Source organism: Pinus tabuliformis, chromosome 5_2, assembly GCF_031772625.1.
Source record: "Pinus tabuliformis cultivar Carrire ecotype Pingquan chromosome 5_2, CPIR1, whole genome shotgun sequence".
NCBI classification, from domain to species: domain Eukaryota; kingdom Viridiplantae; phylum Streptophyta; class Pinopsida; order Pinales; family Pinaceae; genus Pinus; species Pinus tabuliformis.
In genome coordinates, this window is record NC_142306.1 from 976,275,897 (window position 1) to 976,420,075 (window position 144,179).

Sequence of the window (144,179 nt, forward strand, 5' to 3'; positions counted from 1 at the left end):
CCAAAGGATAGTAGAACTGATCCTAGTGTGAAGGTAAACACTTGTGTTACTGATCCAGCTCCATCTACAGTTGATTCGGAAGGTGTTATTCCCCAAACATCTGTCGCTGCAGATTCTATACCTTCTTCGGCACCAGAAATATTTTACGGACCTGATGGTCTACCTCTTCCACCTGGTCTGATTGCTATAGAAGAGATTGTGGAGGATCCTCCATCTAGTACTCCATCGCGATTTGGAGTTGGGATCACTATATACCCTTCTTTGTCAGAAATTATTCTACCGCCATCGGAAGCTCCTGTAGAATCGCTAGGCAATCTTTTGGATAGACTAGAAATGTTTGAACAACCGTCGACATCTAGGACAATGTCATCCGACACAGCGATGGCAGAACTCCCTGTTGTCACTCCAACAATGTTCGATGGCATGCCATCTGTCCCAACTAGCTCTCAATCGCTAGACGGGGCCCACTCAGGGGCTATTTCAACAGTATGGTCCGTTCCTGTTTGTTCATCCGGAATAGTATCCAGGAACTCTTATGTTGAGTCTCAGCAAATTGATCCTTCAGGGTGTCAATTTGGGCAGTCCGGTCCTCAAGGGCAAACAATTCCTTTAAGTATCGGATTACCGCCGTATGGGGGGCAGTATACCCTTTCATTGTCTCCTCCGGGAGGACAACCATACGGGAGTTCACAACAAAATTCAGGTTATGCTAGAATTACATCTAGCGGTTGGGTGCCGATACTGCCTCAACAACCAAGAGTTGTATATTCGATGCAACAATGCTTACCTATGTCAAATATACCAACTACGCTGGCTATTGTGACGGTGTCACAAGTACAAGCGCTGCCTGTTGTATGCCAACCTCAGGTTTCTCAGGTTGTAATGCAACAGCCTCTTGTCCCTGCGACTCAACCACAATCACCAACTAGTGGAATGACACAGGCCCAAACGGGTACAATTACCCCTCATCTTGGTCAAACGGTCAGTATTGGACAACATCACATGGCTTCACAACCATGGCTGGTGCAATACCAACAACCGCAATTCCAACAAGTATACCAAGGATCTGAGAAACAAATATTTGCAAATAGTGGGCAGCCGTATATTCAAAACGGTCAAAATCAACCATTCTACAATGGTTATGCCCATCAACCTTACCAAAGTTACCAGCATCAAATGCATTATGCTAGTATGCAGAGACCAACTGCTCAGGCAATCCCATATTATCCTGGGTATGCTTCGCCAAACCTGAATCAGCAGTTACCCTTCGTGGCAACTTTGGAGTTACCGGATCTAAATAGGTTAACAAATGATCCAATTGCTTATGCCCCTTGGTGGCCAGCGATTCCGCATAAACTTCTGTCAAATATTCCTAAATTTAATGGAAATCTAGGTGAAGACCCATCAAATCATGTGATGACTTTTCATCTGTGGTGTTCATCAAACACCTTAAACGATGATTCAATTAGGCTTCGCCTTTTCCAGAGGACGTTAACTGGTCCGGCAGCAAAATGGTATGTCGAGTTACCCAGAGCTTCGTTTGACAACTTCAGTACCCTAGCCACAACCTTTTTAACCCATTTTTAGTTATCGATAAGGTACGAAACGGGAACAGAACTTCTTACCAATTTCAAGCAAAAACTGGCCACTCACATATCCGATCATATTTAGGAGTGGCGACGTCGTCGTAGAATGGTAAAAACGTATGTTCCTGATCAGCTTTTAGCTGAATGGTTTATTAAGTCATTATTACCTTCCATTACAGAAGATGTGGCAAAAGGAGGGGTCGTCACTGAAGAGCAAGTTATTGCTCGTGCGCAATATTTAGACTTGATTTATACTCAATCTGGCACGCTCTACGATAAAATCCCTAACGCTCCCAGACCGGAATTTTCCGTCCCTCCTCCTCCTAAATTGAACAATGACACTCATGCCGGCGATGGCGTGATTGGTACGACAAACACGAGATCGACAAAGGCTACATCTAAAAAGGTCCGTAAGATTTCCAGTCAAAATGCAAAAGAAGAAATTCTCGCCTCGGAAGTAAATGACGTCTCGACTGATAAAGGCAAAGAAACCAAGAAACCAAGAGGCAAGAAGAAAAACAAAGGGAATAAGAAGAAACAGGAAGAATCATCACCTAAAAATTCTTCTGCAAACCCTCCTGAAGATAGGAAACCGAGTCATCCATGCTTTATATGTGATGAGGATCATTGGACGAGCGATTGTCCACATAGAGCCGAGCTTAAGAAATTCTTCAAGAATTCAAAAACCTCGGTGGTATTGACTAATCCATTTCCAAATCTAGGAACAAATCTGGTTGCTAGTGAAAATGCTTCCCCGTCCCAAGTACTGACGTTGTCGGTTTCGAAACAGCAAAATGATGCTTTGACAAGGAATAAAGATTACAGGAATCCACAGTTGTCGAATAACGAGGCTAATGAACAACCTAGTAGTTCGACAACAACTTTGACCAAAGTTGTGCCACCCATCATTCATGAGCCAATGATAAAGCCGCCAAAGGGAGTAGTACACAAATCGACATCTAATCCTCATTCCAAAGTAGCACAGAATTATAATATAGTAGAGGACCTGGCCCAATCGCCGTCCGCTATGTCGACACTTGAGGTACCACAAAATTGCCCCTCCCAAAAGCAGGATCTATTATCAATAATAGGTGGGATTGACCCAACAGATTCCAATCTTGTATCCTTTAATCACAAAGGATATGACCCTCAGTTACCAGCTCAACTAGCTTTCCTTATTCAAGTGAAAGCCCTCAACAAAACTGTTCATCGAGCAATTATTGATGAGGGGGCATCTACATGTATTATGTCGATGAGTTGCTGGAAAAATTTAGGCTCACCACCCTTGTCACGATCATCAACGATGTTAAAAGCATTTGATGGACGATCATACACTCCATACGGGATTTTAAGTAACTTGCAAGTTGAACTGGGGGGCAAAATAGTAGAAATTGATGTTGAAGTAATCAATGGAAACCTCGATTACAACATCCTACTGGGAAGGCCCTGGATATATGCCATGGCTGCAATTGTGTCGACCTACTTTAGGAAGATTGCATTTCCCTTCCAAGGAGGAATTACAATCGTCGACCAACAAACATTTCTCCCCAATAGTTCACAAGTTACGGGAAGCATTCCAATGATCCATGGAAGCAATCATTCGCTTCAAAATATCGGAATAGGCCTCCTAAAAGACCCTGCCTTAATGGGTACTGTTGCCCTACCGCCTCCGAGTAATCTGGTGGAAGTAGCCACATTGGAAACTTGCAATATGAAATCTTCTATATCTAATGTATTCGGAAGATTCCTGAACATTTTGACAGCATGGATCATCGCCATTTTAGAAATATTGTAGCAATCAATTTTCCTGGCCTGGGGGGCAGACCCAAATCAACGCTCATCGAGTGTTTGGATAGATAGGTCTAAGTAATATGGTACCTCTTCATATCCTTGGTCGCATGTACGTTCTACAGACAAAGGAATCATTCAGTCAATGATAGTAGGAGAGGCACCATGGGAAAATCACCACCATCGTTCCCGTCTTCCGGATTACCACGAAGATTATTCTAGCAACCTTAATCATCCTTCACTTTTTGATTTTATATCAAATACTGTAAATACGGTGGATACTGAGGACAGTTCTTATCTCATGTCAACCTCGTTAAAAAATGAAACAAGGAGTCATGAGGATAGTTATTTTACCGTGCCAACCTCATTAAAAAATGAAACGAATACCTTTCCAAATCTCAATGGTAAACCTTCATTCTAACCACCGAGTTGAATGCAATGAAGCTTGGGGGGCATGCACCTCGATTTGCGTTATTATGCTGGGGGCATGCAAACTTATCATGAGCAGTGTTACCGCAGGGTTCAAGCTCGTTAAAAAATAAACCCGCATCGAGCAGTTTTAATGCGAAATTCAAGCTCGTAAAAAAATAAACATAAGCAATGAGAAAATGTTCCCCCAGCGTTTAAGCTCATTTAAAATGAACCATTTTCCGGTAAATAACCATCGTGAATGTATTATCATCAGCCTTTGAAGCCTTGGTCGTGTTCTCATCATCACCTCCACTTTGTATTGGTCGATCATTCACCTCCACTTGATTGTTTACCCTTTTTGAGGAACAGCTGTGAAGAGTGATCTTGTTAGCCATCCTTGTGACACTGCCATGATTGGAAAATTCCAAACCTTACCTGGAATCAGCTGCTACTCGAATCTATCACTCGTTCCTCAAAAAACGAGTCTCCTTTAAGCTCTTTTCAACTGACTCGTAAAATATGAAAAGATTGTCGAGCCATTGGCCTCTCCAGCTCGTTAAAGTGACCGGAAGTGCTATCCCTCCTTTAGATTTTAATCTTTTTGGACCTGAGGGATTATTACACAAAAATATCGAGCGCTTGTCTTGTTCGGCTCGTTAAAATTACCGAAAATTCATCCCTTTTGTATTATTTTATACTTTTTCGGACTTAAGGGATTCAATGACGAAAAAGGATTTTTGGAGTTTCCTTTACGTCCCTTTTCAGACTCTCTAAAATTGAAAAGGACCGAGTTATCTTTGTCGTTAAACTCGTTAAAACTGAATAGCGAAAAACTTGTCTGTAACAGACAAGAACGAGTTTCACTATCGCTAGGCTTGTTAAAACATAGCGATCGGTTTTCCTGAAGAGAAAATTATAGAACAAGCATATGTTATCCTCCTCAAGCTTGACAAAAATAAAGAGGTACTAGTCAACAATGACTGGGGAAAAATTGGGAAGAAAACTTGAAGAAGCTTTGTTGGTAGCATGTCGCTCTTGAACGTGACACTTTCACTCCGCATCCGAGTCGGGGTGGGTTGTTCCATTCACTGGTCACATCACCATGGTTCTGGCACACCATCCACATTTGGGGTTAATGCCACCAATCCATCATTTTAGTGTCGCCGATATGTTCAAGAGAAGTCACTCAGAGAATTCACCTGTGTCTCACCCACTGCAATACATTTACGCTCCATTCTTTCATGACCGCCACCCTGAACCTTATATCACCAAATCATTTTCACCTCCATTAAAATCATTTGCTCTGTTCTGTGTCATTGATGTGGGATTCACTAAGGCCCTCCTATGATGGATCGCTTCTTGTCTACATCAGCTCATTATCCAAGAAGTCGATCTAGGAACAACCCTTTCAGTACTTTGAAGCTTTCATGCCTCAATGGCAAGTTTCTCACTTCCGGCGACAGGTTTACATCAATGGCCTTTGTGTTGAGATTGCAACAAGATGATGGAGCTTAGTGAAAAGAGTCGCCTTCACTAAGTGGGCCCGCAGGCTATTTTTGGCGCAAGTCTATTTTTAGACTATGTCTATTTTTAGACATATGGATCATGTCTATGGATTGCAGGTTGTTGTTTATGGATGATTGGTCAAGTTGGGAAAAATAGATGGACTTCTATTTTTTATCAAAGTGTGAGTGATCACAGTGTGAGTAATCAAAGTCTATTTTTAGACTGGCTGTCAAAAATAGAAAAGTCAAATATTATTGTCTCATAATAATATTTGGACTATAAACTTGATCTTATTCTCTTGGAGCACTTCAGTTTGAGCTACAGAGGTGGAACATGTAGCTATCAGAAGGAAGTATGCTTTTCTTATGAGTCAGTTGAGTTGTCTCATGCATGACTTCAGTTAGAACTCAATTAGTTGAGTTTGGTGGAGTTGATTGTGGAGTTGATGGAGTTGTGTTCAGTTTGACTTAGTTAAACTAGTTGTAATTAGTCTAACTGCAAATAGACTAATGATGAGTTGTTAAACTAATTATTAAATCATGATGCAACTAATGAATACATCAGTTAACTCAGTTGCATGTCAGTGCATGTTCAGTTCAACAGGGACAGGTGGTAGAGAATCAGATTGCTATCAGTTGTGACTATAGTTGTGCACCAGATCTTGCACAATCAAGGGATTGAGTATGCCAATGAGTTTGCTCATGTATTTTCCCAGTATTGTAGCCTTTGCTCACGTCCAAAAAAGTGTGAGTGATTATTTTGAGGTGAAATACGAGTTTGGTAAGCCATTCTCATTAGTTCTTGAGCAGGTATTGAGCAGTGGAGGCAGACAAGCAGTGGAATAGATTTGGAGATCAGATCTGAGCTGTATTGTGTGTAACAGGTGGAGATGGTACTGGATTGCTTGTGATAAGCATTGTACTTTGTAATGTTACATGGTCTCAATCATTAATATACAGATAGTTGGGGTTTCTAGCGAGATGCTTTCCCCGGGTTACATACTGTGTTAATGTGTGAATGCTCTTGATGTTTTATTGTTATTGATGCTGCTATATTGATGATCAACGTAGAGGAGCTTATGTATTGTGTATGTATTCCAAAATAGTGCATGATCAGGATAATCTCTGTTGAATATGTGTTAAATTATTCAAAATTTCTACATGGTATCAGAGTTGTTGATCATCAGATCTACTATTCAGGAAGTGTTTACATTCTATTTCTTCAGGCAGAGTTTGTAATCGGGCCAGGTAGCCTCTGGATTCATCCTTCCTTTGGAAGGTGAGATATCCGGTGAATGCCCATACAGTCAATCTCTGTACGAGAAATATTGTGTTCTCACGAATCTTAGATCTGAGGCGGTTGAGTTGGTTGCTGGTGGAATTCGAATTTGCAGCAGTATTTTCTTGGTGACAACGCAGCAATGTCTTTCAACGGATTGCGATTGGAGTATGCTCTTGAGGGAAGCTCAAACTATATTGCATGGAAGGACAGGATGGAGGCAGTATTGGATGATAATGGGCTGAAGGAGTTCATAGATACGGATATCCCAAAGCCCACTGATGCTACTCAAGCTGATGCTTGGCAAAAGAAGATCGCAAAATGTCGAAGGATTCTGTTGGAGGGCGTGAAGGATCACATTGTGTCCAACCTCCATGGAAAGGCTACTCCATATTTGATGTGGAAATCATTAACAGAATTATTCCAAAGCAAGAGCGATCAGAGGAAGCTGGCGCTCAAAGATAAACTCAGAAACATCAAATGCGAGAAGGGTGACAGTATTCCCAAGTATCTCACGAAGTTCACTCAGTGTCGAGATGAGCTGGGAAGTGTGGGGGTTACTGTCGATGATGAGGACTTGGTGAGCTTGGCTCTCCTTGGTCTTCCGAAGAGTTGGCATTCCTATCAGGACTCTGTCAATGGTCGGGAGAAATTGCCAGGATGGGAAAGACTATGGTCAGATCTTGTGCAGGAGGAGATCAGGCGAAGTACCAGGGACGGATCTTCGTCAAAGGGAGCTGATGAAGAGAATTGTGCTTTGGCTACCAAAGCAAAGAAAGGGAAGAGCAAGAAAGCTTCTCAGTCTGGTGCGAAAGGCAAGAAGCAGGATATGTCCAAGGTGAAGTGTTTTCACTGTCACCAGCATGGACCCTATGCCACAAATTGTCCGCAGAAGAAGAAGAACAAGCAAGCTGCTGGATCTGCAGGGGGAGAGGCCTTAGCTTCTTAGTTTGAGCTTGATTTTTCATTGTTCGCATGCTTGGTTTCAAGTGTGATGGGATCCGTGTGGTTCTTGGACAGTGGTGCGTCTTTTCACATGACGGGAGATAAAGATTTGTTCTCTGATCTGGAGGACAAAGATCTTGGAGTGCACATCGAGATGGGCGATGATGGTAGATACAGTGTGACCGGTATCGGTACCATTTCCTTTGAGAGGGAGTCTGGTAAACCCTTCGTATTGAAGGAATTCATGCATGTTCCAGGATTGAAGAAGAATCTTATCTCAGTGGCGATGTTAGAAGACAAGGGGTATGATGTTGTTTTCAGCGAGGGAAAGGCTTTCCTGCGCAGCAAGACAACTGGTGAGACCCGGAAGATAGGGATTCGAGTGAGGAACCTTTATCAGTTGCATGTAGATGGATGCGAAACAATGGCAAGCAAGGCAGAAGGATTGGTGACCCGGGATGATGGCGAGTTGTGGCACAGGAGATTGGGTCACCTTCACCATGGAGCCTTGAAGATACTGCAGCAGATCACTACAGGGCTTCCTAAAGGCACACTTGCGCAGTCAGATCAGTGCAAGGGGTGTACTTTGGGGAAGTTTGTGAAAGCCACCTTTCACGAGAAGGATAGTCGCGCCATGACGATCCTTGAGAGAATTCAGACAGACGTGTGTGGACCTTTCTCAGTTGCTTCGACAGCAAAACACAGGTATTATGTGATTTTTGTTGATGATTTCTCTCGTAAGTGTTGGATCTTCTTCATGCAGAAGAAGAGCGAGACATATTCAAAGTTCTGTGAATTCAAAGCACTGGTCGAGAAGGAGTCGGGGAAGAAGGTGAAGGCTCTTAGGAGCGATAATGGTGGTGAATACATCTCGGACGAGTTCAAGGATTTCTGCAAGGCAGAAGGGATTCGTAGAGAGCTCATAGCTCCCCATAACCCACAGCAGAACGGGGTAGTTGAGCAGAAGAACAGAACGATCGTGGGTGCTGCACGGGCAATGTTGCATGATCAGGGCCTACCCCTTCACTTGTGGGTGGAAGCATGCAATACAGTAGTTTATGTGCAGAACCATTGTCCTCATAGGATACTTGGCATGAGTACACCTGAGGAGACTTATTCTGGTAAGAAGCCTGATCTTTCTCATTTGAGGGTTTTTGGTGCTAACGTTTACATGCATGTGACGAAGGATGCCAGGAAGAAGTTGGAGCCGACCGCAGAGGTTGGGATATTTGGGGTACACTGATACGCCCCACAACTATCATGTGTATTTTCCAAACAGTGGTAAAACTGTTGTGCGACGGGATATAAAATTTCAGGAGGAGAAAGCCATGAAGTGTTCGCTTGAGAGGGAGCTACACTTGCATGCAGATGAGGAGCTATTAGTTCCTAAGGATGAGCTTCAGGACGTGGATCAACCACAGGACGAGGTTCATGGAGTGGAAGAGACCACTCATGCAGCGCCAACCATCAGAGGGCGAAAGCGCTTGACAGAAGCTGAGCGAGTGGCTCAAGATGTAGAGAAAGTTGTAGGACCACCTACAGCCCAACGCAGGCAGAGACAGTCACCTGATCGGTACACTGGATACATGGCTCTGATGAGCAAGTGTGTTGTGACCGAGCCATCCTCTTTCGAGGAAGCTGTGGAGGATCCCGCATGGGTAGACGCCATGGTGGAAGAGTATGATTCTATTGTTAGAAACAGTGCATGGGATATTTTTCCTAGACCGGAAGGGAAATCAGTGGTGGGTTCGAGATGGATCTACAAGGTCAAGTAGGCAGTTGATGGGAGTGTGGAGAAGTACAAGGCAATATTTGTTGCCCGAGGCTTTTCACAGATAGAGGGGATCGATTATGAGGAGACCTTTGCACCTGTCGCAAGGTATTCTTCCATACGGACGATTCTTGCTCTCTCAGCGCAAATGGGATGGCACATTCATCAGATGGATGTGAAGACTGCATTCCTCAATGGAGTCATTGAGGAGGAGGTGTACATTGAGCAACCCGAAGGCTTTGAGGTCTTCAGCAGCGAGTTGCATGTGTGCAGGCTCAAGAGAGTGTTGTATGGGTTGAAGCAAGCACCACGTGCTTGGTACACACGGATAGACAGCTATTTCACAGGACTTGGATTCTCCAAGAGCGAGGCGGATCCTAACCTATACCAGATTGTGGTGGAGGGTAAGTTGCTTATCATTGTACTGTATGTTGATGATTTGATTCTAATGGGTGATGAGCTGTTGGTACTGTCATTCAAGAAGGATCTTGCTACAGAGTTTGAGATGAAGGACTTGGGCCTCCTTCACTATTTCCTAGGATTGGAAATATGGCAGCGTAGTGGTGGATTGTTTGTTTCTCAGGGCAAGTATGCTCGGGAGATACTGGAGAAGTTCAACATGCATGGCTGCAAGCCTGTTGATACTCCTCTTCCTGGAGGTTGGAGGAAGAAGGATGCCACTTCGGGAGAAGAAGTGGATGCCACTGTTTATCGACAGTTGGTGGGGTCGCTGATGTATTTGGTCAATACACGACCCGATATATGCTATGCAGTTAACCAGCTTTCACAAGCTATGGTTAAGCCTACCAAGCTCTTCTGGAAGGCGGGCAAGCATGTATTGCGCTACTTGAGAGGCACATCGGGATATGGTTTGTGGTACAGACAGGAGGATGAGGTGAAGCTATGTGGTTTCACGGATGCAGATTGGGCAGGGAGCTCAACGGACAGAAAGAGCACATCAGGAGGGGTCTTCAGTATTGGATCGACAGCAGTTTCTTGGTATAGCAGGAAGCAGAGATCCGTGGCACTCAGTTCAGCGGAGGCCGAGTATATGGCAGCAAGTTTGGCTGCATGTGAGGCTATATGGATGAGGAAGATCTTGGTTGGTTTTTTCGGTTCTCATTTGGATCCTACTGTGATTTACTGTGATAACCAGAGTTGCATTAAACTCTCGGCTAATCCTGTATTTCATGATAGATCTAAACATATTGACATCAGGTACCATCATATCAGAGATTGTGTGCAGCGGAGGATCATGTTACTTTCTTACATTCCAACGGAGGATCAGGATGTTGATATTCTGACAAAGGCTCTCACCAGGATCAAATTCGAGTACCACCGAGGCAGGATAGGGGTTGCTGATAATCCATATCTTGTCGAGAGGGAGTGTTGAGATTGCAACAAGATGATGGAGCTTAGTGAAAAGAGTCGCCTTGACTAAGTGGGCCCGCAAGCTATTTTTGGCGCAAGTCTATTTTTAGACATATGGATCATGTCTATGGATTGCAGGTTGTTGTTTATGGATGATTGGTCAAGTTGGGAAAAATAGATGGACTTCTATTTTTTATCAAAGCGTGAGTGATCACAGTGTGAGTAATCAAAGTCTATTTTTAGACTGGCTGTCAAAAATAGAAAAGTCAAATATTATTGTCTCATAATAATATTTGGACTATAAACTTGATCTTATTCTCTTGGAGCACTTCAGTTTGAGCTACAGAGGTGGCACATGTAGCTGTCAGAAGGAAGTACGCTTTTCTTATGAGTCAGTTGAGTTGTTGCATGCATGACTTCAGTTAGAACTCAATCAGTTGAGTTTGGTGGAGTTGATGGAGTTGTGTTCAGTTTGACTTAGTTAAACTAGTTGTAATTAGTCTAACTGCAAATAGACTAATGATGAGTTGTTAAACTAATTATTAACTCATGATGAAACTAATGAATACATCAGTTAACTCAGTTGCATGTCAGTGCATGTTCAGTTCAACAGGGACAGGTGGTAGAGAATCAGATTGCTATCAGTTGTGACTATATTTGTGCACCAGATCTTGCACAATCAAGGGATTGAGTATGCCAATGAGTTTGCTCACATATTTTCCCAGTATTGTAGCCTTTTCTCACGTCCAACAAAGTGTGAGTGATTATTTTGAGGTGAAATACGAGTTTGGTAAGCCATTCTCATTAGTTCTTGAGCAGGTATTGAGCAGTGGAGGCAGGCAAGCAGTGGAATAGATTTGGAGATCAGATCTGAGCTGTATTGTGTGTAACAGGTGGAGCTGGTACTGGATCGCTTTTGATAAGCATTGTACTTTGTAATGTTACATGGTCTCAATCATTAATATACAGATAGTTGGGGTTTTTAGCGAGATGCTTTCCCCGGGTTACGTACTATGTTAATGTGTGAATGCTCTTGATGTTTTATTGTTATTGATGTTGCTATATTGATGATCAATGTAGAGGAGCTTATGTATTGTGTATGTATTCCGCAATAGTGCATGATCAGGATAATCTTTGTTGAATATGTGTTAAATTATTCAAAATTTCTACACTTCGACTGAAAGGTTTTGTGTGGTGTTCGACGGCAAGTCCCTTATTCACACCACGTGAATTGTACTGTAGTACCTTGAGGGTCGTCATCATTATCGGTGATTCCTCTCATGCCTGTTAACAACTTACATCACTGGCTGGTAATCAGGCGATGTCTTTCCATGTTCGACTCCAAAACATCTCTCACATGGATCGACTTGTACTTTGAGTGAAGATCGAATGAGATTGAAGACCCCGGATCTAGTTTCATCCATTCGGGCTGCGATATATATTCAGGAAAATAAAAACATCAAATGTACATCACTGCTGCAAAGATAATCGTCCAATCTAAGGGATGATGGCTCTACCAGAATCATCAGTCTACTCTCAGACGATTGTCTGTCTCATGTACATGAAAATGAATTTATAAAGCTGAGCATGGGAATGCCCGCCTCAGCTAGATCATGAAAATATTATGAAGATAATGTATTGTATTGTATCTTATTACAGGTCGCCTTCCAGCTTGAAAAAACTTTGGATCCTCATGATAAAGCATTTCACCTGACATCAAAAAGATTTACGACCTCATGCTTTAGGGGGCAACTGTTATAGACATTTTTGGGCACTGCAACCCCAATCATAAATGTCCATAAACCAAGGGCTCTTAAGTCCCTAAAAGTGTTGTTCCAACCCCTAAAAGAACAAGGTCAACTGATTACATCATCTCCCAGAAGTTCTCCATGAAAAACTACTCAGAATTGGTCAAAACTGGACCATCTCACCTCCTCCATGGTCAAAGTGCGATGCATACCACCTAATGCACACGGAAAGTGCGGTGCATGTTGAAAAGCCCTTCTATATGGTGCGATGGACGAGAAAATACAAGTGGCGGAGACAGTTTGCAAGGTGGATGATCATGGAATCTTCCAGAAACTTCTCCTATGACACTTGCCTCTCAGAATCGCCCAAGGATGAGTAAGAGATTAATGAGATCTCCAAGTGGAAACAAGAACTATCAACACTAATCAAAAACCCAGAGCTAACTCACACCTCTGCAAATATCTATATATAGATCTCTCATCCCAGAGATCAGAAGGTTAGAGGCTGGAATTTTGTATCTTGTAAGGAAGTGCTGCTGGTTTCTGGGTGCAATATCATAGTGTTGGGTGATCTAAGCTTTTCATGAGGTGAAGAAGGGCTTTCTTGCTGAGAGGATGATGCTGGGTCAAAACAATTGGTTTTAATCCTCTTTGCTCTTTCTTGATTATCAATAAAGCTATTCAATTTTTCCTCCACATTCTTGTATGTTTGATGATTTATGCATTTGTGTGGTCAATATGCATCTAGTCCTATATTGTTTATGATAATAGATCTATGTTCTTGGATAGTGTTATGCTGCTTTGATTCTACAGGTACTCTTTGAAGCTGGGTAGACAAGGAAGCGAGTGGCAAAGACCTATCAGAAGAGAGAGGAATCGAGCAAGGAACCAAGCGCAAGACAGAGGTTGGTCTCCTTATTCTTCTCTTATCTATTTCTCATAAAGGAAAATGAAAGTAGTTTTTAGTTTGTTTGTTTCTAAGGTAGCTACCAGCCTTAGTGGGACTAGCAGCTCTGCATAGACACTAGTTTTCCCGATAACATCTGTGTCCTTTTATTTACTTCTACAAAGTTTATGTATCTTCGCTCTGTAATCTGTTTAATATGAATTAATGCTTATTTACTACGTAGAACTAGTAGATCTGTCATATTTATGCATGATAAGTATAACTAAGTACCTTCGTGGAAATCTGGTAGTTGTTTAGATATATTTGTAGTATTTATCTGTTGAAACGATTAGATCTGCACGAAGGTAGATCTAAGCTGCAAGGGTATCAGGAAACCATCACATAGGCCTCTGGATGCAGAAACTTGGTTCTAGCATCCCCCAATACTACTTCGACTGAGACTGCAGCCTGCACTATGTAGGTTTTTGCCGAAAGGTCCAAATGTTAGGTTTTTGTTGGTTGGTGCAATTAAAGCTGAACCTGGGTCAGGCCCCATCAAGCCAACATGAAGCCATTAGAATGTTTCTTGCATTTTCAAGTTTTCATAACTTTAAAGTATATCAAATGGATGTTAAACATGCATTCTTAAATGGGGATCTAGAAGAAGAGTTCTATATAGAACAACCTAAAGGGTTCATTCTTGGCAATGATAAAAATATTATGTGAAAACTTAAGAAGGAATTGTATGGATTAAAACAAGATCCCCGTGCATGGGATTATCGTTTTGACAGGTACCTTCAGCAAAAATGGTTCAAAAAGGGGTCTGCAGATAGCAACCTATATATCAAAATTGATAAACATAAACTCTTGATAGTTGTTGTTTATGTAGATGACATCATATTTGGAAGCAATGTAGAGTCTATGAGTCGAGAATTTTCTTCAGTTATGCAACAAAAATTTGAAATGTCTCTACTTGGTGAACTAACATACTTTCTTGGTATTCAAGTTCAAAAAATTGAGAATGGTATCTTTCTTTCTCAAACCAAGTACCTCAAACAAATTTTGAAAAAATATGGGATGGAGGAATGCAATTAGGTATGCACAGTAATGGTAACAGGATGAAATCTTAGTCAAAATGATGATTCTCCTTCATTCAATCAACCAGAATATAGATCTATGATTGGTAGCTTTCTTTACCTTATAGGTACAAGACCAAACATTATGCATACAGTTGGAATTGTTGGACGATTTCAAGCAAATCCTACGGAAACTCATCTCCAAGTTGTTAAGAGAATATTTAAGTATCTATAAGGAACTCAAGATTTTGGTCTATGGTAGCCAAAAAACACAAATTTTACACTTAATGCTTACACGGATTCAGATTGGGCAATTAATATTGATGACCGCAAAAGTACTAGTGGAGGAACATTTTATTTGGGACCCCACTTGATTTCATGGTTTAGAAAGAAACAAAGCTCCATCGCTTTATCTACTGCTAAGGCAGAATATCTTGTTGTTGCATCTTGTTGTACTCAACTTCTATGGATGATCTAAACATTACAAGACATTCGAGTCACTTGTCCTCAACAAGTACCTATTCTATGTGACAATACTAGTGTCATAAGTATCTCTAAGAATCCTGTCATGCACTCAAAAACCAAGCACATCCAAATCAAATATCATTTTCTGAGAGAACAAGTGCTTGAACAAAAGGTCAAACTGGAGTATGTTCCTTCAAAGGAACAAGTTACAAATATATTTACAAAACCACTTCCACATGATTCCTTTGAACATCTCAAACAAAAATTAGGAATGATTCATGCTTCATCACTCTGCTAACTATTTTGATAGGTATGTCATTTTCAAGGGGAGTTGAAACTGTAAATTACTACATTTTACTTTCTGTATGCAGATGATGTGAAGGATAGTCATGTATGTATGCAGTTTCTGAGTTAGACAGACATGTATACATCTCAGTGATTGATAAAAATGGTTCAGATTCAGGGGGAGCCTCCTATATTCATTCACCATTTCATTTTTGGTCTTATGTTTCTACCATTGGTTTGTTGTAGTCTGTTGGTTCAGGGGAGAAACTATTATAACCCTAAAGCCCCTTGTTGGCATTATGGTTTCATAAGCATGTCTTGTTGCATAAATTTCCTCATGTCTGGATATTTCTACTATTACTGCTAGAAATTTATATGTTGTTGATTTGTCACTAGTTATCAATGATGCATGGATTTGAAATGATAAAGTTTATCTATTAACATTCTTAATGAGGAGAATGTATTGAGGATTATTTTTTGAAGTTACTTGGTAATGCTTGAAAGCATTGCATCCTTTGTACCCTGTTGTTGAAGAGTTTGATGCTTCATTTCCCTATCTTACTTCTTGATGAGGAGGATGTTCATGTTGCTTCTATGATTCTACTATCAAATATTCATGTTGCAGGTTCCTATGTGGTGTCAGACCAGGAGGTAAATCCTCAAATGTGATTGTATTATTCATTCAGGTTGTTCATCATTATATACAAGAGGGAGTGACTGTTCAGTTCATCTCCCAATGACTCTTCATTTCCTCTATTATTTATTTACACTAATTATAGTTGTTCACCCAATCCCTATGATTAGGTGTCAACATTCCCCCCCTTAATCTAAAGGGATGTTGGTGAGTCCAAGCATCGTTCTGAATCTTTCAAGCTTTTCTCTTCCAAGCACTTTGGTGAAGATGTCTGCAATCTGTTCATTAGTGAAACAATGGCGGAGATGGATTGTTTTGGCCTCAACATGATGTCGAATCAGATGATATTTTGTAATGATGTGCTTTGTTCGATCATGGAACTTTGGGTTCTTGGCCAACTTTATTGCTGAGGTATTGTCAATCATGAGTGGAGTCGATTGTACTTATTTTACCTGTAAATATTCAAGAATTTTCCTGAGCCACACAATTTCTTTTGTTGCCTCAACTGCTGCCACATATTCTGCCTCTATTGTGGAATCTACTGGAACTGATTGTTTGCGTGATCTCCAGGAGACAGCTCTTGATCCAAGACTCATAGCATAACCTAAAGTAGATACCCCAGTTTCTTTGTCTCCATCGAAGTCTGAATCAGAGTATCCAATCAAGCTGAAGTCGCCCACCTGTGTATACTTGATTCCAAAGTCTTGAGTTCCCTTCAAGTACTTTAGAACTCTTTTTGCAACAGACCAATGTCCCTCACAAGGCTTTTGCATAAACCTAGAGAGGATTCCAACAGCAAACGAAATGTCTGGTCTGGTAGTAGTTAGGTAGTTGAGACTTCCTACAAGCTGTCTATACTTTGTTGCATCCTCAAATTCTTTTCCTTCAATGGATGTGAGCTTTAAGTTTTGTTCCATTGGAGTAGTCAGAGGATTGCATTCAGTCATGCCAAACCTATTCAACAGATCTCTAATGTACTTCTTTTGAGAAAGGAATATGGACTTCGAATGTTAAGTTACTTCAATACCAAGATAGTGATGAACATAGCCCAAATCAGTCATTTCAAAACCTTTCTTTAATTCCTTCTTTATGGATGCAATGTAGCTCTCATTGTTCCCTATCATCAAAATATCATCTATATATACCACAAGATATACAACTATTTTGCCAACCTTCTTGACAAACAAAGTTGCATCATCAAGATCATAATGTTTGAAATTGAGTTTCAGAAGATGCTCAGTTAGTTTTTCATACCAAGCTCGCGGTGCTTATTTGAGGCCATACAAGGATTTCACAAGTTTGCATACTTTATGTTCATGTCCTTTTAAAGCAAGATGGGACATAAAAACATTCTCTTCTAGATCTCCATTCAAGAAAGCAGTTTTTACATCCATTTGATGGACTTTCCAATCGTTCTGAGCTGCTAGGGCAAAGAGTGTCCGGATGGTAGTCTATTTTGTTGTAGGGGCAAAAGTCTCCTCATAATCAACCCATTCCTTCTGTGCAAACCTTTTGCCACAAGCCTGGCTTTGTGCTTGTCAAGTGAGCCATCAGCTTTATACTTGTTCTTGTAGACCCACTTACAGCCAATTGGTTTGGTTCCTAATGGAAGATCAACCAGCTTTCAAGTGCCATTCTTTATTAAGGCATCATACTCCTTTTCTATTGCTTCTTTCCATTCATCATGAGAAGCATATTCTTTGAAGAAATTTGGTTCAAAATCAGTAGACAAATTCAATTCACAATCATAAGAAACATCCATATAAATAGGTGAATCAGAGTCATCTACATCACCTCCATTTTGTTGGTTTGAATTTCTAGTTCCTGTCTTTCCAACCTCATCAAGATGAACACTTTCAAGTGTCTCTGTCAACCACATTGGGGGACCTTTCTCAGATGGTCCAGGCTGCTTCGTTGACTGAGTTGGGACTGAATCAAGATTGAGTCTCCCAATTATGTCAATCACATCACTAACATTATCATCCGTTGTTGGAGTTTCATGCAGGGGAGAGAGTGCTTCAGAAGAAGATTCCATAGGTTGATCTAGTATAGGAATCCCCCCTTCAAGATGTGGAATCTGATTATCAAATTCTTGAAATGATTTTTCATTTTCGAATCTATCCAAGCAATCAAGTTGCCGCTCAACAACATTGTCAGTTTGGATGATTCAAGAAAGATTACATCTCTAGATACAACAAACTTTTTATTGACTTCATCATAGAGATGGTATGCTTTGGAGGTGTTTGAATACCCCAGGAAGATACACTTATGACTTCTTGCACCAAGTTTGTTTCTATGTACCTTTGGTATCAAGGCATAACATGTGGAACCAAAGACCCTAAGATGCTTTACCGAAGGAATGTGCCCATACCACATTTCATAAGGAGTCTTGTTTCTAATAGCATTAGATGGACATCTATTCTTTACATATACAGCACATAGAACTGCATCAGCCCAAAACATCAATTTTAAATTTTTGAAAAACATCATGGAGCACACCATATTTAAGATTGTCCTATTCATTATTTTAGCTACTCCGTTCTGTTGGGGATTATAAGGCACAGTTGTTTGATGTTTGATCCCATGTTGGCGAATATATTTTTCAAATTCATTTGAAGTGTATTATTTTCCATTATCAATGCGAATAGAGCCAATATGAGATTGTGCATCATTTTCAATCCATGTAAGAAAGTTCTTGAATGTTTGAAAAGCATCAGATTTGTTCTTCAATAAATAAACCCAACACATTCTGGTGTAGTCATCTATAAATGTCATCATATATTTGTTTCCATTTGCAGAAGGAATAGGCATTGGACCACATAATTCTGAATGAATGATTTCAAGTTTTCTATGTGCTCTGGAATGTGAATCATGAAAATATTTCTTGCTATGCTTTCCTAGAATGCAAGCATTGCATTGCTTAAGTTTCCTAGGAATTGTAGGCAAACCAATAACAACCATTTTCTTCAACAAGCAGAGGCTGTCATAGTTCAAGAGTCCAAATCTAGCATGCCATAATAAACTTGATGGAAATGTACCTTCTTCATAATGAGAATTGTATGAGAAATTTTGTGCACGAGGAGAGGTACCCTGCAGGTTGAGAAGCCTTTCTTCTTCTATCCCCGTCATGACAAGTGAGTGGTCTGATGCTTTTCTTACCTCAAGCTTGCCATCAAACATATGAATGGAGTGTCCTTGCTGGAAGATGTGGACCAAGGACAGCAAGTTTCTCCTCAGTTGTGGGAGATATAGAACATGATGCAGAAGAAAGTCTGGAAGACCAGGCAATTTAATCCTGATTGTGCCAAGCCCTGATGGCTTGAGTTTTGATTTGTCAACAAACTTTACTGCTCCATCAACATTGTCAGTAAATTCTTCAAAAAATTCTCTTCTAAAATTCATGTGGCATGTTGCTCCTAAATCAAGCAACCAATCATTTTTCCAAGAAGCAAGTGAAGCATTATATAAGTCTTCATTTACTCCAATATTACAGTGTGCCACAACATACTGAGCTGATTGAGGTGCTTTACCTTTCTCTTTGTCATTAGTTTTACCTTTGGGTTGGTTTCTTTCCTGCTCAATTCTGTCCCAAGGCAACTTGCATGTGGATGCATCATGTGATCCATCTCTTTTGCAGCGTATGCAGTGCAAATTTGACTTTTCTCCTTGAGAGTGTCTTCCCCCCCTAGCTCTGAAATTTCTTCCTCTTCCTCTTCGACCACCTCTTCCTCTGGAAGAATCTTGAGCAAGATTCTTTTCTCTATGAGCAACACACATAACCTCTTCAGAAAACTGAGTTGTCTTCCTCCCAAAAGCTTTCTCTCTTTCAGCAAATTTTTTCACAAGGGAGTCAAAGGTAATATGTTTGAGGTTTCCATTTGCTTGCAATGACTCAATATAATTTGAGTAAGTGAGATAAAGTTCCTTGAGAAAATCTATCAGAGGAATATCCAGTTCGAAATTAGTGACTTTGATATCATGCATAATAGGTTTTAATTCTGATGCAAGAGCAAGAGGATCATCATTTTGTAATTCAAGGGTGAATAGTTTAATCATGAGTTGAACAACTTCAATTGTTGAGTGTGAGTCATAGAGTTCCTTTAGTTTTTGTAAGGCTTCAAAAGCATTTGAAAATGGTGAAATATAGTGACTCACCTCTTCATTTACTGATGCTGCAATCAATGCATAAGACTTGCTGTTCTTATTTTCCCAAATGGAAAATTCCTTTTCTGAGGTAGCTTGTTCTGGCTCTTTGTCTCCGTTTCCAACACACACTCCTTTCTACAGCTCATTAAAAATGAGAGTGTGTTTGATTTTGTGTGAACATTCTGGATATTTGTCCTTGCCCGTGAGAACCATTCCCACAATAGATATCAATGAATGCATTTTAAAAACTATGTACTGTAAAAATATACTTCTGCTGCCAAAAAATAGGACTTCCAGTGGTAGTTTTGTAAAAAAAAATTACAATTCTGATATAAATATATATCAGAGGTTCTTAATACAATGTGTTATGCAAAGTGCCACTGTTATGTAGTGTGGGATTGATATAGCAACATGGGAGGTGCTATGGTATGGGAGGTGCTAGCTGCAAATTAGAGTTGGCTGTGTATATGAGCTGGTTGCGTATATGGAGAAGGAGCAGCATATATGGTATAAAAAACAGTGTAGGCACACAGTGTAAAAAACGCACATAATAAATCGCATATGGTATATGGGAACAATGTTAATAACATTCCAATAGCGTGAATATCATACCAAGCATTCCACACAGCAAAAAACCATGGGTTGAGTAGTCCACACAGCAAAAACCATGATATCGCACAGCAAAAAACTGTGGGTTGAGTAGTCCACAGTGCGTATGGTGTTGTATGCGGAGTTTGTGCCTGAGACTGGAATTCATTTTTTAACGCTGCACGTTATCAGACTCATTAACAATGATTTATAAATCAGAAGAGCCACAAAGGCTTCGGTACCTGGAAGCACAATGTCAGGCCTCGAAACCAGCATTCAGTTCCACAGTCGAATAGATGGGAAGGGCTGCGATAAACCAGTTTGGAAGTCATAAACTTCTTCGGAGCTGTTGCCAATGGAACTCAACCGAAGGTAACCAAAAACCAGAGCTCGCAACTCACAAGCGCCTCTTCCTCTTCTTCAATGCCACGAAGTGACCAGCGTATGAAGAGCACCTTTGAATGTGGTGGAGTGGGGATATTAACACAGTGGTATGACTCTGGAGGCAGTGCACAGTTGGGAGCGTATGTATAAGGAGCAGAGCAGTATGGAGCAGAATCCCTCGACTATTCTCTCATCTTCGCCACAGGGCTCATAATGTCAGAAATAGAAAACGCATATGACAGTGCACTATTCAGGCCTTTGGAGCATGACAAAGGTGTCAGTTCTACAAAATAGGCAGAACATAGGCCAGGAGGAGTTATAAGGTCAAACTGTAATGCCAAAGATAGAGTTGGCTCTGATACCATGTCAGACCAAGAGGTAACTCCTCAAATGTGATTGTATTATTCATTCAGGTTGTTCATTATTATATACAAGAGGGAGTGATTGTTCAGTTCATCTCCTGATGACTCTCCATTTCCTCTATTATTTATTTACACTAATTACAGTTGTTCACCCAATCCCTATGATTAGGTTTCAACATATGGTATATGGTGGTTGTTGATGACTATCATGATCTTACAACCTCATTGTTGAGGTCTTGGTTCTAGTTATATATGTCATATATGTCCCTTGATGTAAAGATAATGAAAATACACATGATGTACTCATTGTAATATTCAGTCATGTATGGGCTATTGGGATCGAGTCATGCTTTGTATGTAATCCCATTATTCTGGGAAATTAATGTAATATATGTAACCCCACTTTATTGGGTGATTGATATAATCATGAGTCCTTGGTGATAGGAACGATCATTTTTGGTTGAGTCATAAATTCTTATACGTTATTGAATATCTTTAGAAGGTTCAACATATGCTCAAGGGGAGTATAGTTAGTATGCTATATTCAACATTGGTCAGCCCTTTGCCCTTGATGTCAAAGGGGTAGAGAAGCTTGGGGTTTGGAGAAGAATGGTTGGATAATCTTGGTAATAATTATTAGTATTTGTAGGTGTGTTTGCAAGTATTTACAGATGGTGACCAAACACCAAAGTGGTTGCCATCAAGTCCAAAGGGGGAGATTTTTGGCATTATGGCTAATGTGTTGTCCTTGATGGCAACCCACTTGACAAAGATGTCAAAATTATGATAACGGGATGGTTATGATGCTACAATTAATATGGAAAAAGGGATTTCAGTTCAAATACATATGGATGGTAAAGGTAAATTTGAGAAAGTATCCACGGGTTCTGCGAAGAAATGTCGTGTACATACACAAGTAATGTGAATAAAATTCATGTACAGAATCTGCACCATGGTAATTTGGATACCAAGGGTCATTACCATGGTATTGGCCCATAGTAATGGAAGTAAAAATGGTTATTTGATCACGTCAATTAATACAAACAACATTACTAATGGATTGGCCTAACGTATTGGCTAAGGCTAAAGCTATATAAGGAGATGGAGATCAAAGTGTTAAGTGTGCAAGTATTGGGTTGTCTATGAATGATTTGATATGAAATAGGTGTGCACCAGGGAGCAAGGAGAAGACTTAAATATGAAATATCTGAAATATGTTGACATATATGATTGATTGATTTTCTTTCTGCAAATGTATGAGTAGCTAATATTGATGAAACTATGATATTGTGATCTAAATGATTTATTCAATAGTATGTAGTATTTACAGTAAAGGTTGAAGAAAGTGAAATTATGTTTGCGGAAAAAGTTTTTCAAATCTGTATACAGGTATGTTTGGGCATAGTCGTGTACATATGTAGATCCATCTCTATAGGGTCATGTATATATTTTGAAAAATAATTTTCAGTATGTGCATATTTTTACATGGGTGTTTTATATGGTAAGCACGTACATACATTGATATTCCTTATGGAAATCATGTACAAAAACTAGTGTTTTCTCTGATGATTGATGTTTATAGTTGATGTTGTCCGATTTACTTTTTGTTGTTTGTCGCTGATGTCTCTATCATGATTATGTATGTCTAAAAATGAAAATTGAGGTGACTTGGTTGAATTGATCAATGTTAATGATACAGAAGTTTGACTGGGTATATGATCTATGGTATGTAATTTGTTCAGTAATCTGTACCTAGTGAAATGATCTATGTATGGATCCTCAGTGTTCATTATTATGAGATATATACACAGGTGTTATGCAGAGAAGGTGCGTATATACACAATTCTTATACGCGTAAATAATTTGATGTTTGTTATTTTTTGTTGGGTTATGCATTTAGTGATTTCATGCTTCATAATTTCTATTGATTTGCAGTGTGATAGTGTCTCATATTTAATACTTCAGTTACTTTGGGTTTATGGTTGATATGGGTTCAGTTTGAAAGATGAAAGGTTGCTTACAAGTTGTGTTATGATTTTTTGGAAAGTTGATCCATTTTGAAATATTTTGAAAAGTGGTCCAGAAGGAGTTGAGGGTTACATCCTTCAGAAATCAGGTAGGGGATCCATTCTGGTAGGATAAAAGATAATCATCTGTTAGAAAAATCAGTAAAAATTGGATATACGTTGGTACAGTAGCATACATATTTAAAAATATCGAATTTGGAAGTTTGCATTTAAAATACTGATTCAACCCCCCCCCCCCCCCCTCAATATTTTTCCCAACAATAAAATGCTCAAATCACAAAATTGATGCTCTCATTGAGTTTAGAACGCCCAAAAACCCCTATCTAGGCTCTTCTTGGGCTCAAAGAGGTTGAAGAATGGCCAAGTTAGGCCTCCTGGAACATTTATTTGTTATATGTCCTGCAAAATGACAAGACTCTCTAACTGAGCAACTAATCAATCCTTTTGGTAGATCGCTAGGTGGCAATTTCGCTTGGGACTGGTGTTGATTCCTTCGCAGAAGGTGCAATTTGTCATCTCATTTAAATGCACCATAAGACCTTAAGCTATAATTTTATAGCCCCCAATGATGGTCCCATAGCCACATATGGCCTAGGGCTGGGCTAACCACCCACTCCCACCAATTAAGCCCTCCGCTCCGCTGGTCGTGGTCACATTTTATTTAATATGATCGGGGACCAAGGCTAATTTCCTGCCTCCGTCAACTTAGCTCCCATCATTTTATCATGGGTCGTATTGCCATTAATGGGACCAGGGGTTGGGAATTAATGGTCCCACCCCCTCCATCATAACCTTTGATCGTGTGTTGTCAAGAAACCAAGGGTTGGGGCCAAGTTCCCAGCCCCCTCTACCCAATTGTTGTGCCACATTAATTTAATTACAAACAACCCATAATGTTTGTTAAGAACCACTATGTGGTTTAATAACATGGAAAAGAGTTTGTATGTCGGAGGTCCTGGGGTTTAATCCCACCAGGTCACTTAGCCAACCTCTAAAAAATTTAGCGAATGATTGAGGGCCGCATGATGCCCTCTCATTGAGCCACTTCAACAACTGACCACCAATAAAATCTCGACACCTAACCTCGTATGACACTGCCATTTTTCGAGCCCAAATTGGTCCATATGTCTATCGTACATCCGAAACATCATGATGACATCAGCATGACATCAGATGTATGACCTACCTGGCTAGCAGCCCAATGAACCCTGCAAGTTGAATTTTTAGTTTTTTGCCAAAAACTTCAAAATGCGATAACTTTTGCATATGGTGTCGGATTGAGGCGATTCAAGTGTTGTTGGAATCATAACGATGAGGTATATGATTTGGCACTGGTTTTGAGCAATTATGATCAATTTGATTTTTGAGAAAATTGGACCCCCTAGTTCATTTTGGATCATTCCTCCCCATTAGGAAGCTTTTCGACCACCAAAAGCTTGTTTTCGCTAAGAAAGTAAGTGAGAGTACAAATTCCTCACTTTCCCGATCTCAATCCACTTTTCCTTGCTTGGATTGGTTCCTTTGAGCCCCATTCGAAGGTACTCCACATTGGCTCTGTGTGAAGTCCTTAATTTTCCTATCAAGAATTGTGACTTGCTGCAATTATTCTAAATATTCAGGAGCAAAATCTGTAATGGATCGAATCTAAACATTCCCTTCATAACCATCTTTCCGTGGCATCTCATACAATATTAATCTTCAAGTCTTTCCTTGCTAATATACAACCAAACTTGATGTCCACATGGAAATCATGATCACCTTGATGCTTTGCTATGCATTTCTTTGTAATTTGCCTTGCCTTTCTCAAGCTACACTTGCACTCTTTGATGCACATCACTATTTCCATCTACTATAAAATATTTACCAAAGATGAAATAAAAAGGAAACTTTGAAAAATAATCCAAACTGGCCTCAAATAGAAATATATGCATAGATGAGTGCTTGACATGATTACAAACATGTTGGATGAAATGAAAAGGCTTATCTCAAAAGTCCCATATAGATTGACTTAAAAACAAGCCAAAATAGCATAACATGCCAAACAAAACATTTTTGGATATAATTGATTGTATTCACAACATCACTTTTACAAAATACCCAGTTATGGGGATATGCAACATGTGGAATACAAAATAAATGCAGTATTAACTAGACAAATAGTCCAACCATTTCTTACCCAACCAGGCTAGGGAATTTTCTTTCTACATTTCACTTTTTTCTGGAACTGCTTCAGAGATGGGTACATCATGCCTATCACTTTCATCTGACTTTTTTGCCTCAGGTGATTTCATAACCTATTTTTCCTTATTTGGATGAAGATGTGGATGTAGATTCCAACACTTCTCGATCCAATGCTCACTCATATTACAATGAGTGCAAAAGTTTTTGTGAGAATTTCTTGGAAAAAATGTCTTTGAACTTGGAAGAGGATTTTCCTTCTTGGTCTCACTTCTAATTGACATATTCATCTTCTTGACTAATCTTTCCTTTTTTGGAACTTATATACACAATGATTAGGTGCATGACAAAAAGTGCAAGGAAACACATTCTACAACATTCTACTCAAATCATCATGTTGTTTATAGTCATATAAATCCTTTGAATAATCTAGACATTTATACCTTTTATGATGGTCCTTTTAACTATGAGATTGGTGAGGAGAACTTGACTTGGTTCTTTCTTTCAAGTGCTTATCTCTCGTTGGAGATATTTTTCCATCAACATCATCATCATGATGATGATATGATCCTCCTTTAGCTTGCAAGAGTTCTTTCTTCACAAATTTCACACTTGAAGAATTATTTGACTTTGCAATTTTGGAGCATTCTCCAACTTCTTCTTGAACATATCCTAATCCTTCATGCCAAGGTTGTGCTCTCACCTCAATAGGATTAACAATTCCATGACTATGAATTCCAAGACCCTTACCATTGTACCCCATTTTGGTCAACAATTTCATACCAATACCCTTGGTATGTTTCTCAAATGATGCAAAAGAAGCATGATCATTGTTAAGAGAATGAATTGAACAAGAAGTATATTTTACCTCCTTTTCTGCTTGAGACTCTTGGTCCTCTTCTTGGAGCTTAGCCATCTCCTCCTTCTTCTCTTTTGTAAACGAAGTGGTAGATGAAGACTCAAGAAAACTACTCTTGTGATTTAACATATAAGCAATGTTCTTCATTTGACAAAGGGTATAATCATTAGTCATCCCATGACCACAAACTTGTTGATCCTTGGGGGAAGCTTCAGTAGCTCAGCATTCCCCAATTTTCTCTTCAATGACATTCTGCAACATCAAGCACAATTTCTTATTTTCATCCTCTTTTGATTCAAGCAATATTCTCAATTCCATGTTCTCCACTTGGAGAGAAGAATTCATCTCTTCCAGTTCTAGGAGTCTTGCATGCTGCAAAATTTCACCCATGCTTGCAATTTGGTCAGAACCTGCTCTGATACCACGTGATCTGAAAATGAAACTCGATCATCCTCTAACACTTTTCAAGATAAATTTGGGTCTTTAAAAGTTAACTTAGTTCATAATTTGCTCAACCATGAATAGTTAAGTTTACAATTAACTTAAAGATGAAACAAAATCATGTGAAACATAGCATGATAAAAATGAACAACCATGTGATAACAGAGTTCACCCCTCCTGGGCTACGTCTTCGATCCATTCTCTAATGGCTAGGCCACTTTATTGATCTCAACAACAAAAAGAGTACATTACAAATCTTTGACTCATAGAGTAAACCTCCTTCTAAAGTGGCACATGTTCTTCTTATAAATAAAAATTCTCCTTCAAAGAACTCTCACTCAAAATTTGACTCCCTTTAACAAAGAAATGATAGCAACAAAAGAAAAAGGACTCTCACACTGAATATGGAAACAGGTCCTTGTACTCATTCTAAGATCAAAACACACAAAACCAACTACTTCATCATGAAGTGTTCAAATGGTCTTTTCCCACAATCAAACTAAGAATAAACTGGAAATGGCTGCTCTAATGGAGAAATAGATGTTGTAGTTGTGTCCAAAACACTGGAAAATCCCTGTCTAAGTTGTTTCCATGCTCAAAATGGTCTCCATATGGCTTCAAAAAGCAAACAACAATCTTTGCCTACAACACAAAATACTTGACTCTGTAAATTCTCCAACATAAAGTGCTCAAATCACAAAACTGATGTTTTCATTGAGCTCAGAACACCCAAACAATCCCTGTCTAAGCTCTTCATGGGCTCAAAAAGGTTGAAGAATGACCAAGTTATGCCTCCTGGAACATTTCTTTGCTATTTGTTCTGTAAAATGACAGGACTCTCTAACTGAGCAACGAATCACTCCTTTTGGCACACTTCCAGGTGAAAATTTCGCTTGGGACCGACGTTGATTCTGTCGCAAATGGTGCAATTTGTCATCTCATTTAAATGTGCGATGAGACCTTAAGCTTTGATTTTCTAGCCCACAACGATAGTCACATGGCGACATATGGTCGAGGGTCAGGCTAAGTGTCTGCCCCTGCCGGCTAAGCCCTCTGCTCCACTCGTCATGGTCACATTTTATTTAATATGGCCGAGGACCAGGGCTAACCACCTACCTCCATTAGCTTAGCTCCCACCATCCTATCGTGGGTTGTATAGCCATTAATTGGACCGGAGTTGAGAAACCAAGGGTTGGGGCCAAGTGCTCTGCCCCCTTTTCCCAACTGTCGCGCCACATGAATTTAATTACAAACAACCTATAATGTTTGTTAAGAACCATTGTCCAACACAATGGTATGGAAAAGAGTTTATATTCCGGACGTCTCGGGGTTGAATCCCACCGGGTAGATCAGCTGACCTATAAAAATTTTAGCCAATGATTGAGGGCCACGTGGCGCCCTCTCATTGGGCCACTTCAACAACCTACAACCAATAAAATATCGGCACCTAACCTCGTACGTCATTTCCACTTATCAAGCCCAGATTGGTCCATCTATCTATCACACATCCCGATCAGCATGATGACATTAGCATGACATCATTTGTATGGCCTGCCCAGTCAGCAGTTGAGTAAACCTTGCAAGTTGACTTTTTAGTTGTTTGCCTAAAACTTCATAATGCAATAACTTTTGCATACAGTTTCGAATTGAGTCGATTCAAGTGTCATTGGAATCAAAATGACGACATCTACGATTTGGCACCAATTTTGGGTGATTCCGAGCACTTTTATTTTTTAGCAAATTTGACCCCCTGGTTCATTTTGGATCGCCATGCATTAAAACTTTGTCTGATAAGAACCTTCAAGAATAAAAATACCACAATATTGACAACCCTAACACATATCACAAATATATAATTTTTTATCTAAAGGAGAATCAGTTTCTCTCATCAATGCTCTTTTTCAATAAGATTTTGGCATAACACTAGATATCATAAACTATAAAGCATTGAGAAGACATTACTAAAGTCACTTTTAAAGGACTTTGCTAAAAAATTCCATTGCATATACTTGAAAATGCTACTTAATATTTTAGAATATTGATATATTACTAGAGTGCAAGCATATCTAAACTATCATGTGCTAAAAAAGGGAAATTTTCATGAATCAATTTAGACAAATTCAAATGTAGTTACTGATCAAGGAAACCATATACACAATCAATTATATATATTACTAGATACTAGTTCTATTTACATAGTTATTGTTAAACAATACCCAATTGATATCCATCATAACTTAATTACAATATAAGGAAAATTATTTATAATCAATTCGAAAAGGGCAAGGGTGAAAAAATTATAGTTTCTCTACACAAGAAAAATAACTAAGTGTTATCACTAAAAAATAATATACTCAATTGCACTAGTTAGGGTGCTCAACATTAAAGAATGGCGTGTGCAAGTTCACTAGTGATGGTTGGAAAACATCAAAAATCAAGAAAAACCAAAGATTCCTAATGTTTCCATTTAAAAATAAAACGCACAACTCACCGCAACAATTTTGCACAGATCACAATGGTTATTTCTTTGATAGTCGTGTGGATCCATAGAAATAACAATTGAGCAATCCGTGGGTCAAATCAAATTAAATTATAAACCAGTAGGAGAAATGACAAGGTAAAGTAGCCAAGTCTTGAGCCACTACACCATTGAAGTGGCATTAAGGAGCCTCTCCAAAGGACTCCCTTTTTTCTCCCACTAGCTCACTCCAAGATCAATTTTCATCAATGAGCAAAGGGGAGGCTAGGCATGGGCTTTAGCCTATAAATATCATTGTATTTGGGACCAAAACAATAGAGGAGCCCAAGCAAATTTATGTTGCCAAATTGTATAGTAATCTAGCATGCCTTTGTCTTCACGGAGTTCACCATTTGAGAGCTCTCATAAGACTTCTTTGAGGAGACATAATTATTGCAAGGAAAAGGGACCTTCCTCCTGAATATTATTAGGGTCCTTTGCCCTATGAATGCCCTTAAGTGCCTCTAGGATGATTTTATGACTCTTTTCACCAAGCAATAAAGATAGTTCTTGCTTCCCAACCTCTATTGTTCATTCTTTTGTGTTCCCTTGTTATTGCATTGTAACTAATGATCTTGTTTAGTTTTAGTTTCTTTGTTCACTTGTTTATGTGTTTTTTCTTTCTAATCATTCGTTTGTCGGTTCTATGTAAGGAAAAACAACTTTGTAATAGATTATATTTTGGTATACCATTGCCACAGAAACACAAAGAATAAATTGGCGACTCCACATTCTTTTCCTTTTGTTTTCTATTGTTTGTAGGCTCTCCCCTCATATCCTTTTCATTCATCACGTATGTGACTTTATTATAAAATCATTTTAGGCCTCCTCTTGGCTTGTGTGTGTTGTAAATTTTTTCTACATAATTTTTTGGATAATCGACGCAGATATCGAAGAAATAGTCACGATGTTTTACCCACAAATATTAGTAGATTACTTATTTGGGTCTACAGAACCCCAATTCATTTTAATTTTCCTATTTTAAGAGTTGGTTGGAACCCCTTAATGACCTACCCCCACTCCTACATGTTTTAGCAATTCAGGTTGTTTTTCAACAATGTAAATTTTGAAATGGGAACTGTAAACTCAAAACGGGAACTCTGGCCAAAAAACCCCGTAAAAGCATCAAAAACAGTACTAAAAATGAAAAGTGTTGATGTTGGAATAACACCATTTTTTTTCTACGGTAAATTTTCAACATGTTTTGGCGGTGAAAACCAGTTTTTTGTGCAAAAATTATACAAAAAACACCCTCAAAACGAAAAGTGTTGACGCTGGGATAACACTTTTTTTTCAAGGGTAAAATTTCAACATTTCGAAATAATGGCGTAAAATATTTTATCATTACCCCGAAAAACATTAAAATTTAAAAAAAAAATTAATGAAAACGTAAAATAAAATAGAAAATTAAAAAATTAAAACAATGAAAAAACACAAAACAAAAAAAGTTAAAAAAAAATAATAACAAAACATAAATTAAAATATATACCAAAAAAAAAATCAAACATCAAAATAAAAAAAATCATAAAAATGTTAAAAAACTAAATTAACGATAAGAATTAAAAAACTAAAAATTATAAACAAATAAATAGCAAAAAAAACATATTTAAAAAAAAAAATGGATATATATATATATATATATATATATATATATATATATATATATATCTTGTAAACCATAAAAATAAATTGCCAAAAGACAAAAAAAAACAAAAACAAAAACAAAACACAACTATAGAAAAAAACAAAACAACAACAACAACAACAACAACAAAGTAAACCATAAAAATAAATTGCCAAAAAAAAAAAAAAAACGAAACAAAACAAAAAAATAAACATTAAAAAAAAAAAACTATAAAATTAAGTAGGTAAAAATAGAAAAATTTAAAAAACATTAATAAAAAACTAAAAGAAAAAATTAAAATTAAAAACAAACTAGATTTAAAAAAAAAAAAAAAAAAAAAAAATGAACAAAAAAAATTTAAAAACTACTAAAATTAAGATTAAAATGTTGATTACTTAAAATAACAAATATAAAAATATATATAAAAAAAGGACAAAACAAAAAATAAAAAATGTTAAAAAAAAAATATCTCATAAACCATAAAAGAATTTGGGAAAAAAAAAACAAACAAACAAACAAAATATATAAAATTAAGTAAATAAAAATAGAAAAATTAAAATAAACTCAAATTATAGAAAAAGACCAAAAAAATATGAAAATGGCATAAAATATATGTCTTTTTAGATTTTAAAAAAAAAAACAAACCAAAACAAAAAACAAAACATTTACCGTTTATAAAAAAATGTGTATTTTTTTTTTAATTTTTAATTATCTTTTATTAAACCTACATTTTTTATTTAAAAAAAAAAAAAAAAAAAAAAAAATATTCTTTTTTTAAGCAAATTCAATTTTTTTATTTAAAATTTAAAAATTTTATAAATTATTTAAAAAAAAAAAATTAACGTATTTTTTTCTTTTATTTCTAGATAAAAAAATAAAAATAATAAAATAATAATAATAATAAATAAATGAAATTTGTGGCCCCTCTGCTCGCCTGCTACCCGTGGTGGCGCAGCCCTGGGCGGAGGGCTTGCCGCAGAATCACCCCTCCGCCCGCCCGCTGCCCGTGGTGGCGCGGCCTGGGCGAAGGGCCTGTGTGCAGGCAGGCCCTCTGCCCAGGCTCGCTCCACCACGGGCGACGGGCGAGTGGAGGGGCCACAAAATTTTTATTTTTATTTTTTAAATTAAAAAAAATACGTATAAAAAAAAAAAAAAAACAAAAACAAAAACAAATTTTTTTAATAATTTTTTTAATTTTAAAATTTTAAATTTTGAAATTTTAAACATTTTAATTTTTAATAAAAAAAAAAAATTGTTTAATTTTTTTTAATTAAAAAAAAAATAAATAATTAAAAAAAAAATATAATGATAATAATAATTAATTAATTAAAAAAAATTGTTTAAAAAAATGTGTTTAGAAATTTGTTTTTAAATAAAAATTTAAATTTAAATTAAAAATAATAATAATAATAATAATAATTTTCTTTTTAAATTAAATAAATAAAAATAAAAATAAAATTATATATATATATAATAAAATTAAATAAAATTAAAATTAAAATTAAAAATTAAAAATTAAAATTTTTTAATCATTAATTTTTTTTGTTTTTAAATAAAAAAAGTAAACTTAATAAAAAAAAATTAATTAAAAATACATATTTCTTTAAAACTTTAAATGTTTTTTAGTTTTTAATTTTTTTTAATCTGAAAAGGAATAATATTTTTAAAATTTTCATATTTCTTTCGTTTTTTTTTTATATAATTTGAGATTTTTTTTATTTTTAGGTTTTTTTCTAAATGTTTTTAATATTAATTATACTAATTTTTTTTTGGTTAATTTTCTATTTTTTTTAATATAGTTTGTTTTTAAATGTTTTTTTTTTATTTTTCTATTTTTACTCACTTAATTTTATAAAAAATAAAAAATTCCAAATTCTTTTATGGTTTATGAGATAATTTTTTTGTTTTTTAACATTTTTTATTGTCTTTTGTCTTTTTTTATATACATTTTTTAATTTTTTTTAAAGTAATCAACATTTATAAAAAGAAAAATAAAACAATTTGAAAATTCATTAAGTAATCATAATTTAAATAAAAATAAATAAATAAATTGGACATAATAAATTTTAAAGTGTGAAAAATAAGTCCTCTAAAAAAAGGTATGCTGCATCAACACATTGCATCAGCACGTTTCAAAATCAACATGAAAATCACTAACATTTAAAAACAAATATTTATATTTGATACATAAGAAAATTTAAAGTGTCAAAAATATGCTCCCAAAAAAACGAATTGTATTCTACATTACCACTTTTCAAAATCGGGTCATGTTTTTACTACCCCTACGAAACGGGTAATCGTATCGGTTATTTAAAGTGCCAAAAACTATGCTCTAAAAAAATATGTGTGTTCTGCATCTCCCTTTTCAAAATCGGGTCAATTTTTTGCTATCTCTACAAAACGGATAACAGTATCAGTTCCCGTTTCAAAGTTTACGTTGTTTTTCATTTAAATTAGTTGCTAGTGTAGAATAATTTAATTCCTCTTCCACATGGATGGCATTTCTTTTTTAATAACCAATTGTAGTATTGCAACTAGAAGTGGAGCTAGTAAATGTTGAGGTGTACTTTTCCCCTTGTGCACATAGTAATCTGGGGGAATCAAAAACATCTTGAAATTTGATTTTCATCTACCTTCAAGATTAGAGGTTAAAACCACATAATGTAATAGGAGGAAAGTAAGTGTCCCATCATACACACATATTTTCTTTCTTGAAATGTAAAATGCACACAGATTAATTAGATTAGAAAGTAATGGATCCCATGATATCCATTTCTCTGCAATATGATAAAAAATTGTGATGTTTACTTGACACTTTGCACCCACTACACCCCACACACAAGAATTTTACTTAGTTCTTACTTGATTAGTATGTTCTTCCCCTTGCACCCAAAGTGATTTGGGTGGATCAAAACATCAAGTATAGACTACTTGAAATTCACCATTTTTGACACCCTAAGTCACAGAAGTTTTGGAACAATATCCCAAAATCAGAATCTCTTGAAAAAACAAACCTAAATTAAATTAATTAATTTCCCCTATCGCGATGTCACAAAAGAAATTTTCCCAAGTTAGGACCTCGGGCGTAGACATCCAAATAAAACCCCTTGGCCATTTTGATTTGAAACATAGAATGATGTCATTTAGGGAACTTTAAATCCTCCATCATCTAGTGTCATAAAGCCAATGGTGAGAACAAGACCATGAAGGGGTAAGACTTAGATCAAATATTTTTTCGGACCTTCTTGAGTCTCTTGGCTCTTGTTAGAGGCTTTAAATCTACAATTGATACCCAAAAGTTGATATTCTCACATTTGCACTGGATGGAGGTAGCTTAATGGCCAAAAATTAGGGATGGTTTCAAACCTTAAAACATCAGTAAGGTAATTAACACTTTTTTTTCTCTTTGTTTTATGAATTGATACATTAGTGTGCATACTTTATATGCCCCTCATCATTTATATACCCCCTCGAGCACCATAGGGAACCACTTAGCACAACATTGCTCTAGATGCTTTCAAGTCCTCTCACCTTTGGTAGGAGGAGTGTCAAGACTTGTGGCTTTGTGTACTCAACCTTGTCCTTCGAGATCACCTCTTGATCCAACTTTCTTAGTATCTTCTATCCTTGGTGCCACTTTTCTAAGAACCTCATTACCTCAAAGTAGCCCTTCAACTCACACATGTCACACAAGTATGGCCGACCCTACAAGTAACATTCCATTTTTTTATTCATCGAATCTCTCTGAGCTTTCAAACTTAACAAATGATCCCATAACTCACGATGCTATAAGGCAAGCCATTCCTACCAAGTTTCCTTTAGACATACCAAAGTTTGAAGGGAGACCTAGGGAAGATCCCACAAACCATGTGATGACCTTTCATCTATGGTGTTCTTTAAACATCATCACTAATGACTCAATTTGACTAAGGCTCTTCTAACACACCTCACTAGCCCCTCAACTAAATGGTATGTTAGTGAGAAGTTAGGATCCTATAACACATTTTAATCCCTAGACAATTCATTTGCGACATTCTTCCAACTCCTTGTTGGTCACAATACAGGGTTAGCACTATTGTCAAAGTTTCGACATACATCCTTCATTTACCTAGTGGACCATATCGACGAGTGGCACAGACGCTACAATATCTATAAAATTGAATTTCCCAACAAAATTTTCTTATATTTTTTCCTTAATTCTCTCTTGCTTGTAATAGTAAAGGATGTTACCACCACCATGTCATAGAATGAGGAAGAAGCCATAAACAAAGCTCAACAATTTGAGCTTATTTAAACATAATTAAGGTTCCTTTACGTGATAATCCCCAATTCTCCATGACATTAACCTTTCAATAAAGAAAATATGGTGGTCGGCAACAAATATTGTTAATGGTTTAATTGGGTCCATTACCCAATACCAACACCAGCAAGGAAACCAAATTCCCTATTAGGGAAATTCATATGGACCACCTCCATCATTCCCCTAAGAAGGAAAGACATCATCATTCCCCTCAACCCCAACGATAGGGTACTATCATTGTGCTCCTACTCAAGTCAATAACCACCCCATGTAGCGGGGAATTATCGGATGCTTAAATCTGACGGTGTGTCAACATCCCAACCCTCCTATGTAAATACAACCCAAGGAAATCCATATCTCTCTTTCCAAGGTGAAAAACAAACTAACCCCCCATATCCTCAATAGAATGCAAGGGTGAAATTTTTTAAACCTTCTTTCCCCCAACAACAATGGGTATTTGAACAACTCAACACTACTAATCCTTCCAATAATAGGAAGAAGAAAGGAAAGAAAAATAGAAGGGAAACAAGGCATAGGGAAGTAACCACAACTACAGAACACACAAGGAGGGGCAATTCCCCTAATCGAAACTGGAATATAAACCAAGGCGTAAACAAACCATAGAAACAAGGCAAGAATAGTGGTATGCAAACTAATTATCCTTGCACTCTTTATGGTGAGCATGGATATTACACCTATCAATACCCCCAAATTGTCAAGTTCAAACACATGAAGGAGGCTATGGGTATCCATAGTGACAAACCAGGAGGTAACTCCTTCCCTTATCAAGGAGTAGTCACAACCCAACAGGAAGGAGGACCTCCCCAACTCCACAACCCTATAATGGGAAATACCAAGATCCCACTAATCGAGGCATTTATGTGAACATAGTAGATATCCTACTGTAAATGCGTCATTGAGATTATGGCTCTTCCCTTGATCCTAACCCCTCATCAGCAAAGGAAAATCCATCTACTTTAACCCCCTCTTAAAAATCCCATGGCCTTTCATAGACCCATTTGTTAGGTTGACTAAATGACCCTTATGACACACGTAGCATAGTGAAAAGGTAACACATAGTTATAACATTGTCAACAATCTTGCACAATCCCCTACTACCATGTCAGCACTAGAAGTGCTTCAAATATGTCCAAATCAAAGGAATGATTTTCTTTCAACATTAGGTGCAATCAAACCTTTTGATTCTCACTTAATCAAATTTGACTTATACAACTTAAAGCCATGACTCTCATCATTAGTCACTTTCCAAATCCTAGTCACTGTATGTTACATCATGATACACAAATGCGTCATTTATAAAGGGGTATCTATGTGCATCATGTCTAAGACAATATGGCAGAAATTGGGATCCCTTAAGCTTGTAACTTCATCTATTACCCTCATGGGATGTTGGCTACATGGGGCCTGACCCAGGTTCAGCAGTGAGTTTAGCCAAGCAAATCTCAGTACAACTGGCCCTTTTGGCAATAGTCCACGGAGCGTGGACTGAGGTCTCACTTGAAGTAGTATGGGAGGGTGCTGGAACCAGGTTTCTGCACCCTAGGGATGTCTTGATGTGGGAGATCGGTACCTGATTCAACCTTCGCGCTTACTAGATTACATGTACCAGCAAGCTTCTGGCGTTCTATGGGACCGCCTTCGCGTAGCTCCCGCCGCAGTGCGACCAGTGTTAATTACCCAAGTCCTCCTTAATTAGGGTTTGTTCGTTAATTACTTAGAAGATTCCCATTCATAAGCATACATATAAGTGCATGCATATAAATAAACAGATATCATCAACACATAACATTCAAATACAGATCTATGAACCAGATGCACAATATGTCAAACCAACTGATCTTTATTAATGATGCCTTCAAAGTTTGATCCAGTACAGACTCGACTCCACCCTACGCACTCAGCTGCAGGGGTCTGCGCACTCAACTGCAGACTCTACTAGGCCTCTACACACTCAGCTACAGAGCCTCTACCTACCACTACGACCCAATACACTTCAGACTCACCTCTATCTTCTAACCATGCCTTCGCATCGAGCTATTACTTTTTCCCCCAAAAACTGAGACTCGACACTTAGAGCCTCGCTCTATTTATAAAATCCCATGGTCCGTGGACCATGGGCAGGCCGACATTACAATATAATACCTTACATAATCAAGGGCAGACAACCCTTTGACTTGACCATTCACTTCACGCTCCGCACACTTCGTAGAGTTCTTACAATATACTTTTACCCAAAATTCGGGCTTTAAGCCCCAAAACCGTTGCGCAGGGGATCCGATGCCCAAAAGGCCCCCAACACAAACATCGTGACTCGCCCTTGAGTCACTCCGTTGGTGTGGTGATCTTCGCATAGAGGCCATTCGGTAGCTGCTGTGATTTTGTGGCGCGAAGATCTGCAGCGTATCATTCGGCCGTCGGTTGGATCTGCTCCATTCCTGCTTCTGAATCCTCTGCGTCTGACTTGATTCTCTACTGTGATGTCAGCTACTAGCACCTGTGTTTATAGTCCTGCACCTTTTTCCAGCTTCTCGAGTCACGAGGACTATGTGTTGGTTGGTTAGTCAGAAAGCCAGCCCACCCATGTAGGGCTTCAGGCGACTGCCATTTACTCTTCCTAGGAAGGGTTCTCCATTAAGTTTGACTAGCTGGACCGCACCTCCATCTGTGACCTCTTTTACTACTTTTGGTCCCAACCAATGCATTCTGAATTTTCCAGGAAATTTTTCGAGCTTGCTGTCGTACAACAACACTAAATCATTTACCTTGAATTTGCTCAACTTGATATGGCAATCGTGTCAGGCCTTCTCGCATTGTTTCTATACCTGTTGATGGAATCCTACTAGAAAACGTTCTTCCTCGAGTTCATCCAGTTGTGTGAGTCTCTCTTCCAAGGCTTCGCAGTCCAACATGCCTGTAAGTGCTGCTATTCGCAAGCTGGGTACGATGTATTCCATTGGCATGACTGCTTTTGTGCCATAGACTAACCTGAAAGGTGTCTGACCCGTCATCTTTTTGCATGTGGTTCTGTATCCCCATAATACGGCAGGTATGTGCATGTCCCAGTAATTTCTTTGCGCATTACATACCTTAGTCAGTGCAATCTCCAAAATTTTGTTGAATGCTTTGACTGTCCCATTGGCTTGCGGATGATACGGTGTACTTTGCTGATGATACACCTGGAACTCCTCGGTGAGTGCATTGATGGTTTCATTCTAGAAGTGCGTTCCACGGTCACTCATTAAAATTTTCGGGCAACCAAACCATGTCAACACATTGTCAAACAAAAATTTTGCAGTCGTAGTGGCCGTGAGTCCTTAACCGGCTATGCTTCTGCCCATCGAGTCAAGTACTCTGTCGCGGTGATGATGTGGCGCGTGCCCGTCTTTCCTTGAGGTTTGATCAGCCCCACAAAATCGATTGCCCATTTTTCGAATGGTTACAGTGTCATCTATGGATTGAGTGGCATCTCGTCCCTTCGTGATGGTTTTCCAGTTCTTTGACATATGTCGCAGGCCCAACAGTGTGCTTTCGAATCTTGGTGCAGGGTTGGCCACCATAGCCCAGCACGAAGAATCTTCTGTGCCATCGCGCGTCCGACATAGTGTCCTCTTGCAACACCCCCATGTGCTTCCACGAGGATCTGTCTGCATTCAAATTCAGGTACATATTTGCGCAATATCTCATCGTTGCCCATTTTGTAGAGGTGTCCCACAATGACAGAAAAGTTCGTCACACGCACCATGAATTCCTTCTTCTTCTGGACTGAATATTCCTTCGGCGTGGTCCCTGTGGTTAAAAAATGGATTATATCTTCAAAATGAACGTCTGCAACGTGCACTGCAAAGAGCTGTGCATTAGGTAGTCCCTCCTCCAAATTTGTGGGCTCCTCGCCTATCTTAATTCGTGATAATTGATCTGGTCCTACATTTAGGTGTCCTAGTTTGATGATGACCTCAAAGTCATATTCTTGAAACAGTAACAACCATCTGCATATGCGCCCCCCCAACACAGGCTTGTTCACCAGGTATTTCAACGCGGAATGATCGGTATACATCTTGAAGTGCCCGCCAAGTAAATAGTGTTGGTATTTTTGGACCATGTATACCATTACCAACCCTTCACGCTTAGTAGTAGAGTAATTCTTTTCGACTTTGGACAACCGCTGACTCACGAATGTGATCGGGTGATCCACGCCTACGTGATTACAGCTCCCAGTGCAATACACGACGCATCAACAAGTACATGAAATTCCACATCCCATTTTGGGAAGACCATGATGGGAGCGGATGCCAGTTTCTCCTTGAGAACATCCAAACTTTTCATACAATCATCATTCCAACAATATGTAGCGTCCTTTTTCAATAGTTTTTCCATTGGCGTTGTTATTTGGGCATAGTTCTTAATAAACTTTTTATAGTAACCTGTGTGCCCCAAAGTAGCGCGTAGTTGTTTGACACTTCGTGGCACCTCCAAATTCAGAATAACAGCAATCTTCACAGGGTCCACCATCAGGCCTTGTTTGCAGACGACATGACCTAGCAAGTTTCCAAAGGGAACGAGGAAGGTGCACTTTTTGAGGTTCAGCACAATCTAGTGTCGGCGGCAAGTATCCAACATCAATCGTAAACTCGTTATATGGTGTTTAACTAACCTAAAAACAGTCCAATCGTCCAAATAGACCTCCAAGAACTTGTGGATGTATTCCTTGAACGCAGCCACCACTATGCGCGAAAATATCGCTAGCGCGTTCTTCAGTCCAAAGGACATAACGATGTATTGAAAGCAGCCCCATTATGTTACGAAGGTTGTCTTGCTCCTATCTTCCGGTGCAATCTTGATCTGATGGTACCCGGAGAAGCCATCCGTGAATGAGTAAGCTTCCTGACCGCCCACATTCTCCAATACTTCATCTGTGAATGGTGTCAGGAATGGATCGTGAACACAGGCGTCATTAAGCTTCCTGAGGTCCACGCATATTCTAATTTTTCCCTTCTGTTTTTTCTCCTGTACTACCATAGGACTCACCCAGTCAAATTCTTCCACTGGTTCAATAATTCTGGCTACGAGCATTTTGTCTAATTCATCACGGACCTTTTCTTTATACTTTGGATTCAAGCGGTAAGGTCGTTGCTTAACTAGCTTCGCATCTGGTTTCAGGGTGATCCTCATCATCCCTAAGTCACCAATGATCCCCTTTAAGTCCGTGATTTTGGTCGGGAACAAATCTTGATATTCGCGGAGTAACTCGATGACCTTATCTACCGTAGCATCGTCCCAATAGTCTCCAAGTGTCGCGTACTTCGGCTCCACTTCTGTGCTAATGTTTACCTGCTTTGTTTTTAGCGGCACGATGACATCGGGATCCTCAAATTGATGGTCCTCGAACCTCGCGACAGCCTTCAATTTCTGGAATAATAATCTTTCATGGGTCGTCCTCATCCTCCTCTACCTGCACGTTTTAACATTCTAGGGCACTGCTCAACTGGGTCGTCCATGCTAGTTGAAACACTTCCAATGGCTCCTGTGGTATTTTGAAGATGGCGGCTTTTACTGCTTGCAGCGCGTCGTCAACAGTATCTGACCATCGGTCTTCAAATGTGAATGTTAGCAAAAATCCCTCACGCAAGACATCCCACTCGCCCATACCATGTCGGAGTTCTGTCTCATTATACTAGTTCATGGGTATGACATCCAAGGTATGGTAGAATAAATGTACCCATTCAGGCTATGGTTCTTCTCCGTAGGCCTTAGTCAATTTTGCGAGGTGTGTGCGTGGGTCATCTCATCCATCGTATTTATCTTCTATCCATAGTTGTGGTTTCCCAAATCGTAGGTGCATCATCCTTTTACATCTGCGCCAGTTCTCAAAACTTCCTTGGTGTGTTCCCCACCAGCGTGTAGGTGTTGCGTGCAGCGCCCACTTCAACGCATCGAACCGTTGTTGTTCCGGTACTGCGCTTTCAAACTTTCTCAAGAATTCATCCACCACTGTCAATCCATCATATGTTGGCAGATCTCGGGCCTGTGTTGTTACGCAATGCAGTGATCTAATCATCATGTTGCAATTCAGCGTTGTTACTTCATTCAACCAATTGTGCCAGCGCTCGTCTTCTTCGTCTGAATCCGAGGTGCAGGAACTTGCGCGCTCCCACGAGATCCTTCCATCTGCAGTCGAATTCACCCAATCCTGATCTCGCGCAGTTATCTTGTAAATACAATCCAGCTCATTGTCGCTTCCATCGTCGCGCACAGGTTCAGTGTACCGCGCTCCTTCGGCTAGATCTAGCGGGACTACTACGCATAGGGACTTTTTCTCAAATATCATCTTCCTCTTCTTTAGGTTGATGACTCCATTCATATCAGTCACCCAGTCTATTCCTAACAACACGGGATAAGGATTGTTGTCATCAACAATCTCTATTACTTCAAAGTCCGTCTGTGTGCTCACGCCTTCGATATCAACTATTACACCTTGCAACCTTCCCATGGGCACAATCTTCTGTTGGTTTGCCATTCGTAATTGAATAGGGGACCACTGCAACGCGGGCCTGCCCATGCGTTCCCAAGTTTTCTTAGGTAACACATTCGCATCCGATCCCAGGTCCAGGATTACCTGATCCATTTCATATTCACCAATCTGCACCATCAATCTCATTTCCCTCCTAGTGCGCAATGTATGCTTTCCCAGTTTTCAGACTACGCGCGGTTCTCCCGACCCCGCGCACCGAGTGATCAACTCTTGTAGTCCTTTAACTGCCTTATTGTCACGCAACAGTTTCATGCATGTCTCCAGAAAGGTAGTAAGCATGGAAGGATCCATTTCCGGCTCTGGTTGGTCCTTACTACCTGAAGTGGAGGCTTCCGTGAAGCTCTTCTTAGCTTCCATAAACGTCTCCTTTGCGCATTCTAAATCAAACTTAGGTTCCTTTGCAGGAGCCTTGCGAACCCATGTATCCCCCTCGGGCTGCTTCCCCTTATCTTCCCCTGTGGTCGCACCACTTCTGAGCATCATGTTCACATTGGGGTCTTCTTCGCAGGGTTCAAATCTCATCATTTGGATATTCTGAGTCAGAGGAGGCTGGAGTACCCCTTTCTCGCGCATCTATGTGATCAACATAGGACAATCTATCATTTCATGATCAAACTGAGTGCAATATGAACAAGATATTCTCGTCGGGTTAGTACAATCACGAGCGTAGTGCCCTAGTCCTCCGAAATTCTAACACATCAACTGTTTGTGGCCCCTTCCTGGTCACATTCCTCCTTGTCCTCAACCTCGCCCCTGAAATCTAGCGCGCGCCATCCCCGCAGTTGGGCCAAGGGCTTGCGTTTCTGTCTATATCCTATAGGCTGGGGTCCGATCCATCATTAGCTCGTAACTGCGACAAGTGCACTCGTCGTGGCCTACCGACCTACAGAAATTACAAAACAGTTGTTGTGGAGTCTGTGTATACTTCTGCAGCAAGTGACAATTGTCTGTCATGTGTTTCCCTCCTATTTGACAGATCGCGCACCATAACGTGGGTGTCGCACTCAGCCTTGCCTGTGCTTCTGGTCTCAACGGCATTGGTCCCCCTCCTGCCAAGTAGTTCGCGAATACTGGACAGTGATCCTTGTCATGGCCCTGACCTTTGCATTTTATGCACCATACTTCTTCGTGCGCCTCTGGCCGTGGTGCCCTATCCTGCTTCAAACTTTACATCTCCAGGCATAGATTCTGTAGTTGCGCGTGGATTTGTTGAACTCCCAACCCAGGGTCTTGTATCGGGGTCTCATGCAACCTCATCACCATTTCCAATGCTTCAACCTGGGTTGAAAGCTTTTGTTGTGATAGCGCCATCCTCAGGTGCAGTGTCAGAGATGCCATAAACCATGCGCGGTACTGTGCATCCGTTAGCATCATATTAGCCTCATGGATCGTACTCTTCAGCCGCTGATCCAGATCCTAGGGGGTCTCGCCTAGGAGCATCGCGATCTCTTTAAACCTAATGATTGACTGTGTCTATGATTTCGACCAGCTAAATTCCCTATTCAACGCATTCTGGATCTCTGCTATCCTTGAGTTTGGGTGATCGTTAGAGTGCTTGATATACCATGTTAATGCGCGATCCTGTAGCGTGCTCACCAATGTAGCCTTTTTAATGTTGTCGTCTATGACCCCTTGCGCTTCCCATACTGCTCTTACCACGAACCAAAACTGGTCCGGATCCTCATTCCCTACTCCTCTAAATACAGGTAGCTTGATCGCACTTGCCATGCTGAACTGAGGGGTTAGTGGAGTTGGAGTGGGTGGAGATGGAGGGGAGGGAGGTGAAGCGGGTGGTGGCGTGGGTGGAGGTGGTAACTGTGGAATACGCTGCTTTATCAAACTAACCACACTTCTCGGAGAGAACCGAGCGAGCTCTTCCTCGCTCTCTCGCGACGATGAAATTAATGGACTATTTTCTAATTCCCTGCTATCTTTGTAGATATTTCCGCTCCGCGTCGTCCCAAACATTAATGTATTCGCATAACCCACTTTTCACATAACAACATCTTAATCAAGGTATTCAAAGACTTAATGTACTTACCTTGTGGCCCCTTGAGAAAACGTCGTTCTGCCTCGCTGTAGCTCACGGTCATGTCTACCACAAACTCAGTGATGAATCCCCCTATTATTTGGTTGAGCCAGTGATCCATAGCTTGCACAATCTTGTCTTCTGATGCCTTTAGTCTGCGCACTAATTCCGAAGTCCACACTATGGGTTAGTCAAGCTTACACCTTCCCTGGCTGTCGGCTAACCTCGCGATCCACTCATACAGCTCAGAAGGAAAGGATGCAAAGAAAATCTCGTGGATTTTTGTATACACGTAGCGATCCAACCACCTTTTCTTAGATACTTGCGGAGTTCTATTTTCTTGTGTCGCGAACTCATGAATCTTTTTGTCCAACCACTCTTCAATTTCCTTCTTTGTTGGGTTCCAGTGGCATGACATCAGACATCCCTTAGGCAGATCCTGGTCCCAGCAACGGAACCATTTGTTGGCTACGTGGGGCTTGACCCAGGTTCAGCAGTGAGTTTAGCCAAGCAAATCCCAGTACTACTGGCCCTTTCGGCAATAGTTCGCGGAGCGCGGACTGAGGTCTCACCCAAAGTAGTATGGGAGGGTGCTGGAACCAGGTTTCCGCACCCTAGGGATGTTTTGATGTGGGAGATCGGTACTTGATTCAACCTTCATGCTTACTAGATTACGCGTACCAGCAAGCTTCCAGCATTCTGTGGGACCACCTTAGCGTAGTTCTCGTCGCAGGGCGACCAGTGTTAATTACCCAAGTCCTCCTTAATTAGGGTTTGTTCATTAATTAATTAGAAGATTCCCATTCATATGCATACATATAAGTGCGCGCATATAAATAAATAGATATCATCAACACATAACATTCAAATACAGATCTATGAACCAGATGCACAATATGTTAACCCAACTGCTCTTTATTAATGATGCCTTCAAACTTTGATCCTGTACAGACTCGACTCCACCCTGTGCACTCAGTTGCAAGGGTGTGCGCACTCAGCTGCGGACTCTACTAAGCCTCTGCGCACTCAACTACAGAGCCTCTACCTACCACTACGACCCAATACACTTCAAACTCACCTCTGTCTTCTAACCATGCCTTTGCATCGAGCTATTACTTTTTCCCCCAAAAACTAAGACTCTACACTTAGAGCCTCGCTCTATTTATACAATCCCATGGTCCGCGGACCATGGGCAGGTTGAAATTACATTATAATACCTTACATACTCAAGGGCGGACAACCCTTTGACTTGACCATCACTTCACGGAGTTCTTACAATACACTTTTACCCAAAATTTAGGCTTTAAGCCCCAAAATCGTTGCGCGGGGGATCTGATGCCCAACATGGGATATGATGGTCGCTCTTTACAACTAGTAGGACTCTTACAAAACGTCCCAATGGAACTCGTCAATAAAATTTTCTCATCAAAATAGAAGTTCTAGATTCCCCCTTTGATTACAAAATTTTGTTTGGTCAAAGTTACATGTACACAATGAAGGTTATAGCATATTCAATCTTCCACACCACGAGATTTCCTCATAATAGAAAATTCATAACCATAGACCAATTAACACACTATGAATTGAGGGCCTCCCCCTTCACTGACATCATATTTCCATTTGCGGGATCATGATAAGAACTAGTCCCCTGTTTCATAGAATTTGAGCTCTAGATCTTTAAAAATTCCACCCTCCTCGGTACATACCCAAGAGACCCTGTTATTATGTCTTCTTCCACTTTATCCCCTATATGCACAGTAACCACCTCTTCTAGTGAATTGTCTCAAGACACTAAATCATCACTAACTGAGCTAGAAATGGATTTGACAAATGATACAACACTTTAACCATATGTTATCACTAAAACTCCATTCCTATATCCCCTGCCTAGTTTAGTCTCACATCAAGTGATGATGATACTTACCTTGCCAAACATGGCTCTAGAGATGCCCGTATGGTATTTGGCACCTATGTTAGTGGTCATTCTTACTAGAAAAATTGCATCTTCCTCACCTTTAGAGGAACCTACTCCTTTGGAAACACCAACTGGCACAAGGACACTAGAGAGCACCAAAAATCCAGCAAGGAGAAAGTAAAAGAAGAAAGGACCTCCATCCACAACTACCTCTAGGGTGAGCACCCTATGTGCCCTTTGCGAAACGTCATGCCATCATACCAATCAATGCCTTGCATCGAATGAGTTGAAGTTCCTTCTCCACGACCCTCATTCCCTCCCATTGTTACCCACCCCATCAAGTGACAAAGAAACATCATAACAAAATAAGAGTCTATGAATCAACCACTCGTGTGCCATTTGTGCACAACACACACGCGTTTTGTGCATCATTTCCCTAATATACCACAATATCAGGATTCATTGGTAAGATGAAGGTGGTGGACCAGATAATCATACAAACATAAGCTAGACAATGTTTGTGTGTATTGGTATTTTGGGTTGTATGTCCATAAGTAAGGTTTGGTGTTGTTTAGAAGCATTTTCTAGGTGCATTTTTGTGGTCTTAAATGGGTAGCCTTTCTCCCCTTGCCCAATACTACAATTTCCTGTGTTTTAGTCTATCATCTACTTGGGGTTACTTCTTTTGTAGGGTTAGTTGGCAGTTTGTTACTATTATGGGTTTCTTGTTTTGGATGGGTTGGTTGCTTGAAGAGAGTGCTTGTATTTTTGGTTCTTTTGTCTCTCAATAGAAGGTTTCGTGGAAGTCTTCTCCTGGCGTTAGGTTTGGGTCTCAAGGTGGGTTCAAGGTTTGTTTATATTGGTTGTTGTTAGGTCTCCCTGGATGGGTGTGTAGAAGGTCAGAGTGGCCACTATAGCAAACAATGGTGGGAGGATTAATTCTACTTGCAGTATTTGCTTTTGTATTCGAACCAGAAGAGAAGTTGACGTGACATGGAGTTAGTAATTGGTGGTGACTTTTGCTAGGGTATTGTGTGGTTATATTTCTTGTGGGGAGAATTATGACTCGGCAAAATGTGTGAGGGTGTCGTGGGGCTAGTGGACGTGGCCAACCCTTTCAGTCTTATGCCCAATGATAGGAATAGGATGCAATGTTGAATTATCGCTCTGCAACCTCCCATATCACTTGGGTAGAGATTTAGAGATTGGAGACCTAGGCGGCACAAGAGCAGCTAGCTTTTTTTTATTCAGATCTTTTAGAGGAGGGGTCTCAGTGGCATCTTGAATCAATATATACATGCGGTTACACTCCATTGGTAGTTAAAGACTCTACTTGGACTTGTATTAAAGGAGAAACATGAGGGAAAAAACGACATTATCTCCTTTCTCAATGACATTTAGCGTAATCAGTGGAAGTAGCAAGACAATTTGAACAAATTGGGAGCATGCTTAGGTCACATTGAGAGGCACATCCAATGTGAGTTCAAGCCCTCTATGCCACTTGGTTCGAGTGTGAAGTATCTGGCCCCATTATCATCATATACGATCAAATTTTATGTTTTGGTCATGTTTCTACCGATTATCATGTTTTTGTCACTTGTTTAGTTATTGTTTTAGACATCTATGTAGACATATTTGTTTTTTTATATGGGCCAACAACTCTAGTTTTTTGTATAACAAAGTGAAATCAATAATTTAGATGATTAACTTAATAATAAAATAATTATATATATATATATATAATAAAATTTCAATTAAAAAACAAAAAAATAAAATATGTTGTAAAAAAAAATCAACATTTTTCAACGAAAACATCGAAGAACGAAGAAGACCCAAGTGGCCTAGTAAAGTGGGGGCGAGCCATATTTCCGAGGCTATCGGGCCATAAATGAATGGCGGGTGTTTATGCCTACCGTTCGATTTCGGGCTTAGCAAAATCGAACGGTGGACATATACACCCGCCGTTCATTTATAGCCCGATAGCATGGGATTTATTGATCGTGGTAAAGTGGGAAGTCTACAAAATGACGAGGTATTATACCAATACACCTATGTAAGCAGATCCCGAGAATATACATTGTTATTGCTTAGTTTTTTTTAAATGATGTTTACGCTTTAGTCTTGTTTCTTCGTATCTCACAACGAATCTAATATGGTATTATTTACCAATCTTTTTCGAATTGAACAGATGCATGTAAGCATTACAACTATATGATTAATTAAATAACAATATATATGATGGCCTTATTTTTCTGCAAATGTCAGGCCACAATCTTGGCTCACCTGATGACCTTGTCCTTGTCAATATGCCACGTGCTCCATACTTACCAAACGTGGCAGCGTTTAAGTATAAACCGGCAGTATGGGAGGGCAACAGAGCGAAATGGGGCAGTGCGCCATATTTGTTTTTCAGCGGCTTTCGACCGTTACGTGCCAAACAAAGAGACCGTGTAAAATCACGGCGCACATGTAAATAGAACCTCACCCTTCTTTCACAGTCCACGTGGAGAGTGGTCCAGACTCCAGAGTTAGAAAAGATAAAATGGTATTGAGTTTATTGGTTCATTGTTTCGGTGCAACTCCCCATGTGAGAGAATGTCTGTTAAAAAACGAAGAGCTTTCTAGAAAAAATTGACAGCTGGTGGGAAGAAGCAACCAAGATTGGAGGCCCAAAGCATTTCCCTCTCCTCACGCCAAAGAATGACGTGTTGAAGTTTCATAACGAGAAAATCAATGCTGACGCAGGCAAGCATCAGATTTAGTCGTAAGTCCCCTTTCCACCACATATACAACGAATTAATTATATATATAAAAAATAAGGAGTTGTTTTGTGCGATTTTTTTAAGATTTTGGTGATGGAATTTGGGTAAAAAATTGAGGTTAAATTTTGATTTGTATTATTTAAAATGGTTTTTAATTACATATTTCGAGTCAGCACTCTGAAAAACCCTTGGGACATTTTGATTGCGCAGAAATTAGCTATCAAACTTATGATTTCAATAAATTGCTGTCAGATTTTGACCAAAAAACCATCAAAAAAACTTCAAGCTATCAAACTTACGATTTCAATAAATTGCTGTCAAACAAAAAAACCATAAAAAAACTTCAAAAATAATGTGTCCTCAATTCGAAAAGTAAAAGTTCAAAAATGTTCTTGAAACGTAGTCAACCAAAAAAACCCAGTATTTTCACAATGCATGTGATGAAAAAATATAAGAGAAATTCAATTTTTCTTGTATGGGTAACTTCTAAAGGAGGTGGTGTTGAATACGGAAACGGATTCGAGATAATCTGTGTTTTTTCCTATTGATTTTATGCTGTTACGAAAAGAGAACCTTACTTTTAATTAATGAAGGTTAATATTCCTTCCTCTCTAAATTATTTAAGCATCTAGAATTGGTATTTTAGTTTCATTTTGATTCTTGAACTTTGATCTTGAGAAATAGTCAAGGTATTTTATGATAGTGTTTTTAATCAAAATAACACTCAATGAAAATCAAGTGTTTGTTTTTGTTTTTTTTTTAATTAACAATTTATTCTTCAAAGTGATAATGAGTATTCATATCAAATAAATTAAAACAAGTTGAATAAAAGGAAAAAAATAAATAAAGAAAATGCATAAAATTTAAGTTTTATAAATATTGATGGTGAACAATATTTAACATGAAGAATGAATTTTTTAGAAATATAAATATAATGTCGAAAATGAAAACCTTAAAAATTTTATTAACGATTTATCAATGTTTTATTGAATAATTCATGTCAATATTTTTTTTAAATATACAACAGATATAATTTCTGTATTCAAGTTTCTCTGATCCATAATGAATTAAACAAATTCTTTTGGTAGAAATCACATGAGAGAATTTTTTGGCCAACACGTTTTGAATCAACAAGTGTGGTTCCAAGTGTGGTTCATCCTCAAGACCAGATGAAGAGGCAGACCAAGGCAAAGGCTTGAATAGAGAGCAATGTAGAGACATAATTTCAAGTAACGACTATATTTGAACAATAATGTTTAAATTATAATATTAATTTATTAATATATTAAAAACAAATATTATTAAGTAACCGTTATATTAAACGGCTAGTTTTTGAAAAAAATATTTAAATAATGATATTATTCATTAATTTATTAAAAATATTAGACGGCTAGTTTTTGAAAATAAATGTAAGCATCACATTTGCATGGAGGAGGCCAAGTTGTTGCTAAGGTTAGTCATTTTCATCATCGTAAATTGAGGGAGGCCCTAGAAATTGAAAAAAGACCCAATAAGATGATGGTTGGAATATTAGTAGAAGTTGGGTCCCTGTCTTGTCCTCCTAGTTTGTTTGTTGGTTTTTTTGCATCCTTTTTATAGTATTTGTTGTTGATTTATTCTTCATTAGAGTTTTTCCTCCATGTTTTTTTATGTATTTTATCATCCTATTCGTTCTTAACTCCTTTTAGTATTTTTGTTATTTGTTTAATGTGCCGCCCCATATTTTATTGTTGACAACATTTTATTTATTGATTATTTTTCTTTGGATATATATATGTTTTTATTTATTTATTTTTATTTTATTTTTATTTATTTATATATTTATTTTGACTTGTGTATATTTTTGTTTTATTTTATTTATTTTTCCATTAATTATTTTTAATTTATTTTATTTTATTTCCATTAGTTATTTTATTTATCAAATGATCTTGTCTCCCTTAGGGTCTTCACTCGTTTTTATAATTTTTTATTTTGACTCCCCTCCTTTAAAGTTTGACTTTGATTATTTATTTTTGTTTCATTTTATTTATTTTTCCAATAATCATTTTAATTTATTTTATTTTATTTCCATTTGTTATTTTATTTATCAAATGATCTTGTGTCGATTACGGTCTTCACGGTCTTCACGGTCTTCACTCGTTTTATAATTTTTTATTTTTGACTCCCCTCCTTTAAAGTTTGACTTTGATTATTTATTTATTTTTAAAACTAGCTATTTAATATAGTGGTTACTTAATAATATTTGTTTTTAATAAATTAATGAAATAATATCACAATCTAAATATTATTTTTCAAAAAATAGTAATATTTGGTTTTAATAAATTGATTTAAATATTATTTTCAAAAACTAGCCGTTTACTATAGCTGTTACATATTAATATTTTAATAAATTAATAAACCAATATCATTATTTAAATATTATTTTTCAAGAACTAGTAATATTTAGTTTTAATAAATTAATTTAAATATTATTTTTCAAAAACTAGATATTTTTAATAAATTAATGAAATAATAGCATTATTTAAATATTTTTTCAAAAACTCGCTGTTTAATATAGCTCTTACATATTAATATTTTAATAAATTGATGATGATGATGATGATGATGATGATGGTTAATGTCCGCTGGACCTAAAGAAGCAAATTATTTATTTTGATTTAAGATTTTATTACTATGCTCAAAAAGCTTGGAGAGAAGCTTCCCGAGCTCACTATAATTTTGACATTTTGACATTGTAAAAGGCTAGGAAGGTCAGTATTGTAACAAAGATTGTGAAACTGAGATCTAATGTGGTTGTACGCAGAGCACTCTAAGAGGAAGTGGTTTTCATCCTCGATGTTTTTCAAGAACTAGTAATATTTGGTTTTAATAAATTAATTTAAATATTATTTTTCAAAAACTAGCCGTTTAATATGGCCGTTACCTAATAATATTTTTAATAAATTAATGAAATAATATCATTATTTAAATATTTTTTTCAAACACTAGCCATTTAATATAGTCGTTACTTAATAATATTTGTTTTTAATATATTAATAAATTAATATTATAATTTAAACATTATTGTTCAAATATAGCCGTTACTTGAAATTATGTCTCTACGTTGCTCTCTATTTAAGCCTTTTCCTTGGTCTGCCTCTTCATCTTGTCCTGCGGATGAACCACACTTGCTGGTTCGAAACGCGTCGGCCAAAAAAATCTCTCATGTGATTTCTACCGAAAGACTTTGTTTAATAGATATAATTATTAATAATATTTTGGTTGTAAGTGTTCTTATACTGTTCGAACTTTATTTTTGTTTTTTTTTAATAGTTGATCCATGTTTTCTATTAATTTCTAAGAAAGAGCAAAATTACAATTGATATTTTTTTAGGCATATTGTTGAACTGTTCAACAGCCCACGATGTTACAGTCGACAAAGTTGAGTAGCAACCACGTGAAAAAGAACTGTGGTGATTATAGACCATACACAGAAAGAAAAATAGACTATAGAGATAAGCCAGCTGCAGTTTGAACACTAATTACATATACCACACATAGGAGACGATGAACAACCAAAAACTTAAGACCAATATCAACTACACAATTATACCCCATGAAAGAAGCTCCTGACATGATAAGATCTGAACATGATTCAATCATCCAATATGATCATTGAATGATTTGGCGAGGAGGTTGCACTAACCATGTTGATAGGAGGAGCATTTATCATTGCTTCTATGTTCTATGATGCAATGAACTAGGTGTCAGAGTTTGAGACAATGTATTGTTCCATTTTGTTCATGTGAACAACAATGTCATCCATGTCATAGTGAACACCCCTCGATATCCTCTTTAGCTCTTCTTGTCCCGCGAAGAGTTTATAATTATCTAGTTGATTATCCCAGAGCACCATGTGAAACAGAGTTTTTGTTTGCCTGTGTGATGAAATGGAGTGCATGAAATACAATCTTCTCTTCTGAAGTTTGCCTGGATCAGGTACCCTCTTTGTTTTACCCAAGTAAACTTTAGAGTCGAAGTAGTACAAACGATTAGCAAATTCTTAGGCCTCGTGGGTGGGAACAACATCAAAGAAATTCGTTATGGGCTCCTATCCAAGGAGTCACTGATGTCTGGAGGATGAAACCCCTGATGTGCCACCCCTACGACTAAGAAAACATTGACGTGGAGCCATATTGAACCTGTACTTGCAAGAAAACTTGAAAATAACTCGAGACAACCCACAAAGCCAACTAATGTGCGCAACTGGGAAAGATGTGGTACCTATTAGCCCAATTATACAATGTGTCTTGACAAAAGGATTGGATTGCGCAGTGGAAGTTACAACATAGATGTCATCAATAAACCCACAAAAAAATAGCTTCAGACGAAGACGAACCCCCGGAGTGTTTTGGAGCAAGATGAACAAGTTTATAGTGTAGAAACTCCTTGTAGATTCAAAATGAAAATTGTAATATGCTAAAACAATTTACTTGAATCTACTCTACTCATCAGCGGAAACAATACTTAATCGATGAAATCATGAAGCGTAAAAGAGAAAGAATTCAATCACACATAACACAATAATTTTATGGGGAAAGCCACAAAAATCCCTACTATCTGTATATTACATTAATCAGGAAATATGAGAAGATTACAATGCTTTGCTCAAGCTTGAGCAATCTTTGTACAATCTCAATCTGTCTCATTGCTTCACAAACAAGATCCAACCAAATTTGTTGCCTGCCAAGCTCCTATTTCCTTATGCAGTTTCGTAGGGAATTAGCCCGTATTTAATTAGGAAATTCCTCATCCATAACTGCACAATCCATCAATAAGCCTTCCTCTGGTTGCATGCACCATCGATTTAATTTAGATGATTTTACAATTGATAGTACATTTTCCCTGAACTCTAATCTCAACTGGGCCTTTCTCTTATCTGACACACATGAGATTAAGAGTGAATCTTCAGTTTACTAGTTGAGCAGTGCTAGTTACACCCCACTGCTGGGTCTCCCACTAATTCCTCCATCAGTTGGAACTAGTTTAACTGATTTTAACTCTATTAAACTGAATTAAATAATTACGACTCTAATGAACTCAACCTAGTTCCCTAAAATTTAGGAACCACTCTACTTGACTCTAAATATACTCTCAACTCAAATTAACAAAGTCAACTAAGTCAAATTAACTTAGTTAACTACTACAAGTTGCTATGAGAATTAGAATTACAATTTAATTCCTAATTTAATTCAAGCACAAAATTAAATTAGGATTTTCTTGTTGCATTTTTCAACAATTCCTCTCAACAAGAAAGGGATTATCTGCTAGCCCGATCCTACCTCTGTGAAACTCGAATTTTCATCTTGACAATGCCTTTGTCAAAATATTTGCATCTTGCTCCTTTGTAGGATTGTACTCCAGCAACATGATTCTCCTCTGTACATAATATTGTAGATGGTGATATCGGATGTCGATATGCTTGGACCGATCATGAAAATTTAGATTCTCAGAGAGTTTGATACAACTATGATTGTCATAGTAAATCACTGTAGGATCCATCTGCTGACCAAATAACCCAACAAGGATCTTCCTCATCTAGATAGCCTCACAAGTTGCTTGACTAGCAACCATGTACTCTGCTTCTGCTGAACTGAGTGCAATTGATCTCTGCTTCCTGTTGTACCAAGAAATTGTTGTTGACCCATACTGAAGACTCCACTTGATGTACTCTTTATGTTGGATGGACTCCCTGCCCAATCTGCATCTGTGAAGCCTTGAAGCTTCACTCCCTCTGTCTGTTTGTACCAAATACCAAACTGAGTGGTGCCTCTGAGGTATCTCAACACATGTTTAGCTACCTTCCAATAGAGTTTGGTTGGCTTAACCATGGCTTGACTAAGCTGGTTAACTGCAAAACACATGTTTGGTCATGTGTTCACCAAATACATGTTTGGTTAGCCTCCACTACTTCACCTGAAGTAGCATCCTCCTTCCTCTAGTTACCTTCTAGAGGAGTCTCCATGGGTTTGTTTCTCTCCATGTGGAACTTCTTCAATATCTCGTTGGCATAATTTCCCTAAGAGACAAACAGTTCCTCATCTCTTTGTCATACTTCTTTACCAAGAAAGTAATGCATGAGCCCCAGGTCCAGGTCCTTCATCTCGAATTCTCTTGCAAGATCCTCTTTGCAAGATTTTATTAGCTTCTCATCACCTGTCATAATCAAATCATTTACATATAATACTAGAATCAACAATTTACCTTCAACCACAATATGGTAAGGGTTTGCATCTGCTTCACTTTTGGTGAAGCCCAACCCGGTGAAATAATTGTCAATCCTGGTGTACCAAGCATTTGGTTCTTGTTTTATTCCATACAACGCTCACTTGAGTCTACACACATATGACTCTCTGTTGAAGGTCTCAAATCCTCCCGGTTGCTCAATATACACCTTTTCCTCAATCATATCATTGAGGAATGTTGTCTTCACATCCATCTAATGTATCTTCCATCCCATTTGCATTAACAGTGCTAGAATAGATTTGATTTATGAGTACCTTGCTACTGGAGCAAAGGTTTCATCGTAATAAATTCTCTCCACCTAAGAGAAGCCTCTGGCCACAAATATAGCCTTGTGTTTCTCCACACTCCCATCTACTTCTTACTTTACCTTGTAAAGCCATATGGAACTCACCACTGACTTGTCTGCTGGTCCTGGGAACACTTCCCAAACACTGTTTCTAATAATGGATTCATACTCCTCAACCATGGCATCAACCCATACTGATTGATGCACTACTTCCACGAATTAGGATGGCTCAACCTCTACAGTCTCGCTCATCAGAGCCATGTAGCCAATGTATCGATCTGGTGACCTCCTTTGCCTGTGTTGTGATGTGGGTGCTCCCATGTTCTCTCTAGATCATGCATCAATATGTCAGCCTCTCTGGTGCGCTTCCTTCCATCTCTCAAAGTATCTGCATGAGTGGGTGCTTCCACTCTCTGCTCTGTTGAAAATAGCAACAAGAAATGCTAAAAATAGAAGTGCTAAAAATAGCACTGTTATAAATAGCATTTCGAGATACATTCCAATTTTAATTAGTCCCTAAACTAAAATTGAGAATTAAAATTCGAATTTGATCTTAGCAGATGTTTGTAAAATAATTAATTAATTCATCTTGAGTTAATTAGTTGTATAAAATCAAACATGAAGTCTATGTGAAGACATGCAACAGTTTCTCCTTTGATTGAGGAAGTTATCCCGTGATTAAGGATATCGGGATGAGTTGTAATTAGTTAGCTTAGTTAACTGAGTTAAGTCCAGTTAGATTAGTTCCAACAGTTTGTGGAACTGATTGTGAGTTTAGTTAGCTAATGCATGCATGCAACTACTACACTTCAGATAACTGAATATTCTCTCATAAATAACTCATGCATGTCAGTTCAGTCAGAGACCCAGTTGAGATTAGATGATGGGACAATGTACTATCAGTTGCAGGAATATTCCATTGAGGATATCTCTTGCATGCAGAAGGAATTCATTCCTTGGAGATTGCGTAGTTACTTCTGATTTTGGTGAGTTGTGTGGGAGGCCAATTCACACAGGTGGCAGCATTGGACCCCAAGAGAAACTCTGCAAGGAAATAGGAGGCTTGGAGGATTGGAGGAAGGCATATGTTATGTCTATTCAGTCTGTGAGTTGTATTGAGGGATTGTACTGAGAGCTGGATAGCTTGTGAGCTAAATCTTTGTGTAATCTGGACATATTTCCACTTGTATGATAATACAAAGATCGAGGTTTTTAGCTGAGGCTTTCCCCATAGTATTCTTCTGTGTTCATGTGTGATTGATTTCTCATTCTCTGTTATATGTGTTCTATTTGATCTTGCTCAAAATCGATTAAGCTTCCACAAGTTTGTTTGTAGAAGTAGATCAAGTATTTTGCTTTAGTATATTGCATTATCAGGTGATCTACAGTGGGAAATTCTACATGCTCCTCTACATGTGGCATCTCCACATCATCCTAAGGTTCCTCCTTTGGAGCTAAAAGTTCCTCATCTGCATGTAACTGAAGCTCCCTCTCAAGGGAACATCTCATGCCCTTCTCTTCATCGAACTTCACATATTTATGAACCATTGTCATCGTGTTAGATGGAAGGTAGACCCCATAGTTGTGAGGTGTATCATTGTACCCCAAAAATATTCCCAACTCAGTTGTTGGCTCTAGATTTTTCCATGCATCCTTATAACATGAAAAAAGATAGATGAACCAAAGATCCTGAAGTGTGCCACATCTGGTTTCTTACCTGAAAAAGTTTCTTCTAGTGTACTCATCCCAAGAATTCGATGATGGATTTTGTTCTGCAAATAAATAGTTGTGTTGCATGCTTCATCCCACAAGTGCAATAGTAGGCCTTGATCATGTAACATGTAGAAATTCCCCACTTGTAGATCACTTGGTAATGCAATATACTAAAGCAAAACACTTGATCTACTTCTACAAACAATTTAGCGGAAGCTTAATCGAACATGAGAAACATCAATAAGAACACATATAACTGATAAGAAGGAAACAATCACACATAACACAGAAGTTATAACCTGGGGAAAGCCTCAGCCTAAAACCCCAACTCTATATTATCATACAAGAGGAAATATAGCCAGTATTACAACAGAATCAGCTCAAAAGCTATCCTACTCTCTCTGCAATACCTCTGCTGCTCATAGATAGTCAAAGGCCTCTATCTAACCTCTGGTCTACCCTCCAAGCCTCCTATTTCTTTACGCAATTCTGATTGGGGTCCAGTGCAGCCACTTGTGTGAATTGGCCTCTTCACACACTCACCAACCTCTGATCCAACTACACAGTCCTGAAGGAGATAAATCCTCATCATGGATGAGCTTCCTTTATAGGAAAAATATTCATCTAACTGATAGTACACTGTCCCTTCTCTAATCTCAACTGGGTCTCTGTCTAAACTGACATGCATGAGTTATCCATGAGTGAATACTTAGTTATCTGAAATACAGTGGTTACATGCATGCAAGCATTAACTAACTGAACTCTCATTAAATTAACAAACTGTTAAATTAATCTAACTGGACTTGACTCAGTTAACTAAGCCAACTAATTACAACTCAATATTACAACTCATCCTTATCTCTTTAACTGATGGATAAATTCCTCAATTAATAGAGAAACTGTTGCATGTCCTCACATAGACATCAAGTTTGATTTTCCATAACTAATTAACTCAAGATGAATTAATTAATTAATTTACAAACTGTTGTTAATATCAAATTCGAATTTTACTTCCTATTTTTAGTCCAGGGACTGACTAAAATAGGAATCCATCCTGAACTGCTAAAAATAGCAATTATATTTTTAACACTTCCATTTTTCATTCCTTGTTGCTCAATCCAACACTAGTACTCAAACTGCTATTTATAGCAGTGCTATTTTTAGCACTTCTATTTTTAGCATTTCTTGTTGCCATTTTCAACACTCCCTCTCAACAAGAAAGGCATTCAACTCGAACCCGATCCTGTACCTTTGGAATGTTTTGCATGCAACACTTCTACCAAGTGTGGTTGCTCCAGCAACTCTAGAAACAAAAAATCTCCCAACTGACCTCTTTGTTGGGCTAGAAACATACTCTTGATGTTGAAGCTCTACCTGCTGCTGACAAGTGCTCCCTCTCTGACCTCTGAGCTACTGTAACACTCCATGCATCTCGCACCGTTGCACACCTCTATGTGCCATCCTGCACTGGTGCAACACTCATGTGCCTCTCGCATTGCTGCAGCCTGTTAGCTCTGCGCTGTCTTGGGATTCCTGCACTGTAGCTCTCTCTGCCACTCCATCCACATCTTTCTCTACCTAATCAGCCAGTCCTGCTACTCCTCGTTGGGGCTCCTGTATCAAAGTCGAATCAAAGAGGTTGGGTACCTCAAGGATCTTGTCCCTATTCCAACCTTCTTGGGACTGTCACTCCACATCGCCCCACCTCCTACCTGGAGGTATGGATGCATGTGATGCCTCTGCCCACCTGGCTCGAAATTTTCCCCTAGTAGAGGTCTTTGCATGAGTGGATGCCTCCACTCTGTCTCCTCTCGGTTTCCCCAGTTGTGGCTACTCCACAACCTCCTGAAGCTGCTTCACCAATCGTGGCTCCTCCACAATCGTCTGAGACTTCTTCTGGCGCTACATGTTGAGAGGTAATATACTCTCCCTCTCAACCACCAAGTCTCCATCAGTTGCCTTGCTGCTCAAGTCTTTGCATGCATCTTGAACCTCAAGAGCATACAGGTTCTTAACCCGTGAACCGATCTGCTTCACCTGTCTAGTGATGATGTGTCTAAGGAAAACCTTTCCCTTACTAAAGACTACATCATAGCCTCTGTCTTCCAGCATCGTGATCGACACCAAGTTTCTCTTCAGTCCTGGTACATACTTGACATCGGTCAAGGTAAGGCGAGCTCCATGCTCCCTCTGAAAAATAACCATGTCTACACCTAAGACACTATACTTTTCATCATTACCCATCACTATGAGTATCTGGAGATCTTTCTCCTCAAAAGTACTGAACAAACTCTTGTCGTTGGTCATATGGAAAGAAGCTCCACTGTCAAGAAACCAACCACTTCCCACCATGGATGAAACCATGCATGTGAAGAGTGTGAAATCCAACTCGAACTGTGAAGCAAGTGCCTCACCTTCAGATCCTTCCCCAGATCCCTTCTTGGATTTCCTCTATGGACAATTTGTAGCAAAATGGCCCACCTCATGACAACGAAAGCATCACACTTTCGATTTGTCAAACTTCTTCCCACCATGGGAAGAACTGGATTCAGAAAGAGAAACCTTCTCCTTCCCCTTCTTCACCTTACTCGCTAAGGCACAGTTTTCTTCATCCTCCATGGATGAAGAACCATCTCTGGTGCTTCTTCTTATCTCCTCCTGCATCAAATCCGACCAAAGTCGTTCCCAATCTAGCAGTTTCTCTTTTCCATTAACCGAGTCCTGGTAGCTATGCCAGCTCTTAGGAAGACCGAGGAGTGTAAGAGTCACCATTTCATCATCAGCTGTCATGATCCCTACACTTCCAAGCTCATCCTTGCATGAGGTGAGCTTGTTCAGATACATAGAGATCGTGTCGCCCTTTTCACACTTGATCTTCCGAATTTTGTCTTTCAATGCCAGCTTCCTCTGATCACTGCTATTTTGATATAGATCTTTGAATGTTTTCCACATTGAAAACAGTGTCTCCTTCCCATGGAGACTCGAGAATATGTGATCTCGAACTCCCTCCAGAAGGATTCTCCTTGTTCTAGCCACACATTTCTTCCATTCAACCAATTCAACAACATCAGTTGGCTTGAGGACTTTTTGATCAATGAAGTCATTTAGACCATTATCCTTTAGTACTGCTTCCATGCGATCCTTCCAGGCTATATAATTCGAACTGCCATCAAGGGCATATTCAAGTCTTAAACCATAGAAGGCCATAGGTGAAATAGAGATGTGATAAGAACTCGATTTCTATATTCAGGAATCACAAACTTCAACTTATCCCTTCTTGTATATTGTTCTTCCTTGATCACCTGTGCTCTGATACCATGTAGAAATTCCCCACTTGTAGATCACCTGGTAATGCAATATAATAAAGCAAAACACTTGATCTACTTCTACAAACAATTTAGCGAAAGCTTAATCGAACATGAGCTACATCAATAAGAACACATATAACTGATAAGAAGGAATCAATCACACATAACACAGAAGATATAACTCGGGGAAAGCCTCAGCCTAAAACCCCAACTCTGTATTATCATACAAGTGGATATATAGCCAGTATTACAAAAAGAATCAGCTCAAAAGCTATCCTGCTCTCTCTCCAATACCTCTGCCGCTCATAGACAGTCAAAGGCCTCTATATAACCTCTGGTCTGCCCTCCAAGCCTCCTCTTTCTTTGCGTAATTATGATTGGGGTCCAGTGCAACCACTTGTGTGAATTGGCCTCTTCACACACTCACTAACCTCTGATCCAACTATGCAGTCCTGAAGGAGATAAATCCTCATCGTGGATGAGATTCCTTTATAGGAAAAATATTCATCCAATTGATAGTACACTGTCCCTTATCTGATCTCAACTAGGTCTCTGTCTGAACTGACATGCATGAGTTATCCATGAGTGAATACTCAATTATCTGAAATACAGTAGTTACATGCATGCAAGCATTAACTAATTGAACTCTCATTAATTTAACAAACTGTTAAATTAATCTAACTGGACTTGACTCAGTTAACTGAGCGAACTAATTACAACTCAATATTACAACTCATCCTTATCTCTTTAACTGATGGATAAATTCCTTAATTAATAGAGAAACTGTTGCATGTCCTCACATAGACATCAAGTTTGATTTTCCTTAACTAATTAACTCAAGATGAATTAATTAATTAATTTACAAACTGTTGTTAATATCAAATTCGAATTTTACTTCCTATTTTTAGTCCAAGGACTGACTAAATAGGAATCCATCTTGAACTGCTAAAAATAGCAATCCTATTTTTAGCGCTTCCATTTTCCATTCCATGTTGCTCAATCCAGCACTAGTACTCAAACTGCTATTTATAACAGTGTTATTTTTAGCACTTCTATATTTAGCATTTCTTATTGCCATTTTCAACATAACATCGCTCGTGCCGCTCCCACAATACTTCTGTTCTTCTTTTTCAACCACCCCATTTTGTTGTGGTTATGAGGTGTTATTAACTCCCATCGATGCCTTATGATGCACAGAAGTTCTTGACTTCATTCAACACATATTCTCCACCATTATCGCTTATGATAGCTTTAACTTTCCTGCCAATATATTTCTTGACAAGTTCTTTAAATTTGCAAAATTTAGCGAACATCTGATCTTTCTTTTGCATGAAGAAAATCCATCACTTTCGAGAAAAATCATCAGCAAATATTAGATAATACTTGTGCTTGGCTGTGGATTTTGTCGAGAATGGTCCACACATATCTAAGTTAACTCGATCAAGGATCACTTGCACTTGACTATCTTTATCATGAAAGGAAGTTTTGATGTACTTCCCTAATGTACACCCTTTGCATGTGTCTCTTTGCTCTAGTGTACCCTTGGGAAGTCCTGTAGAAATTCGTTGCATGATCTTCAAGGCTCCGTGGTGCAAGTGACACAAACTTCTATGCCACAAATCACCGATGTCTCGGCTTTGCACCTTCTCTGCTTGAGTGCTCAAAGCACTTTAGTCTTCCACATCCAATTTGTAGAGGTTCTTCACCTAAACCCTGATCCGTTTCACCTGTCCTGAGGCTATGTGATGAAGAAAACACTTTCCCTTGCTAAATGTCACATCGTAGCCACAGTCCTCTAACATGGCAACTGAAACCAAATTCATCTTCAAACCTATAACATACATGACATCTTTTAACGTGAGAGGAGAACCAGACTCCCTCTGAAAGGTAACAGTACCAATGTCAGTCGTGTTATACCTCCCATAAACACCCATCTCGATGTGCATCTGGAGGTCCTTCTCCTCCGAGTCACTAAATAACTCTTTGTTGTTGGTTGTTAGGGTCCTAGTGTTAGAGGTCAAATGTGTTTTCCTTATTCATTCATTTTCCGTTTTTTAGAAGCAGTTTAGCCTATGACTATTGTTGTTGTCATAGCCTCAAAGCCATTGTCTAACATCATTGGAGTTGTGAAAAGTCTCATTCAATGGGAGTTATGAGGTCACATTTTTATAAAGTCAATTAGGGTTAAAGGGAAATTGTGTCAGTCTTCATTGATCAAAACCATTCGAAATGAATTTATGCCAATCTAAGGTTTTGTTGGTTATGAGATCTGGTCATTAAAATATTCCGCAAATTATGATCTATTACTTTATTCTTATTTTATTTACCCCCTTACTTCCCCATCCCATACCCTATTTCCCTTCCCTTCATACATATACCCCTTCATTCCCATCCCATATACATTTACATACCCCTCCCCCCTTTCATTCCGAAACTATCCTCTAAACATTACTATCCACATTCCCGTATTCACTCTTACCATCACTACGCACCCTCATGCCTAATCATTATTTATACATCATACCCCTAAACTTAATCATTTCCCATAACCCCTACATTCATGTCAAGTCAAGCAAGATCCAAAGTTAAATCAGTTAAGTGACAAGGTGATCGGATTAATGATTGCACAAAAGGACATAATTCAAAGGCACAATTCAAATTTTCCTACCACCCTCATCTTATCTCATTGTTCACTCATGCAAATTGCGCTTATTCATAGAACACAATATCAGTACACAAGTTTAAGGATTGAAACCAACAAGCATATTGTTGACAAATCGAGTGGATCATCACTGTAAAAGGTCATTGCGCAAATCCTACCCAATCTAGAAATAACATAGTGTTGCGCAACAACTGCGCAACGTTCCCCAACACCCTGCAAAGCATACACAAAGTCAAAAAATCGGTTCTCATCAAGGTTTGAGGTAGGATACATTACCCTTAACCACAACCTATTTTTAAAAGCTTAACCTGGGTCAATTAAAGTTTGGTGAGTTCGCTGCTACCTGATCGTTGCGTAAGCCCCTTTTTCATTATAGGTCAAAATTAGGGATCGAACCGTAGACCTAGGTATTTTTTAAGTGTTGTCAAAGTTGAGTGGGTTGGGTGAAAATTTTGTAAAGGTATTTTAATGATATAGCCCTCACACCGAACTCAGTACACTCTTTCCATGTTTCTGCACAGCGTTGTGAACAGAACTGTTGAGTCTTAGTCATTTCACTGTGTTGTCCACATACGTAGAGTGTTGTCCTACCATCATCCAATCATCGTGCCACGAGTTCCACTAAGACATTTTTTAAAGTCACATGGCTACCACTGTTGGCAGAAACAAAAATAAAGGAGGGGATGCAGTATGCTTTGAGCCCAGAAACCTAGACCTAGTAAATTTTGGCCCAATTATTAAAGTGGCCTTTGAAAACACTAGTTGCATTTATTTATGTAAGAAGATACAGTCTCATGGCCACCATGTACAACTTGTAAGCATGTTTTCTTTAAATTTCAAGGAGGACAAAGTCAAGTTGGGTAATCTAGAGTTTGTCATTACAGAGAATATTGTTTCAGATGCTATAACCATTCCTTTGCGAGGGTAGAAGTGGTTTAAGGGGCAGGAGTTAGATGTAGCCTATTTTAAGGAGTTTGTTAAGCCTCAGTTTAAAGACAAATATGATACAACATTTCCCAAAACTTACCTACTAAACCATTACAGTCAGTTGCTTAAAGTCATCCAAAGGTATTTTACTTGTGAGGGTAGGTTTAGTAAGGTATACCAATATCATATTAGACTTCTCATGCACTTTACTGCCAAGAAGAGTCTTAATTTTCCATACTATTTGTTTAAAGTTTGGGTAAAATGGCTGAGAGAGTGTAGGCAAAGAGAGACTGGCATATGCCTAGTTTGTTCCATTTTTCCTTGATTAAGTTATTAGTGTTGCATGAACTGAAGAAGAGGAAGATATCACAGGAAAGCTTCTTGTCTAGTGTGGGTATGCTACTTCATGTAACATCTCCCAAATGGAGATACCTGAAGAAGAAGAAGAACTTAAGAATGAAGCAACAGTGAAAGAGATAATGAAAAAATGATTAGGGATAAGAAGGAAACCAAAAACGGGAAAGAAAAGATGCCAGCAGCAAAGGAAACACAATTTGTGTTCAGTCCAACAACCTGATTTGGAACCAAGCAAGGCGTTGAGGAGAAAATTCCTCAACAAATTGTTATTATTCCAGAAGACAAGCTATAGAAAGATACATGTGAAGCAAAAAAAGTTCAAATGGGAGAGTTCAAAAATTGGTTCTCATCAAGGTTTGAGGTAGGATACATTACCCTTAACCACAACCTATTTTTAAAAGCTTAACCTGGGTCAATTAAAGTTTGGTGAGTTCGCTGCTACCTGATCGTTGCGTAAGCCCCTTTTTCATTATAGGTCAAAATTAGGGATCGAACCGTAGACCTAGGTATTTTTTAAGTGTTGTCAAAGTTGAGTGGGTTGGGTGAAAATTTTGTAAAGGTATTTTAATGATATAGCCCTCACACCGAACTCAGTACACTCTTTCCATGTTTCTGCACAGCGTTGTGAACAGAACTGTTGAGTCTTAGTCATTTCACTGTGTTGTCCACATAGGTATAGTGTTGTCCTACCACCATCCAACCAACGTGCCACGAGTTCCACTAAGACATTTTTAAAGACACATGGCTACCACTGTTGGCAGAAACAAAAATAAAGGAGGGGATGCAGTGTGCTTTGAGCCCAGAAACCTAGACCTTGTAAATTTTGACCCAACTATTAAAGTGGCCTTTGAAAACACTGGTTGCATTTATTTTTGTAAGAAGATACAGTCTCATGGCCACCATGTACAACTTGTAAGCATGTTTTCTTTAAATTTCAAGGAGGACAAAGTCAAGTTGGGTAATCTAGAGTTTGTCATTACAGAGAAGATTGTTTCAGATGCTATAACCATTCCTTTGCAAGGGGAAAACTGGTTTAAGGGGCAGGAGTTAGATGTAGCCTATTTCAAGGAGTTTGTTAAGCCTCAGTTTAAAGACAAATATGATACAACATTTCCCAGAACTTACCTACTAAACCATTACAGTCAGTTGCTTAAAGTCATCCAAAGGTATTTTACTTGTGAGGGTAGGTTTAGTAAGGTATACCAATATCATATCAGACTTCTCATGCACTTTACTGCCAAGAAGAGTCTTAATTTTCCATACTATTTGTTTAAAGTTTGGGTAAAATGGCTGAGAGAGTGTAGGCAAAGAGAGACAGGCATATGCCTAGTTTGTTCCATTTTTCCTTGATTAAGTTATTAGTGTTGCATGAACTGAAGAAGAGGAAGATATCACAGGAAAGCTTCTTGTCTAGTGTGGGTATGCTACTTCATGTAACATCTCCCAAATGGAGATACCTCTGAAGAAGAAGAAGAACTTAAGAATGAAGCAACAGTGAAAGAGATAATGAAAAAATGATTAGGGATAAGAAGGAAACCAAAAACGGGAAAGAAAAGATGCCAGCAGCAAAGGAAACACAATTTGTGTTCAGTCCAACAACCTGATTTGGAACCAAGCAAGGCGTTGAGGAGAAAATTCCTCAACAAATTGTTATTATTCCAGAAGACAAGCTATAGAAAGATACATGTGAAGCAAAAAAAGTTCAAATGGGAGAGGACAAAGACAATGAAATTGAAAAATTGTGGGATGATCTTGCTTAATCACACATTCAGATTGTCTATCTGCAAAAAGATAGCAGGGAACTCAGGCATACAACATCACAAGAAGCTCAAAAAGTAGAGAGTGACACATCTAAAGGACCTTCTAAACCTTCTGCATTCAAGAAAGACAAGCAGGTTATACATGTTGAAGGCATGGAAGAACCTAAAATGAAACCAAGGAAACCTGTGATTGGAGCAGCTAAAGCTACAACTGCATGGAAAGAACGGATGAAGGAGATATTTCAATCAGCAAAAGAACTTGAGCTTGACCAAGGGAGGGAATACCAGAGACTATTAGGGGAGATTGAAGAATGCCAACTACAAGCTATGCAGATAGCCCAGGATAATGAAGATTTAAAAAAAATGTTAATCATTTAATTGAAGAAGTTGATACTCAACTTCTAGAAGCCTCGAATCTTGATGGAGCCAAACATTACATGAAATGGACTCTTCACCTAAGTAGGAATTTGAAAAATTTATATATGAGAAATTTAATTTTGAGGAAGAGGTTGAGGCTAATGAAACAAAAACTGTCAAGGGCTAGGAGGTTGTTGAAAAAGTATAAACAAGCATCTGGAAGTGTGCCAAAGCCATTATCAAAGCCTCAACCACAATCATAGTTAATCAAAGAAACTCAGACCCCTTGCAAGGATAACAAAGCATCGTCTAGTAAGCCCTCAGCTAGTAAGAAAAGAAGGAGGTGATGTATTTGAAACATATCTTGTTAGCCACTAGAGGTTTCCTTTTGTGTTTGTTGGAGTTTTTCATCATTTCACTATTTTTGTAGTTTTGTGGAGGAATAATAGATACATTTTGCAATTTTTTATCCTACTGGGTTAACACAAAGGTTCAGGTGATTGGTTGTCGATTTTGGTTTTGTTTGGAGCGGGAAAACATGGCTCAACCATAGGTTTAAATTTTGTTGCGCATGTGTTGCACAAAAGTGGAATTGAACAGTTTGGAGCTTGCACATGCAAAGAGACACATTGGATGGGTCCTTCTCCACCTCAACCACCTAATCATCATTGTTCATCAGCCAGTTGTCCCTCAATGCTACAAGTGTGTGTGCCAAGTTGGAGTTGTTGTGTAACCGCTGTGCAACTCAAGTTGTTTGTTGTTTCTATTTTTTGTTTTGGATCCGAACTATGTTGTCATGATCAAGGACGGGGATAAATTTGAAACTGAATGGATAAAGTCATTAGATGGATAGGATAAAGTGCTTTATGTTTTTTTTAAGATAAATGTTGTAGTTTTTATGGTTAGCTTTGTTTAGTCTTTTTGGTTCAAAAACAACATGTTATTAAGCTTTATTTGATTCGATCCAAGTGGATAAGGCATACAATGTATCTAGGAATGGGCTTGTTATGTAAAATATTGTATTTAAGACCACAGGAACTATGAAGAAAGGGTTGGAATCAAGAAATAGGCCCTGTGTGTGTGAACTTCTAATATTGAATAAAGCCTTAAGTGCAGATTTTGTCACTAGTTGCAAAGATTCATGTGGTATGTCCCTTTCAAGTGATTGTGTTTCTTCTATGCAAATTTATAATTTAAACGTTTTCTAATGTTATTGTTGTCTCGTTCTAAAGTGTATTGCTGAAGTATTTTCTAGAATTCACCTTTCAGTGCTCTGGTTGACTATTGATCCTCATACATGATGGAATTCAATCTTGCTCTTTTAACCATGTTCTTCTTCTAAATATTTGATCAAAGAGTATGTGACAAAATTCAGATTTTTCTCTGTTACATTTGATTAAATGTTTTTATGTGATTCTGTATCATTTTCACTATACTACAATTACTGTCTACTTTGAAACACTTACCTACCTTGCCTCTATCTTTACAGGTGACTCATGTATGCATTGATGTTATAGGTTTGAGAATTTGAAATATGCTAATGGTTTCATTCCTCTGTGGTCTTTTCTTAAATCTCCCAACAATTGTCATCAATTCCAAGATTCTTCCAGATCTGGTCTCTATAGTCATTGAGCTTTAGGGTAATCATCTTTAGATATTTACTAGTGAGGGAGCCCCCTCTGGTTAGAAAAGACCAGTTTCTAACCCAAAGAGGTTTGTGGTTACCCCTGTAAAACCTTTCCTCGGCCTAAAGGTAATTATAGGGTGCTAACATAGTGGCATCGTTGTAGGGATCAAAAGTCAAATTTTCCCTGGGAAGATGTATTGTTTTGAGAGCTATATCCTAGCCTTGTGGGTGACAGGTTGCTAGGCATTCATAGGATGAAAATCACCTTTACCTATGTTGTGATTAGTTGCATGCAAAGTTGTGTGAGAAAATATGGCTTCCAAGAGGCATACTAGGCAAAACCTTGATCCAAATCCTCTTGAGATGGGAAAAAATCCTAAAAGGATGCTTAGGAAAAAGGGAGAATTCAATGAGATTCAAGGGAGTAATATCCCTCTTGAAAGGTCCTAATCTTTTCCTGAAATTTCGAGCATAGTTGATAAATCCCATTTATCTTTTGAGCACCCTCTGTCCAGAACTAGATCTGAGTCTTGCATTTCCGGAGTTATTGTGGATCAATCCACTATTAATCCTTTCATCCCACTTCCAAAGACCGAGTTTGGCAGAAATATATTGCAGTAGTTCAGTAAACTTAGAGGTCTAGTTATTAAAGTATAGTAGACAACTGAGAAAGCAGTCCTTCTCCAAAAAACAATCCATTCACCGACCACAACTCCTACTTCATTTGTTGTCCCTACATCTACCATTTATTCTTTTAGAGTTTCTCCAAGTCTATCTTTCAGTACAACCCCTACATTGTTCGTTGGTCAAACATCATCTACTATAGCCACCACTCAACAAATTGTTTTGTTGCCTTCCCTTTCATCCATGCCAATTGCCACCACAGTAAGCTCGTCAACTATTCAAATAGTAGCTATGGCAGCAAGGTATGACCCTCTCACTTTACCTGCTCAGTTACATGATTTACCGCAAAATTATGGCCAAAGGCTCCCTCAGTGTGATGGCACTAGTGAAACTACTTCCAAACAACATGTAGATAAATTCAATGACTTTGTGGACCTTGAAGAAGTAGACCATGAGGATATAAAGATGATATTGTTTGCACAAAGCTTCTCCAGAGAGGTTAAAAAGTGGTTTAGAAGTGTTAGAGCCAGGAAATTTGCTACCTATCAAGAATTGGAGGATGCCTTCATTGCAAGATGGGGCGAGAAAAATAACCTTTTACAATCCTTGCTGAATATGATAACTTGAAAAGACAACCTGGTGAAATAGTCCAGGATTTTTCAACACGATTCAACAAAGTGTACAACTCCATCCCAGCAGATATAAAATCCCCTCTCGGGCTATCTTTACTCCATTACCCTGATGGTTTTGATCCCGAGATGGCATACCAACTCAGGGAAAGAAATATGACAACACTTGAAGATATGCAGAGTAATGCATTCAACGTGGAGGAAAATTTGTTGGTGAAGAAATATAAAATGAAATAAGAAAGAAGAGTAACATAAAAGAAGAACTTGCCACTTCCTTTGATGCAAAGTTAGATACCCTGGTCAAGACTATGGAAAAAATGACATTGATTGTTTGGGTTGGTACTAGAGGACCTCAAAATGGTTCACAGATTCGAAACCCTAATTTTAGAAGGCAGCCACAAGTCCAAATTAAACAAAGAGAGAAGAAAGGTCCAGAACAACCACAACAATAAGTGATACCACCATTCCAGTAGAATTATGCAAAAGACCGAGATGAGGGATATGAGCATGCACCTGAGGATCAAATTCATTTTTTCGATGATAGGCAACAAATTGTATATTTAACCAAAGAAAACCAAGAGCAAGAAAAGTTCGAAAATTTTGTGATAAAGGAAGAAGATTTGTTGTTTTCTCAGTCCCAAGATGATATGTTGATGGATGAGTCTAATGAGTAAAAAAAGGGTTATCAAAATTATATTATGCAGGTCCAAAGGAAGTATAATTTAAGTAGTAGAAATGAGGGAAACAATTTAGCAAAGAAGGATGTAGCAACCAACACCGCAAAGAAAGATGTGCCAAGTAGCAGTGGTCAAAAGAAAGATGCACCAGTCAGAATTTTGCAAAAGAAAGATGATTCTTCTAATGATAATGCAGACAAAAAGATTTAGTCCCTAAGGAGGCTGAAAAGACACAAAATCCTCTTAATTTTGAAACTAAACTTGCTAAGCTCGGAATTTCTATTCCTCTAGGTGAACTGCTCAAGAATGAACAGTATAGGACTCAAATTTTAAAGGCTTTGAGGATTGACAAGACTTTTGATACTGTCAACATAACTGATGATCATCCTACTATCATTTTCGGGCCAAAAATTGATGACAGGGGTCAGGATGGTGAAGTTCCCCCTTTCTATGTGAGTTTAAATGTGCATGATCAAATTCTTCACAATGTTATGCTGGATTCCGTTGCTTCCCATAACCTGATGCCGAAGGTAATCATGGAGAGGCTTGGGATTGATATCACCATACCATACAAGGACCTGTACTCGTTCAATTCTAGCAAGGTGAAGTGCTTGGGACTGATAAAGGATCTAGCAGTTTCTCTCACTCAGATTCCCTCCAAGAGCATGGTGATGGATATTGTTGTAGCAGACATACCTCCCAAGTTTGGCATGCTTCTATCCAGGTCATGGATAGAAAAATTGCAAGGTGCAATGCAGACTGATATGTCTTACATCACTGTTTCAGTTTTTGGTGGCCAAACTAGGAGGTTGTATCAGGAACCATTAATGCAATACATGATCAACAACAAGGAAAATCCCACAAATAATCATATGTATGCAATTCACTCTGATCTAGACTCATTTTTTCTATTTAATGTTGGTCGAAGAAGAAAAAACAAGTTCAGTGCTTATAACAAAATTAAAGGAGAAAATACAAAACAAGGTAGAAAGGAAAGTGAGGAACGAGATAGAAAAATAGTCAATGAGAAATCTGAAAATTTGAAGGCTAAAGAAGGTGAAGAAGAAGGGGAAAAACAACACCTTTGGAACATTCATTTTGATGGTGCAACAAGTAAAGAATTTGTTGGTGTAGGTGTATGGATAGTCAGTCTGATAGCTGGAAAAACCAAACTATGCTCATATAAACTAGCTTTTGATTGCACCAACAATGTGGCGGAGTATGAGACACTCCTCTTAGGTTTGCAAGTTTTGAAGAAGTCGGGAGATAAAAGGATATTTGTCTATGGAGACTCAGAATTATTCATCAAACAGATTAAAGGTGAGTACCAAACAAAAAATCCCTGGATGCGTGCTTACCAGAATGTTGTCCTAGATTGTTTGCAAATTTTTCTGAGTATAATTTTTCAGTGGTTCCTAGAAGACAAAATGTTGTTGTTGATGCCTTAGCTACATCAGCCTGTGATTTTGAAATTCCTAGGAGCACTAAAAGAAAATACATAGTTGAGGTAAAAAACAAGCCCATTGTCCACGATAACATGAAATATTGGCAGGTTTTTGAAAATGACAAGCAATTGGAAATTTTCTATGATGAAAGAAGAATTTTCCAAGATTAGGTTGGAGAATGACTGCAAATGGGAATAATATGAAAGGGATAACTTTATAAATCATATCAAAGAAGAATTGAACAAGCATGGGACAAAATTGAAGGTGTTGCAATTGAAAGATAATGTCATTCCGAGAGGGTTGGTACCATTGGAGGAAATGTTTGATCAAAATGACGTGGCTAAAAGGCCAAATTTGATGCCTACTGAGGTCAGGATAGAGGAGTGTAATATAGGTACAACAGATAAGCCCAAGATGTTCAAACTGTCCAAGACTCTAAGTCTGGAAATGAAGCAGAAGTATTTAGATTTGCTGAAGGAATTTTCTAATATTTTTTCCTGGGGATACGAGGATCTAAAGGTATATGACAAGAGCATCATTCAACACACGATACCGATCAAAGAGGACCAAAAACCATTCAAACAAAAGTTGCAGAGGAAAAATCTTATTCTGTTGCCTTTGATTGAAAAGGAGGTAAGGAAATTATTTGATGCTGGCATCATAGTACCTCTTAGATTTTCTAAATGGCTATCTAACTTAGTGCCAGTTAGGAAGAAGACGGGAGAAATCAGATTATGTGTAGATTTTAGGAATTTGAACAAGGTGTCTCTCAAGGAAAACTACCCATTGACCAAAATGGATCATATCCTTCAGAAAGTGGTGGGTGCAAGGAGAATGTCACTGTTGGATTACTTTTCGGGTATAACTAGATTTTTGTTCACCCGAAAGATCAGGACAAGACTACATTTACTACACCGTGGGGTACCTTCAAGTATGCTAAAGTGCCTTTTGGTTTGATGAATGTGGGACTGAATTTTCAGCGAGCTATGGATATAGATTTTGCAGATGAAAAGGAAAAATATTTAGTGATATATCTTGATGATATCACTATCTATTCACAGTCAGACGAAGATCATTTACAACACTTGAGGGCAATTTTTTAAAAGTGCAGAAAATATGGCATCTTGCTAAATCCCAAGAAGTCTTTGTTTGGGTTGGAAGAAGGAAAATTGTTAGGACATATAATTTCCAAAGATGGTATTAGAATTGATCCTAGCAGAATTGAGGCCATTCAGAAAATGGACTTTTCGAGAAATAAAAAAGAAATTCAGTCTTTTATTGGTAGGATAAATTTCTTAAGGAGATTTATTCCCAACTTGGTAGAAATTTTAAGGGCAATTACAGACATGCTGAAAAAATACAACGAGGTGAAATGGAATGAAGAAACTATAAAATCCTTTAATGAGGTAAAATATGCACTGTCTCGTGCCCCTGTACTTGTCATTTTGAATTACACCCAAGATTTTATCATCTTTTCTTTCACTTCAGAGCATAGTATAACAGTTGTTTTAATGCAGAAAAATCAGCAAGGTGTAGAGAAGCCGATAGCATTTTTCAGCAGGACTCTCAGAGATGCTGCCCTCAAATACAACATCATGGAAAAATAGGCCTTTTCTCTAGTAAAATCTTTGAAGGATTTCCGGGTGTATATTTTGCATTCACATATTGTTGCTTATGTACCGAGTGTTGTTGTCAAGGATATTATTACTCAGAATGATCCGGAAGGTAGGAGAGGTAAATGGATTGCCTCCATACTTGAGTATGACATAGATATTAAGCCCATGAAGTTGATCAAAGGACAAGGACTGGCGAGAATAATGGCAAAATCAAATTTTCATGCTCTTGAGATAAATTTCTTGGTTTCCCTGTCAGAGGAGGATGATTTAAGGTCAATTCAACAGGTTGCGGAAAAAATTGTTGTTTCTCCATGGTATGCAGACATTTTTTATGTATTACAGAACTTACAAGCACCTCTAGGTTTGACCAAAACCAAAGCTCATTTCCTTAAGTTGAAAGCAGTAAAATTTTGTATTATAGATCAGTTTCTATATTGGAAGGATCTCGGTGGTATGTTGTTAAATTGTCTGCTAGAAGATGAAGCACATAAGACCATAAAGGAGTTTCATAAAGGATACTATGGTGGACATTTGTTTTGGAAAACTACTGCAAACAAGATTCTAAGAGTTGGGTTTTATTGGGCAACTTTGTTTTCTGATGTGTATAAGAAAGTTGCTAGTTGTCATGAATGCCAAATCTTTGAAGGAAGGAAGAAATTGCTCCCGCTGCCCCTGAAACCCATAGCAGTTGAGTCACCATTTCAGCAATGGGGACTTGATTTCATTTGTGAAATTCATCTGCTTCATGTGGACAACATAAATGGATATAGACAACAACTGATTATTTTACCAATTGGATTGAGGTTGTCCCAACTAGACAGGCTACAGACACAGTTATCATTTAGATTTTGGAAGGCAATATTTTGTCCAAATTCGGCTGCCCACAAAAAATTGTCACATATAATGTTTTTGCTTTTAGATAAAAGAAAATGGTGGATTTATGTCATAAATATAACATTATTCTTGGACACTCAATAGCCTATTACCCTTAGGGTAATGGCTTAGTTGAATCTTCCAACAAGAGCTTGGTCGACATCACTAAGAAAATGTTGAAAGAAAATAAAAGGAAATGGCATAAGAAGCTAGTTAATGCACTGTGGGCTGACCGGGTAAGCACCAAAAATTCAATAGGCATGTCTCCTTTTCAATTAGTTTATGGAACAAATGCAATTTTTCCTTCTTCATTAGGAGTTCTAGTGATGAAGTTGTTACAGGAGGCTGAAGTGGAACCCAATGATATACAGAGAAGAATCAATCAGATGATCCAACTACAACAGTCTAGAGAAGAGGTGTTTAGGAATACTCAGCTGATATAGGACCAGATCAAAAATATTTGTGACAAAAGGACTAAGGCAGCTAATTTTCAGATTGAAGACTTGGTGTTGAAATGGGATGCCAGGAATGAGAAGAAATGGAAGCATGGAAAGTTTGAAAATTTGTGGAATGGTTGTTTCAAAATTGCTGCTTTCCAAGGAAAAAAATGCTTTTTTGATCAAAGATCCGTCAGGAGAACTACTTGGAGGACGGTCTGTCAATGGCAGACTGCTAAAACATTTTCTTACCTGAGTTGGAGCTGATCCAACACTCCATTGTATATACCCGTTTACTTTCAATACTGCAACTGTGGGCAATTATCATTGGAATTTGAAGCCCAGGGAGAAGGCCCTAAGGTTCCAATGACCTGCTGCCATATGTAAGTTCAATCAGTCAATTAGTTAGTTAATTTTAGCCAGTCAGTTAGCCAATTTTAGTGAGTCAGTCATATTTTTAGTGTCTATGTTTGACTCCATTGCCCAATGGTCTAATTATGATACTAGTTTGTGTTAATGTTCTTGGCACCTCACAAGGAGGATTCCATCCCCACTAGAGGCAATGTTAGTGTCCTCATGTTTGAGATCAAATCTATTTTCCTTATTCAATCATTTTTAGTTTTTGAGCAGCAATTTAGCCTATGACTACTATTGTTGTCATAGACTCAAAGCCATTGTCCGACATCATTGGAGTTGTGAAAAGTCTCAGTTAGTGGGAGTTATGACGTCACATGTTTATAAAGTAAATCAGGGTTAAAGGGGAATTTTTGTCAGTTTGCATTGGTCATAACCATTTGAAATGAATTTGTGTCAATTTAAGGTTTTGTTGGTTATGAGGTTTGGTAATTAAAATATTCTGCCAATTATGATCTATAATTTTATTCTTATTTTATCTACCCCCTTAATTCCCCATCCCATACCCTATTTCCCTTCCCTTCATACATATACCCCTTCATTCCCATCCCATATACATTTACATACCCCTCCCCCCTTTCATTCCAAACCTATCCTCTAAACATTACTATCCAAATTCTCATATTCACTCTTACCATCACTACGCACCCTCATGCTTAATCATTATTTATGAATCATACCCCTAAACTTAATCATTTCCTATAACCCCTAAGGTCATGTCAGGTCAAGCAAGAGCCAAACTTAAATCAATTAAGTGAAAAGGTGACTGGATTAATGACTGCACAAAAGGACATAATTCAAAGGTTCAATTCAAATTTTCCTACTGCCTTCATCTCATCTCACTGTTTACTCATGAAAATTGTGCTTATTCAGAGAACATAATATCTGTACACAAGTTCAAGGATCGAACCCAAAAAGCATATTGTTGAAAAATTGAGTGGATCATCACTGTAGGAGGTCGTTGTGCAAGTGCTACTCAGTCTGGAAATAACACAGTGTTGCACAACATTCTCCGACACCCTGCAGAGTATACACATAGTCAAAAAATTGGTTCTCATCAAGGTCTGAGGTAGGATACATTACCCTTAATCACAACCTATTTTTAAAAGCTTAACCTGGACCAATAACATTTTGGTGAGTTCGTTGCTACCTAATCACTGCGTAAGCCCCTGTTTCATTATGTTTCAAACTTGTGGATCGAACCGTAGATATAGGGTTTGTGTAAGTGTTGTCAAAGTTGATTGGGTTGGGTTAAAATTCTATAAAGGTATTTTAATGATATAGTCCTCACACCTACCTCAATACTCTCTTTCCATGTTATTGTGTAGCGTTGCAAACAGAACTACTAAGTCTTAGTCATTTTCATTGTGTTGTCCACATAGGTAGAGTGTTGTCCTACCAGCATCCAATCAGCATGCCACGAGTTCCACTAAGACCTTTTTAAATACACATGGCTACCACTACTGGCAGAAACAAAAATAAAGGAGGGTATGCAGTTCGCTTTGAGCCTAGAAACCTAGACCTAGTAAATTCTGACCCAACTATTAAAGTGGCCTTTGAAAACACTGGTTGCATTTCTTTATGTAAGAAGATAGAATCTCATGGCCACCATGTACAAATTGCAAGCATGTTTGCTTTAGATTTCAAGGAGGATAGGTTCAAGTTGGGTAATATGGAGTTTGTCATTACAAAGAAGATTGTTTCAAATGCTATAGCCATTCCTTTGCAAGGGGAAAACTAGCTTAAGGGGTAGGAGTTAGATGCATCCTATTTTAAGGAGTTTGTTAAGACTCGGTTTAAAGACAAATATAATACAAAATTTCCTAGAACTTTCCTACTAAACCACTAGAGTCAGCTGCTCAAAGTCATCGAGAGGTATTTTACTTGTGAGGGTAGGTTTAGTAAGGTATACCAATATCATATCAGACTTCTCATGCACTTAACTTCCAAGAAGATTCTTAATTTTCCAGACTATCCATTTGTCCTTGATTAAGTTGTTAGTGTTGCATGAACTGAAGAAGAGGAAGATATCATGGGAAAGCTTCTTGTCTAGTGTGGGTCTGCTACTTCATGCAGACATCTCCCCAATGGAGATACATGAAGAAGAAGAAGAACCTAAGAATGAAGCAACAATGAAAGAGATAATGAAAAAATTGATTAGGGATAAGAAGGAAACCAGAAAAGGGAAAGAAACGGTGTCAATAGCATAGGAAACACAATTTGTGTTTAGACCAAGAACTAGATTAAGAACAAGCAATTCATTGTGGAGCCAACTCCTCAACAAATTGTTACTATTCTAGAATATAGGCTAGATAAAGATACAAGTGAAGCACATAATGTTCAAGTGGGAGAGGACAAAGACAGTGAAATTGCAAAACTGCAGGATGATCTTACTAAAGCACACATTCATATTGCCTATCTGCAAAAAGAGAATAGGGAATTCAAGCATACATCATCACAAGCAGCTCAAAAAGTAGAGGGTGACACATCTAAATGACCTTCTAAACCCACCGCACAAGAGAAATTCAAGCAGGTGATAAATGTTGAAGGCATAGAAGAACCTAAAATGAAACCATGGAAACCTATGACTAGAGAATCTAAAGCACGCATTCATATTTCCTATATGCAAAAAGAGAATAGGGAGTTCAAGCATACATCATCACAAGCAACTCAACAAGTAGAGGGTGACACATCTAGAGGACCTTCTAAACCTACCGCACAAGAGAAATGCAAGCAGGTGATAAATGTTGAAGGCATGGAAGAACCTAAAATGAAACCAAGGAAACTTGTGACTAGAGAAGCTAAAGCTATAGCCGCGTGGAAAGAACAGATGGAGGTGTTTCAATCAACAGAAAAACCTGAGATTGATGAATGGAGGGAATACGAGAGACTATTAGGGGAGACTGAAGAATGTCAGCTACAAGCTATGCAGATAGCCCAGGATAATGAAGATTTCAAAAAAAATTGTTAATCATTTAATTGAAGAAGATGACACTCAACTTGCAGAAGCCTTGAATGCACTTGATGGAGCCAAACATTTCATGAAATGGAATCTTCCCCTGCACAAAAATTTGAAAAATTATTATATGATAAATTTGATTTTGAGGAAGAGGTTGAGGCTAATGAAACAAAAATTATCAAGGTCTAGGAGGCTGTTGAAAAAGTATAAACAAGCATCTGGAGCATCTGGAAGTGTGTCAAAGCCATTGTCAAAGCCTCACCCACAGTCACAGTTAATCAAAGAAACTGAGACCCCTTGCAAGGATACCAAATCATCATCTAGTAAGTCGTCGGCTAGTAAGAAAAGAAGGAGGTGATGTATTTGAAACATATCTTGTAAGCTACTAGAGGTTTCTTTTTGTGTTTGCTAGATTTTTTCATCATTGCGCAACAAGACTCTTTCTATAATTTTGTGGAAACATCATAGATACATTTTGCAATTTTGGATGGTATTGGGTTAACACGGAGGTTTAGATGATTGGTTATAAATTCTGGTTTTGTTTGGAGCTGAAAACATGGCTCAACCATAGGTTTAAATTTTGTTTCACATGTTATGCACAAAAGTGGAATTGAATAATTTGGAGCCCGCACATGCAAAAAGACACATTGGATGGGTTCTTCTCCAGCTCATCCACCTAATCATCATTGTTCATCAACCAATTATCCCTCAATGCTATAGGTGTCTGTGCCAAGCTGGAGTTGTTGCACAACCATTGCACGACTCAATTTGTTTATTGTTTCTATTTTTTGTTTTGGATCCAAACTATGTTTTCATGATCAAGGACGGGGATAACTTTGAAACTGAATGGATAAGGTCATCAGATGGATAGGATAAAGTGCTTTATTCTTTTTTAAGATACATGATGTAGTTTTAATGGTTAGCTTTCTTTGGCCTTTTTGGTTCAAAAACAACATGTTATTAAGCTTAGTTTGATTCGATCCACTTAGTGGATAAGACATACAATGTATCTGGTTAATGGGTTTGTTATGTAAAAAATTGTATTTAAGACCATAAGAACTATGAAGAAAGGGTTAGAATCAATAAATAGGTCCTGTGTGTGTGAACTTATAATATTGAATAAAGTCGTAAGTGCAGATTTTGTCACTAGTTGCAGAGATTCATGTGGTATGTCCCTTTCAAGTGATTGTGCTTCTTCCATGCAAATTTCTAATTTAAATGTCTTCTAATGTTATTGTTGTCTCGTTCTAAAGTGTATTGCTGAAGCAGTTTCTAGAATTCAACTTTCAATGCTCTAGTTGACTGTTGATCCTCATACATGATGGAATTCAGTCTTGCTCCTTTGACCTTGTTCTTCTAAATATTTGATCAAAGAGTATGTGACAGAATTCAGATTTTTCTCTGTTACATTTGATTGAATTTTGTTATGTGATTATTTATCCTTTTCATTATACTACAATTGATGTCTACTTTGAAACACATACCTACCTTGCCTCTGTCTTTACAGGTAACTTATGTATGCACTGATGTTATAGGTTTGATAATCCGAAATATGCTAATGGTTTCATTCCTCCATGGCCTTTTCTTAAATATCCCAAAAATTGTCATCAATTTCAAGATTCTTCCAAATCCAGTCTCCGTAGTCATTGAGATTTAGGGTAATTATCTTTAGATATTTACTAGTGAGGGAGCCCCCTCCATTTAGAAAAGATCAGTTTCTAACCCAAAGAGGTTTGTGGTTACCCCTGTAAAACCTTTTTTCAGCCTAGAGGTAATTTTAGGGTGCTAACACTGGTCATATGGAATGAGGCTCCACTATCAAGGTACCACACACTACCCATCATCAATGTCACCATGCAAGTGATAAGGGTGAAATCCAACTTGAATTGTGAAATAAGAGCTTCACATGTCGCTCCTCCTAAGGGCTTCTTATCGGCCTTCTTGTGCAGACGCTTTGTGGCATATTGTCTCAGCTTGTGACAGAGAAAACATTTAATCTTCGATATGCTCTTATTCTTGCCACCCTGATTGGAATCTGATTTGGAATGGGATGAATTCCCCTTCCCTTTATTCACTTTTCTAGCTAAGGCACAATTCTCCTCATTGTCATGCTTTGATGAGGATCCATCCCTGGTGTTCCACCTAATCTCTTCTTGTACCAAGTCGGACCACAACCACTCCCACTTTGGTGACTTCCCCCTCCCATTAACTAGAGTCTAGGTAGATGTGGCAGCTCTTGGGAAGTCCTCAAAGTGCTAGGCTCACCAGATTGTCTTCAACAACCGTAACACCAACACTTCCAAGCTCATCTCCACATTGGGTGAACTTTGTCAAGTACTTAGGTATTGCGTTTCCCTTCTCCATCTTGATATTTTTGAGCTTGTCCTTCAGTGCCAGCTTGTTTTGGTCACTGTTGTTTGAAATAGGTCTATCAAGGCCTTCCACATTGCAAATGGAGTTTCCTTTGTAGAAATTTTGAATAATTTAACACATATTCAACAGAGATTATCCTGATCATGTACTATTGCGGAATACATACACAATACATAAGCTCCTCTACGTTGATCATCAATATAGCAGCATCAATAACAATAAAACATCAAGAGCATTCACACATTAACACAGTATGTAACCCGGGGAAAGCATCTCGCTAAAAACCCCACACTATCTGTATATTAATGATTGAGACCATGTAACATTACAAAGTACAATGCTTATCACAAGCAATCCAGTACCAGCTCCACTTGTTACACACAATACAGCTAAGATCTGATCTCCAAATCTATTCCACTGCTTGCCTGCCTCCACTGCTCAATACCTGCTCAAGAAAGAATGGGAATGGTTTACCAAACTCGTATTTCACCCCCAAAGAATCACTCACACTGTGTAAGACGTCAGCAGAGGCTATAATACTGGGCAAATACATGAGCAAACTCATTGGCATACTCAATCCCTTGATTGTGCAAGATCTGATGCACAACTATAGTCACAACTGATAGCAATCTAATTCTCTAACACCTGTCCCTGCTGAACTGAACATGCACTGACATGCAACTGAGTTAATTGATGTATTATATAGTTGTATTATGAGTTAATAATTAGTTTAACAACTCATCATTAGTCTATTTGCAGTTAGACTAACTACAACTAGTTTAACCAAGTCAAACTGAACATAACTCCATCAACTCCACCAAACTCAACTGATTGAGTTCTAACTGAAGTCATGCATGCAACAACTCAACTGACTCATAAGAAAAGCGTACTTCCTTCTGACAGCTGCATGGGCCACATCTGTAGCTCAAACTGAAGTGCTCTAAGAGAATAACATCAAGTTTATAGTCCAAATATTATTATGAGACAATAATATTTGACTTTTCTATTTTTGACAGCCAGTCTAAAAATAGACTTTGATCACTCATACTGTGATCATCCACACTGTGGTCACCCACACTGTGGTCACCCACACTGTGGTCACCCACACTGTGGTCACCCACACTGTGATCATCCCTACTGGGATCAAAAATAGAACTTGCGCCATAATTTGCTTGCGGGCCCCACTTAGTGAAGGCGACTCTTTTCACTAAGCTCCATCATCTTGTTGCAATCTCAACACTCCCTCTCGACAAGATATGGATTATCAGCAACCCCTATCCTACCTCGGTGGTACTCGAATTTTCTCCTGGTGAGAGCCTTCGTCAGAATATCAGCATCCCGATCCTCCGTTGGAATGTATGAAAGCAACATGATCCTCCGCTGCACACAATCTCTGATATGATGGTACCTGATGTCAATATGCTTAGATCTATCATGAAATATAGGATTAGCCGAGATTTTAATGCAACTCTGGTTATCATAGTAAATCAAAATAGGATCCAAATGAGAACCGAACAAACCAACCAGGATCTTCCTCATCCATATAGCCTCGCATGCAGCCAAACTTGCTGCCATATACTCGGCCTCCGCTGAACTGAGTGCCACGGATCTCTGCTTCCTGCTGTACCAAGAAATTGTTGTCGATCCAATACTGAAGACCCCTCCTGATGTGCTCTTTCTGTCCATTGGGCTCCCTGCCCAATCTGCATCCGTGAAGCCACATAGCTTCACCTCATCCTCCTGTCTGTACAACAAACCATATCCCGATGTGCCTCTCAAGTAGCGCAATACATGCTTGCCCGCCTTCTAGAAGAGCTTGGTAGGCTTAACCATAGCTTGTGAAAGCTGGTTAACTGCATAGCATATATCGGGTCGTGTATTGACCAAATACATCAGCGACCCCACCAACTGTCGATAAACAGTGGCATCCACTTCTTCTCCTGAAGTGGCATCCTCCTTCCTCCAACCTCCAGGAAGAGGAGTATCAACAGGCTTGCAGCCATGCATGTTGAACTTCTCCAGTATCTCCCGAGCATACTTGCCCTGAGAAACAAATAGTCCACCACTGCGCTGCCATATTTCCAATCCTAGGAAATAGTGAAGGAGGCCCAAGTCCTTCATCTCAAACTCTGTAGCAAGATCCTTCTTGCATGACAGTATCAACAACTCATCACCCGTTAGAATCAAATCATCAACATACAGTACAATGATAAGCAACTTACCCTCCACCACAATCTGGTATAGGTTAGGATCCGCCTCGCTCTTGGAGAATCCAAGTCCTGTGAAATAGTTGTCTATCTGTGTGTACCAAGCACGTGGTGCTTGCTTCAACCCATACAGCGCTCTCTTGAGCCTGCACACATGCGACTCGCTGCTGAAGACCTCAAAGCCTTCGGGCTACTCAATGTACACCTCCTCCTCAATGACTCCATTGAGGAACGCAGTCTTCACATCCATCTGATGAATGTGCCATCCCATCTGCGCTGAGAGAGCAAGAATCGTCCGTATGGAAGAATACCTTGCGACAGGTGCAAAGGTCTCCTCATAATCAATCCCCTCTATTTGTGAAAAGCCTCGGGCAACAAATCTTGCCTTGTACTTCTCCACACTCCCGTCAGCTGCCTGCTTGACCTTGTAGATCCATCTCGAACCCACCACTGATTTCCCTTCCGGTCTAGGAACAATCTCCCATGCACTGTTTCTGACAATAGAATCATACTCTTCCACCATGGCGTCTACCCATGCGGGATCCTCCACAGCTTCCTCGAAAGAGGATGGCTCAGTCACAACACACTTTCTCATCAGAGCCATGTATCCAGTGTACCGATCAGGTGACTGTCTCTACCTACATTGATTTGTAGGTGGTCCTACAACTTTCTCTGCATCTTGAGCCAGTCGCTCAGCTTTTGTCAAACGCTTTCACCCTCTGATGGTTGGCGCTGCATGAGTGGTCTCTTCCACTCCATGAACCTCATCCTGTGGCTGATCCACATCCTGAAGCTCATCCTTAGGAACTAATAGCTCCTCATCTGCATGCAAGTGTAGCTCCCTCTCAAGCGAACACTTCATGGCTTTCTCCTCTTGAAATTTTATATCCCGTCGCACAACAGTTTTACCACTGTCTGGAAAATACACACGATAGTTGTGGGGCGTATCAGTGTACCCCAAAAATATCCCAACCTCTGCGGTCGGTTCCAACTTCTTCCTGGCATCCTTCGTCACATGCATGTAAATGTTAGCACCAAAAATCCTCAGATGAGAAAGATCAGGCTTCTTACCAGAATAAGTCTCCTCGGGTGTACTCATGCCAAGTATCCTATGAGGACAACGGTTCTGCACATAAACTGTTGTATTGCATGCTTCCGCCCACAAGTGAAGGGGTAGGCCCTGATCATGCAACATTGCCCGTGCAGCACCCACAATCGTTCTGTTCTTCCGCTCAGCTACCCCATTCTGTTGTGGGTTATGGGGAGCTATGAGCTCTCTACGAATCCCTTCTGCCTTGCAGAAATCTTGAACTCGTCCGAGATGTATTCACCACCATTATCGCTCCTAAGAGCCTTCACCTTCTTCCCCGACTCCTTCTCGACCAGTGCTTTGAATTCACAAAACTTTGAATATGTCTCGCTCTTCTTCTGCATGAAAAAGATCCAGCACTTACGAGAGAAATCATCAACAAAAATCACATAATACCTGTGTTTTGCTGTCGAAGCAACTAAGAAAGGTCCACACACGTCTGTGTGAATTCTCTCAAGGATCGTCGTGGCGTGACTATCCTTCTCGTGAAAGGTGGCTTTCACAAACTTCCCCAAAGTACACCCCTTGCACTGATCTGACTGCGCAAGTGTGCCTTTAGGAAGCCCTGTAGAGATCTACTGCAGTATCTTCAAGGCTCCATGGTGAAGGTGACCCAATCTCCTATGCCACAACTCGCCATCATCCCGACTCACCAATCCTTCTGCCTTGCCCGCCATTGCTGCGCATCCATCTACATGCAACTGATAAAGGTTCCTCACTCGAACCCCTATCTTCCGGGTCTCACCAGTTGTCTTGCTGCGCAGGAAAGCATTTCCCTCGCTGAAAACAACATCATACCCCTTGTCTTCTAACATTGCCACTGAGATGAGATTCTTCTTCAATCCTGGAACATGCATGACTTCCTTCAATACGAAGGGTTTACCAGACTCCCTCTCAAAGGAAATGGTATCGATACCGGTCGCACTATATCTACCATCATCGCCCATCTCGATGTGCACTCCAAGATCTTTGTCCTCCAGATCAGAGAACAAATCTCTATCTCCCGTCATGGGAAAAGATGCACCACTGTCTAAGAACCACACCGACCCCATCACACTTGAAACCAAGCATGCGATAAATGAAAAATCAAGCTCAAACTATGAGGCTAGAGCCTCTCCTGCTGAAGATCCAGCAACCTGCTTGTTCTTCTTCTTCTGCGAACAATTAGTGGCATAGTGTCCGTGCTGGTGACAGTGAAAACACTTCACCTTGGACATATCCTGCTTCTTGCCTTTCGCACCAGACTGAGAAGCTTTCTTGCTCTTCCCTTTCTTTGCTTTGGCATCCAAATCACAATTCTCTTCATCAGCTCCCTTTGACGAAGATCCGTCCCTGGTACTCCACCTTATCTCCTCCTGCACAAGATCTGACCATAGTCTTTCCCATCCTGACAATTTCTCCCGACCATTGACAGAGTCCTGATAGGAATGCCAACTCTTCGGAAGACCAAGGAGAGCCAAGCTCACCAAGTCCACATCATCGACAGTAACCCCCACACTTCCCAGCTTATCTCGACACTGAGTGAACTTCGTGAGATACTTGGGTATACTGTCACCCTTCTCGCATTTGATGTTTCTGAGTTTATCTTTGAGCGCCAGCGTCCTCTGATCGCTCTTGCTTTGGAATAATTCTGTTAATGATTTCCACATCAAATATGGAGTAGCCTTTCCATGGAGGCCGGACACAATGTGATCCTTCACGCCCTCCAACAAAATCCTTCGACATTTTGCGGTCTTCTTTTGCCAAGCATCAGCTTGAGTAGCATCAGTAGGCTTTGGGACATCCGTCTCTATGAACTCCTTCAGCCCGTTATCCTCCAATACTGCCTCCATCTTGTCCTTCCATGCAATATAGTTTGAGCTGCCCTCAAGAGCATACTCCAATCACAATCCGTTGAAAGACATTGCTGCGTTGTCACCAAGAAAACACTGCTGCAAATTCAAATTCCACCAGCAACCAACTCAACCACCTCGGATCTAAGATTCGTGAGAACACAATATTTCTCGTACAGAGATTGATTGTATGGGCATTCACCGGATATCTCACCTTCCAAAGGAAGGATGAATCCAGAGGCTACCTGGCCCGATTACAGACTCTGCCTGAAGAAATAGAATGTAAACACTTCCTGAATAGTAGATCTGATGATCAATCCTCGCTTGATATCCTGTAAAAATCTCTTCTACAAATCAAGCAGCTCCGATACCATGTAGAAATTTTGAATAATTTAACACATATTCAACAGAGATTATCCTGATCATGTACTATTGCGAAATACATACACAATACATAAGCTCCTCTACGTTGATCATCAATATAGCAGCATCAATAACAATAAAACATCAAGAGCATTCACACATTAACACAGTATGTAACCCGGGGAAAGCATCTCGCTAAAAACCCCACACTATCTGTATATTAATGATTGAGACCATGTAACATTACAAAGTACAATTCTTATCACAAGCAATCCAGTACTAGCTCCACCTGTTACACACAATACAACTAAGATCTGATCTCCAAATCTATTCCACTGCTTGCCTGCCTCCACTGCTCAATACCTGCTCAAGAAAGAATGAGAATGGTTTACCAAACTCGTATTTCACCTCCAAAGAATCACTCACACTGTGTAAGACGTGAGCAAAGGCTATAATACTGGGCAAATACATGAACAAACTCATTGGCATACTCAATCCCTTGATTGTGCAAGATCTGATGCACAACTATAGTCACAACTGATAGCAATCTGATTCTCTAACACCTGTCCCTGCTGAACTGAACATGCACTGACATGCAACTGAGTTAACTGATGTATTGTATAGTTGTATTATGAGTTAATAATTAGTTTAACAACTCATCATTAGTCTATTTGCAGTTAGACTAACTACAACTAGTTTAACCAAGTCAAACTGAACACAACTCCATCAACTCCACCAAACTCAACTGATTGAGTTCTAACTGAAGTCATGCATGCAACAACTCAACTGACTCATAAGAAAAGCGTACTTCCTTCTGACAGCTGCATGGGCCACATCTGTAGCTCAAACTGAAGTGCTCTAAGAGAATAACATCAAGTTTATAGTCCAAATATTATTATGAGACAATAATATTTGACTTTTCTATTTTTGACAGCCAGTCTAAAAATAGACTTTGATCACTCATACTGTGATCATCCACACTGTGGTCACCCACACTGTGGTCACCCACATTGTGATCACCCACACTGTGGTCATCCCTGCTGGGATCAAAAATAGAACTTGCGCCATAATTTGCTTGCGGGCCCACTTAGTGAAGGTGACTCTTTTCACTAAGCTCCATCATCTTGTTGCAATCTCAACATCCTTACCGTGGAGATTCGAGACAATATGATCTTGAACTCCTTCTAGGATAATCCTTCTCTTTTTTTCCACACACTTTCTCCACTCTGCCAAATCCTGAGCATCAGCTAGCTTATTAATATCATTGTCTATGAATTCCTTAACACCATTGTCTTCCAACAATACCTCCATCTTGTCCTTGAACACAATATAGTTTGAACTACCCTCAAGGGCATATTCGAGTCTCAATCGGTAGAATGACATCTTGTTGGCTCTGAAGTATGATACTGCAAATTTGATTTCTCTTGCAAAATACAAATTCATATTCTCCTCTTCTATAGTGATTTCAGCTCCGATACCATGTAGAAATTCCTTGTAGATTCAAACTACAGATTGTAATATGCTAAAATAATTGACTTGAATCTACTCTACTCATCAGCGGAAACAATAATTGATCAATGAAAACACGAGCATAAAAGATAAAGAATTCAATCACACATAATAAAATAATTTTTTGGGGAAATCCACGGCTAAAAACCACTGCTATATGTATATTGCATTAACCAGAAAATATGATAAGATTACAATGCTTTTCTCAAGCCCGAGCAATCTGTGCACAATCTCAATTTGTCTCACTGCTTCACAAACAAGCTCCAACCCATACTTACCCAGATTTGTTGCCTTCCAAGCTCCTATTTCTTTGGAAGTTTCCTAGGGAATTATGAAATATTTAATTGGAAAATTCCTCATCCATAACTGCGCAAACCATCAATAGGCCTTCCTCTGATTGCATGCACCATCGATTTAATTTAGATGATTTTAAAACTGATAGTAAATTGTCCCTGAACTCTAATCTCAACTGGGACTTTCTCTGATCTGACATGCATGAGTTAATTATGAGTGAACATTTAGTTTACTGGTTGAGCAGTGTTGGTTACACCCGACTACTGCAGGTTACACCCCACTATCGGATCTCCCACTAATTCCTCCATAAGTTGAAACTAGTTTAACTGATTTTAACTCAGTAAAATCAGTTAAACTGAATTAAATAATTATAGCTCAAAAGAACAGGGCCCCTAAAATTTAGGAACCACTCTACGCGACTCTAGATAGACTCCCAACTTGAATTAACTAAGTCAACTAAGTCAAATTAACTTAGTTGACTACTACAAGTTGCTATAAGAATTAAAATTACAATTTAATTCCTAATTCAATTCAAAGACAAAATTAAATTTGGATTTTCTTGTTGCATTTTTCAACATATAAACCCATGTGGCTTCAACAATATACTTTGGGATATTTTGAAGAAGACGCAACTAGAACTAAATAGATGATACCAAACTCATATTACCAAAACTAGACAATTGAACGATATTCCAAAGGCTTTAATGGATTTTGGGTTGGCAGAGGAGAGTACAACCACCAGCTCGAACACACGACTTGACGAAGAGTGGTACAAAAAATAAAAGAAAAACATTGGGTATTTACACTTACCCTAGAAAACCACTACAAATTGACTTTCTACGAGACCCTCATGGGGGAATGACCAACACATGCATAACACATTAGGAACTATGGTCAGCCAGATAGTTTGAGACATCTTAAGCGACTAAGGGTAGATAGTAAGGACCTGGAATGGCATTCGGACTGACCCTCGAAGGTATGAAATGAACGACACCAATGCAAGAGGGTAACTACTTGAACTGAAGCGAACATATGAAAGAGTAGTGAGAAAACAGGAACAAAGTTCTGACGCATAACCTGCATGTAGTGGAATTGATATTCGCCAACCTGAGTATATTTCTAGTACTTGCCACCCCTTTTACCCAACATAAAACATGGTTGAAGCAATGCCCCAGACCAGCAGAAGGTGGGCTGCGCTCCCAGATTTTCGCCATCCCAAGGACCTCCATGATGGGGGAATCATTAATGTACCATGATCAATTGACAAATTGTATCAGCAGCATATCCAAACCCTCCAATGTAAGCACCTTCATGCTTTCTCGAAATGAGTGGAAAGAATGTCTCAACTGGTTGACAATCCTTAATTCCTTAACACTCAACCATGTAAAATTAATATGAAAGGTTGTCCTCTCTACATAGGCCTCACCTCTAACCATTTGTTGCCACGCGTATGACGTTGCAATACAGGTGGAGGCAATGGATCGCTCTCCAAGATTAAACCTAATGATTGCAGCCATTTTATATGACACTATTCCGACAGTGATAATTATAGGATTTATCCCAAATGTTCGACCTTTATCTAATCATTATGACAAGCTATTCTTTTGATTTTAAAACCATATATGTAATATAAGATATTTCTAATTTATTATGATAAGTTATTATTTTGATTTTAAAATCATAAATGGAAAAAAGCATCTTTATATTAAATTTGAAAGATCACAAATTACTGAAATATTAAATCAAATTTTGTAAGATACCATTTTTTTAATTATAAATGTAAAGGAATTATTACATGATATAAATTAAATAATAAAATAAACTATATCTTAAAAAAAATTATTGAAATATTAAATCAAATTTTGGAAGATATCATTTTTTTAATTATAAATGTAAAGTAACTATTACATGATATAAATTAAATAATAAAATAAACTATATCTTAAAAAAAATTATCTCTAAACTTTTAATATATATAAGTTTAAAATAGATTTACACCAATTTATTTTTTTTAAATAGTATTACATACTTATTTAGCCATATCTATATTATAGCATAACTACATTTATGAAAAATATTTACAACTTCAAAAAAAATCATTGTTCATAAAATTTTAATTTAAAATTATTTTAAAATAATTAACTTATCATTCAAAAGTACTTTTCTAATTGGGAGGTCACAGGGTCAAATCTCCTCGACGCCCTTGGGGTTAGGTCATTAGGTCTTACCAAATAAGCCGATGGGTAGATCCATTCTAGTGGATCTGCCTAGATTATTACCTGTGGATGTAGCGGCCACTCAATGACTGTGAACCATAGTTGAAAAAAAATAACCTATCATTCATATATATAACAAAATAAATATGTAGTTATTTAAGTATCATATCAAGACCACCTTTATCGTCATGGATGACTTTACTCATTTCAATGATTGCATAATGATTTTATTCAATAAAGTCAATATATTTGGAGAAAGATACCATTGGATGAATTTATTTATTTCAAGGATTGCATGTGACTTTACTTACTAAAGTCAATATATGTGGAAAACCATTTTTTAAGTTAATTTTTATATTATATATTTTAAGTAATTTACTCATTTCAATGATTGCATAATGACTTTATTCAATAAAGTCAATATATTTGGAGAAAGATACCATTGGATGAATTTATTTATTTCAAGGATTGCATGTGACTTTACTTACTAAAGTCAATATATGTGGAAAACCATTTTTTTAAGTTAATTTTTATATTATATATTTTAAGTAATTACAGTTTTGTTACTTGATTTTTTGTTTTTGTTTCTAATCTATTATTGGGGAAACCATACCAAATACAAAGGAGTATTGAGTCTAAAATAATATTAAAAAAAAAAAAATTGAAAGTCACAAAATGTGACCTAAGAATTTACTGTGAATTGTTTTCCCTATATTTGGGAAAACCACTAGCAAAATTCAAAAAGAACAGCATTGGATTCCACAAATTTTGAGAGAACAGACTAATAAAATAAAAAATAAGCATTGAGATAAGGTGTAAACATCCCCAAGAAACCAACCTAAAAATACATAAGTTAAAAAGTGTGATTGAAAAGAAACCTAAGCTTCATGAGTACAAGAAAATGTTGAGATTGATGGGCTATTCCTTGACCTTGCATGATGGAGTAATTAGAGAGTTGGGAGGTGACCCCATCTCTAGCCTGGCCAACCTTACCTCCACACTCAGCATGAGTTTCTTGAGCTTGTCCAATATGTGCATGAGATTTACTTGAGTCCGCCTTCAATCAAACCTAATGTTTCCTAACAACAACTTGACATACCAATAGAGGGTCATTATATGGAGGTAGTGATTTTTCCTTCCATGCAAGTTGGTTGTGTCAAATATCGAAGGAGTGATTCCTACCATTACATCAAAGTCTAGAACTTCCTACATTCCCTAGCGAATTTCCTACTCCAGTAGCTGAATCACCTCCTGAATGTAAAAAGGGTGTGCTCTTAAAAATTATTTTTCGTAGACTGCTCAAAATTTTGCCATGGAGTTGGCCATTGTTCCTCATCCTCCACTGCCTTTACAACAACATGGAAACTAGCACGTCACTACATCAGGAGGAGGCACATGTATCTAAGACCTAACTAAAGTGGGTATGGGAGTTGTAAGAGTCATTGAGGGAAGAAAGTAACCAGTGAACCATGCCAGGAGGGTTGAACATCCAGAGAATATTGGAAAATCCAATGCCTTTGGAAAAATCTCCCAGAACAGAGGGAAATCCATAGGGGGCGAAAATGACCCCCACACCCAAGCCATTGTATTACATTTGAAGGTCATGGCTGACAAAGGAAGCAACACGAGAAGACAACAACGGAGCAAGAGTAGAGGAACTAGATTTTTAAGAATGAAAATCAAAAGAATTTAATCCATGTAACCCAGTTTACCATAATGGCGCGTCTCTGATACTCTGCTACCCTCCTTAGGAGGTGAGGCCTCATTAAATCTCATAGGAATTATGGTGTGTGAGGCGGTGGGGCAACGGGGAAGTCCTATCAGTCCCTACCCCCATCAAGGTTGCATTAACACCCCCATTTATGCTTAGAAACAGATACCATTGATTTTTATTTTTTTAACAATTCAAAATGACAATTAGGTTAAAGAGAAATTTTGATAGTAAAATGTATACTTTTCCATTTAAGAATATATCAATGAGTTAAAAAAAATTCAAAGTGAAGAATTAATATACTTTATTGGAAATAACTAAAATGAAATTAGTAGGAAACACCATGTTTTTAAAACATGTTCTTCGTGGCAGGTTTAGCTATATTCATTTTACCTTGCACAATGTCAAAGTAGTGAGGAAAAGGATTATGATAATATTCTAAAACTATCAATTGCTTTGTTGGTGCAAAAGAAATTTGTTAGTATGTGATATGTAATATGTTGTTTTGAATAAAATATGTGCTATTTTTTTCAAAACAGTAATTTATTTTTCAAAATAATAATTTAACATTTGTGTTTATATACTTTTCTTTGTAAACTTATAGGATGTTATTATAGTGCATATGTCCATTAAAGTCTATCTATTCTTAGGAAGTAATTAAAATGGATGCATCATTAGGGGAGTGAAGTAAACTAAAGCACGCCTACGAATTGGAGGAAATATTGAGAAATCACTAAGGTGGCCAATTAGGGTTGATTTCTCATTACTTGAAAATTGCTTGTGAATATATGTTGGCTTCTTATTACTTTTATTATGTTATTTTCATCAAAAAATTACCAAAACCATAAACCATGAAGATCACAAAAAGACAATGAACACAAGATATAGGCTCCAAGCTAGGGAAAAACCCCATAAGGGGGGAAAACCCAGTCAAATATTCTCTTCTTATAGAATAAGATCAAAGTGAGAAATCCAAGACCCAAAATCCAAGACCAAGACCCAAGTAAACCCTCCTTCCAAACTCTTCAAACAAGTCAAAGTCAATGATAGTCAAAGCTTTCCAAATTTGGTCAAATCTTTTATTTTCGACCCCTACAATAGACATGTACCTTCACACATGTGGCAAAAACTTCACTCATGTGAGAAAACTCTTCCTCCTTTGATCATCACTCTCTTTTTTAACTTTAGCTCTTTTCCTTGACTTCTCTGATGGTTTTCTCTCTCTTTTTGGCACATAAATCGAACTTGCTTGATGGTCTTCAAATGAGGTTCAATTGCATTGTATATATACACATCCAGGTGGTCGAATGGGTCCCTTCCAGGGCTGACTTGGTCTTGAGGGGACAAAACTAACAATTTTGACTTAAATAAAAATATTTTTCTTGCTTCTTTGAAAAGTCCTAATGGCACTTGACTCCAATAAAATAAATTGACTCATGCCAAATATTCTTTTGGCTCAATTAACCCTAGAAGCATGAAGAACATGCTTAACCTAAATAACAAAATTGACTTGAGTATCAAATCCAGGCTAGAAAAATAATATTTCTTGTTTTCTTTTGTTTTTTACATGAAATATACAATGACATAAATACAATGATAATTATGAAGATCGAACATAGTTACATTTTCCAACACTCCCTATTAACTAGGGAGGTATTCATAACTATACAAATGGTACAAGGATACTCTCAAATTGAAATATTCTCATAAGAAGTGTTGGGTGTGGAGCCTGCTTATCTTCTTTATTTAGAGGTATCTCCACATTGGACCCTAGTTCGTAATGTGGTGGCAACGCTGCCCATAATATTTGCGCTACAAGGGGGGTCCGGGGGGGGATCTTTGGGAGCCCCCTCCTGGCGGGGGATCAGGGGCAGCACCCCTGAAGCTAAAAATAGATGTAAAACTGCCTTGTAAAATGTTGTAATTTCGTAGTCAATCTGGGTCGTTCATTAGGCAGAGATCTGACGGTAGAAGTTATGTTTAATTTAGGGTTTTTTCCCTAGAAGGAAACCCTTCGCTATATATGAGGGAACTGTATTGCATCTATGTAGATCTGTATTCTGAGTGAGAAAGAGAGAGGAGTGTTACACAGCAATTTGTCACTGTCATCCAGTCAGTATCCCTACTGTGTCATGAAATCAAATTTATCATGCTCATGCTCTCTAAACTGGCCAAATAACCCACTTTGCCAAAGTTTTTGCTATCAGCGCGACTTTTGTCCAAATAACCGCGCTGATGGGCGCTCCATAACAGACCAAATGCGCTGCCAGCGCGGAAGTACACCTGTTTTCCGCGCTGATCGAATTTCATGAGCCAGCGCATCTTGCCTTTGTATTGGGTCGCGCTGACATGACTTTCCTAGTCATTGAGGCGCGACGCCAGCGCGACAGTTCCTTTATAATCCGCGCTGATCCTGTTTGGGCGAATTTGTTCTAACAGCCAACCTTCCAGATGACTCCAGACCTGGTTGTTGGCCTTGTGAGTGTCACCCTCCCTTCTATGGCATGTCTGTTCGTCTTATGGGCCACCTTTCTTGGAGATGAGCTTATCCTTCCACCCTCCATGGAGACTCCTTCTCCTATATATTCTTCCACCATTACTATCAGCAGCTAGTTCTCACTTTGGGGGAATAGACTTTGACACTAAGGAATTCATAGTTTTGTGTGCTGCTAGTAGATAGTATGGTGTGCTAGAGTGTGGATTGCTAGAGAGCTAGAGAAAGGTTATGAAGTCTTAGAGCTTTGTGTGAGAGAGAGTTACTTGATTTGGGAGATCCACTTCTTGGGTGAATGCTTATGAGACTTGCTGGCTGGACCCTCTCGAGAAGGACTCAGCGTCAGAACAATGGTTGTATCTTTCTCTGATTATTGATTAATAATAGATGACTGCTATTATTGTTCCATTCCCATTTGTACTTGCAATGGTTAAATGTGAATTACATCTTTTCTGACCGATGTATGGTTGCTTTTACTAGATTTCACGCTTGTGTTTGTTTCCTCTTCGTGTGTGCAGGTATCCATTCGCGGGGATCGCGGAGGATTGTGACCGGCCAAAGCGAAGGAGCGAAGGCAACATCTCTTCGCCAAACAATAGCGCTGGAATCCAAGTAGGTGCTCTTTGCCTCTTGTTTAATTGTAATTAGGAACATGCATAGCAGCATTGTTTGATTGTTGCTAGACCCTTGCTGGGCTAGTAGGGATCGCCTCTATCCGTAGAGGGGATTTACCTCTCCAACAATTTGGCGACTCCGCTGGGGAGTTGGCCTTTGTCCTTTTTCATTCATCCTTGTTTTGAGTTTGTTTGATTACTCTCTTTTTGAAATTTTGGGGATTAATTATCAGTCTTTTGCGTTTCCTGGGTTGATCTGGGAAATGCCCCTGTTTGATTGAAAGATTGGCTGTTTTGATTTGGGAGTTTTGATTTGCCTGTCACTATTTTTGAGCTCCATCGCGGATTTAATTTTAACAGTCGCGCTGAAAATCGAATCAGCGCGGAAAAGACGTGTATATCCACGATGTCAGCGCCACTTTCTAGCTTAATTCCGCGATGACTGTGTTTTTCTGAGATCAGCTCGGTTTTTTGGGCAAAAGTCGCGCTGACAGCTCGGGTGGTCTGTGTAAAACTTGCGCTGACTCCTGAAAAGTTGTTTTTATAACTTTATCTCCTGAATTCATCAATCTTTCTTATCCCCTGTGGTTTCTTGTCCCTCATTAGCTTGTTTTGATTGCTTTTGGTTAAGGGACGCTCTCTCTTTGATTTCATTCGACTGAGTCTTGTGTTGTTAGACCATGTGACCTAGCCCTTTAGAAGTTTCATCGAGAAACCATTTGCTTGGGTTACTTGTCTATTCAAGGTTCATCCACAGCCCTCTTATTGATTTGCTTGAGGCTTTTTCACTGCTTGTTGCCGGTTGATTTTTAGTGTCGATTATTGAACCACTTTTTATGTTGATTCGATTTCTTCACTACCAAGCATAGATTACGATTGTTTGGATCGATCAGTTCACACTTGCTTCCTTCTTGCTTGAATTCCTTTTTGCCTTGTTGGGCTTAGATCACATAGCTCGTACAAGCCTTTGTTTTTCCTTTGATTTGGAGAAACTGTTTTGGTGTCTTGGGAACTTTGTGTGTTTTCATTAAGTGATTTTATCCATTTTTGCTTGGTGTTCCTGTTCCTCAAAATTCATTTTAGGTGCTTTGTGCCGTTAAAAAAAAAAATCAAACTAGTATCTTTGTATTCAATAATTGAAAAGGAAAAGAACATTTCGTTGATTTGCTTTCTCAAAAGAAAAGTTTTGTTTCCTTGCCTTTAGCTGCATTAGATTGTTTGATTGTTTGCGTTCATTTTGTTTGATCAAAAATTCTTTACCTTCTCATAGCTAGAATTCATCGAACAAAATGGTATTCTTTGGCATGTAGTTTGCATCTAGGTAATTGTGAGAGAACATACGATAGAGCCTGAAATCGAAACTTAATCTCAAGATCAACTATAAAATGAACCGAATGAATCTAAAAACGCATTGGAACTAAATGCAAATATCTAGAGGTCTAGGTTAGAGACGTGTTCCGGCGTCTTTAAACATAGTCACTGTTGTTTCACATTAGGTTGGGTGATTCCTCCTTCTGTGACTCGATAGTGGTCTAACACGGACTGCGCTCCCACGTACCGTCGCGTATATAGGGAGACCCCACTAGGCTTTTATCCTTGATCCATAGGAAGCCGAGTCTGCCGCCTTACGATTCGCAATGCAGTGAACACAGCATTCACGAAGATTGACCACCCGTACCCTAAAAAGTATTCTGTGGTTTTGCGAAAAGTCTGGCACACCTTTTACCTAGAGTCTCCAGAGCAGTCACTTTTGATCCTTTTCGGACTCCCTAAACGAAAAGGTGCCTGTGAGCATCTTGTCACTTCGTGCTCATTAAACATTCGAAGGCGACTGGAGTCATCTTTTGTCCTTTTCTCGACTCTTGAAACATGAAAAGGTCAAGTCTAATTCCAATGTCTTAAAGTTTATTCGGCCGCGATAACATCACCTGGTTAGATCTTGTGTGCGTTAGTTTGAGTAGGTTTCGTTTTCGTTTGCTATGGCAACTTTTCCGGGATTCACTAACCCAGGTTCCCCCTCTGATGGGAATCCAGGACAATTCCCTCCTCTTGGGAATGTTGGTGCTCCGTATATGGCGACGTTATCCCTACCAGGGTTAACTGTTGGGTTGCCTGTTTGGTTGTTTTCAACCTCTTTGGTTCCTACCGTATCGGCTGTTAGTCCATCAGTCCCTCCACCTGAACAACATCATGTTGATCCTAAGGTGGATCTCTCCCCTTCGACGCCTACTTCTACGTCATCCTCTTATACTTCGCCTGGTGAAAGTCTCGATTCGCATAACCAGGTGGCTAAGAAGAAGAAGAGGAAGACCAAGAAGAAGAAGTCTCCTAAGGGAGAGCTTACACACACAGTCCCCCCCTCAAGTCCAGCTATCCACTCCAGTACACCTGAAGTCGGGTCACCTTCTGCTCCTCCGCGGAAGGTTAAGTTTCCTTGTCGATTATGCAGGGAGGACCATCTGCTTCGTGATTGTCCTGGCATTCCCAGGGTATTAGAAGTTTGGTCTCACGATCCGGCCCGCCCTTCATCGTCCACTAATGATCATGGCGATGCTACCTCATCAGTTAGGAATGGTAAGGAGAAAGGGAAGTTTCGAATCCCCTGTCGACTTTGTGAAGGCAAACATCCCCTTCACCTTTGTCCCCTCATGGATAAAGCCTCTGCTGTGTTGGAAAGTCTTGCTGCTCCTCCGAATCCATTTCCCGCTGGCTATCAACGTCTTTCCACAGCTGTAGATCGCACCCCTGTCGACAAAGAGATCGCTTCAGATTCCCCTTTTGTCCAGGCCCCTCTTCCCGAACCTGGCTGTTCCCAGTCTGTTCCAGACCCGCCGTTGGTCGGAAAGGGTGTTGATTCGAGTTCACCTCCTCTCAACCACTCTGTTTCGGAAGAGAAAAATTCTCATGTTCTTCTCGTCTCCTCAGATTCTCCTGAGCTTGATAAAGGTTCTCCTGAAACCTCTCCAGAGAATTTAGATTCGGTTCTTTCCGAGCAGGGGGGCAACCATATGGTTCCCCCACCAAGTAGTTCGGTCATTTCCTTCGATTGGAGTCGCTTGACTACCCCTCCCCTTCCATCCCATGTGCCTTTCTGGGTCACCGCCTATGCCTCCCATATGGCGTTGCCGGGCACTGTGTTGGATGAAGGAGCATCGGTTAGTCTTATGCCCGTTACTACTTGGCAGGCTTTGGGTTCCCCATCGCTTGTACCTGTCGCACCGCATCTCACCGCATTTGACGGAGGAACGAGTCAACCATTAGGGATCCTTCCTCAGTTTCCTATTACTTTGGGAGGCAAGACTGTCTATATAGACGTCTCGGTTACCCAAGGTTCTTTAGACTTTAGTCTTCTCCTTGGGCGTGACTTTGTGTATGCCATGGGAGCCCTTGTTTCTTCACTTTTCCGTGTGGTTTGCTTTCCACACGACGGAAGAATAGTGACGATCGATCAATTATCGTTTGTTCGTCCACAAGCCCCTCCGGCACAATTGTCCTTCCCTCCTGGTTTTCATCCACCTATTGCATCTGTCTCACCCCAGATCAACTACGTGGCCACCTCTCCCGTGCCTATATCCAGCAATGCCGTCGTCGTGCATAGTGTCCTGGGGGCATTGGGTCCTGACTTCCGAGATATTGACCTCCCACCGGGAGCGCCACCCTTGGAAGCCCCGACTTCCTGTTCATTATGATGAAGTTCGGTCGGAGCATAGTTCACTTTCCTATGTCAAGCTCCTTAAAAAATGAAATTAGGTCTAGTCGGAGCATAGTTCACTTTCCTATGTCAAGCTCCTTAAAAAATGAAATTGGGTCTGGTCGAGCATAGTTCCTGATCTTGTGTCAAGCTCGTTAAAACATGAAACAAGGGTTATGAGGATAGTTCTTTTACTGTGTCAACCTCATTAAAAAAATGAACCAACTCCCTTTTCAGATCGAGTCTTTGATTAAGATCTCGTAAAATCCCAGTCGAGTCTTTCCAAGATCTCGAACGTGAACCTTCATTCCATCCACTTTGTCGAATGCAATGAAGCTTGGGGGGCATGTACCTCGAGTTGCATTATTATGCTGGGGGCATGCGAACTTATAACAAGCATAGTTTTTCGTTTCAAGCTTGTGTAAACATGAAACCTAATCCAAGCAGAGTTCTCCATGGTTCAAGCTTGTGTAAAAATGAACCCATACCCTGATTTACATCTCGTGATTGCCATGTTTACCCGCTGAATTCCGCTAGATGAGCCTTGGTTGTTTTCATTCCATCGCCACCATCTCTTTGGCCGATCATATGCTTTCACTTGGTTGTTTTACCTTTCCTGAGGGACCGCAGTTATGAGTGGTTTTGATAGCCAGCCTCTTGACCATTACATGTTTTGAGCAGTTCCACCTTTGCCGGAACCAGTTGCTACCCTTTATACCACTCTTTCCTCTAGGACGAGTCTCCTTTAAGCTCTTTTCTAACTCGTAAAATATGAAAAGATTGCCGAGTATTTTCCCCTTTTTTGACTCGTTAAAGAGAATAAAAATGGAGGTCTGCTTTCAGCTCTTTTCTGACCGTTTAAAGATGAAAAGATTGCCGAGTCCCCCTCTCGACTCGTTAACGGAACGAGAGGCGGTCACTTTTAAAGCTCTTTTTTCGACCGTTTAAACTAAAAAGATTGCCGGGTGTTTGTCGTTTCGCACTCGTTATTGGCTCCAAAACGACGTACTTCTGACCGCTTTTCTACTTTTTCGGGTCGAAGTCACTACTTACGAAAAGTACTCCTTGATCGTAATGGTCAGGCGGTTCTTTCGAGCATTGTTTTATACTTTTTCGGGCTCGAGAGACACAAATTTACGAAAAAGGACCCCGTGGAGTTTTCTTTTCTGCTGTCTTTTCAGACTCTCTAAACAGGAAAAGACGCCGAGTTTTTCCGTCGTCAGACTCGTTAAAACTCAATGACCTCGGGTATTGTCAACATGACACTTTTTCAAGCATATGCTACCCCCGTCAAGCTTGTCATCCAAAAATAATCGGGGTACCTGCCAGGAATGGTGGGGAAAATGGAACTGTAATCACAGTCGTGTCGGCAGTATGTCGCTCTTGAACATGGCACTCCTCTGCTTCGTGTCTAGGTGGGACCATCTCATCTTGTTTTTCACTGGCCTCCGTGGGTTTGGGATATCCTATTTGACCTCTCATCTGCTCAGTTGCTTTGTCACCATGACCTCTCTTCATTTGATGTCAAATACTGCCAAGTCCGTCAATGTGCCGCTGATATGTTCAAGAGAAGTTGACCTCTGCAGAGTTACAACCTACCCTTGACGCCTCACATACTTCTGATTCGTCACACTAATCTTCCTTTGTCTCGCGTCGATGATGTGGGAAACATTATGGCCCACCTTCGATCAAGGTTGCCTCCTGTCGACTTCAGCTCATTATCCAGGACGGTGACTTAGAGACCCCTTCCAGGTGCCTTAGAGCCTGCATGCCTCAATGGCAGGTTCTTCGTGTTCGACGCGAGGTTTGCATCATTGGCCTCCGATCGAATGATTCCGTGGGTGTTCGACACCAGCTCATTGATTCACACGCCACGGATTGTACCTCTAGTACCTTGAGGGCCATTGTCATTATTGGTGGTACCTCTCGCGTCTGTTAACAGTTTTCATCATTGACTGGTAATCAGACGATGTCCACACATGTTCGACTTCAACTCATGTATTCGCATGTCTGGACTTGTACTTTGTTCGGGTCGAGATGGAGCGCAAGACCCTGGATCCTTGTCTGTTATGGTCCAGGTTGCGATTTGTGGATGATCATTACATGACTCGTTGATGGATGGCTGCGACCATACTTGAGTCTTTTAGGATGGCTGCGACCATACCTTGTTATCATCATGGTCTCTTCAGCTGGGTGGCTACGTCCATACCACAGACCTTTCTTCATATGTCTTTTGGATGGCTGCGCCCATGCCTAGACTACATGTAATCAAGCTATCAGTTGTACATACGTGCAGGTCCTTCCTGGTGGTGTTCCAGTTCGGCAGTTTTGTAAAGCATTTCACCCCTCCCACTCTCTCGGGCTTCATGCTTTAGGGGGCATCTGTTACACAGCAATTTGTCACTGTCATCCAGTCAGTATCCCTACTGTGTCATGAAATCAAATTTATCATGCTCATGCTCTCTAAACTGGCCAAATAACCCACTTTGCCAAAGTTTTTGCTATCAGCGCGACTTTTGTCCAAATAACCGCGCTGATGGGCGCTCCATAACAGACCAAATGCGCTGCCAGCGCGGAAGTACACCTGTTTTCCGCGCTGATCGAATTTCATGAGCCAGCGCGTCTTGCCTTTGTATTGGGTCGCGCTGACATGACTTTCCTAGTCATTGAGGCGCGACGCCAGCGCGACAGTTCCTTTATAATCCGCGCTGATCCTGTTTGGGCGAATTTGTTCTAACAGCCAACCTTCCAGATGACTCCAGACCTGGTTGTTGGCCTTGTGAGTGTCGCCCTCCCTTCTATGGCATGTCTGTTCGTCTTATGGGCCACCTTTCTTGGAGATGAGCTTATCCTTCCACCCTCCATGGAGACTCCTTCTCCTATATATTCTTCCACCATTACTATCAGCAGCTAGTTCTCACTTTGGGGGAATAGACTTTGACACTAAGGAATTCATAGTTTTGTGTGCTGCTAGTAGATAGTATGGTGTGCTAGAGTGTGGATTGCTAGAGAGCTAGAGAAAGGTTATGAAGTCTTAGAGCTTTGTGTGAGAGAGAGTTACTTGATTTGGGAGATCCACTTCTTGGGTGAATGCTTATGAGACTTGCTGGCTGGACCCTCTCGAGAAGGACTCAGCGTCAGAACAATGGTTGTATCTTTCTCTGATTATTGATTAATAATAGATGACTGCTATTATTGTTCCATTCCCATTTGTACTTGCAATGGTTAAATGTGAATTACATCTTTTCTGACCGATGTATGGTTGCTTTTACTAGATTTCACGCTTGTGTTTGTTTCCTCTTCGTGTGTGCAGGTATCCATTCGCGGGGATCGCGGAGGATTGTGACCGGCCAAAGCGAAGGAGCGAAGGCAACATCTCTTCGCCAAACAACAACGCTGGAATCCAAGTAGGTGCTCTTTGCCTCTTGTTTAATTGTAATTAGGAACATGCATAGCAGCATTGTTTGATTGTTGCTAGACCCTTGCTGGGCTAGTAGGGATCGCCTCTATCCGTAGAGGGGATTTACCTCTCCAACAAGGAGATTATGTGAGAGCAAAGAGGGAATTACATTGGATCTGTTATAGGTTGTATCTCTTCAGTTTGCTGGATAATATAAAAGGAAGGACTAGTTGTTTCCTATGGACGTAGCCCAAATTGGGTGAATCACGTATATCTATGTCTCTCTTGTTTTATGTGTTTTCTGTGTTTATATTTCTGCAATATATTCTATGTGTTCCATTGCTCTGTAATATATAATTTTCTAACAAGAATATTCAGATTGATAAGCCATATTTAAGCAACAATATCATAACCAACATTGTCAAATTGCAATATAGAAATGCCTTGACTAACAAGCTCTAACTCTCCACTAGATTAGAGCACAATGCTCGAAGGCATACATTTGGACACCAACACAACAACCTCTTTAAGGCATATACCCCATCTTGATGTTCACTAGGTATGTCCTTCCAGGACTATTCTTATCTTGGATTCCCAATCCTAAAAGAATATCGTTCCTCTTCAACTACTCTTATCTTAGATACCTTGTCTTATCCTCAAAGAGTATCAGTCTACGAGACTACTTCCTATATTGGATTCCCAATCCTCAGGGAGTATCGGTCCCAAATGCTTATCAAATTCTCTATTATCCCTACTAATTCCTTCACTATATTTACAGTTGTTAGTCTTGGCATAGTGCACGACACATGGAGAATATGGTGTCCCACATCACTCCCTCTAAAATACGGAGGATATCCTTACTCCCTCTTAACTAGGGAGACATCATCTTAATACTTAACTAGTCTCATACTTCATAAATACATCATCTACTTATTCTTCCATGGAGATCTTAGTGGTATTTGCAAGGGATCATATCTCGCATCATCATATCATACATGAGCTTCGAACTTCCTAGATGTTATGGAGCCAAAATATTTCACAATCTATCTTCATGGCAGGGTTCTTTCCATCAACATTTTATATCACTTTCCATCAACCATCATTTGTAGTATCTATCATCAAAAGTATCTTATCAAATCAATCAATGTCAAGCCAATTATAGCTCTTTCTATCTAACCTAGAAAGTGAACTTTTTTCTAGATCAACATCGATTCAAACATGCCATCCAGTGATCAACAAAACATCTCATGACTTCCTATAGCAAATTGCTATCGTTTATGCCTTTATGGTGTACAAATTTCTACCATATATTATTTCGGGAAGTCATGCCATATCCAAACATGTTTTCTTAATATCTTAATTTCCAAATCATAGTAGCCTCTGATCAAGTTGTCAAATTCTGCTACTTGCTCCCTCTTGAGATCAACATCGCGTTGATCGGGAAAAATGACCCTTTCAACATTCTAAGGGATACCACCCTGTTAGGAACTTAAAGAAATTCATTTTCCGTTGAAATGGTGGTTTTGACTAGTTAGACTCAGTCCATTTACCTTCTCTCTATCTCTAATGGCTTAAAGTGTGACCTTCATCTACCAATAGAGAAAATATAATCCGATCGATTCTCCTTGTTGATCATGAAAGATAATGATACTTAAGCTGAATTTGTGGCTCATCCAAACCACTCTAAAGACTACCTCTTTGAGGAGAGGACTTCTAAGATGCAGAAACTAAAATTAAAATGAAAAATTTAACCTAAGATGCACTTATCCTAGACCTATCTCGATTGAAAAAAAGAGTAGTCTTTCTCTCAATCAAGAGAAAGCTAAAAGGATGGGAAAAGAAGCATGTTGGAATTGAAATGAGATAAAGGAAATAGACCAGGGAAATAGTTCACAAGATCTAATCCTTGTTAAAGCAGATATAAACAACTAAATGCCTAATAAATAGTTACTAGACACTTAAATGTAAATAACTCTAACTCCTAATAAACATATGCATAAGAAACGAAAGATTCATGTCATAATATTGAAATAGTTCTAATAAGATGACATGTAAAAATATAACTTTAAACTATTAGATAGCTAGCCAACCTAAAGAAATAAAAGTATGTTCTTATACAATTTCTAGTTTTCAAGACGCATTTCTGATTAATCCTACAAGATAGCTTGATCAGATTTTAAATGAGCTAATAGGTAACATTTAACAATAGTGCTAAAGCCAACTAATATACTCATACACCATAAATGTATTTGAAAGCTGAAGAATTTATTTACAATAACCGATGTAAATAGTAGTGCTATGCAAACAATTATAGAAATAAATCTTATTATGAATATGAATCAAGTTACATAAACCTTAGAAGATTACAGTAGTGAAAATCCCCTACTGCTAGTAAGCTTGATTCCCTATCTGCAAGAAAGGCTTGGATCCCACTATAGTAGTGCATATGAGTGTTGAAATCCCTCTACAAACATGCTATAAGCTCTTATATTATTCTGCCTCTTCTCCTAGATTCAAATCCCCTAAAAATTAGCCCAGCAATGGATTTTTATACATGATTTAGAAATAATAACCATTTCACCAAATCTCTCAACAACAGAGGTATTAAAAATACAATGATAAAGAAGGATTACATTGATTTGGATCTGGAAAAATGTTGACGGGATAGTTAAGAATGAATTCCCCAATTTATTCTTCGCAATGCTAAAATTAACCCGGTGGTTTTCAACAACTTTCTACTAATAAAGGATTCATTTGCGGCGCAGAGGAATTTCATTGGATCGTTTTCATTTTTAGGGATATATCAGAAGCTCTCTGTCCAAACAGAAATTAAAATTAGCCAATATATATTAATAATAGAGTAAAACAAACTTTGAACAAACTCTCATTAAACCTGAAACCAACATATATCACATCGTTTCTATTAATAATACAACACCCCCCTATAGGTGACAAATGGTAAGCATTGACAGACATCGGAGAAATGCATATCAGAGGTTCTAAACATAGTCACACAAAAAATATTATGATATATGGGTGTTACGGAGTGGACACGATACTAATCCTTAAACCATCATTTATATGCCCATCGAGTTCGGCATAATATTGCAAATTGGGAGTGTGAGCCAATAAAAAAACCTAAGGTGGATCAAGGAGTCAGGATTTAAATTAAACCTTTTTAATAACCGCATCAGGTGCGTGAAGCTAACAAGTGGCAAGCAGAGGTGTATATCGGAAGATTTAATATATCGAAGGTTTTATGACTGTTACCATATAAAAAGTTTCAATGTAAGGGGTGGACATGATACAATAATAAACTAACTTTCATAATGATTTCAGATGCAGAGGTCAAGGTGTGGTATATCGGAAAAGTTCTCAAGTTGGAAATTCCAATATGGCATGGCGATTGAAATATTGGCGAAATGAGGAGGGACAGGTGGTAGTATTGAGAGTTATGGCAAGCGTTAGAACATATATCATATCTGCTATTGGAAGTTTGGGTGACATCGGAAGATTTACAATGTAACTCCTAACCAAAAACCTGATATAGAATTTTCTGATATCCATTATAATATGCGCGTTGTGAGATTTATGAGATATGTTTTTGTTTCGTTCTATAGTTTGGACTTTGGGTTATGTATTATGCCATATGGTCAGACTTTGGGTTATACAAAGTTCAAACCACTTGATAATTTCAAATTTGATATGGTTCGGACTTTGGTCATTTAAGTTTATTAAACCCCTCTATAAAATGGCTCAGACTTTGATATTGGGGTTCTCAAAGGGATTCTTCTGATATCAAAATCCTAATCACCCATAGCTCTGATATATAGTATTAATATATAGGCCACTTGTTTTATGATTTGGGCTTAAAGCCTAGGTATGATTCTTGGTCTTTGGGGCTATGTAAGGGATACAAATAAAAATATTATTTACAAATATAAATAAATATTTTACAAATAAAAGTAAAAACAAAAAAATGAAACCTATAAAAAAAGAAGGTAAAATACATTATATACATATCATTAGGCCAAGGCAGTGAAAAATATCTAATCGACAATTAGGTGCCATTTACAAACCAAATGTCAAAATGAGATCAAACGAGTTATGATAGGAAGATAAGAAAAGATTGAACTCATTGAAGTAATCCAAACTCTCAAAATCAAATAGTAATATGACCAACCATACAATTAAAGGGTCCCCATAGTGAAAATTAAGTGAATAATGGGGGGGTTGTGTTTTTACCACAACACATCCCTTTGCATGGTCTAACTTCATATTTTATTAAAAAAATTATTCATGCTCTTCAGTCAATCATCAATCAATGCTCCTGAACCAATCAGAAATCTTCAATATCATATTCATCAAGATCTATACACCTCCCTCTCAAGATGTCATTACAAACTATCTTACTTTCTTCAAGAGACCATATCACATGTTCATCAATGTTACCATGTATTCTACCTTGCCATGCTACTATATATCGAATAACCATATGGAAGAATCCTGACTTTTCCAATCTAACCAAGACATACCATGCTCATGCTTCCAAGTATATTTATGCATCCATCTCTTCCTATAAAACTTCTGAAGACATGAATCTAATTTCTAATGAAGAACTTATTTTCTAAATATGCCCATACCTCTTCCTTTCATACAACCATCTAGATAACTTCCTTTTGAACAAGCTTCTTCTTTTACTTTCCTTGAAGATGATGTGTATGATGAGACTCTTTCCTTAATACAAGAAATTCTTCCTTCATGCTACCACTCGACTATATTCATATCTACAAGCTTCTTCGATGCTTTATTTCATAATCTTCAAGCGGAATATACTCCTACCATGTCACAATGATACTTCCATATGTTGAAGAATCTTCTTATGTCAATGGTTTTGTTATTGTAAAGGTTCCTTGTGATTCTTAAATGACTGCTTCTATATCAACATGATGCAATGTAGTTGTTGCATGAACTATGAAGCGTTAGATGGTCCAAATCCTGTAGAAATTATGTGTAGATTTGAAACTGCTCATGAAATTTATTAAATCATAAGACTCAAAACTACTCTACTCATATGAAGAATTCAATTCATGATATACAACACAAACCATAGACATGAAAAATGAAACATCACACATATACAAATATTTATATAGGTGAAAGAAATCGCTCAATACCCCTTCCTATTGGTATTACATTAACCAAAGAATAGAGATGAATACATATGCCTGCTCAAGCCTGAGTACAACTTGCAAGTGTATAGTCTATCTCTTTGCCTGAATGATTGAATCTAGCCAACACTTAGCCAATTTTAAATCCCTCCATGCTCCTATTTCCTTGTATAACTCCTTTGGCTTGATCACCTGACCGATGCAATAGTTATACACTCAATCTAGTATATAATTAATTGTTCCTTGTCTTGGAACCTCCACCACAGCTGGGAAACTCGTGCTATTTTCATGCACGAGCTAATTATTAGTTGATTGATCAGTTAACTAGATGATATCTAAGTTAAAATGATGTCCCACTACTTAACTAACCACCAACTGGTTCTATTAACAGTTACAACTAGTTTAAGTGATTACAACTAAAATTAACTCAACCTGTCCTCCTAAAATTTAGGAATCACTACATACAACTGAACTTCATGCCCTTAACTCAAATTAACTAATTTAACTGAGTTACAAGTGCCATGTCACTTCAATTAACTACTCCAAGTTTTTTGTTGATGTGGGATTTCAAATTTCCTCAATTTGACTAAGGCAAAATCAAATTAAAAATTTCTTACTCCATTTTTCAACACTCCCTCTCAGCGAGAAAGGGATTATCAACCACCCCTATCATGCACCTGTGGAATGCACTGCACGCATCACCTCTCTCTACTGTTGTTTCTACTGCAACATCTTCAATTAAGAAGCATAAAAAAACAAATTGAACCAATTTTGTCTATTGGGAAAGATGTGTTGTTGTTGACTCTGCTACTAAGCCTCCTGCTCTACTATCAACACTCCTATGCACTCCTCAGTATCTAACTGACATTGATCCTCTTGCTACTGAATATTGTGTTCCCCTGTAGCAAGGGTAATGATCCATGAGAAAAAATGCCTCAATGGACCCTACCCAAATTCATGAAACTCTTGGACTAGGAATTCACATTGCCCCACCTCACTCCTAGAGGTATGGTTGCATGTGCTCCTTCTTCCCACTTAGCTTTAAATCTCCCCTATTGGAGGTATATTCTTGAGTGGATGTCTCTATTCTACCTCCTATCTACCTCTCCATTTGTGGCTGCTCTACAACTTCCTGAGGTGGCATGTTGAGAGGTATAACATGCTCCCTCTCAACCACCATAATATCTTTAGTATTTTCCTTGATCCTCAAGGTTGTGCATGCATCTTATACCTCAAGTGCATATAGGTTCTTGACTTGAACCCTGATCTGCTTCATCTGTCATGTGGCTATGTGTCTCATGAACACTTTCCCTTTGTTGAATATCACATCATAGCCACGATCTTCCAACACTGGTACAGAGATGAAATTCTTCTTCAGACCCAGCATGAAAATAACATCTTTGAGTCGAAGAGGGGATCCCAAATCCCTCTTAAAGGTTATTGTACTGATCTTGGTAGCATTGTATCTTTCGTCGTCTCCAAACTCAATGTTCATCTTAAGATATTTCTCCTCCAAGTCATTGAAAAATTCTCTTTTCCCCATCATGTGGAACGAGGCACCCGAATCCAAGTACCACACATCCCCATCACTATGCTCGCCATGCATGCAATGAGAATGAGTCAAACTCGAACTATGAAACCAAAGCTTCACCTGTTACTACTACTGCAGGCTCCTTCTTGCTTTCCTTCTTGTGTGGGCACTTCGTGGCATAGTGCCCAAATTCATGACAATGAAAGCACTTGATTTTGGACAAGTATTTCTTCTTGCCCTCTTGGCCAGAGTCAACCTCACCTTGTGAATTCTTCCCTTTGGCCTTCATTCCTTTGTTGACTAATCTAAAGTCATCTTCCTCTTCTTTGTATGAGGTCCCATCTCTAGTATTCTGCCTTATTTCCTCCTGTACCAAATTAGACCGTGAGAATTCCCAATTTGGTAGTTTCTCCCTCCCGTTCACCGAATCTTGGTAGTTGTGCCAGCTCTTGGGAAGAACTAGAAGGGATAGGCTTACCAAATCATCCTATGCTACAATAATACCAACTTGACCAAGTTCATCACAAAATTGTGTGAACTTGTTGAGGTACTATGGGATGGTGTCGTTCTTCTGCATCTTGATATTTCAAAGTTTATCCTTGAGTGCCAGCTTCCTGTGGTCACTACTGTTCTGGAATAAATTTGTCAATGCTTGCCACATTGCACACAAAGTCTCTTTCTCATATATATTTGAGACAATATGGTCTTGTACTCCCTCTAATATGATTCTCCTCACCTTGGCTACACACTTCTTCCATTCTGCTAGATTATGAGTATTAGTTGTTTCCGATTTTTGGATATCATTATCAACAAATTATTTCAACTCATTATCTTCCAACACTGCCTCCATGCGGTCCTTCCAATAAACACAATTCAAGCTTCCCTCAAGGGAATACTCGATTCTTAGTCCATAGAAATCCATCCTTCTAGCTCTGAAGAATTGATCTTGCAAATCCGATCCTCATGCAATACAAACTTTGAAATATCTTCTCTACTGTGAATCTTGCTCTGATACCATGTAGAAATTATGTGTAGATTTGAAACTACTCATGAAATTTACTAAATCATAAGACTCAAAGCTACTCTACTCATTTTCAAGTTTATATTCACAATCTAGAACACAAATCATTGACATGCAAAAGAAAACATCACACATACACATAGATTTATCTAGGGGGAAACAACTTCTTAAAACCCCTTCCTATTTGCATTACATTAACCAAAGAATAGAAATGAATACATATGCTTTCTCATGCCTGAGCACAACATGCAAGTGTATAGTCTATCCCTTTTCTTGAATGATTGAATCTTGCCAACACTTAGCCAATTTTCAAGCCATCCAAGCTCTTATTTCCTTGAGAAATTCCTCTGGGTGATCCCCTGACCAATACAATAGCTATACACTCAATCTAGTATATAATTAATTGTACACTTCCTTGGAAACTCCACCACAATTAGGCAACTCGTATTCTTTGCATGCATGAGCTAATTACTAGTTGATTGATTATTTAGCTAGATGATCTCTAAGTTAGAATGATGTCCCACTACTTAACTAATTGCCAACTAGTGCTATTAACAGACATAACTGGTTTAATTTATTACAACTGAAATTAACTCAACCTAGGATCCTAAAATTTAGGAATCACTACATACAATTGAACTTCATGCCCTTAACTCTAATTAACTTAGTCAATTGAGTAACAAATGCCATGTCACCTTAGTTAACTACTCCAAGCTGTCTGTTGATATGGAATTTCAAATTTCCTTAATTTGACTAAGGCAAAATCAAATTAAGAATTTTTGGTTGAATTTTTCAACAAATCCTTATATACTTTCTTTGCTAGATGATTGCTTCCAATAAAATGAAACTAACTATGCAGACTCAAATTCCTTTAATGCTATATGCTTCTTTCCATGATACTATAATTTGAAAAATCTAAGACTCTTCTACAAATGCAACTGTTTATGCTACTCTAACTGCCATCTTCTAATAAAAGAGAAATAAACTGCTAATAGACTTGGTAGTGGTGGAGTTATTCAATAATATAGATCCTTATGATCTTCATTCTTTGGCTTCTTTTCAGGTTCTTCATTTTCTTTAGCAATATGAGATCCACTTCTTTCGTTCCTCTTATTTTTATTCATATTTTAAGGATCCATGGGACAATACCTTTTGAAGTATCCATATTCATTGCACCCAAATCATTGTACTTTGGACATGTCTTGTCTTCCACATGGTTGTTTTGGTTGTTATTGTTGTAATTTAGACGAGGTTCAAATCTTCCAAAATTTCCATTCTTCTAAATTAACCTAGCAACAGAAGCTTGATACTTTTCATTATTGGGTTCAGTGTCATCCCTGACCTTCAATATTGTCTCTTCTAGAATACACAAATCCCACAACTCGTCAAATTTTGTAGTGTCCTTTATTGAATAGATGCTTGTCACAACACTACATCTGGTCCTTTCAGCCTTTGCCATGGTCTGCCTCTTCATCTGGTCCTGATGATGAACCACAATTGTTGGTTCGGAACGCGTCGGCCAAAAAATTCTCTCATGTGATTTCTACCAAAAGACTTTGTTTAATTCATTATGGATCACAGAAGCTTGAATATAGAAACAACACTACATTATGAAGGTAAAGAATTGAGTACACAAGTAGTTAATTAAAAATCGAAAATAAATTCTACAAGCCCTTGTAGTTGATCCTTCAATTGTGATATCTTTATGAGATATGAGGCCAAGTCTTCATCTTTTGATAACCTTATTTTGTAAAGTTGATTCCTCAAATATATGTTTTGACTTGTAGTATTGGTTGCATATAGTTTTACCGACTTATCTTAGATTTCTTTAGATGTGCCCAAATCTGCAACAAAGGGAATGAGATGATCCTTGAAGGATTCAATAAGAATCATTTGAGCCCTAAATTCTCCTTTATTGTACTTAGCTAATTCTTTAGTCTTTTCCTTCTCTGGTTTGTAACCTTTCCTAGAGCATGGACGATGACTTAATTTTCTATGAGCACCAAATAAATTCTCTTATTCTATGCTTGAAATTTTGTTGATCCATCAAGCTTATTGAATTCCTTACAAAATGAAGTCATTTGAGTTTAATATTGAGACATAGAGAGTAATATAGTATTTACTTTGTCAAAAGAGTTTCCTGCTTGATGAGGATGTCTTTAAATATCTTGATGCTCCCAAGATTTTCAAGAGACTTAAAATATATCCTAGAATAATGAGTTCTAAGATGACTGATACAATAGTGACTTCAAATTGCTTCAAAGATGAATGAAGATGCCTCCAAGGGTGTAGATGATGCTCCAAAAATATTGATGCTTCGTTAAGTGATTACTTCTATAGAGATGTCTTCAAAGAGGTTCTAGGAGAGAGATTATCTCGATCTTCAAAATGATGATGAGTAATCAAGAGCCTTTAATGATAAAGAGAGAGATCGATAACTGATGTATTATTCATTCTTCAATATGAATGGTGATTCTTCTTCATTAATCCCTTCGTTATGTCCTTCCAAAGTAGCTCGAATGAAGGTCCTCCACTTATGCCAACAATAGTGATCTTCAAGATGCCTTCTCTTCACCTTAGTTCTAATTCCATACTGAGAAATCACTAGGGCAACCAATTAGGGTTGATATTTCTTTACTTGATAATTTCTTGTGAATATATGTTGGCTTCTTATTACTTTTATTATGTTATTTTCATCAAATAATTACCAAAACCATAAACCATGAAGATCACAAAAAGACAATGAACACGAGATATATGCTCCAAGCCAGGGAAAAAGCCCACAAGGGGGAACACCCAATCAACTATTATCTTCTTATAGAATTAGATCAAGCTAAGAAATACAAGACCCAAAATCCAAGACCAGGGCCTCCTACAAGAGCCAAGTCAGCCCTCCTTCCAAACTCTTCCAACAAGTCAAAGTCAATGATAGTCAATGATAATCAAAGCTCTCCAAATCTGGTCAACTTCTGATTTTTTTCCCCCTGCAACATATTTTTGGCCTTGGAACACTTTTGAAATATTTTGGCCCCTATAGCAGACTTGTAACTTCACACGTGTGGTAGAAACTAGGGAAAAAAATCCGAATGTCTGAGAGAATTCTTCATCCTTTGATCCTCGCTCTCTCTTTTTTTACTTTAGCTCTTTTCCTTGACTTCTTCAATGGTTTTCTCTCTCTTTTCGAAACATAAATCAAATTTGCTTGATGGTATTAGAATGAGGTCGAATTGTATTGTATATATACATATCTAGGAGGTTGAATGGGTCCCTTCTAGGGCTGACTTGGTCTTGTGGGGACAAAACTGACAATTTTGACCTAATTAAAATAATTTTTCTTACTTCTCTCAAAATTCCAAATGGGACTTGACTCTAGTACAATAAATTGACTCATGGAAAATATTATTTTGACTCAATAAACTCTAGAAGCATGAAGAATGTGCTTGACCTAAATACAAAATTGACTTGAACATGAAACCCATGCTAGAAAAATAATATTTATTTTATTATTTTTCTTTTTACATTAAATATACAATGACATGAATACAATGGTAATTATGAATACCGAACCTAGTTAAATTTTCCAATAGGAATCAAGCGAGGTATTCAATTAGAGAACGTAATTTCTATCTTATGATGCACAGTAACTAGTGATTCAACAACAAAAACCGTGGTGCTACAAGAAGGGTAATTATTGACATCTTAGTAAAGAAAAGTATTATTAGCTTAGGTGAAACTAAAAACATATTATTTATTAATGTTTTTGATGGATTACATATACATTGTAAGACTCATGGATAAAAAGTTTGAAACTAGCGAAAATTACCAAATCCAACTGTCTAGTCAATTTAACGTCTTAAATTTCTCTACATAAATTATTAATCCGGGTATCGTAAACTGATGAAGTGTGGTGCACCATATGTGCTTAGTTAACCTTTTTCTTACTTCGTTGTTTTATAGATTTTATTTTGTTTTGGGTTTTTATTCTTGTTGATTTCCTAAAGTGTCTAATGCAAATGGAAATCCTATTCTAAGGTCTTAAGAATACTTTTAAAGGTCAAGTATGGATGTAGATTTCGAGACAAGGTTTATGTCCCTAATGGTAACTTCCAAAACTTAGCACTTCAAAAGATCTCAAAACATGTTATTGATGAAATTAGTACTTAAACAAGAATGGAAATGTGTTGCTATTCAAATCAAACAAATGATGAACTACTGATCATGAAATCACTATCTCTACTGTTTATCTAAATACAGAAATAAAAGTTAAGCTATTGCACTCAACAAATCAAAAACTACAAACTAATAAAAGTAAAATCAAATCACATCATTCATAGTCTGATAGCTCGCCAGGTAGTCTAAGCTATGGCTTTAGGAGATAACGTCAAATCCCAAGAAAAAACAAGGAAAAAAGAAAGAGAAAGAGGAAATTTATGGATGACAAGAATGGATGATTTTGTTTTTTTCCCTTCCTTCTTTGAACCTATTGCCACCCATTTGGATCTGGATCAACCAGAACCAAAGCTAGTTCTCTTCCCTCCTCCAAATGTGGGGGTTCCTTGCCTGAATCTGAACCCTCTAAAGAGTGTGCTCGTTTGGTTCCACCTCTACGTGTCAAAGTCTTATGATATTCTAATTAAGGACCCGACAGTGGTGGAGTGGTAGATCCATCCTAAACCACCCCTTCCCCCTCTATTTTTCCTATGGTTTGTTCTGACTGTGTTTCTTTGGTATCCTATTCCTCTTCTTTCGAAAGAGGAGGTTCACTAAAATTCCATCCTTTTGGTCTATTTGGCTGCTTCTTTTTCCTTTTTGGGATCTTATTTTCCATAGGACACGTGTCCTAAAGATGGTCTATTTGGAAGCACACATGACATCTAAAGGTTGTATTCTCATAATCTAAAGTTTGATACCACTGGAAATTTTTTTGCTTCAAATGGATGTGATATTGTAATCCTTTCCTAAGATCCACCTCCACACAAAACCTAGAAAGGGTAAAAATACCTTTTTTTGTCCTTTCCATGTCCATTTATATGTATTTTCCTAGTTTATTTCCAATATCATCAAGGAATTGTTGGTTCCAGAAAGAAAGGGGAAGATTTGGGAGTTTAATCCAAACTGACTTTGTGGAGATCACCATGGATGTAGCATCAAAACCAGGGAACCACATAATGATATATAGTCCACCTCTACCCTAGAACCAAGGCCCTTCATTTAGTACAAAATTAAGTTATTTTTTATTATCAAATTGAACTACAAAAAATCCTTTTGAACAAGGGTAAATATCACAATTAGATGTCCATGAAGTGAAAACCCACTAATGTAGTGCTTCAGGGTTTGGCCGAAATCCATTAAATTTTCATATAATGGTTTACAGATTCCAATGTTGAGAATATGGTGGATACCTGTGGGATATTGACCTCCATAAATGTCTCTTTCTCCATTTGGTCCATAATATATGACCCCAAAGTACCCTAATTCATATCTGTTGAATTTTATCTCACTAGCCCAGAAACCCTCCTTTTAACTGCACCTTTAGATGAGATAGCTAAACCATTCGCAAGACAGGTATTCAAAGCACCTCCACATATTCTAGAGTTTAAAATTATTGTAGAGTTCCTATATATAAATGTTTCCTTGATAAGTCAATGGTCCTTAAGGTCCTTTCCTTCATATAGCAGGCATTGAAATTTTTAGGGAATGGCCCATTTCGCTTCAATGGTCTTTTTGAGGGATAAAATTGAGTCTTAAATTTTTACCCAATTAATTGTGGATTTTCCCCCTATATACCTTATGAAAATATGTTTTCGTTTGCAGATCTGTTTGAATAGGGTGAGCACTAGATTCCATGTTAATGGTGCAAAGGGAACCCTATCCCGAAGCCAGCGGAGGTCGTGCGATTGAATATGAAAAAAATAAAAGAGACCCAAGAAATAGAACTGTAGAGTGGAAATATACCACAAGTAGAAGATATTAAATTCATGATACATGGAAGATGCTTTCTCCATATCCAATCTAGTGTGAGATGACCTCCAACGTGACTTGTAAGAGAAGAATAGGTGGCATGGAATGGGTCTTGAAAAATCCACAGTTCGTTCACGTTATCAGAGAACTCCATAACAGAAACATGAATAAATTAATCATCCATTGCATCTACTTAGATAGACTATAAATGAAGCTACCCCAGGAGGAGCCTACCTCGCACATAAACCATGAAACGAGCTTGTAAAGGCACCGAGAGGCCATTTCCAGAGACAGAATTTCAATATGAGTATCCACTATAGCAGTTGCGACATCCGACTTAGAAGAAACCCTAAGGAGATGCACCATCCCCCCCCGTGAAATCCTCTAACCAAGACAAACCGGCAATGTCTTTAAAATTAGATGTAGTTACTGATGAATGAAACCATATACACAGCCAATTATATATTTTACTATACTAGTTATATTTACACATTTATTTTTAAACAATAACTAATTGATAGCCATCATAACTTAATTAATATATCACCTATATAATTTGTCCATATAAGGAAAAATATTTTTTAATATAAATTCAAAAAAGGGAAAGGGTGAAAAATAATCTACATTTTTGCTTAACATGAAAATAGTTTAGTGTTATTAGTGAAAAAACATATACTCAATTGCACTAGCCATGGTGATCAATATTAAAGAATGGCATGTGAAAGTGCATTAGTGATGGTTAGAAAACATAAAAAATCAAGAAAAACCAAATATTCCTAATGCTACCATTTAAAAGACAAACCACACAAATTTATCTCAATAATTTTGCAAGGATCGCGGTGGTTGTTTCTTCGATAGTCGTGTGGATCCATATAAATGAAATTTGAGTAGTTTGCAAGCCAAATAAAATTGAATTGGAAACCACCAAGAGAAAGGAAAAGGTCAAGTAGCTTAGTCTCTAGACACTACACCATTGAAGTAGCATTAAGGAGCCTCCAAAGGACTCCCTTATTCTCCCACTAGCTCACTCCAAGATTAATTCTCATCAATGAACCAAGGGAAAGCAAGGCATGTGATTTGGCCTATAAATATCATTGGATATGGGACCAAAACAAGAGATAATACCAAGTAAATTAATGTTTCCAATTTTTATAGCAATCTAGCATTCCTTTTTCTTCATAGATCTCACCATTTTAGAGCTCCTATAGGACTTCTTTGAAGAGAGATCATTATTGCAAGGAGAGGGGAAGAGGGACCTTCCTTTAGGAGATTATTAGGGTCCATTTCCCTGTCAACTCCTTAAGTGTCTCCATGATGATTTTGTAACTCTTTTCGCCAAGCAATAAATACAATTCATAGTTCCCAACCTCTATTATCCATTCTTTTGTGTTCCTTTCTTTTTGCATTGTAACTAATGATCTGGTTGATATTTAGTTTCTTTATGTTTTGTTCATTTGTTTATGTGTTTTAATTTCTAATAATTTCCTTGTTGGTTCTATTTAGGGAACCAAAAACTTGAAATAGATTATATTTTGGTGCACCATTGCTACAAAAAAAAAAAAAAATTGGCAAGTTTGCTTTCTTTTCCCTTATGTTTTATATTGTTTGTAGGCTCTCCTCTCATGTATTTTTCATTCATCGCTAATGTAACTTTATTGCACAATCATTTCAGTCCTTGTCTTAGCCTATGTGTGTTGGAAATAGGTTTTGTTTAATTTTTTGGATGGTCTACACGGATATCGAAGAAATAGTCATGGTGTTTTCCCCACAACTATTAGTAGAATACATGTGTGGGACTAAAAAACCCCAACTCATTGTAATTTTATCCTCTTTCCAAAGTTGGGTGGAACCCCTTAATGAATTTCCCCCACTCATATATGTATTAACAACTTAATTAGGTTGTTTTTCATTTAAATTATCCACTAGTGTAGAAGAGTTTTTAATTTTATTTTTCCACATGGATGGCATTTCTTTCTTGCTAACCAATTGTAGTATTGGGATTAGAAGTGGAGCTAGTAAATGTTCGAGGATTATCTTCCCCTCATGCACATAGCAGTCTAGGGGAAATAAAAACATCTTGAAAGCCCATTTTAATCTTTCTATAGGATTAGAGGTTAAAACCACATAATGTAATAGGAGGAAAGTAAGTGCCCCATCATACACATATTTGTTTTCTTGCAAGGTACAACACAACTAGCTTAATTAGATTGGAAAGTAATTGATCCCATGATATGCATATCCATACAATATGATAAACATTTGTGATGTTCACATGACACTTTGCACCTACTACACTCCACACACAAGAATTTTGGCTAGTTCTTACTTAATTAGTAAACTCTTCCCCTTGCACCCAAATTTATTTGGGGGAATCAGAAAATCAAGTATAAACTACTTGAAATTCACCATTTTTCACACCCTAAGTCACACAAGTTTATGGACACCATCCTAAATTTAAAGCCTCTTGAAAAAAAACCTAATTTAAACAAATTAATTTCCCATATCATGGTGTCACAAAAGAAATTATAGTCTAAGTTAGGACCTCAGGGGTATACATCCAAATAACCCCTTGTGTTCATTCTAATTTGAAACATATAATATTTCCTCTTATGGAACTTTAAATCCTCCATCATCTAGTGTCATAAATCTATTGGTGAGAACAAACCTGTGAAGGAGCAAGACTTAGACCAAAATTTATCGCGAGTCTCCTTACTCTTGGTAGGGGATTTGGATTTGCAATTAATACCCATAAGTTGATATTCTCACATTCACACTTGATGGAGGTAGTTTAGTGGCCAAAAATTAGGGCATCTTATCAAAGGTGGTGTGCGCAGGATCACTTGCACCTAGAGGCGATTTTGAATGACTACTAGAAACATCACTAGTTTATCTGGGACATGACTTTAGTACCCCTCATTACAACCCTCACTTCATACCATTGCTAGTTTTATTTAGATGACTTGAGACCCCATTGTAGTAAAAATCTTGGAAGGCCCGGTGAATTTTGAGTGGAAGGATATTATGTATTTTAGACTTTCACGCACAAAACTCCCATGCCAAATATTTGGATAGTTTACAACCTTAAAACATCAGTAAGGTAATTAACCCTTTTTTTCTTTGTTCTATGAATTGATACATTAGGTTCCATACTTTATATCCCCCTCATCATTTATATACCCCCTCGAGCACCGTAGGGGACCATTTAGCACCTCGTTGCTCTATATACTTTCAAGTAATCCCGCCTTTCATAGGAGGAGTGTCAAGAATTGTACCTTCGCCTTCTTGACCTTACCTTAGAGATCACCTCTTGATCCATCTCTACTAGCCTCTTCGATCCTTGGTGCCTCTTTTCTAGGAACCTCATTACCTCAAAGTATCCCTTCAACTCACAAAGGTCACACAAGTATGGACACCCATACACGTAACCTTCCATTTTTTGATTCATTGAATATATCTGATCTTTCAAAGCTAACAAATGATCCCATAAATCATGACACTACATGGAAGGCCATTCCTACCAAGTTTCCTTCATACATACCAAATTTTGAAGGGAGCCCTAGGTAAGATCCCACAAACCATGTGATGACCTTTCATTTATGATGTTATTCAAATAACATCATTGATGACTCAGTTCGATTGAGGCTCTTCTAACACACCGTCACTAGCCCCTCAGCTAAAATGGTATTTCATTGAGAATACAGGATCCCATGGCACATTTGAAGCCCTATCCAACAAATTTCTCACATTATTCCAATTTCATTTTCATCACGATAGAGTGTTATAACTATTGTCAAAGTTTCAACAGACATTCTCCATTTACATAATGGATTGTATCCATGAGTGGCACATATGTTGTAGTATCTAAAAAATTGAAGTTCCCAATGAACTTCTCTTAGAGTTTTTCAACAATTCTCTCTTTCCTATAATAGCAAAGGATGTTACCACCAGCATGTCATAGAATGAGTAAGAACCCATAACCAAATCTTAACAATTTGAGCTTATTTATACATAATATGGGTACCTTTATACGATAATCCCCAATGCTATACAACATAATACTTTCAAAAAATAAAATATGGGGGCATCAAATGTTGTTGGTGGTTTAATTGGGCCCATTACACAATACCAACACCAACAAGGAAACCAAATTCCCTATTAGGAAATTCATATGGACCACCTACATCATTCCCCTAGGTAGGTGGTGTATCATCATTCCCATCAACCCCAATGACAGGGTATTATCATTGTAATCCTACTCAGATCAATAATCACCCTATGTAGGGGGGAAATTATCTAATTCTTAACTCTGGTAGAGTGTCAATATCCCAACCCTTCTGTGGAAATCTAGCACAAGGAAATACATATCTCCCTTTATAAGGTCAACAACAAAATAACCCCCCACATCCTCAAAAAAATACAAGGTGAACTATGTTCAACCTTCTTTCCCCCAACAATAACAAGTGTTTGAACAGATTAACATTTCCAAACCTTCCAATAACAATAATAATAAAGGAAAGAAGAAAAAGAAGGGAGACTAGGTATAGGGTGGTAACCTACAATCGAATAACACAAAGGGAGGGGCAAATGCCCCTAATTGAAACCAAAATCCAAACAAAGGCCCAAAAAACCCATAAAAGAAAGGAAATAATAGTGATATGCAAACTAATTACTCTTGAACTCTCTATGGTGAGTATGGACATTACACCTATCACTACCCCCAAATTGTTGAGTTCAAACACATGAAGGAGGATATGGGTAACCATAATGACAAATCAGGAGGTAACCCCTTCCCTCATAAAGGAGTAGTCACCATCCAACAAGAAGGATAATATCCCCAACTCCACAAGCCTACAATGGGAAATACCAATTTCACACCAATCAATACATTTATATGAACATAATATATATCCCATTGCAAACATGCCATTGAGATTATGGCTCTCCTCCTAAGCCTAACCCCTCATGAGTAAAGGAAATTCAATATACTTTAACCCACCCTTAACAATCCCTTGGCCTACCATATATCCAGTTGCTAGGTACACTAAATCACCCTTAGTGAATGTCCAGCATAGTGTAAAGGAAACCCATAATTACAACATTGTTGACAACCTTGCACAATCCCCTGCTACCATATTACCACTAGAAGTGCTTAAAACATGTCCAAATCAAAGGAAGTCTTTTCTTTCAACATTAGTTGCAACCAACCATTCTGATTCTTTCTTGATCATATTTGACTTGGAAAACTTAGAACTACGACTCCCATCATTGGTTTCTTTCCAAATCCCAATCACCATACATAATGTTACGATACACAAATGCATTATTTATGAAGGGGTATCTATGTGCATCATGTATAAGACAATATGGAAAAAATTGGGATCCCCCAAGCCTATAACTTCATTTATTATCCTCGAGGGATATGATGGTCACCCTTCACAACCAATAGGACTCTTTCAGAACATCCCAATGGAACTCACTAGTAAAATAGTTCTCATTGATATAGAAGTCCTATATGCCCAATTGGATTACAACATTTTGTTTGGTCGAACTTACATGTATGCAATGAAGGTTGTTGCATTTTCAGTATATTTCACCATGGTATTTTGTCATAATGGAAAATTCATAACCATAGACCAATTAACACACTATGAGTCAAGGGCCTCTTTGGTAGTGTTTCTGGGGCAATGGTGTACCAAAAGACACCTCCTTAGCATTTGGTTGTTCCCCTGCAAAGGATCACAAACAAAGTTGGTGTTGTTAGTGAATAGAATTAGATAAACAAAGCATTCCAAATAGTGAAAACAATCCATATACAAAAAAACATAAACTAAAACAAAGAGATAAGTACACAAGTAATGCTCAATGGAGCAAACAAGTCAACAAAACAATGGAAAAAGATCCCTTTATTAACTGCTGATAGTAGAAGTTGAATACAATAGATGAATATTAAACACTTGAAGAGAATTCTTTGATGCTAAAAAATCCTCAACAAGGAGGTTCTTTTCCTCAATCTCTTTGCAAGCTTCTCCTCTATTCCAAATAAGTATGAAGACTCTCCAATGGTGGACTATTCTCCTCTCACTAAGATGATGAATTTCTTAGAAGCAATATGGCCAAATGCTAGTGCTCTTACTTTCTTTGGCTTCAGCAATGGAATGTTGGTTTGTTGTGATAGCAATTTGGCCAACATAACAATGTCTCATATTTTGGTTCTCCCATGGCTTGTTTATATAGAGTTTTTGGATCCATCTTCCCTCTCTTGGTTCATGAATGACAATGGCTCATGAGGAGGACAAGATGATTCCATTGAGGGTTACATATCTTCAGGGCGGCTCGAATTCAATTTTCCTTGAATGGAACATGTTAGAGAATCATATTCCAAATGTGGGAAGTGGTCCCGAATCTGCTGAATCGGCCTTTTCTTCGACTGCGTGACTTTTGAAGGAAAATTCATATGGTTGCACAGTTATTGAAGGAAAAGTCACATGATCATCAATTTTTTATTCAATATACATTGGACCATAGGAGAAATTAAATTTTTTGAACTCATAATGTCTTTAATTGGAAAATATTCACTTGTGCATTCTTCTAGATGACTTTTAGCGTCTTCTGGATTGTGCAAACATGTGTATGATTTTTTGGTGTTAATAGTTTCCCCCTAATGTATGAGGTTAGGAGCTAACGTATAGCCGAAATAAATCACTTTTTCTATTGTAACGAATGAATCTATTCAACTTTTTGAGAGAGAGGATAACTTGTTATGGAGATGAATAGGGAAACCCCTTGACTAAGTATAAAGGATAACCATGCTCTGAAGAAAACCTAAAGAGTAAAAAAGTGCCTATACGAGGCGGGCATGTCCCATGCTCGTTATGATGACTAGTGACGAATTATTACAATCAGACATGAAATGGTTTGTCCAGTCAACATTATGGTGGTTGACGTGCCGATGGTTGATGACAATAAATGTTGACACCCTCAAGGGAGTTTATTTGAAAAATAGACTGAATCTGATTCCCCCATGCATAAGAAAGGTGAAGAACCATTGAATGAGGTACTGAGGTATGCATGGGTCTTCTACTTTGGGTATCTCCCCCGTATCATGATGTAAGAATTGTTGAATGAGGTTCTTTGTGATACGGGGGTCTTCAACTAAATGAAAGCACTGCAACGGTCATTAAGTATAGTACAATCTTGACATGAAAGCTTGTGTTGGCGTCGAATGTCAAGGGTACCAATGAAATCATAGTGATTCCCATTGTGCTACCTGAGGATATCCCTTCAAGGGGAGAGTATCGAAGGTACTGCCTTGATCCTGGAATATGAGTGTTGAAGTCGACATGAAAGAAGTGTCAACTGCTCGACATGCTTATTTGGAGAATCAATATAAGGTGTATGCAGTTCAATCCATTTGTGATCAAGGATGGTAGTCTGGGATTAGGGGAGGAAAACAAGGTGCAAATAAGAGAAGTATGAGGTTTATCTTCGATACATGTGTGTAAAATGACTCCCGGGCCTGGGGGAATGAACATTGATACCAATAGTGTGAAGGGGACTATGAAATGGGGTGATCCATGCAAGTGGGGCTCTATCAACCGACATGGATGCTTAACATGTGCAGGTATAAGGTGATGGTAAGTGCGGTTGAGATGATGAACCCTGTGGTTAATGTCAGAGATGTGATGGAAGGATATACAAGGCGGTGGAGGAAGCCTATCATGATGAGTGGAGGATGATACCTTAACTATTGATTTCCACCAGGGGAATGACCTTGATATGAAGGTATTGATATCCTACAACTTTGAAGGCCAATACCCCAAGTGAAAACATACATCTATCAAAATATGCAAATTGGAAAGAAGGATGTACCAAAAACAAAAGAAGGAACACCTGATGGGTTCTTTGAATGAGTGAAGGTGGCATTGCTTTTTCCTAACTAGGTAAGCATTATGCCATGTGTCGGTGCGGTAATCCACGATCGAAGGGATGATACCGGGCATCTTCGAATATGGTCATGCAAAAATGTCCCTATATTCTGGAGACATGGCTTTGTAGGAGATTACCTCTTTTAGGGAGAATGTTTCCCCCAGTGAGATATCTTCAACGGTGCCAATTTTGATTGAAATATCAACCTTAACGGTAGGTGATATATTTGGCATGTTCCTTTCCTTGAATGCATCTAGTGTCAAGATGGGGTTTTTAGACAGATTTACTTGTCATGGGGGTAGGAAGTCTTTTGTTTCTACTATGCAGATGTTGTGACTTGGTGCCTCAGTAGGTGAGAATGTTTTCTCTCGTAAGAAGAAAGAATGGTGATGTATGGCATCCCCAGGGAAATTTGGTTGCGCAAGGTCATGAGGGTGGAGTTCGAGCCTACCTGCACTAGTCAAAAAGCAAGAATACGATTTAGTGGTTGATTTTGTATAACCTAGAGAAGTTGACAATGTGTGACTAGAATTATTTTGAGAATTCCCTCCAGGGGGGTTCTGATGTTGTTGGGAGTGTTCTTGCTAGATATTTACCACTCCATGATCGGGGAATGGATGTTGTATTACTGCGAGTTGTTGGTTTTCCCCCCTTGCCCCCACTGTCTTGTATCCTTTTCAACTCAGGTAGTTGAGGACAATGATGTTCATAATGACCATATTCCCCGCAGATGCTTCAAGAATGATTTCTCCTTAGACCTATGTTCTTTTTTTTCCTCTGTGAGTTATTATTGGTCTAACCCTAGTTTTGATTCCGATTGGGGGTGCCCCTAGACAGTGCTTATGGGGGTTGTTGTTGATTCCTGCCTCCTTGTCCAATCTCTCCCTTTGGTTTTCTCTTATATTTTTTCTTAGCAACATTAGGAGGATTTGTTGTATTCACCTGGTCAAATGATGGTTGTTATTGAGCATGGGCAGGTTGCACTAGATTAATCCCTGTGTTATTTTTCACTGATGGGTTACTCTGTTGTTGTGCAGGGAAAGGAGAACGTTGATTTTCGTGCCCTTGATTGGTATATGGATTATGGGAAGAGAAAATTTCTTCTGTATTCCTAGAGAGGTATTGGTTTCCTTGAGGGCGAGGGTATGGGCCTCCATGTAGGGGCTGGTATTGGTTAACCCTACTAACCATATTCTGCATCATCATGGGTTGACTGGGGTAGTATCCTTTATGTTGTAGTGGTGGCGTGTTTTGTGTAGCATCAAATTATTGGCCACTGAATAAGTATCCATGGTAGTGGTGTGTGTTGTTGGGTTGGTTTGGGGCTATCGATCCAATCAATCCATTTGCAGTGTTGGATGCACCTAATGTCTTTGATTTAAAATATTGCATGCGGGAGGTGTTTGGAAGAACATGATAAAGGTATCCAAGCTATGTGTAGATAAGCTCTATTTGTTGAGCTTCATTGATGGCCTCTTCCTTGTTTTGTGGGTTTGAATTAGACACATATTTAGAGATTTTCGACGTAATAGATCTCATAAAAAGGTCGAGGAGTTTTGCTTCCAAATTAGCTTTACACAAGCTACGATGTTTCCTCCATTCATGTATATGATACGATATGTGGGTGGCAGGTGTTTTTGAAGTGGGTGAGGATTTCCATGCTTAAATCATGACGAACTGGGAGTTGGAATAATGTGAGGAAATTTGTAGTTAGGTATCTAAAGTTTCCATGTGACGTAAAAGGCTGGTCAATGTGCCATTTCGTTGTAGGCCTAGTAAGGTTGCATTGAAATAGTCGTAATCGAATAGTATTGTCTGTGATACTATTAAATGAACACCACAGGTGCAAATTCATGACATGGTTTCCTGGGTCTTCTCCCTATTTCCCTTTGAATTTTGGAATGTCTGAAGGAAGCTTGGTGGGCATGGTTGGTGAATTCTGGCTATGAGCGATCAAGTCATTGGTTAGCTTGCTTAAATCGAGTAGAATTAAGGAAGATAAAAATGGGACCTGAAACTTGTTCATCATCGCAAAATGATTTTGAACAACTATATGTAAAAGGATCCCCTGTGGGGAAGTGTGAGGAGAACTACCATGATGGGTATCTTATGGAATTTCTGGAGGAGTGCTATGTGGGCTCCCTAAAGGGGTAGTGTGTGGGTACCCTTATGGGGTCATGAAAGGTGTGCTTTGATGGAGGGATCCCAAGCAAAATTGCACTAATAAATGAATATCCTATAATGGTGGATGCGTGATGTCATATACGCCTAAATAGCGGGAGGCTAGGAACACCTCCCGGTAATGAGGTGAGGTTTAAAAAATGTCTAGATCGATGGGGAGCCATGGGGTCCCCTTATGGTTTCGAGTAGAGTATGTTTTACTTTGTGTGTTTGAGGGAAGGGGATAAATATAAATGCAATAAAATCACATACATAAAACAAAGCAAAAATAAAATGGTTACTTTCCTTTTATAATTAAGTTATGTGATCAATCAAACAAAGAATGGTTTTCGTTTGTTGCGTATGATAAAAATTCCTAGGCAAATCTAATCGTTCTTGCCACTCTCAAAGTAACTAGGCCTTGTAAAGATATCTTTTGATGGGTACTGGGGCAATGTCCCAAAATAGCTGGCAACGCTTTCCAGCAGTCAAGGAATTGACTAAGGTAATGAAATGAGGTTCGAGTGCTTCCTGCACCTTCTCCTATAGGGAAAGGATGCCCTAGATTTTGGCCACTAAAGTATCTTCATCCCATGTGATCATTCGAGTCTTTAGCTTCTTGGTATTCAGTTACCAATACCAAGAAATAGATGGATTGGGTAGCCCCAAATGGTACCACACACAATGGACCTAAGCCGAACCCCCTCTAAATCGGGTCTTTGCCATGCTCGAGTATTCTTTTCAATGGGATAATTGAAGGATTTTAAGCTCCCTAAGAGGTCAACAACTATGTTTCAAATATGTAACATGACCATGGAGGCTTATGGGATTCCTACCCCCAATGGCCCTAGCCTAAACTATAAATGTTTTGGTGGCCCTTGTGGGGAAACTTAGTTGGTTCAAGTTATGGTTTTTTTTAAGGAGTCTTTATTCACTTAGGGAGTGATTTGCAAGCTAAAATAAACTAAGTATCAAAAGCTCCAGAAACTGGATGTCTTCTAATACGAATTTTATAGAAGCTTAACGTGTGGTGTGTAATTGTGTGCAAGTGATGAAATGAGCATGTAAAGTGTGAGAAGATGTGGATATTCAGTGATTTGTTCCAATATTCCCCTACTTATACTAGATTTCAATTGTTCTTTGCATAAAAAAGAAGTGATATGCGGCTAATGGGTTGCTTACTCTTTTTCCTACTACACTATGTGAATTTCAAAACAGGGAGATGGTGTCACACGGAATCTGTCAAGGGTGCGGACACGACTGACCTTCCTAGAAGTCTAAGACATTCTAATGACAAACAAGACAAAATGGAGTGATCTTTCTCTAAATACACCTTTTATAACATGAAAACTACAAGTGTTTAGGCTTACCTTATTCCAAAACGCTGTTGTTGAAGTCCGTTCTTGACGATCCGGATGAGCTCCTCCTTCAAGTCAATTCCTGCAACCACAAACAATCAAACAATTACCAAGCACTTGCATTTCATATAATAAAACATATATTCAACATGCAGACCAAGGAACACATGAAATAACTCATTAACACAAGCTATTGAGAAAAATAAACCAGTTTGTATTAATAACGAAACAAAGAAACTCTTACAACCTGGCCTTGGTGTTGTGCAAGTTCCTCCCAGGGTCCATCAAGGGTTTTCCTCTACTTTGACAAAGCTCACCCTCCCCCAAGTAGAATCAAGTGAAGACAATCTCTCCTCACAAAGGCTCTAATGGAAGACCTAAATCCTGCAGCATTTACCCAAAGAAAATGTATAGCTCCAACCTCCTCTCCTTCTGGCTCAATGCCTTTATTTATAGTGCTGTAAAGAGGTTATTCAGATCCACTATCAATGGGATCATCCCCCTCTTTGGGTGGGATAGCTCCCTTATTGATGGGATAAGTTCCCCCTTAATAGAGATACATGAACCAACTGGAGGCGCATCCATTTCATCAAACCGACCTCTAGAATGTTCTAGAAGTAACCACAAGTAACTTTTTCAAGATAAAACTCGCGCATTTTGCCTTTTACAGAGGGACGCACCTGTCCCTTAACATACAGAGCGTCCATGGACGCAGATTTTGTGAACAAGGTCCGCGTCCCCACAGGTAAGACTAGAGAGAACCTGCGACCCCAGAGATAAACATGATTTTTACAAGACTTTCTCTCTTCTTTGAGTTTGAGATGGATAACAGAGGCATGAGACTTGCCTAAGAGGGTAGCATGACTGTTGATTTGAGCCATACTAACTGTAAGTAGTCAAGGTGACATTTTTTAGTGTAACAGATTGCCCCCTAAAGTGCGAAGCCTGGAATAGAATAGGGTTTTGTAATTCTAGGAAGGGTGAAGCGCTTTATCATTTCAAGGATTGCCTTGTGGATGGCCTGGTTGGAACCTGCAATTTCCAACACAAAATACATGGATAAGATTATATCATCACTGAGGTAGGCATTCCCATACTCAGATTCAAAACTTTAACTAATGGACTAACTATTCTGATACAGGAATGATCTTGCAGTACATTATTTTTATAGACTTTTGTAGACACAGTATGGACGCAGCCATCTGTTTATGATAAGTCTACATAGACAATGAATACAAAACTCCTCGCAGCCTGGATGGTAGAAACTAGATCCAGGGTCTTCACTTCTACTTCCCGAATTGGTACGATTCTAGCCATGTGATTAAATGATTCGATGTCGAACATGGTAGAAACCACTTGATTACCAGTCAATGATGCAAACTGTTAACAAGTGTGAGAGAAACCACCAGTAATGTCAATGGTTCTCAAAGTACCAAGCACAACCCGTGAAATGTGAATAGATGTTTTGATGTCGAACACTTCACGGAATCCTCTGATCGAAAGTCAATGATGTAAACTGACGTCAAAGGCGAGAAACCTGCCATTGATGCATGCAGACTTCAAGGTACTGTCGATTCCTAAGTCATCTTTCTAGATAATGTGTCGATGTCGATAGAAAGCGACCCGTTGCAGGCAAGCCCGCAACACGAAATCATTGTTCAAGTTGAAGAAATGTTGCTGTAAGGACTGACTCAGGGATGGTCAAATGGATGACAAGTATTTTGCAGATGAAAGTTTTGCTTGCAGACCTCTTGAACACATAACGAAACAACAGATGGTTTGGTGACGAATAACTCAAAGTTGATCCCTGAACCCGGTTAAAGATTTTCAAAGTGATTTGGTCAACTGTGAGGTAAAAGATTTCCCAACCCAGGTGAATGAAAAGTGTCGTGTTCAAGAGCGGTAATAAAGTTTCTTCTGAGACAAAAGGTGACAAATAGGTTCATTCTTCTCTTTTTTCCCCCACCATTTCTGGCAAGTACCTCTTTATTTTTAACAAGCTTGAGGAGGATATCATGTGCTTGATTATAAGCTCATCCTTCGGACGAGTCCAACCTAGTTTAAATTCGAACCCTAGGAAGGAGTGGTTCGTTCCTGTTTGTAATTGAACAGGTCCTCTACTGTAAAAGTTTAACGAGCCCAGTATAGGAGAAACTCGGCGTTTTTCAATTTTAGAGAGTCTGAAAAAACTAAAGGAGACTCCACGTTGAACTTTTTCGTATATTTGTGTCCCTCAAGCCCGAAAAAGTATAAAATAATACCTGGGGGAACCGCTTGATCTTGCGACCAAGGAGTACTTTCATAATAGTGTCGTTGACCTGAAAAGTAAAAAGCGATCAAGGACACGTCGTTTTATTTCCTTATCGAGTTCGAAACGACAAAAACCCGGCAATCTTTTCCTGATTTTGCGGTCAGAAAAGAGCTAAAAGGGGACCGTCTTTTAATTCCGTTTTAACGAGTGAAAAAGAAACACTCGGCGATCTTTTCATGTTTTAGGAGTCAGAAAAGGGCTTAAAAGATGACTCCAAGGTTTCACTTTTTCGTAAGTTTTAACGAGTTCGAAAAAGGGATAAAAATGTACTCATGGTTTTCACTTTTTCGTAAGTTTTAATGAGTTCGAAAAAGGGATAAAAATGTACTCATATGGCCGACTTTCAATTTAATTTACGAGCAGGAAAAGACGGAAAGAACTCGGCGTTTTCATTTGTTTTACGAGAATGAAAAATAGCAAAATAATCTCGGTGTTTTCATGAGTTTGACGAGTCTTGAAAATAACTGAAATTGACTCAAGATAGGTTTCATTTTTACAAAAGCTTGAAACAGAGAAAAACTATGCTTCAGAGTAGTTTCATTTTTACACAAGCTTGAAACAGAGATAAAACTGTGCTTGATGCCCCCTAAGCATAACTGCTAGAGTGCATGCCCCCCTAGCTTCATTTCATTCAACCATTTGGATGAAATGAAGGTTTAGTGACGAGATCATCTAAAAGACTTTGACCTAAAACTGTAAGAAAATTATGCAAAACATCGAAACAACTAACCTAAATATACAACTTAACATTTACGAGATCTAGTCAATCTCTCGACTCAAGTAGAGGAGGATTTGTTTCATTTTTTAATGAGCTTGACACAGGAAAAGAACTATGCTCGGATTCGGTTTCATGTTTACACAAGCTTGAAACGAAAAACTATGCTTGTTACAAGTTCACATGCCCCCAGCATAATGATGCAAATCAAGGTACATGCCCCCCAAGCTTCATTGCATTCAATGAGGTGGATGGAATGAAGCTTTACTTTCAAAATCTTGGAAAGACTCGTGGGAGTTGTTTCATTTTTTAGTGAGCTTGACACAAGACGAGGAACTATGCTCATAACTACTTTCTACAATCTACCTAACAAAAAACTATACTCTAAAAAACCTTGATTCATTGTTTAACGAGCTTGACACAAGACAAGGAACTGTGCTCTAAAAAACCTTGATTCATTTTTTAATGAGCTTGACACAAGACAAGGAACTATGCTCTAAAAAACCTTGATTCATTTTTTAATGAGCTTGACACAAGACAAGGAACTATGCTCTAAAATCCTTGTTTCATTTTTTAACGAGCTTGACACAAGACAAAGAACTATGCTCATGACTACTCTCTACAATCTACCTACTTAACCTACTCGTGTTTCATTTTTTAACGAGCTTGACACAAGACAAGGAACTATGCTCAAAAAGTTCGCATGCCCCCAGCATAATGATGCAAAGCGAGGTACATGCCCCCCAGGCTTCATTGCATTCAACCGGCTGGATGAAATGAAGGTTTACTTTCAATATTTAACTTGAAAAGGGAGTTGTTTCATTTTTAAGGAGGTTGACACAAGAAAAGAACTATCCTCAAAACTGATTCATTTTTTAACGAGGTTGACTCAGTAACAGGAACTTGCCTCGTACACACTGATTCATTTTTTAATGAGGTTGACTCAGTAAAAGGAGCTTTCCTCACACACACTGATTCATTTTTTAATGAGGTTGACACAGTAAAAGGAACTTTCCTCACAATCCTACTTTCTACAATCTACCTGACCTAAAAACTAGCTGATTCATTTTTTAATGAGGTTGACTCAGTAAAAGAACTGTCCTCATGACAGCCTGTTTCATTTTTTAACGAGGTTGATACAAGAAAAAACTATCCTCGTAACATTGATCATGGCTTCCAACTGGAGGAAAGACATGTCAATGGACACACCTTGATCATGGCTTCCAAGAGGTCTTCATCCGAAGGAAGAATACTTCTTGGGAAGGAACACATGTCAAGGGACTCAAAAGGGATAAGAACATCGTGTTCAAGTAATCCCATAGAGTTTTCCATGTCAATTACCGGAGCTAAATCAAAGGAAGATGAGCAAACAGTGAGAGGCTCACTTACATCGGTAACTGAAATCATGGGACCGGTTGCCACATAATTAACCCGTGGCAGGGTAGATACCACTTTAGAATCAGGAACATTTAGGGGTGTCATATTATTGGTAGTTGAAAAAAGACTAGGGAACGAAAGCTGGTCTACAGTCACAATACTGCCATTGTGAGGGAAAGACATCACGCGAAAGAGTGTCGATACGACAGCTTTCATTGCATAAACATAGTCTCGCCCAAGGAGTAAATTGAAATCCAAGGGACCTCGAACTACCATAAGATCAATACAGACAGTTTTACCTTCCAAGGTAATAGAAAACTTAGGAAGGATCCCTAAAGGTTCACTAATGGTTCTGTTAAAAGCTTTCAGATTCTGCGTAATAGGCGCAAGCTGAGGGGAACCCAAAGCTTTCCAAACAGCTGAGGATAAAATACTAACAGAAGCACCTTCATCTACCTGTGTACGATGTATGTCCCTACCACCCGCCTTGACAATGATTTGAAAAGGGATGGAGGAAGGAAGACGAGGTTCTGTCAGTCTATTCCAATCAAAGGAAAAGACCTCAGTACTTGGAGGGGGTTCTATAGAAACAGGTGAAATGCCCCCCGGCATAGAAGAATCTGATGTAACAAGAAGAACATCAGCGGTTTGAAATTGACTCTCGAAAGGGAGAGTGTGATCGACCGTATGTGAAATTGAATCGACCACTTGATCAACTAATGGATCATCAACCTGAGTGACATGAGTTTCACTCTCCAATGGAAGAGTGTGATCGACCGTACTTGAATTTAGATCAATCACTCCGTCAATTGACGGTAGGTTGGGAGAAAGTTTACGATAACCAGTTGGAAATTCTTGCTGTGGAACAGTAAGTTTTTCCAACAATTTTGAGGCTTCATCCATGTGAGGGCAAATGTGAGTTTGATGACTCCCTTTGCATAACTTACAAGGAAACCTAACTTTACCCTTTTTCCCAGGAACCTGACTATCACTAGTTGATGGATCAACGGAAAGTTGATGAGATTTTTTCGACCATACTTCCAAGACCTTTGGAATACCAGGACAATTGACAAGGAAGTGGTCACCCTTACAAAGCCTGCAAGGGTATTTGGGTTTACGATGCATGTCGGAATTTTCCTCAACACAACTAACACTTACAGCCGTGGTTGGTTGGTTGACTTCTTTCTTATCTTGCTTCTTCTTCTTCTTCTTCTTCTTCCCTTTCTTCTTCTTCTTAGCCTCCTGGTTACTAGCATCAAGGCTTTTACCAGGCGAAGAGGAAGAAATGGAGGAAGAAAAATTAGGCGAAGAAGGTAAAGGGTCAACAAAAGGTTGGTGATGTTGAGATGGTGAACTCTGTTGAGGTGAAGCATTCGGTTGAGATGGAACAATTGGAGTATTTTGGGCCAACGAAGTTGAAAATAACCATATTGGTAAACCTATTGTAAATCCAGGTAATGACAAAGTAGCCATAAAAGGAGGACCAACATTTCCAAAGTAAGGAAAGGTACTAGGATTCTCATTAGGAGGGGTTCCTAGGTTGATAAATTCCGGAACATTTGCCATTATATTCAACTTCAGTGAATTTTATTAACAATTTAAAACTAAAATTAACAATTCACAATTCACACTTAACAACTAAAATTCACAATTCACACCTATGGTCTCTAAAAGTAAAAACAAACAAATTAACACGCGCTATCAAATCTAGGAGTCAAACCACACACAAACAGTAAGCTCTCCGGACCGAAAACACTAGTTGGTGATGAAGCCCAACCTCGTAGAATTCAGTACAGAAATGGCGGGTGGAACAGTTACCCCGGCAACCTGCTTAATGAATAGACCGGCACAAGTTCCTCCACTTTAACCGTCTCGAAGTGAAGTGAACCCCCCGGAAAATCCAAGTGAGTATAACCGATGTCTGCTCCAGGTACAGTGGGACCTTCCCTCCACCGTCACCTCGGTAGAACCCTAAAGATTATGGTCACTAAGGTCACCAACAGTAACAAATACACCTGGGGGAACAGTCTAAACTCCGACAGCACGCAAGGGCAGAGTAGCAAGCTCAATCCCCTTACCGGCTCCTTGACAACAATCCAAGGTTTACCGATAAGTGACCCCTGGCTCCTCGACAATGGTTAATCCGAGGTTTACCGTTTGTAATACGTACTGCCTGGCGTCGTTCCCAACGAGGGAGGAATGATCCCCTCACTGGTTCGGACACGAGCTCGTGTTTCTCCTTTAAGAGGAGCTTTCCCAGAATGTAACTGAAACAATTGGATTTGTTCTACTCAAGATAGACTATCTGTTTGGTTTTGTAGTCTTGGAGAGTTAAGTACTCATCTACTCCAAGACCCTAGCCTAAGCTATGTTGGTGCTTCAGAGCCCTAGAAAAATAAAGATTACTAGATTGATTTTAATTTAAGCGTTACTTTTAAGGTTGTTTCTTAAGTCAAAAGGTGATGGAAGTGAAACTAGTGGTGTGTTGACTCGACTCGAAACCACTACAAAATGCACCTAAAATGATTTATCCACTACTTTACTTTTTCGATGAATTGCTTAACTAAAAAGTTGAGAGAATGCAATCTTTATAAAAGCAACTTCTTAATTGAAGACAATCAAAGAAACAATTCGTTTTTCTTTTCCAAGCATAAAAACATAACTTCTCTTTACATGCACGAAAAAACTATTTTCTTCTTTTGAAAACAAAAAGCTACTTGAAACAAGACTTTTTAAGAAGATGTTTTTGTATTTTTCTTTTAATAAAGCAAGTAAATCTAATGTAACCAAAAATCAATCTTAACTACTCTTAAAATCTATGAAAATGCACTCATAAGCAAACTAAAGGCAAATTTACGCTAAGCAATCTTAACGAGGTCAAAACTAACAATGATTATTTCTAAGGTGTTTTACTTGATCACAATCAAATCAAGGACTAGCTTATTGCAGAATCAAAAACTAGCCAAAACAAAACTCTAATCTTTTTGTTCTTTTTGTAAAATGGAAATCAATACTTTATAAACAAGTAATTCGAAATTTGACCCAAAACAACTCAAATGACAAGTTGCTCAAACAAGGAGACTTTACGACAGGCTCAACTTCTAAGAAGGTTGACTAACCAGAGATATCTAAGGCTGGACAACTTTCTACTATCAAAGTCACTACAAAGCCTTTCCAAAAATCAAACCCTAGGTCTAAACTTCGTTGAAAACCACTAAAACACTCAAAGCTCACAAAACTAGTTCAGGTGAGAATTCTTGACAGGGTACTAAAGGATCTGGGCAGAAAACACTAAGAAAAAACAAAATCTAAAAGTAATTTAAAGCAAAAATGGAATTTTCTTAACTTTTACAGGAAGACGCAGGCCACCCGTTGTCACAGGTGCGGCCCCGCACTGTGCAGTCGACAACAGCGCGTCCAAGGACGCACTGTGCAGCACACAGAGACTGCGTCCTTCTGGAAAAAGGAAGAAAAACTAAAGCCAACTAAATCTAAAGCTAAGCCACCCAAATACTAATTCTCACAGTCAAAAACCAGAAAATAAAAATGATTTTCTCAAAGCAAAGTTCATATAAAGGAAAAGACTCTCTCATTAATGGATTCCCCAGCGGAGTCGCCAATTTGTCACACGGAATCTGTCAAGGGTGCGGACACGACTGACCTTCCTAGAAGTCTAAGACATTCTAATGACAAACAAGACAAAATGGAGTGATCTTTCTCTAAATACACCTTTTATAACATGAAAACTACAAGTGTTTAGGCTTACCTTATTCCAAAACGCTGTTGTTGAAGTCCGTTCTTGACGATCCGGATGAGCTCCTCCTTCAAGTCAATTCCTGCAACCACAAACAATCAAACAATTACCAAGCACTTGCATTTCATATAATAAAACATATATTCAACATGCAGACCAAGGAACACATGAAATAACTCATTAACACAAGCTATTGAGAAAAATAAACCAGTTTGTATTAATAACGAAACAAAGAAACTCTTACAACCTGGCCTTGGTGTTGTGCAAGTTCCTCCCAGGGTCCATCAAGGGTTTTCCTCTACTTTGACAAAGCTCACCCTCCCCCAAGTAGAATCAAGTGAAGACAATCTCTCCTCACAAAGGCTCTAATGGAAGACCTAAATCCTGCAGCATTTACCCAAAGAAAATGTATAGCTCCAACCTCCTCTCCTTCTGGCTCAATGCCTTTATTTATAGTGCTGTAAAGAGGTTATTCAGATCCACTATCAATGGGATCATCCCCCTCTTTGGGTGGGATAGCTCCCTTATTGATGGGATAAGTTCCCCCTTAATAGAGATACATGAACCAACTGGAGGCGCATCCATTTCATCAAACCGACCTCTAGAATGTTCTAGAAGTAACCACAAGTAACTTTTTCAAGATAAAACTCGCGCATTTTGCCTTTTACAGAGGGACGCACCTGTCCCTTAACATACAGAGCGTCCATGGACGCAGATTTTGTGAACAAGGTCCGCGTCCCCGCAGGTAAGACTAGAGAGAACCTGCGACCCCAGAGATAAACATGATTTTTACAAGACTTTCTCTCTTCTTTGAGTTTGAGATGGATAACAGAGGCATGAGACTTGCCTAAGAGGGTAGCATGACTGTTGATTTGAGCCATACTAACTGTAAGTAGTCAAGGTGACATTTTTTAGTGTAACAGATGGAAATTCAAATGCTTTAAGAAACTTTTCATATGCAAACCCAAGTTCATCTAAGAGATGCAAGGGAAGTAGTGATTACTTACTTTTTGTAATAACACTTGCTCCTAGTCCCAAAAATGAGAAAATGAATTCTTTGGTTAGTAGTAAGACTTGTGGATGATGAGGCACTTACTCCTTTACTAATTAAGCTATGTGATTTGCATAAAACTTTAGAAAAGTAGTTTGAAAAACATATGTGGAATTTGGCCACTTACGTTTCTCCCTAGTTAAGCTATGCACGTATTGCAAATAAAAATGAAAAAATACTCCAATTTTTCAAATAATTGAGGTTAGTAAAGAAACTAGGCAACCTAAAGAGATAATAGAAAATGAAGAGGTGAAAGCAATTCACTAAAAGATGTCAATCACCTGAGAAAAGAGAAAATACAAGGCTATTTTTTACTTTCTAGTGACAGTGTGGGTTTAGCCACACAAAAACACGTGTACGCGTCTATTAGAGGAAAAGCCATGCTGGTGAGAAAAGAAAATGAAAACTCAATTCCTTGGGTTCAGAATAGGTCCCAAAGGTCCTGCAAAAATTCCAAAGAGATGTTGAGCGCCTTGTAGAGTGGTTATGCAGAGAGAAGATCCTACAAACACAACCTTTAGATTAAAGAAAAGACAATTGTATGGTTGACATTCCTATGGTAATGTCTTTGTGGCAATGGTGTACTAAAATACACCTCCTTATCAGTTGGATGTTCCCTGCAAAGGACCACAGACAAAGTTGGTGTTGTTAGTGAATAGACTTAGATAAAAAAAGAATTACAAATAGTGAAAACAATGCATATACAAACATAAACTAAAACAAAGAGATAAACACACAAACAATGCTCAATGGAGCAAACAAGTCAACAAAATAATGGGAAAATCTCCCTTTATTGACTGCTGGTAGTAGAAGTTGAATACAATAGATGAATCTCAAACACTTGAAGATAATTATTTGAGATATGGTGCTAAAAAATCCTCAACAACAAGGTTCTTTTCCTCAATCTCTTTGCAAGCTTCTCCTCTCTCCCAAAGAAGTATGAAGACTCTCCAATGGTGGACTCTTGTCACTTCATTAAGATGATGGATTGCTTATAAGCAATATGGCCAACATGCTAGTGATCTTACTTTCTTTGGCTTCAAAAATGGAATGTTGATTTGCTTTGATAGATATTTGGCCAGCATAACAATGTCTCATATTTGGGTTCTCCCATGGCCTATTTATATAGAAATTTTTAATCCGGCTTCCCTCTCTTGGTTCATGAATGAAAATGACTCATGAGGAGTACAAGATGATTACATTGAGGGCTACATATCTTAAGGCCGATTAGAATTTGGTTGTACTTAACTGGAACATATCAAGGAATCATCTTCCAAATGTGGGAAGTGGTCCCGAATTTGTTGAGTCGACTTTTTCTTCAACCATGTTTCTTTCGAAGGAAAATTCAAACAGGTGCACGACTATCCAAGGAAAAGCTGCATGGTCATCAATGTTTAATTCAATATACATTAGACCTTAGGAGAAATTAAAGTTTTTGAACTTCATGATGTTTTTAGCTAGAAAATATTCACTTGTGCATTCTGCTAGACGAATTTTAGTGTCTTCTGGAATGTGCAAACATGTGTACAATTTTCTGGTGTTAATAGCCTCCACCTTTGCTAACAACATGTTTCCATTTATGGGATCACAACAATAATTGGTCCCCTCTTTCATAAAATTTGATTCTTAAATCTTTAAAAATTCCACCCTCCTTGGTCTTATCATTCCTTCTTCCACTTTATCCCATGTATTTATAGTAACCACCTCTTCTAGCAAATTGTCTCAAACACTCAATCACCACGAATTGAACCAGAAATGGAAATGACAAATGATACAACATTTTTAACATATGTTATCACTCAAAATCCCTTCTTATACCCCCTTCTCGATTTTGTGTCATATCAAGTGATGGAAACACTTACCTTTTCAAACATGTCTTTGGCAATGCCCATATGGTATTTGGCACCTCCTGCCACATTGGCTATGTTAGTGTCCATTCCCGCTAGACAAATTAAATATTCCTCACCCTCACAGGAACCTAATCCTTTGAAAACACCAACTAGCACAAGGATGCTAGAGGGAAACAAAAATTTAGCAAGGAGAAAGTAAAATAAGAAAGGTCCTCTAGCCACAACTACCTCTAGGGTGAGCACGTTATGTGCCCATTGCCACATGTTGGTCCATCCTACAAATCAATGCTCTGCATTAAATGACTTGAAGTTCCTTATTTACACCCCTCCTTCCCCCCCATTACTACCCACCCCATCAGGTGATAAATCAATGCCATCGCAAAATAAGGGTCTACAAACCAACCACATGTGTTCCATTTGTGTGCAACACAAACATTATTTGTGTCATTTCCCTAATCTACCACAATATCAAGATGCATTGGTATCCATACACTCTTTAGAGCCCAAGTACCTTGACCATTTTAAGGGAAGAGACCACCCCTAGCATGATTCCCATAACACTGGTGAAACCTTCAAAAATTAAAGTTGCCTGTTTGGTAATTTAATTGAGCTTTACTTCATAAATTATCGATCAGGGCTTATAAACTGATGAAGTGTATCTGCACCATTTGTACTAGGATTCCTTATTAGGTGAGAAATTTCTTAATTGAATTAGGATGCTTTTATGCACATGTTTTATCTAAGGATCACTCAAAATAAAAATATTATCACTCTTTCATGAAAGAAAAGTATCACATTTGAAAAAAATAAAAATAATCTTAAATGCAGAAATAAATATCACATTAAAAAATCACACTATACTTCACACCGGCAGAAATGAAACTAATCTTAAGTACAGAAATAATATATCACACTGGAAAATCTAAATCACATTGATAAAGCCTTCAAATAAATTATGCTTCTAATTGAAATTCAAAATTAAATGATTATGCTCTTCAAAATTTACATGTACATAATAGATCCCTTTTTATTATTTTCTTCATCCTTCACACAACAAAATTAGATCTATGAAAGAAATCTTCAGCAAAATCTATTACAAACTCTATCCTCATTGTCACAAGCATTCTCTGAAAATTAAAATTGAAACACTAACTATGATAACTTAATGCTATGAAAGATTGGATATGATAATTTAATGCTACAAAACTTAAATATTAACTAGAAATGAAATGAAACCTTACAGCTCCCATGGGGCCCTCCCATGAGTGCAAGTATATCGATCAAGAAAGATTAAACACACAACACAGTGGAATAACAAGCTCGCTTTAATAATTGCGAAGAGTATTTCAAGCAATAACCAGTCAGTGTGTCATCGTTGTGCCAATAGGTAGGTTCTATAACCTCCTTCATTAAACTATTTGGAGATTTCTAAGCCTATCCTACTCAACAAAAGCTTTAAAAATAACATGAAATAACCATTCTTCATGATTTTCTATCAAAGAAGAAAATAATGAGGCAAAATATCAGCTTCATCCTTAGCATCGATCTCGTCACTTGCCTGATTTGTCTTTGGCTCCTTTTCTGTTGGGTTGACTTCCACGTTGACCTACTCATGTGGCATCCCTATCATCTTTTTGGATCATGAGGATAGGTGGATATCGTTATTTCAGTTGTCAGCTACCTATCCATACATTTCATTCCTCAATTGATGTTTTAGAACCTACATATTCTTCAAGTAAGATGCAGAATCAATCATTAGCTGCAAAATTGATGTTATTCGACAACTTATGAAAATATTAAATCAAATAATAAGGAAACAATGAAACTATGAATAAAATATAATTAAGTACTTGCTTTTGCTGATAACCTTGTAAGATGACGCCTTATTAAGATTTTTATGGTCAAAATGGGAGGAAATGGAGTTTAAGGAGGATGCAAAAAAGAAACAGTTTTGGTCTTCAAAATTCCCCCACACATAAGATATTGCATGTCCTCATGCACAAAATTTCAAAATTTTGTGACCCATTCTATCACTGCGCTAACTCCAAGGCTTGAGTAAGAACATCTAAATTAGTATACTCTTCTTTTCTCATTCTGGTCACCATCCTTGGTTTCTTCATTAAAATCTTGCATTGCAAACCCCTGATTTTATTCTAGAGAAGTTTATTTTTAGCCTTTAACTTCTTGTTTTTCTTGTACCAGTGGCAAAGATGTGGGAGAATACTATCGTTTTGAGTCCTTTTAATGTAATTTTGTACCTTCATTTCTTCATGTTCTCGCTTTAGATACTTGTTTAACACTTCTAGTTCGTAAATTTCATGTTTAAGAGCATTTTCAATTCTAGATTCTTCTAGAGGGCTGAAATGAACTTCTTCACTTAGAATTTCTTCTTGATTTGAGGATAAATCAACATATTTTCCTTGGGCTTTCTATTCAAGAGATTCTCTATAATCATAGATTTCTTGTTGAACAGGGTTGATTTCTGGGGTATTTCTTGTTGGACTTGCACTTCTTCTTAAGTTGTGCACTTCTTCTTAATGGTTTTTTAGCAATGAGATAACACTTTTTCTTGCTAATTTTGTCTTGATTTGTTCCTTCTTTTGATGGGCCTTCATCTGTAGTGACAGATTTCTTCTTTCTAAGATTCTTTAAATCATTTGCAAGAGGGGTTTCATCATCAAAATATTTTTATGTCTGCTCATCTTGTGGTAATTCTTGTGCAAGTAAATATTCGTTTTGAAACTTGGGGTTTGAGGGAAATTTCCATTAGATTCTTCTTATTTTGGAAGTGGGTTCATTTTGTTCAACCTCTTTAAAATGATTTCGAACCAGAAAATCCTCCCAATTATCCTCTTTACTCCTCAAATGAGCTTCAATTAAATTTTTTACTAACTCGTGATGGTACAAAGCACTGTCAATATACTGTATTTTCCTTTGGATGTTAGCGAAATTTTTTCTTAAACTATAAAGCAGGAAATATGGAAAATTGATTTCGTTGCATTAATAAAATGCATTATAAACCGAGCATGATAAAAGAATATAATATATTCCAAATATACCCTCACAGGTTATAAACTTCTGAATGATTAACAATAAATTTCTCCATTTACTTTTTAAAGTTGTTACTAGAATTCCTTTCTTAAAAATGGAGATGTCCATACTTGGGTTTTTAAGGAAGATTTCCTAGTCTTTTTCTTTGATTTTCCAGTTTTTAAACCAACTTTCCCCGATTCTTGGTAATCATGTAGCTTTCGCCATAAATGAATCTATCAAGACCAACCTGATATCTCCAATTTCTACTTCTATCCCATCATAGGCCTGAGAAAATGACTTTGTGACCTCCTTGTCATGCCCATCAAACTTCTCAAAGAACTGTAACCATCGTGCCTGTTGCAATTGTTGCTTCACCTATGGATAGGCTTCAAGAAACTTGGTCCCATTTGGCTCAAAATGCACAATAACTCCCATGTTGAGGAAGTTTCAGTCCTTAATTTCCCTTTTTGATAGGATTATGGAGTGTAGCAAGGATGATATTTGGGTAGCAGTTGAGATGTTTTCGACAAAGAAAAATGAAATAGAGCCGAAGGAAGTGGGATATAATGTGAAGGAAATGGGATAGTGTACGAGAGAAATGGGATGATATACAGAGGAAGTGGAGTAAATTCAAACGATGGGAAGGTTGACTGACTCATTCAAATCTTATAACAACATATGATTATTAGAAATTGTAAATTGGATCATAAGAACCAATGTCATGTCGTGACAAGGATAATGATTATGTGAAATGGCAGTGATAATGGTCATTTACAAATAATCATCTATTTATATAATAACTCAATGCTTTTCCTTTATTATTTAACCAATATTTACATACCTTTCATTTTGTCTTACTGATTTTCTCTTTTTGTAGGTTACTCAGGTTGCTTTGGTTGTGATCTCCCTTCATGATGCTTTGGTTGTAATCTGTCAAGTCAGCTACAGAATTTCATGAGAGCTACAGATTATTGACAATTTTGTAGTTGTCTTATTTCTGCAAAAGAGGAATAAAATAAATGGGACAAGAATAGGGAATTTAAAGAAAAACTAGGTTGCCAAGAATTCATGGTTTTCAACTTAGATTTTCTGTATAAACATGCCAACAATGTTGGTTTTCAAGTTTATACAATTATTACTATTATTGTTATTATTTAAGAAAAAAAGAACAATTTGCAATCTAAGTTGGAGAGGGAGGAGAATCTCCTCTAACCAACTTCAAATCAAGATTATATTGCAGATTTATGATAAACTCTTACTTTGTCAATGGTTTATGATATATTCGTTATCTATGACTATTTATAAGGAAAGTTAATTTTTCTTCATCGCTGAGTCTAATTCTGACTTTTCCATTATCAAAGATAGTTTCAATCTCATAAGGACCAAGCCAATGAGTTTGAAATCCTCGAAAATCTTTAAATTTAGAATTAAAAAGTAATGCCCAATCACCCAACTGGAATTTCCTATCTTTGATAAACTTATCATGCCATCTATATCTTTTCTGTTGAACTATGTTGGTTTTGTGAGTAGCATCATGTCAGATATCATCAAGTTCATTTAGTTGCTCCATTCTTTGTTTTTGGGCTTTTGATAGATCAAGACCCAATTTGATTGTTGTTTTGAAGGTCTTTATTTGGAACTCAATAGGAAACATGACTTTCTTCCCATAAACAAGTTCATAAGGAGTATGCCCTGTTGTGTTTCTCCATGTGGTACGATATGCCCATAAAGCTTCTGGAAGCTTTTCTGCCCAATCCCTTCTATGCAGATGTACAATTTTGGTAAGAATTGCTTCAAGTACTTTATTAGTAGCTTCAACTTGTCCATTTGCTTGTGGATGATATGGAGTGGATTTCTGATGTTTGATTTTGTATTCCTCCATTATCTTTTGCACCAAATTGGATGTAAATTGAGTACCTTGATTTGTCACAATTTCCCTTGGGACACCAAAACGAGTGAAAATATCCTTAAAAAGAAATGAAACTACAACATTTTCAATAGCAAAAGGAAGTGCTTTAGCTTCTACCCATTTTGTGACATAATCTGTACAAACAAGAATGTACCTATTTTGACTCTATGGTGGACTGATTGGACCAACAAAATTTAGAGCCCATTTTTCAAAAGGTTCAATAAGTACCAGAGGTTGTAGAACCATTTGGTTTGAAGGAACGAACTTTCCCATTCTCTGACAACTATCACATCTCTTGGCATATTCTTTGGAAGCTTTAAAAAGAGAAGGCCAATAATATCCTAAAAGAAGAATTTTATAGGCAATATTTTTATCAGCAAAGTGTCCACATGGTTCATCATGACAAACCTCTAATAATTATGGTACTTCATCTTCTCTGACACATCTGCAAATGATTAAATTAGGCCCTATTTTGTACAATTATCCATTTATCCATGAATAAGATACACTAGTTTGAATAAATTTCCTTTTCTCCCGAGGAGCTAAATATGAAGGTACCTTTACTATGGCCAAATAGTTAGCAATATCTGCAATTCAAGGATATTTAATAGATACTACAAAAATATATTCATCAAGAAAATTATCTTTTACAAGAACATCGTTATTATCATTTTGGATTCTAAATAGAAAATCAACAACTATATTCTCCTTCCGAGGCTTATCCAAAATAGTAATATTGAATTCTTGTCATAACAATAACCATCTTGTAACTCTACCATTAGTAATTGATTTATTCATTAAATATATAATTGCAGAGTGATCTGTGTGAACAAAAGTTTCATAACTAGTGATATAATGTCGAAACTTATTAATGGCATATACAATAGCTAAAAACTCATTTTCTATTACAATATAAGTCAACTATACTGTAGTCAAAATTTTACTCATGTAATAAATGGCATAAGGAGTCAAATAATAATGTCCCAATACAAATCCTAATGTTGTATCTGAAGCATCGGTTGAAATATGAAAAGGGAGACTCCAATTTGGTCCTCTCAAGATGGGTGCTTCAGAAATATTTTCTTTCAATGTTTCAAAAATATTTTTGGCAATCAGAATTCCAAATGAATTCACAGTCTTTTGTAAGTAATTTGAAAAGTGGAGAGGCTATCTTTGTGAAGTTTTTTATGAATCTTCTATAATAACTAGTAAAACCAAGAAAAATTCTAACATCTCTTTGACAAGTAGGAACTGATAATTTGGAAATAACTTCTACTTTAGATGCATCCACTTTAATTCCATCTCCTAAAATGTGGTGGCCTAAAACAATTCCCTCAGTGAACATCATAAAACATTTTTCATGGCTTAATGAGAGATTTGTTTCTTTACATCTAATGAGAACTTTTTCTAAATTTTCAAGAGCTTCCTCAAAAGAATTACCATAGACAGTAAAATCATCCATGTAAACTTCCACACAATCATGAATTATATCAGAAAAAATGCCTAGAACTACCCTTTGGAATGTTGCAGGTGCATTACATAATCCAAAAGGAAGTACCCAGTAAGCATAAGTTCCCCATGGACAGGTAAAAGTTGTTTTGTCTTGATCCTCTGGAGTTACTTGGATTTGGTTGTATGCACTAAAACCATCCAACAACGAAAAATATTGTTTCCCCACCAATGTATCAAGCACTTGATCTATAAAGGGAAACGAAAAATGATCTTTCAAGGTAGCTTTATTCAATTCCCTATAATTGATGCATACTCTCCATTTTCCATTTTTCTTTGGAACAATCACTAATGGTGAGACCCACTGACTATTTGATATTGGGTAAATGAAATTCACATTCAACGGTTTTTGTAACTCC